The sequence below is a fragment of the Mytilus trossulus genome, chromosome 2 (assembly GCF_036588685.1).
Source record: "Mytilus trossulus isolate FHL-02 chromosome 2, PNRI_Mtr1.1.1.hap1, whole genome shotgun sequence".
Lineage (NCBI taxonomy): Eukaryota > Metazoa > Mollusca > Bivalvia > Mytilida > Mytilidae > Mytilus > Mytilus trossulus.
The window spans coordinates 16,952,645-17,084,991 of record NC_086374.1 but is presented as its reverse complement, the minus strand read 5'-3'; the positions used below and the strand labels follow the sequence as shown (position 1 = coordinate 17,084,991).

General features: G+C 31.2%; 3 protein-coding genes and 2 long non-coding RNA genes across 6 annotated transcripts; 3 read left to right on the top strand and 2 right to left on the bottom strand.

Moving 5' to 3' along the window:
- Nucleotides 1-5,861: 5,861 nt before the first annotated feature.
- On the bottom strand, nt 5,862-15,142 carry LOC134704942 (uncharacterized). The gene is made up of 2 exons (XR_010105441.1): nt 15,028-15,142; nt 5,862-7,933 (listed from the first exon to the last, which is right to left on the bottom strand). It is a non-coding gene; the product is annotated as an uncharacterized LOC134704942 (long non-coding RNA).
- A 1,794-nt stretch (nt 15,143-16,936) lies between these two features.
- On the top strand, nt 16,937-25,436 carry LOC134704941 (uncharacterized). The gene is made up of 8 exons (XM_063563726.1): nt 16,937-17,022; nt 18,783-18,856; nt 19,505-19,571; nt 20,314-20,398; nt 21,556-21,667; nt 22,125-22,156; nt 23,558-23,609; nt 24,395-25,436. The coding sequence occupies exons 1-8, from the start codon at nt 17,008-17,010 to the stop codon at nt 24,567-24,569; spliced, it is 612 nt and encodes a 203-aa protein (XP_063419796.1). The 5' UTR covers nt 16,937-17,007; the 3' UTR covers nt 24,570-25,436.
- Nucleotides 25,437-29,401: 3,965 nt separating this feature from the next.
- Nucleotides 29,402-37,546, bottom strand: LOC134706616 (biogenesis of lysosome-related organelles complex 1 subunit 1-like). The gene is made up of 5 exons (XM_063565712.1): nt 37,314-37,546; nt 33,394-33,466; nt 32,278-32,410; nt 31,505-31,592; nt 29,402-29,597 (listed from the first exon to the last, which is right to left on the bottom strand). The coding sequence occupies exons 1-5, from the start codon at nt 37,372-37,374 to the stop codon at nt 29,590-29,592; spliced, it is 363 nt and encodes a 120-aa protein (XP_063421782.1). The 5' UTR covers nt 37,375-37,546; the 3' UTR covers nt 29,402-29,589.
- Nucleotides 37,547-37,671: 125 nt separating this feature from the next.
- On the top strand, nt 37,672-97,967 carry LOC134706615 (integrin alpha-PS1-like). Of its 2 annotated transcripts, XM_063565710.1 has the most exons (26): nt 37,672-37,917; nt 48,832-48,959; nt 51,604-51,689; nt 53,385-53,549; nt 54,837-54,882; nt 59,590-59,712; nt 67,907-68,123; nt 68,852-68,942; nt 70,782-70,920; nt 72,104-72,198; nt 72,499-72,794; nt 73,116-73,278; nt 73,740-73,907; nt 74,431-74,513; nt 75,194-75,356; nt 76,104-76,276; nt 77,095-77,178; nt 81,683-81,788; nt 82,382-82,501; nt 83,633-83,695; nt 85,353-85,385; nt 86,210-86,362; nt 88,002-88,118; nt 88,543-88,644; nt 92,839-92,964; nt 93,496-97,967. In XM_063565710.1, the coding sequence occupies exons 1-26, from the start codon at nt 37,739-37,741 to the stop codon at nt 93,595-93,597; spliced, it is 3,321 nt and encodes a 1,106-aa protein (XP_063421780.1). In that variant the 5' UTR covers nt 37,672-37,738; the 3' UTR covers nt 93,598-97,967. The 2 variants fall into 2 exon arrangements, with proteins under 2 accessions (XP_063421780.1, XP_063421781.1); XM_063565711.1 differs by lacking the exon at nt 85,353-85,385.
- A 530-nt stretch (nt 97,968-98,497) lies between these two features.
- On the top strand, nt 98,498-120,123 carry LOC134706617 (uncharacterized). The gene is made up of 15 exons (XR_010105638.1): nt 98,498-98,703; nt 101,044-101,203; nt 101,882-102,027; nt 103,851-103,955; nt 108,790-108,861; nt 109,542-109,778; nt 110,202-110,291; nt 113,308-113,385; nt 114,203-114,328; nt 114,949-115,034; nt 115,710-115,800; nt 116,254-116,315; nt 117,559-117,632; nt 118,427-118,494; nt 118,860-120,123. It is a non-coding gene; the product is annotated as an uncharacterized LOC134706617 (long non-coding RNA).
- Nucleotides 120,124-132,347: the final 12,224 nt, after the last annotated feature.

Genomic DNA, 132,347 nt, shown 5'->3' with positions numbered 1-132,347 from the left:
CAAAGAATTTGATAAAGAATCCAAGATCCAACAATGTGGAGCTTAAAATAAAAACAAGGATGTAGCCTGTAACCCGTTGTCAACTGCTAATGTCAACCTTTAGTATTTAATAGTAGATCAGTGACTCTTATATATGACGTCAAACTCCCTCCACGCCAGAAAAAGTAGAAAATAGAATTTAAAAGAAAGTAACAAAGAGGTGCCATCAACACCAAATCCTTTGAATGGACAGAAAGACTAATGGCACTAGCATAAGTATTTTCATGTTTTATTTCACAAATAAATTTTACTGCTTACCTTTTTATGGTCACTACAAAACACCACTATCAACCAACACTTTCTCTTTTTGAAAGGTACGACTAAAGTTGATTACAATAGAATATGGAGACTCAGATTGAAGCATCCTCTTGTATTTGGCAAAACTTTTAGAAATTTTGGTTCTCAATGCTCTTTAACTTCGTACTATATTTGGCCTATGTAACTGGTTTTGATTCGAGCGTCACTGATGAGTCATTTGTAGACGAAACGCGCGTCTGGCGTATATACAAAATTTAGTCCTGGTATTTATGATGTGTTTATTCAGTAAATACATTTGTGTACAAACAACTTTATTATACTGTATTCATGCTTTTGACAAGCACAAATTTCATGGTAAATCATATATGTTTTCGCAACACATCAAAGATACAAACCACAAAACCGGGACTGCATTTACAAAATCAATGATATCGAAGTGGAGACAAATACTAAATTGAATACCGTATTCAATGAACCCATTTATTTCAATTTTCTGTGTGAGAAACATTAAAAAAAAACATTTAATGAATTATTCAAAATATATAAACGACAGGGACAAGAGGACACAAAGACTTGTTTTAATCTTACTAAATGGTATAAAACTAACCCTTTGTACGACGACTTAGATTTATAAATTCAAAACATGTCAAAAAGCATGTAAATTAGTATATGAAAATAGATTGTAACAACTGCGACAAGTGTATACATAGTATATACATAGAGGAGTCAGCAACATAATTTACACAACGAAAGGCAAAAGGAATAGAACGGGTATGTCATCAAGTTCCGCGCCAAACAAATCTCCAAAAATACTTTACTATATCAAATAGAAATGACTACCAGCTTCAACTTTAAATTCTCCATTCAATTCAGTTATTGCAGATAAAATATATGAAACTTGCAATTCGTTAAACATGGGGTTCAAGCACTAACTCCTCGTCGTATATTTCAACATATTTCAGCACAAATATACCGATCATGACATCACAAAAATCAACTGAGACTACAAAACAACAAATTACAAAGTCTAAGGAAAGAATAAACTGCATTAAGCAATTATTGAGTCAACTGATACAGACATTATGTTTGGCTTAGAACCATGGTTATATTCCTATATCAAAACAAGAAAGATTATTTCAGAATTCTTTAACTTTGAAACGAAACGCAGAATCTGCCTAAAGGATAATCATGGAGGCGTAACGATAGCTTCACCTGTTAAACTAAACAAAGATTACAACTTGAACAAATTACTCTAAGCCCAGACATATAGCTGCTAAGAAGGAAACATGTAATGCATGTATGAGTATGTATAGTATTCCAGATAAAAATACGTCACTTACCTGAACAATATGAAGGACGAAATAAATACAGTTAGATTAAAATATTATAAGATGTGTTCTAAATTTCCCAGACAGTCGACAATGGGTGAATACAAATTTCAGACAAATGTGGTTTACATACTTATATATCATCCCCTTTAAAACTACGTCGCAAACCGTTACCATAAATATGAAATAGCAACCACAAAAAATTCCTTCTAGATATGGCATGTAAACCCCTAAAACCAGACCGAACAAGAAGAAAATATAAAAATGGAAAAAAGCAGAAATATACATTGAAACTTGCAACGCAGTATTAAAACTACCAGCGACAGACATGTTGGACCTATGTGGCAAGTATTCCTTTCAAACAAAACATGAAGGGGATAGTACAATAAAATGACTCAAGGAAGACGTGTGTATTAACACACCATTCAGACGTAAAATAAATCAAAAACCAAACGCACGATAGAAAAGAGAACATAGATAGGTATGAAAGACTTGAACCAGAATACAATTGAATTTCAGGTAAGACAACACGATTCACACGAAACAATCAGCACTAATTTTAATGACAACTAAAACAAGTTCTTGTCATACGTCAAAATCAAAAGGTAAGAATGGACCGGAGTACCACAGTTAAAGAATAAGATAAAACAAGATTTCTTTAAAGTGGCATGAAATAAAGCGAAGAGTCTATATTCCAATATGTAGGATATCAAAATTAACACAAATGCAATCCTAAGCTGTTAAAAGACTTAATCTGATATACACGCTGGTCCTAGTTTCATTCTTTTTTTCTAGCAGCAGATTCACTTGCTCCAATTTTTATAAAGCTGTGTCGAACATCATTCAACACTTTATACTTAAGGAAACTATCTCAACTCTAGGACCAATACTCTCCGTTACTGTGGATTCATTATTATTCGTTGGATACCAATTTTCGTGGATTGTGTGGGAAGAGGTGAACCACGCAATTAAATGTCCAACGAACACCAAATTTTCTTGAGGCTTGTATGCAGATCATGGCAAAACCACGAAATTAAATATCCACGAACATGTACATTTTTCTCAATCCACGAAAATTGGTACCCACGAAAATAAATGAATCCACAGTATACCAAATTCATAGTATGCTGAACCGTAAATGTTTCGAGTCTACACCCACGACATATCAGAAACAACAACTAAATCGGAGACCCAAATATCTGACAATGCTTTCGAACCATCATTAACCTAGCTGACATTGGTGTTTTACAGAGAGATTTTAAAAACTCATTTGAAGACCGAGAAAAAGGACATGAGTTCAAAGCAAAAATGATTCATTATATTCATGAGTTCAAAGCAAAAATGATCCATTATATTCATGAGTTCAAAGCAAAAATGATCCATTATATTTAGAAAATCACCACACAATTTACCAGTTTAATATTACAAACCAACATACAAATTCATAGGCAAACACTGATAAAGCCATCAAACAACCAGCAATATGAAAACAAACAATTAGAAGGTCTGATCGGGAAAAAACACTTTATCTAAAAAGGTGGTACTATCGACTCCAAACATACAACATAAAACCGAAGACACATGCAGGTTGACATAGTTTTTCAACCTTTACGAATGTGTGAATTTCAATCAAGAGCTAATTGCCGATTAAGTATCCTGGTTGTTTGCTTCTTCATGTGCATGTTTATTGTTAAAAACCTTGTCGTGTCAAATACCATTTAACACGAAGAATCCTTGTTACTTATATGGTATTTCTGTTTTTTTTTCTTATCTTGTCAGGGGTCTTACCAAAAGACCTAAAGATATCATGAATCAAAACCACACAAGATCAACTTTCTTTTAGCATATCGAAACCTTATTTTGTAACATTGATAAAAATATATACAGCTGAGAATAAATGAGAATGAACGCAATAAAACATGATCAATTCCAAAGAAAATTTAAGAACTAGACAGGGACGAAATCATTGAACTCTTTATTCTTGTATCCAATAATGTTCATCTTTTTCTTAACATAGATATCGCTTTACTTTAAATATACATACTAAGTATACATAATATGGTCGAATCTATCATTTTATCATTTTCTTGTGTGTAAAAGTCACCATTTGATATGTTCAAAATGTACAAAGAACGACAACTTTGATCATTTCATTGCTTAGTTGTTATTTAAATTTTGAAATTGGATACTAGTAGTAAATAAAGGCAACAATGTATACCGATGTTCAGAAGTCGTTAATCGATTAAGTGAAAACAAATCCGGGTTACAAACTAAAACTGAGAAAGACACACAAATTAATATATGAGGAAAACAACGGGACAACAAAAACAAACGCCAACATGAATAGAAACTAACTATTTTAAAATAACAGCTGACATATTCATGACTTGGTACAAGACACTTTTAGGTAAACAAAAATGTGGATTGAATCTGGTTGTATGGCTAGCCAACAATCCCGCTTATATGGTAATGTTAAACATTTTAACCTTCAAAGATACCGCTCAAATGACAACACTACGTGACAGACATACAGTACAAACAAACGCACAGAGATGTACATAAATAAATGATATATTAAATTAGTATATTATCACATGTAAATCGTATTATAACAACAGACATCTCCCATGACCATTTGATCTTTGTTCACCTGTTTGTGTATCTTGCTATGAAATTAAGGAGGTGTTGTATGATTGCCGATTAGACAACTTTCAATCAGAGTTGAAATGAAGTGGAAAAAAACTATTGAAGGTTAAATGATTCGGATAGGTATTGATTGGTATTTGGGTCTACGGGAACATGAGTTATGTCTTAGGTGTGTATAATTGTTTTGTTATAAATTAGAAAGTTAGTTAGTGATCCCTCCCCTTTTACATGTCTTAGTTACAAGTGGTGTAAGTCTGCATTGTGGTGGTTTTTTTCTAATTGACTTGTATATCCTGAAGAACGAAGTAACAAAAGATACATAGAAGAACGAATTCGACGATTTCTTCTCTTGGCAGTTTCTTTCTACAGGTCCGATCCAAGTTTCTACTATAACACTTGTAGTGGCAACATTCTTTAACAACTTAGAATTCTGGTAAATAATGATGTGATAAATGTTTCTTTTCTCCATGGTATGTTAATGTTGATCAGACCCTTCATCCTGAATCTGACTATGAATAAGATAACACAAGGATTAACATGAGCTCAATGTTCACAAAAATCAGCATCGGGAATATTAAGACGAATTACGAGCAGTAAAACACTTACAAGTAACCGTAACACGGTGGCAAGTAAACATCGACGTCCAAAAAATGGAAACTAATAATAAGTTGTATTTTTTTTGTGTAAAGAGTTTCTGGTGTAAAACTGAACTAATTAAATATAGGAAAGGACAGTTCTTCTTGATAATTTTTGATTTATTGAAAGTACTAAGTTCTTTTGGGTATAAAATTTCGGCAGTATTTTTAAAGATTCCATGTTTATTTAACGAAAAAATATCATCAAGATAACGGTAAGTTGTTGAATTTGTTCAGTGAAATGAAATTTAGGTAGGTCTTTTCTGAGTTTGGTCATAAACTGTGATTTATAGCAGTACATGTACAAGTCTGCTATTAATTGGGGAAAATGTAAAATCATTAAAATACTGAACTCCAAGGAAAATTCAAAACGGAAAGTCCCTACTCAAATGGCAAAATCAAAAGCTAACACGCATCAAACGAATGGATAACAACTATCATATTCCTGACTAAGTACGGGCATTTTCCTATGTGAGAATGTTGGATTGAACCTGGTTTTATAGCTAGCTAAACCTCTCAGTTGTATGACAGTCGCATCAACTTCCAATTGGTACCCATATGATTACCTACAACCTGTCAATAAATTTTATTGCCGAAACGTACATAAATGTTTCCAAGAATTAGTCAAGTAACTTATTTGTACATATTGTGGATCGTGTCGTGTCGGTCTTTTAATGCAAATGTTCCTCATTTGAAGGCAATAACTCCTATCAGAAGTTGTCTGGCCGATCTGGTGTAAGTAAACAGTATGTAGATCTTGTCATTTTAAACATAATTGCTCGGTCATATTTTATAGCATATATTTATAATTATTTCAGTTGCAGTTTACGATGATTTCTGTTCCTTCTGTGTTTTAAACATCTATTAGTGATTTATTGATGATGTTTCGCTGTAGATGCATCTATAAACAATGTTCCATTCGTGTTTTTTTTTAATTTTAAGATATAAAACAAACTCGATAAACAACTTTTATTTCAGAGATCGCATGTAACACAATTTTAACATACCCGAATATCACAGACATAGTTATAACAAAAATAGAGATTATTCTTATAAATCATTGACATACAAAAGTAGTTTAAATTTCAAATCTAATAGTATGTCTAATGGTCGAACAACTAACTGTTCACTGGAATAAACAATAGAAAATGTATAACAAACTGTGCATAATGTGGAATTTAAACATATATACTACTCAAAATAAGCGATAACCAGCGTGCTGACAAGAAAATTCTATAGCAAACATTTGATAATGAAATATTGTTACATACAAAATAATAAATTCAATTTTTTTTCATAAATAAGGCCGTTAGTTTTCTCCTTTGAATTGTTTTTCATTGTCTTATCGGGGTCTTTTATAGCCGACTATGCGGTATTGGCTTTTCTTATTGTTGAAGGCCATACGGTGACCTATAGTTGTTAATGCCTGTGTCATTTCTGTCTTTTGTGGATAGTTGTCTCATTGACAATCCTACCACATCTTCTTTTTTATATTATCCAATTAAAACATAAAAAATAATATGAGGCAAAATAGTTTATAGAAATGCGGTGACTGCAAATGAGACAACTCTCCACAAGAGTCCAATTGACACAGAAATTAACAACAAGTTGTTTATCCCTACCTACCCTAACTTTTCATGCCTTCCCAAATACATTTTTTTGGAAATTTTCGGTAAAGCATCGTTAAAATCCAGATAGGTTTTTCGTTGAGCATGCACCCTTATCATGCTTAAATTATAACCTTTTCCATAAAATATCTTTGTAAAATATTTAAAAAGATAAAACCATTTTTACCGAATAATGCGATCTGCATTTTATCGGCAAGTAATTAAATATTTATGTATTTTTTTTGCAAGTTACAAAATAATCCACTTCAGCACGTCGTACATGGAATGTTATCCGGTCTCTATGAATTTGTTGGTTTTAAAATATTTCAAAGATGTCCACAAGATATGTTTGTTTGAGAACAACATTTTGAAACATCTTTATAAATATTTCACATGTAAGTAGGTTGGTGTTTTGAAGAAGAAATGGAAAATGGGTCAAAATAAACAAAGTTCTTTATCATTAAAATTGGCAAATATTTTTTATCAAGAAAACATTTTGAAATTAGATGCCATGCGTTAGTGTAAATGAATGATGACTTTACCTTATTCCATACCACCTACTTCAAACATCAAATTTTAGTCAAATGCAATTAAAATGATCAATATTTTTTTTTTATTTTAAAATATATTTCAATAAAAGGTTTATATCATTTCAATAAAAGGTTTATATTATTTCAATAAAAGGTTAATATATATTTCAATAAAAGGTTAATATCATTTCAATAAAAGGTTAATATATATTTCAATAAAAGGTTAATATCATTTCAATAAAAGGTATCTCGATAAACAATCTGTGTTTCAAACAAATAGCATCAAAGTTAAACTATAATCCAAATATAAACTTAAACTAATGAAGTGAAATGTAATGCAAATTATCCACAAAATGTTTTTTTACAAATTATCTAGTTACCTCGGATATAAATTCTTGATATATTTCTCAAATTTAACAAACTGTAATCCACTTCATATGCATAAGTGGTGCAAGGCAAAGGGACCTGTTCGTTAAATCAAAGGTGTTTGGTATAATTACAGATTGTACAATTAAGGGTTAACAAAAATCCATTTATTTGAATTTGAACTCTTTACAGTACTGGATTTAAAACTATATATATTTTTGTAAGAATTCCGCCTCATTCATTTGAACTTTTCCTTCTTCTGTCACCACTCTGTTATGTATACCGTCATTATAGAAATCTTTATCTTTCTTTGCTGTGTGGTTCTTTTTCATTACTTTGCTATCGTCTCCCCAGGCATGAGTTCTTTCTTGGGATTGTTGTTGCCTTTGTTGAATCATAGTGTTTGTTTTGATACAAAGACATCTCCATACGATACATAGTACGATAAATATCACGATCATCACACTAAATCCAATGATTAATCCGATGTACATCTCCTCATTCCCTTTGTATAAAATCGACATCTGGAAGTACACAGAATAACAAACGTAAGGCAAACGCAATAGATATAAAAACATGTGGTATGAGTGTCAATGAGATAACTCTCAATCCAAGTCACAATTTGTAAAAGTAAACCATTATAGGTAAAAGTATGTTTTAAACACGGAGCCTTGCCTCACACCGAACAGCAATTTATAAAGGGCAAAACAAGTTAGAAGTGTCCATTCCAACGTGAAAACCAACGGTAAAATGTTATAAACTATATAAAAAAAAAAAAACGTAAACGAGAAACACTTCGATATAAACCACATTAAAATCATTATGAAAACAAAAATATACGTAATTTGGTTTACGTTTTGTTCGTCTCTCTTCGTGGACCAATTCTAAAGGTAAGTTCAACCATCATATTTGAAAGTTTCTGATATATAAACCAAATCAAAGCGATAAAAGTGTTTCAGACAGGCTTAATTATCAAATGTAGTTTTGGACAATAGTTATTTTGTTTTGAAATCATTGTGTGCATGAAAAAATCATATGAGTGTGTGCTACAATATACTGGACTGTTAATATTTCGGAAGATTTCAGATATGCTTTATAATAATATAACCTCAAGTGTTTTGACGTAAGTAAACTTTGTATTCAGAAAGACACCTTGTTTCCGATGCAAAACGATACCAAACTAACATGAAATATCAAATGTATATAAGTGGTTTCAATTTCCCAAAGATTGACATTCCTTACATAATTGATTAAAAAATATTAATTGTTTCATATTTTAATGACTAGAGGTAGTGTGGGATGATTGAAATCTCCCAAAATATGTTTAACCCCGCCTCATTTCTGCGCCTGTCCCAAGTCAGGAGGCTCTGGCCTTTGTTAGTTTTGTATGTTTTTATCTAAATGTTTTGGTGTTTAGATTTGACCAGGGGAACACATGTGACGACGGATATGATCCAATTGCCGAAACCCAAATCTCGTCAGGCCTCCCCCCCCCCCCAATGTGACCCACCGAACAAGATTTGTCACTTGGTTTGCAACACGACAAGCGGTGCAGGATCGGCGTACCCTTCCAGAGAATAAACCCAGGTTTTGGAGGGATTCGTGTTGCTCAGTATTTAGTTTTCTATGTTACGTTTCGTATACTGATTTTTGTCTTTTGACCTTTTTCGTTATTTGCAATGGCTTTCACGGTCAGCTTATTTTAAACTTATGAGGAATGTCCCTTTTGTATATATCTTTCGCCCTCTTTTCTCGTCGGAGTCAAAAGTTGAAAACAAGTTACTTAACATTTAACATTATCACTATTTGTCCTGTTCGGTAATACAATATTTGTCGAGTTGTCTGGTTTAAAATCGTATTATCTCCAAAACAATGAAATTTAACCCCTCCATTATTAATTTAACGAAATTCTATTGTACTATATCAATAATATAAAAATCAATATACATTACTTTTGTAGCCTTAGACTTATATACCATTTATTCCTTGTACATTTTTGTTTTAAAAAATCCTGATCAGAAAATCTCTATTTCAATATGAAATTGGAGTGCACAGAATCAATATGCTTATACCAGATACTGAATGTCATGAAAAATAAATAAAACGTATTTGACAAAGGACATTAATTGCAAATACCTCCAATCTGATGTTGACATGAAGAGACTACAGTAATTGTATCGTTATAAGTTAACTCAGGATATATACATCTTCGAAACTCGTACGGTAACTTCAGAGTACTAAAAGTCAAAAACATACACATCATGTGCATGTACATTGTTTACCCTTTGACAGTCAGTTTGTATATCTAGATATGTCGAAAAATAATTTGTAATGTTTCCCGTAACATTTGTAGGAATGGCTTTCAGTCGGATCCCGTCTGTTTTGATTATGTAGAAGATGATGAAACTTATAGCTTTTGGTTGATAATGTTCGGGTTGCCTATGTACCAGAATACCACACAATCTTGTAATATTAAATTTGATGTCTACGGTACCAATATATTTTAGTTACAGCATGATCAATGTATAAGATAATCGAGTTGATTGATGTTAATCAGTTTGCATTTCAAAACAATAAGCATAAACGAATTGGTTTACAGCCGATTGCATTGCTTGTGAAGGTAAAGGTAATATATTTGGTAGGCTTGCTTGCTGTCATTTTTAGGTTAGGTAAACAAACCACCTTTAAGAGTAGACTAGTCCGACGGATAACCAAATTATCTGTCTGTCGGATTAGACTACTTTTGAAGGAGGATAGTATACACCAATCGATATAATACACGAACTCAATGATCCAATCGAAGCAATGGACATGCAGTGGTATTACTAACGTGTCAATGTTTAAGATAAACATGCACCTGTTGTTACTAGACGTTAAAAAATAAATATCAACCAGAATGCATACTAATGAAATCAGGAAATCAAAATTCCAAAGAGAGTATTATTAACAACAATATCAACAAAAGAAATATTTATTTGACCAAATCGGTCACATTTTCCAAATTTTCAATTCAGGTAGAACATTTGACCGTTGAAGACGACTCAGATTTTTCCATTGCAGTTTCCACCCCTCAATTTAAGAAGCGACTAAGCTCTACAATTAATCATTGAATCTCCATCAGGGAATTTATATTAAAAAACATGCTTTTTTCACAACAAAGAAAGACACTTCAAATTATAAAAAAAAAATAGGAATAAAACAAGTAAATTAATTCGTTCTGCAAAAGCTTTAATATTTTATGGATGCAATACTGTAAAATTCTTTGGAGGCATTTAAATGATATGAATTCGACAACATAACAGGAAATTGAAACTATAACACACGAAGGAAAAGCACTTGTAAACAAAAATGATATTGCTAACTGCTTTAATGATCATTTTAGCACAGTGGGTGAGAAGCTGCAATCAAATCCTCACAAAAGTTTTAAATCTGAAAAAAATAATAACTATGTCAAATCAAAAATAAATGATGATGCTAATTTCTCATCATATACTGTCACAAATAATGAGGTTCTACAAGCTCTAAAAAATCTAGACATGACTAAATCAACCGGATTTGATGGTGTTGGACCAAGAATTTTAAATGATCAGAATCGATTGAAGCAAGCCCCTTGCTTACATAATAAACCTTAGTTTATGAACAGGAGTATTTCCTAATATATTAAATAGATATATAGGAAGATGTGGTGTGAGTGCCAATGAGACAACTCTCCATCCAAATAAAAAATTTAAAAAAGTAAACCATTATAGGTCAATGTACGGCCTTCAACATTTGCTAAAGTTGCTCCCATATCTAAAGGAGGGTATAAAACAGATCCAAACAATTATCGACCCATTTCAATATTACCTACTGTACAGTCCAAGTTTTGAAAAAATGGTCTTTAAACAACTATAGTTTATTCTTAACCACACATAAATTATTAATACTAAGTCTGGCTTTAGAAAAAAAACATTCTTGTCATACAGCACGTATAAAAATAATTGATAAATGGTGAGAGGAATTGGACAATGGAAAGTTTACCGCTATTCTTTTTTTTTTAATTTTAAGAAGGTATTTGATACAGTAAATCACAATATACTTCCATCAAAACTAAAAATATACAAATGTGATGATCACTCTGTAAAATGGTTTTCATCATACCTCTCTCAGAGAATGCAAAAAGTTAAGTTAGGGAAATCTGAATCAGAACATAATGCTGTAACTTTTGGAGTTCCTCAAGGTTCTATACTTTATTAATATGAATGACTTACCATTAACCTAAGAATAAACAGAGTTTGATCTATATGCTGATAATAAAATTTTGCATTTGTCATCTGAATCTATTGTAAAAGGGTAAGTCCGGTAAGGGCTGATTTTGGCCTCAAATTTCAAGTTCATCTACACCGAAAGATTTTAGAAACTTTTTAAACACTTAAGTGTCTATTTCAATTGATTCATTTAGTTTATGTGAAAGATTTTAACTGATTATGCCAAAAAACGTCACTTTTTAGATGATTTTTGTCAAAAAAAGAAAGTGGCCACATCCGTGTTCATCATTAACCTATATATATAATATGTATCAACATCGAATACAACTTACATTTCATTTCTATTAATGAACAAGAATGTGGCCACTTTTATATAAGACGAAAACCGTCTTAGATTTAACTAAAATGCTAAAATTGTTAAGATTTCAGTAATTTAGCATTGCTTAATGATGCTCGTTCCCGATATATGTGCATTGTTTTGTCAAAAACAGCCCACACTTATGTAGCAGAAGCATTCTACTTTCCAATAAATAGCTTAAAGATTACATTTTCAGTTTATGTGTTTTAGGCTTTTAGCACAAGATAATATCACTTTAGATAATGTTAAAGTTGAAAAACTTCTTGGAATTCATAGATAAAATTCTATCATGGTCAAATCAAATTGATAAAATATGCGAAACTATTTCAACAAGAATATACTTGTTAAAAAGGCCGAAACTTTATTTACCATTAAAGGATCAAACATGTTTTAAGCTCACCTGGCCCAAAGTCTCATCACTTGGCGTCCGTCGTCCGTCTTCGTTAACTTTTATAAAAATCTTCTCCTCTGAAACTACTTGGCCAAATTTAACTAAACTTGGCCACAATCATCACTAGGGTATTTAGTTTTGAAAATGCGTCCAGTGACATGGCCAACTAACCAAGATGACCACCATGGCTAAGAATAGAACATAGGGCTAAAATGTAGATTTTGACTTATATCTCTGAAATCAAAGCATTTAGAGTAAATCTGACAATGGGTAAAATTGATTTTAGGTTACGATCTATCTGACCTGAAATTTTCAAACAAATCAGACAACCCGTTGTTTGGTTTGCTGCCCCCTAAGTGGTATATTTAAGGAAATTTTGCAGTTTTTGGTTACTATCTTGAATATTATTATAGATGGATATAAATTGTAACCAATAATGTTCAGCAAAGTAAGATATACAAATAAGTCAACAAGACCAAAATTGTCAGTTGACCCCTTGAGGAGTTATTGCTCTTTATAGTCAATGTTTATCTATTTTTCTAAGATTTTATTAATCTTTTAAAAAATCTTCTCCTCTGAAACTACTAGGACAAATTTAACCAAACTTAGCCACAATCACCATTGGGGTATCTAGTTTAAAAAATGTGTTTGTTGATCCCACCCATGAACCAAAATGGCCAACATGGCCGACATGGCTAAAAATAGCACATAGGGTAAAATGCAGTTTTTTGCTGCCCCTGAATTGGTAATTTTAAGAAAATTTGGAAGCTTTTGGTTATTATCTTGAATATTATTAGAGATAGATATAAACTGTAAACAGCAATAATTTACATCATAGTAAGAACTACACATAAGTCAACATGACCAAAATGATCAATAGACCCCTTAAGGAGTTACATGTATTGCCCTAAATAGTCAATTTTTAACAATTTTCAAAATTTTTGTAAATTTTTTTCAACTGTCACTACTGGGCCAAATAAATTATAGATAGAGATAACTGTAAGCAGCAAGAATGTCCAGTTAAGTAAGATCTACAAACACATCACCAACACCAAAACACAATTTGTCATGTGTCCTTTGTTTAATATGCACAAAAACCAAGGTGAGCAACACAGGCTCTTTAAAGCCTCTAGTTTACGTTTACCGTTTCTTTTGTGGATAATTTCATAAGAAATATGTACCAGCATTCTTATAAAAGTAAAATCTAGGCTTATTCAATTTTAAATGATTTTGTGAAATAATCTTTAAGTATATTTCTCGCAAAAAAATTGTGATTTAGTCCATCAGCTGACCAAGATAATCTTTTTTTACAGGTGAACTAAGCACTCCAAAAATATAAATATTGCTATCAGAAATAAAGCTAGTTACAAAAATAATCCAACCTCGCCATCATACGTATTGTTTTCCGAAAAGTAGTCTTTCTTCAACGGAAAATAAGTGTTGATTATGTTCACGAAATTCGTAAAAGCTGACTGATTGTGCTAAACAAAGCATCTATTAATTGTAGGCGAGCGATTCTGGTTCATTAAAGCCTGAAGTCCGAGATTAATGGACTAAGAAAAACTACTACATGTAGTAAGACATCTATGTTTTGCGACATTTGACTACGATTATTATCATATCGTGTGTCCCTTCTTGTAGACATGGATACTAGTAGAAAACGTATGGAAATTACCACATTAAAAAAAAATAAAAAAAATAAGGAGGTATGATTAATGCTTTCATTTGCCTCCAAAACTTCTTTTCAAAATCATGTTAACAAAGAGTAGAAATTAGATGTGCTGTTACTTCAAATTTCACATTTTTGATCGAATACGACAATTTTACACATAATTTGGGTCCTTGGTATATATATTTATAAGAAAAAAAATCAAGATGTTTTGCTAACAGCAACATATTTATATTAAAGAACCTTTGTGAGCACCATCACATACCCCACGCCCCCACATTGTCGCTGGACAAACAAATCTCAATAGCTAGCTACATTCCTATGTTCAAAGACTCACAACTTTACAAATGACAATTGATAAAAAATTTCTGAAGGATATGCACATTAACATATTATGTCCTCATACATTACCTACAAAGTTTCATGAAATTCTGTTGTGTGATTTCGGAGGAGTTGCGATGACAAGAATACGGGACTGACGGACTAACATTTGACGGACAGATGGACGGGTCATAAACATAATACCCTCCAAGTTGCGTGGGTGTATAATAAGACACTATACCACAAATTATATTTTTAGTGTAATAATGTTGTTCATATCTATTTCAATTGAGCAGTCTATGTCATTTTGTCAGATTTGTTTTAGTTTTTTCTTACATTAGAGAAGTTTGGAGGGCTAACAAGAATAACGAAGACAAAATTCAAAACTTAAAAAAAAAAAAACATTTCTTGTACTTATATCATGAATTTATAGTACTTTAGATTTTTAAATTCGAGTGGCAAAAGCAGTTTCATAATCTTGATTTTTCTTTGGCTTCATTTTAATTTGTGTTTTCTAGTATCAGGACAGTAAAGAAAAATCAGTGAGATTTGCAATAAATATCGCGATTAGTATGGCAATCAATGTAAAAAAGAAACATACATCTACTGTATCATACTATACTTTAACATACCTTGAATTTTGTTTTATTTAATTATCTCTAATTCCATATACTATATGTTTTTATTTCTTTTCATTTTCATCAAGTTCCCATGTCAAATCATGCGCTCTCGTCATTTCAGTGAATTAGACTGATTATTGATGATATGCAGGATTGTATATACCAATAATAACAATGGATTTTATGGAAAATTTATTGATTTAAAGCATTCTTTCGCTTTATATTGACACACTCAAAAGAATAAAGCATGATACTTTTCAATATTATCAAACACAATTCTGGGTCTTCAATATGATTTCTTGCTATATAGATCATCAGTGATAAAATATGGTCCTGTCTGTAAGTTTTTGTCATAGGAAAATAAACGGCCCGCCCCATATATATGTTCTAACTTCATGTTTTAAGATAGAAGCCTCTAGATCTGCAGTGAATGTATTATGTCATATGTTTGGGCTTTTAGGATAATTTGGTATCTCTAAGGATAATTTCGAATTGTTCCCGTTTAACTTATAGACTAGACCCGCCACCCTTTTTTTGGGAAAAATTTGGTTGCTTAAATAGGGAATCAGTGAAGCGTGACTGCATCGGGCCCCTCTTATGCAGTATGTGGGCCCCCACTTATGAAAATGTCTGGATCCGCTAGTGTTTATCATATACAGTCATGTGACAAAAGTGAGTTCTCACTAAAAAAATGTCCTATCATTGAATTTCCAACTCAAATCGTTATTTAAAAAAAAATCCAAATAACTACATGACTGATTTATAGATATAGTTTAGTCTTGTTAGTCTTGTATTATTTTAATTTTAGTTTCTTGTGTACAATTTGGAAATTAGTATGGCGTTCATTATCCCTGAACTAGTATATATTTGTTTAGGGGCCAGCTGAAGGACGCCTCCGGGTGCGGGAATTTCTCGCTACATTGAAGACCTGTTGGTGACCTTCTGTTGTTGTTTTTTTATTTGGTAGGGTTGTTGTCTCTTTGACACATTCCCCATTTCCATTCTCAATTTTATAACATGTAGAAATGTTAAATTTTTAATTGTTTTTTTGGTCTTGATATTATTAACGCTAATTTTCATTTTTTGACAAGGTACACGCGCAGAGAGAAAATATTTCAGGAAAAATTTCCTATGTATTAGAACCAAAATCAAGCAAATTAAAATCGTAAAAATTTGCATTTGTGTTAAACCCATTAGATATTGAAAATATGATTACCAAAGTTTGGACCAAATAGACACTCATAAAACTTCAGACATTTCTTATGGTATCTTATATCATCAAAAACACTCAAAAAGTTTTTTGTTTTTTTTTGTACTAATATTTTGAAAGGACATTTTACAAGTTGAGTGGGAACTCACTTTTGTCCAAACAGTCAGTTTACGGGAGGATTCATGTTTTACTGTTTGTTTGCAGTTTCTCTGGACTTCCACTTACGAGTTTCTGTGTTATTGACAAGAATTATCATTGATATGGTCATATGATCTCATATGTACAGTGGCGGATGCAGGAATTTTCGAAAGGGGGGGTGCTAGCCCAGGGCAAAGGGGGGGGTGCAGGGGGGGTGCAAACATATGTCCCGATTCAAATGCATTGATCGGCCAAAATAAAGGGGGGGTGCGGACCCCCGGAACCCCCCCTCTGGATCCGCCACTGTATGTATACCTATAAATTAACTGCTTATAAAATTTTTCGAAATACTACAGTAAGGGTTGTCTGTAAAACCTTTCCGAATTTTATATCTTTAATGCTCTTCAGCTTCACACTTTGTATTTCGGACAATGACGGTCGATTAAGACTGAAGAACAAAACTAAACGAAAAAGTATGATGTCACTTGAACAAACACGAGTGGATTAGTGGACTGGTTAACGTGTGTGACTGTTTGAAGGGAGATAATTTTAACTCTTCAATTTAAAGTTCCGTTTGGTGTAAAAGTTTCTTCTGTTATCTTTCTGAAGAACTGTTGACGACGTACGCAGTATAAAGCATATATATGTCTCTTGAACAGGTTTGAATAGAATAAAGGGGACGGAAATTTTGTTTTTAGTGCAGCCCTAACGATTAACTTTTGAGTCCACAAGCACGAAACGCATTTTTTTGACAATTTTAGTCAGTTTGTTGGATTCTGTTTCCAGTTGGATTGTAGAAAATAATTTTACAAGGCCTGAGCCGTAGTACTTGCGGTTATGCACAGGGACTTTCTATTATACTTAGTATAGAAATCCCCCTGTTCAGGTTCATGTGGACCCTATGGCTAAAATGGCCGTATTTTCACCTCAAAATTTACTCTGAGTACAGACAAACCTGCCAACTGTAAAAAATTTCAGGCATAGCACGCCCTAGATAATTTTTTAGATTTTAGCCATAGGGTCCTTATAAATAAAAGTGGAATTTTGATATAATATATATTTCAAGCAGTTTTGTCAAAATAAGCTAAAAAAAACATTTACTATTGACTTGCAAGTGAAAAAGTAAACCTCATGTGAATACATATGCATGCGAACTTCAATTGAATCACTTAGCTGGAGAAAGATTACATTTGTAAAGTCTTGTTCAGCTATTAAAAGGAAAAGAACGTCAACATTGAAAAGGAAACAAAGATGAACCATTTAGTTCACTGATTAGATTGACAAAAAAAGCCATTTTTATACAGGTTAAACAATGACTGAGACTCACATATTGTTGACCCTATAATATGAAATCAAACAGAACTAGAAAAATCCAATTTCACGCTGCTGGCTATCTATTTTAATTTATGTTATATCCAGTTATATGACCTTCTGCACTATATGGATGTCAACACAATTAAATGGTTACTAATATATGGGTGTATAGACTTAAATACACACAAAATGCTGATAAATATTATGGAGTCCATGCATTGGTAATAGTTTATTTTAGACTTCTTAAATTTGGATATACGTTTTACAGCAAACATGAGTATTTGAGTCAAATAAGTGAACATGAATTTGACAGCTTATGCTCTTTTACAGTGATTTTATATAATATGCTTGTTTCAGAAGTCTTGACAATAGAGGATATTGGGCCCGATAATTTTTTTAAGAAAATGATGAACCAATAAATTTGAAATTTTGAGAAAAAAAACAACTCCTGAAATCTTTTTTGTATTAGCTTTTCTGTGTTTTATACTATTAGCCAATATGTTTATATAAGTTGTCATCTACATTTATTTCCATAAAGTATACTTTTTTAAGAAAATGATGAACCAATAAATTTGAAATTTTGAGAAAAAAAACAACTCCTGAAATCTTTTTTGTATTAGCTTTTTTGTGTTTTATACTATTAGCCAATATGTTTATATAAGTTGTCATCGACATTTATTTCCATAAAGTATACAAGGTAAAATGGAAATATCAATCCTGGCCTTGTGTTTCCCTTTAATTTCTTTTGTTTTGCCAATTAAAGCAGATTTTTTGCATCAATTATTAATATTGTTGTAAAGTTTCATTTTAACAACAAATATTGATTTGATAAACTTAGTTATAATGAAATTTCAAACATTAAAATGCATTAAAAATAATTGTATTAAAAGAGGTGTGTCATGTGTTGAAATTAAAATGGTTTCAGCCAATATTTATGTACTTTAATAAAATATATATACAAGTAAAACAGGGTGAAGGTTAAAAAGATAGCAGCCATATACATTTTAGATTTTTCAAAGTACAAGATGACCAATTAACTTATCTCTTTGAGTTATACACAAGAATAAATAACATTTCATTTATTTTATATCTTTTTTCATTTTAGAATTCTTGCCAACAATTTGAGCAGTCTCAGGAGGACACAGTCTGTAGCTACAACACCACATATGAACCTGAATGGTGTGTTAAGATAATCAATTTTAGAAACAATGGGGATGAAAACTTGTATTGGTTTTGGAAACTTACAAAAAATGAGTTACTGTTAAGCAAAACATTATTTTGGATAATTAAAGAGCTTTCACATATTTTTAACAATGTTTGATAAAGGAAACAGAATTATATTCTAACTCAAGTGAGCCAAATGTTTATTGTTTGAAATATGTAAATTGTTTGATCAAATTGATTGAAAGAGTACCTATTTTTTGCATTTCTACCACTTATCTTGAATACTATAGACAGATATCTTAATAGCAAAAATGACCAGCAAGACAAAATTTACTTATAAGTCATATCTTGCCAAAATCTATAGCATTGTATAGGAGTGAATGCCCTTAAATGACATTTGTTTTTAGATTTTTGGGTGGGCAAACAGAAAAAAAATGGAGAGAAAGTGATTAATAATAGAAAAATTATCAGTAAAAAACTAGATTTATATGAAAGAGATTTTTTTGTTATGAAATCTTTTCAAGTTCATAATGATACCAGTTGGAGTGTCTCTACATGTACATACCATAGGTTGGCAACACCAATTTCTAGGGTCTTGAGTGAGCTCTAAATCATGTGCCATAGTTATTCAAACATAAATTCTAATTTTTTTTCATTTTTCAGTGAACTATCATTTGGAGAGGACTTTATTACTGAAGATTCAATTTCTCCAAAGAAAAGAAAGATTGATGTAATAATAACTTAACACTTTTTTTTATATTGTATTATGATATACTATGTCTATCAGAGGATGTCATTTATTCACGAACATTTGCTTTAACATGTTTTGATTTTTATAAATTTTAGATTTTGCATTTCCGAGGTATGGAATCTTTAGTCATTTAAAAAGTTTTTATTTTACAGTTTTCAGTCAATAACTCAAAGGTGCTATGCAAAGTTTTCGTGAAATGTTGGTGACTGGTTTATCTCTATTAAAACTACCTCCTTTTTTTTTTTTTTTTTTAAGAATTTCTAATTTCACATGATTCATTGAGGATATGGAACTATATTATTTGAAAAGTGACATGTGTATCATGTGCTCATTGTTCAGTTCTTTATTGTATATGTAATCACCAGTCTGCACTGTTAGCCACTAGTCTGATGCCCAAGACTAGTTAATATTGATTTGGACTAGTAGAAATATTTATTATAGACATACTGGGACAAAATTTGATATTTAGTTTTCGAACACATAGATGAATATGTTTTTTGCACAGACTGGATCACCGTACATTTCTGCATTAAAGTTTTAAATTAGAATGATATGTTTATTACAAATCCTACTCTGATTGAAAATCTAATAATTAATAATATGAAAGAATATTACAAACTGCAGTTTTTAAAGCTTCCATCTCAATTTAAAGTAAGCTTGAGTCAATGAGTGATACTATTTTATTAAAACAATATAATATTGGTTTTTATGTCTTTAATAGAAAGATGGGTTTTTATGTCCAGCTACTCCAGACATACCACTGACCTCAAGTCAACATGGACAACAGAAACATGATGCACAAGAAGGTAAATATATTATATATATGTTTGAAATGTACACCTCATCAAAAGTCAGGTAAAATCTGAACTAAGAGGACATTAGGAGATTTATGTTTAATGTGTATCAATGAAATATTGCAAATTGATTGGACAAAGGTTCAAACTTGGAAAAAAATCATTTCAGTCAGATGGATGCATTATAATACATTAGTTTTAGATAAAAAAATGCAATTTATAAAAATCCTCAAAGCATTTTCTTGGTTTAATTGTCACATAAACCTTCAAAGTTTATTGTAAAAAGTTGGAAGCAAAAAAATTATGTTTTGTGAAAAAAATTGGTACTTAAGTCATTGGACATTACAAAAAAACACACTCAACTTATTCTATTAGATTATCTCCCCTCATATTAATACAAATCCTATAGAATTTCAGAAAGTTTTTTTCAATTTTTAATGATGCACAAAATATATGCATTATTGATGTGGCTAAAGTATGTAAACCAAATACTTATACAATCATCATTAGCTAAATCATGAAATAAGATAAGTCTTTTTGAGACGCATTCTTTATTGAAAATGCCTGCCAGCAGTACACATTTAACAGTTGTCTTCTTATTTTTCTGAACAAATCATACTCTTACAGAAATATTATCATTTCTTAATTTATTGAATTGGGAAACAAAATTTTGATGAGCCATACAATACAACACTGAAAAGAGAAATGATACTTTGTGTAAATTGACTCAACCTACAGCTTTCAATTTTTGATGAGCCTGTTATGAGTAAAGCAAGTTACTTTTAAAATTATATGACTTGACAATCCAACATGAAATAATTACTGATTATATATTCTTCAAACCAAACCCTTTATAAATGGGCTATATTTGTTATTCATTGCTGTACCATTCTGATCAATTTCAATTAATTTAGGTTTTCTTAGCATATTTTGTTATAATAATAATAGAAAGTTGGGATGTATTCAAAACGTTTATTAATAAAAGGTATTTCCAACCTCACAAAGTCGTTCCATAACATTGTCAGGCCCATGATATCTTTTCTTATCCTATGATTGTGTTGAAAACAGTATAAAGTTGGTATTTTTGGGGGGTAGCGAGAATTTTACAAAATTGTTACAGAAATGTAACCAAGACATGGAAAAAGTCATTATGCAATTTGTCATTATAGGTTCAGAACCTGAGACAGAATCTGAGTACCAAGAACAATATGAGGCAGAGGATATTCACTGTGAATCATCTCTACAAGGTCTGTCTCAGTTCAATGAAGATCCAAAAGACAGGTCAATGATGTGTATAGCAGAACTTGTACAAGGTAATTCTCTAGGTCAATGATGTGTATGGCAGAACTTGTACAAGGAAATTCTCTAGATCAATGATGTGTATGGCAGAACTTGTACAAGGAAATTCTCTAGGTCAATGATGTGTATGGCAGAACTTGTGCAAGTTATTCTCTTGGTCAATAATGTGTATGGCAGAACGTGTATAAGGTATATCTCTAGGTATATGATGTGTATGGAAGAACTTGTACAAAGTAATTCTATAGGTCAATGAATTGTATGGCAGAACTTGTACAAGGTATAACTTATACAAGGAAATTCTCTAGGTCAATGATGTGTATGGCAGAACTTGTACAAGGAAATTCTCTAGATCAATGATGTGTATGGCAGAACTTGTACAAGGAAATTCTCTAGGTCAATGAAGTGTATGGCAGAACGTGTACAAGGTATATATCTCTAGGTCAATGATGTGTATGGCAGAACTTGTACAAGGTAATTCTCTTTGTCAATGATGTGTAAGGCAGAACTTGTACAAGGTAATTCTCTAGGTCAATGATGTGTATGGCAGAAACTTGTACAAGGTAATTCTCTAGGTCAATGATGTATATGGCAGAACTTGTACTAGGAAATTCTCTAGGTCAATGATGTGTATGGCAGAACTTGTGCAAGTTATTCTCTTGGTCAATAATGTGTATGGCAGAACGTGTATAAGGTATATCTCTAGGTATATGATGTGTATGGCAGAACTTGTACAAAGTAATTCTATAGGTCAATGAATTGTATGGCAGAACTTGTACAAAGTAATTTTCTAGGTCAATGATGTATAAGGCAGAACTTGTACAAGGTAAATTTCTAGGTCAATGACGTGTAAGGCAGAACTTGTACAAGGTAATTTTCTAGGTCAATGAAGTGTATGGCAGAACTTGTACAAAGTAATTCTTAAAAAAATTCTTATTGGTATTTTTATAGATATTTGATTTTGTGGATTTACCAAAATCTGCATTCAAGCAAGAAAATTATTCTTCATTGAATATTTAGATATTGGTTTACCTGATCCAAAATACAGCAAAATTGGACCATACATATTTGTTTTTTATGAGAAAGTTTATTAATATCAAGTATTATGGTAACACAATTATATGATTTATGTTTGAGACGGTCCCTGCACATGTTGTATTGTAAAGCAATGTGTTATGTGCATTGTGACAATAAATCTGTGAATAATATAATGGCAATGTGCCTTGTCCAAGAATTAATGATTATTTCTGAACGTTTTATCAGGAGATATTTTGTATTTTGTGAAGAAACAGTGTTACTGTTGAAAATATTAGTTTAATGTTGCAAACATGGTAGTGAGAAAGCAGGAAGATAATTAGATAAAACTTTCTCTGTAAGATATGTTTTTTTTTAATTTAAAATATATAAAGGGAATATTCATTAAAACTATTGAGTTTTAACTAAAATTAAATTTGTCATTAATAAAATATAATTAATGATGTTTAATTATGTTCCACAGGTTTAAACAATGAATATATTTATGAAAATTATATGCAACATAAATTTCTCATAAAATCACCAATTATCAGGGATGCACAAGATAGATTAGTATTTAAAATTAAGTCTCTGTTTATATTTTGTATAACAATATATTCTGAAAGTTAGACTTAAAGATTGATTTTACAAGAAATGTCAATGAAAAAAGGGTGGGAAAGGGAGAGGGAGAGGGAGGAAATATGTCTTTAACAAAAATATGAAAAGATGAGAACAAACTTTCAAAATCACTTTGTGAACTCTTTGTGTATAATTAAGACAATAATATATATATATATATCAATATATAAAAATATAAATGGATAATTTGTTTTAAAATATGGTTATCATGTTTACTTTCAGATCTTGGACAAGACAGTAAAATGCTACATAACCAATGGGCTGAAACTTTTAGGTAATTTCTACATCTTTTGAATTTCAATCATTATAAATGATCTATAAAACAGTTTAAGATTGGAAATTTTGTTCAAGAAGACAGACAACAAAATTTTGTTTAATAGGCAAACTGACAAAGTTAGAAGACATGTAAATTTACTCATAAAAATTATTCTGATCCACAATCCACTTTGTTAGGTGAGGTCACCATAGATCATCATGGTGTTTCTGAGTCCTATAAAAATTAGAGGATGCGGTATGCTCACCAATACAACAACTATCAATATAGACCAAGGACAAAGATATAAACAATAATGGTTGTTTCAACCTCTTCTAATGGAATCAATATTTACTTTTTGAGTAAAAAAAACACTTGAAACATACATAGATCCTTATTTTTGTTGAAAGCTTTACAACTTGCTAAATACATATAACATTACATTACTGTAGATTTCAACTTATAAATTTGATTTTAGACAATTTTTAGAATTCTCTTAAAGGTTCTGTTTATCTGCAGTTTGATCTTATGGAACTAGATCTGTATATATAACAAGAAAACAGACATGGAAGATTATAAGTTCATATATATTGTATGTCCAATTGAAGCTTGATTTGATTGGTCTGACAGTTGAAACCATAGCATTTGACATTAAAGTAATGAAACAACTGAGAATAAAAATCCTTTAATTTTAATGGTTAAGGAAAGTTCAAAAGGAAATGTTTTATCATAACATAGGTTCTTACATTTGTATTTGGAAAACAAATTAAAACTTTTATTTACAACCATGTTGATTTTTTTTTTAGTGAAAGTGAAAACTTTGAGAATTTGTGTCCAACACGACTAGATAAGATGATTGAGCAGGCCAAGCAACTAGAAGAAAGTCTCCTGAAGCAGAAAGAGTTACTGTGCAACAGACTGAATGTTATATCACATATTATAAAAGCTAGCATAACTGAAGGACCAGGAGGGGACCATTAATCACCTACGATAGTAGAGGGGCATAATGTTTTCTGGTCTGTGCATCCGTTCGTTCGTTCGTCCGTCCGTCCGTCTGTTTATTCGTCCGTCTGTTACACTTCAGGTTAAAGTTTTTGGTCAAGGTAGTTTTTGATGAAGTTGAAGTCCAATCAACTTGAAACTTTGAAAGTATACATGTTCCCTTTGATAAGATCATTCTAATTTTAATGCCAAATTAGAGAATTTATTCCAATTTCACGGTCCAGTAAACATAGAAAATGATAGTGCGAGTGGGGCATCCGTGTACTGTGAACACATTCTTGTTAATTAATAAACTTTGATGAAAATTAGGTTTTAAAAATTTTCATAATAATGATAAATAAGTTATTTACAATTCATACAGACTCATGTGTTGCAAAATGTATACAGTATAGAATTTAATTTAACAATTTTCAAAGAAAAATCTATTTTGATTTTTTTTTTCTTCAGAATTGTTGAATAAAAGCTGATTGGAAGCTAATTGAAAGTAAATCACTATATTGAATACATGACTTTAGATATGTTGACTAATTTATTTTACAGAAATAACATTGACTTTAGATTATTTTAGAAAATTGTCATATGCTTAAAAATTAATTATTCATATAGTAATAGCAAAGTAGAATAAGTTGGTTTACATTACTGTGCAGTCAATAATTTGTAAAATATTATATTACAAAGAATATATGATGGGATAAATGACATTTAAAATGTAAAATAAATATGATCAATACTGAAAAGTTCAGAAATCTTTGTTTGTGGTTTATTGTTCTCTTATTTTTGAATGTTTGTTATTGTTATATTGTTATGAAATTTAACTAATGTATAATTAAAAATATATTAATCTTCTGAATTCATTAGACTTTAATGTTGTATTGACAGTTCTTGGGATCCCTTTATTTTGAAATACATTGTACTAATTTGTACCATTTTTATGTTGCTGACCTAAATTTTACAATTTATAATCATTAATTGAATAGTAACAGCATGAGCTGGAGTTTCTATACAGGGAATAACTTAACTTTTATGTCTTACTTGTCTCCTTAGTTAATAAATAAGCCCTTTGAACATTGGTACTAGTAAACTTTAAAAAAAAAGAGTTATGTCCCTTGGTAAATATATTTGAATTTTATATCATAGGTATGGTATGTCACCAATATCTTTGGTGAGTTCAAAACTCGTGTTGATCTATTATTTTTACTGGGGTTATATCACTTTGCTATGTAATTTGAGTTGAGCATTGCAAAATAATTGTAAACTAAACAATGATAGTTTCACAAATTCAAATGGTTGGTAAATTGTTTGTAAATTCTCAAGGATCTTGGTTGAAAATATAAGGGAGGATTTGATTAGATATAAGAAGATATAGAATGAGTACTAATGAGAAAACTCTCCATCTAAGTAACAATATGTAAGAGTAAACAATCATAGGTAAAAGTTGGGTCTTCAACACAGAGCCTTGGCTCACACCAAACAGCAAGCTATAAAGGGTCCAAGAAATGACTAGTGTAAACCCATTAAACTGGGAAAACCAAGTGTATAAATCAATATAAAAATTGAGAAAATGAAAACACTTATAAACCACATCAACAAATAACAACTACTGAACATCAGACTCCTGACTTAGGACTGGTGCAAACAAAGGCTTACCAGTATATGTGATTTCAATATATAAATCCTATAAAAAAAAATGTCAAAAAATTTAAATGATAACACACACAACATGTAGGTATGCAAAAACTTCCTTGTAAACTGAGGGAGCAAGGCCAAATAATCTCCAGGGAAATGAGCTGTACTGAATCTATTTTAAACTACTCTTACCAAAATTCATTCACTTTAATACAATCAGACTTGCTACCTCAAAAGTTTAAGTGACCTAATCAAATATTGATACCACCACCAGAAGAAGCATATATAAGTCTTGGTTGGGGTTTAACATATTTAACCCTGATGATACTTATTATTTTGCCAGTCCAAGTATTTTTTTGTTATTTAGAGAATTTGTTGTTGACAGCAGACCTTTGATATTCTAATTTCTTTATAACTTTTTAGAGATATTTAACAGAGGTTAACATAGCATTGACACCCTTGTTATATCATTTTAATTACTTATAGTATATTTAGTTCAGTTGAGCAAACTCAGTGTGCACATGCTTACTTACATAAATATCATAATTGCATAATAATAATGAAGTCAAGGTCAAATGAACCCTGCAAGACACACACATTCACCTTACAATCAATCACTCCATACGCCAAATATAGTAACTGTTGACCTATTACTTATAATATCAATGAATCCACAAAACCATAAAAATGTAACCTTGACCAATATATCACGAAACTGAGGTCAATGATGAAATCTCTCTGACAGAAATAAACATCTTACAATCATTTTATAACCAAATATAGTTGCCCTATTGCTCATAGTATCTGAGAAATAGACTAAACCACAAAAACTAAACATTGTCTAATGAACCATGAAATAAACAGGGGCGGGTCCAGGTAAGGGCGTAATGGGCGTACGCCCCCCCTTTAAAAAAAAAAAAAAAAAAAAAAAAAGCCTATCGTTATAATCTGCTTGTATTGTATAGAATAAAAACAATTTATCATATTCAGTAATTAAACACATATTCTGATTTCTTTTTATACTGATTCCCCAATCTGATGGGTCATCATCAACCGTAAAATTTCGTTTCTCGGAGTCCGGCTGATGTAAGGGCATGCTCGACTTTATTTCCAAACATAATGAAAGTTCTCTTCTTACTTGCTTTGACGAGCGTCACGTCAAGCTCCACCGAAAGAGCTAACTCATCCCTTAAGTTGATCAAGAATGATTTGAGAAGCACCATGAAGGAGGATCGCTAGACTTGCTTCAATTCCCTTTCTATTATTTTTCTCTCACTAATTTATATGTTTACTGATAAGTGCTAGCCTACTGATTGCCCTTGGAGAAAGGCTTCCTCCTGCAGATGTCAGTATAATTGTAATCTCCTAGTTATAGCAGTAAAACTATTAAAGGGGCAAAATTGAAAAAAAGAAATAAAAACATAATTAGGAAGGGACATGTAGCAAGTCTAGAGGATCGCCTAAATGCTCTGCTTCTTTTATATGTTCACAGAGACATTAAACTTGATTTTGATAAAATTATTGACGATTACGCCATGAGAAATCCACGTAAAATGGTTCTAATGAATCCACTCTAGTAATTGAAAATGAGAGTCCGTCAGTATTTTTTTGTGTTCATTTTAGGTTTTGCGTCAAGGTACATGTATACTAGAAATATGTATATTTCCACATTAAAGCAATACTCAGAACGAAAGAACTTTATTCTTCAGTGTTTATTTGTCTTGTATCATGTGTGTCGTTCAACGAAACCCGAACTTAATAAAAAATAGAGGGATTACTTCATAATTTGATGCTAAATTGTTGAAATTCAGGAGCTTCTGAGCTTCCCCATGGACCCTCAACCGTAATCACGCCTCTCGTTAATAAAATCCTGGCCTAGGAATTGAAATGTTAAGTAACTCCTATATACCCTTGAGTTTGGAATTTCTCGTTATTGGTCTACTCCTATTAAGATCCATCCAATCATGTTAATATACCATAGACAATTAATGGAGAGAACTCGGCATAAAAAATGTCACATCCTGACACTTTAACTTTAAAATATACATGCTCCAAGTCAGGAACCGTTGCATTAGTGCAATTCTCTATTATTTTATGTTTTTAAGCCAAAAAAAGGTCCCACAAATTTTTCGCCTCGCTTCGCTCGGCGAAATATTTTATTCTACGCCCCCCCTTTCAAATATCCTGGACACCCCCCTGATAAAGGTCAAGGTTGAATGAAACCTGCCAGCCAGACATGTACCTTTCAATGAGCCCATATATTTACTAAATTTGATAATCCTATTTCTCATAATTGTTGAGTATTTCCAATGACCAAAAATTAAAATTTTTTCCCTAGCAGTCACTAATTCTTGAAAGTGATATTAATAAAAAAAAAAAAGGGCAATGGACATATGACAGTCAGAAACTTTTTAACATAAGGTATTTACATCTTTTTGCGACCATAAATAAGTTTATATTTCACTTAAAAACATGTCTTTTTTGTCTACTATTGTGTTTTTAGGAGATATCATGTATAGCATGCCACTTATTATTTTTTTATTAGGGAACTGTTTCATTGAAATCAATCATCATGAGAAATTTAATGGGACAGATAAAATTAGTTTGATTGAACTTATTTGATTTTTGGTTGTGGTATGATTTATAAACATAGGTTTATCATAAGATACTATAATTTTCATTGTACTTTGTATGGATCTGAAGATTTATAAGCGCTATTCAACTGATTTTCATAGTTTGTTTTTATTATGCACTGTTTCACCAGTCCCAGGCTATGGGATAGTTTTGGTCTCAGCATACATGTTTAACTCTACCACATTCACTTAATGTGCCTGTCCCAAATCAGGAGCCTTTAATTTCTTTGTTCCCATATATCATATTTGTTTAACCTTAATAGTTGTGTACTAAAACAGGCTATTTTGTTTCCTCATTTGAATTGTTTTATTTTTGTCCTTTTGAAACCTTTCATTGCTCACTATATGGCATGTGTGTTTGCTCATATTAAAGACTAAACTGTAACTATTGACGTTAACTTGGTCTCTGGTGGAGAGTTGTCTCATTGGCAAACATACCGCATCTTTGTATCTTTATCTTTAAAACAAAAAGTATATACAATACATTTACTTTGAAATGTAGGTCTATAATATGTTTGTTTAAAGAACTTTAATCAATAATAAATAAACATATTTTTAATAATATATATTTAATTTAAAAACATAGATTGGTTATAAAACAACAGAACATCATTTAATTAAATGTCATATCTTTTGGTTGAAAGTTCATTTAAAAAGTTTGACATCAATATAACCAATATACATTTACATTGCCCACTCTTTCAATGTAATAAAGCTTACTTCAGCCCACCTGGTTTATATCAGTCACCTGAAAAGTAAAATAATGATGATCTTTAGTTTAAGGTCTAGTCTGTTGTTGTGCTATGTATATTCTATCCGTGTTTATTTCTTTGTTTTTCTAAAGATTTGCAAATATTGATTTTTTTTCCTTGCCTTGGTCATACCTTCATTTGTAGTTATCAGTGTTTTGTTAAAACAAGGTAAAGACATATTTTAAGTTTGCCAATATTTCAAACCACAAAAACTAAACATTGTCTAATGAACCATGAAATAAAGACATATTTTAAGTTTGCCAATATTTCTAACAACCTTCAAACTGTTATTTCAAATATTAAAATATTTGAAACATTGTTGCTAATTATTTCGAACTCCACCTATAAATGCAATCTGGTGTATTTTTTCTTTCAAAGACTTCCCCAAATGGTCAATAGTATAAATAAAACAACTGAAATTGTTTTGAAAAATGTGAGCTACTGTTGGACCAGATGTCTAAGTAGTTCATTTACTGTTTCAGGTTATGAGCCCAAAGTCACAGATATGTTAGACTCAAATCTTAATTGACTAGGATTGTCTCTTTTGCTACCGAAGGTCTGTTGTTCATTCTGGGGACTCTGGCTTCCTCCACCAATAAAAACTGACCTCCATACAACAGACAACAGTGCTGAAAGCAGCACTTAACACATATCAATCAATCAATTGATCAATCAAGCATGAAGCTTAGTACCTTGCTTTTAGGAAGTTCCGATTTATTTTGCAATTGTTTTATTGCGTTGAAGACCAATTGGTGGTCGTGGGCTGTTTTCTGCTCTTTGGTTAGGTTTGTGTCTCCTTGTAACATTCCATGTTTCAATCCTCTTATTTATTGGGGGGTTAAAAACATGATATTTACGTATGTCACAAGATATATCTCATTGGTTTATTTGCTTTATTTTAATCAACAACAACATTTAATAGTAAATTACATGCAGCTTCCAATTAGCAGTAGATAATATATACAGAATGTTAAAATTATGATAGGATAAAATTACAAAATAAAAACAATGAAACTGAATTAAAAGTATTAATCAAATTTACCAAAAAAGTGGATAGAGCATTGTTTTTTTCTTGAAACCTGTAAGGGTCAGGTATGCCATTTTTGTCTATTTTTTAATTTTAGGGATCATTGTTCTGTAAAGCCCATTAAGACACTTGAAAGGGCAGTTCTTTATACCAGATGAGAAAAGAATGAAGGGGTACAACTCACCAACAGTATAAATGTGAAATTTTATATATTTTTTTTAAATGATTGTTTCTTAAAATATAAAGTGCTTGAGTTTCAAAAAAGCCATTCTGAAATTTTCAACAGAGAGAGGTATTTAAAATCTACTTGACAGATTTTTTTTCTTTTTTAAGAATTCTAAAGTGAAAAATATTATCATTTTTTTAAAGCAAGACCAAATCCCATTCACAAGTAATGCTCAACATAAAAATCAGTCTTCATTTAGATATCTCAAATAAACGAATATGTCTAAATATTTAGCAATTATCATTAAGAAAAGAAACTTAAATTATTGTAATGCACAGAATGAAGAGGAGAAATTAAACATGCTACTTCAAGATCAAAATTCAAGATTTCTGAATTTTAAACTTGTAAGAACATTCGTTGTTATTTTAATATGTATTGTACCTGTGACTGAAAGGCATACAATAAATGTATCTATGCAAAATATAAAGCATCAGCATTTAAGCAGAATTTCATTGCTTTACATGCAACATCCATGAAAACAGCTCATGGGAAATAAATTCACAAACTACATCTAGCAGAGAAACAATCTATGTAATTTGTCAGATGATATAAACAAAGTCCAAGCACATCATTATATTAAACTGAGGTTACAGCCTCAGTAGATATTTGGATTGTAATGACATTACATATATGTTACTGAGGTTGCTTACTTTTACGATAAACATATTCCAATGCACTAGATAAGGTTCTCATATCTGCCTCAATACTCTTTGCCCAATTTTCAACATCACCTAATTCCTGTAAAAACAAATTGATCACTTTTAGTTTTGGATATTGTAAACATTGAAGATGTCAGATTGAACTATTTATCAACATGTTTTAAAAAATGATCAAACATTTTCCTGGCTGATATTTGGCTGAAATAGACACAAATTGTTGGTAAACCTGTGTGTCCTATGCATTTTACTGATTGTTTCTCATGGAAAAATGGAGATAATTCAATATTAAAAACTAGGTTGTTTGAGACAAGAATTAATTTAAAAAATCCAACCATCTGTACTCAACATATCTTTTCATTTCAACTGAAATATTTTTTCAAGTGTTTTTTTTTTTCAGTTGTATTTTGGTTGTGATGAGTTCTAAAAGGAAACTTGTTACTATTTTTTTACCCAACACTGTAGCAGGGGCAGATAATAAATCGATATTGTTTTCTCTAAATTTCATTAGAATGGAGATAACAATATTGTATTTATGTTCTTACAGCATCATTTGGTAATTTGATGGTTGCAAATATCCATTTATTGGCTCCACTGAGGTGTCACGAGAAAACTTAATTTCCGACCATTATATAACCAATTGATTCTGTCTGAGCTTAAAATACAATTACAGTTTGTGTAAACAGTACAAGAAAGTGTGCAAAGTAAGATCTTAAATGAATAACATTGCCCACATTGGAAACTCTTGATTTCTTGTATGTACTAACCTTCTGAGCTGTATTGAAATCTTCCACAAGTTTTAACCATTGTAATGTTTGTTTAGAGAACTGTGCAGCATTAGCTTGTAAGATCTTTGTTTCTGTGTCTAGCTTCTTCTGATTAATGTATGCCTGGGCAACACTACAAAATATGGACATGTAATCAAAGGCAAAATTAACAGTAAAACCTTATATATATATTTAAATTACACACTGATTATATATAATGAGAAATTACATACTTGAACAAAGGTATAAGCTGTTGCTTGATATACTCCCAACTATGTGTTGTTGGTTCCATTTGTAGTATAAAATATGTGAATCAGTCAACTTGTGTGATAGTTCAATGATGTAAGTTTTTCGGTAAAAAGAAAAGATTATCAAGAACTGAAAATCTGTAACATGGAATATCTTACTGAGATGTAACTTTGTGTCATATGTCAAGAAACTGCATTTTGTACTTAATTAGAAAAATGTGGGAAAAATACTGTTATGGAGAGAGGTAAACCAGGGAACTTATAATGGTTAAAATTAATATTTCAATATAAAACATCGGTGGAATATCAGTATATTGCACACACGCTTATATTTTCAGCTCTTGACTGAGCATTCTTTGATAATTGTTTTGCTTGTTTCTGGATTTTTATTATCTAATTTTTACTTTCAGATTTTTTTGTCTTTTTCATAAATTTTGTTCTTCAAATGTCATGGCTATCATAATGTGAAAAGGTTTAGTTATCTATTTTAACCCTAGCTACCACATGTGTGTGTGGCTGACCTATATCAGAAACCTTATCAGAAGTTGTCTTATGGCACTTTCTAATGCTTTGGGTCTTTGAAAATTTGATGTATATATCAACAGATCTTTTATAGATTCCATCAAATTTCTTCACATTTTTTCTACACTCAGACTAATGTATAGACACTTGTAAGTTATTGAAGACTATAGATGGAATTATAGAAATCATTTTTATGGGTTAACTTAGTTTTTAAGATGTAGAACTTTGGATTGATTTGTACCAACCACACTTTTATCACGTGATTATGGCTGTTTTTTAAAAATACTATTTTCCCCCTCATTTTTTGATACACTGATACATTTTTTTAAAATATAAAATTACTTACCCGCCATTTAAATGATCAACTAAAGCATGAGTTAAAGCTGTAGCTGCTACTATGGCTTCCTTTTTCTTCTTTTCTAGAAATGTAAAATAAAATAATGTGTTAAAATTTACATTTTGTAACAGTTAAGATAGCCTTCAATTTGAGAATAATTCAACATCAATACTGAAAAACAATTCCAGGAGATTCAAACTTCTGTCTATGACACATTTCTCCCTCCAACATGAAGAAAGGAATAGCACACCACAATGATGAGAGGACCATAGTCTACTCACTGGGAATAAAGTAATGAAGTCAGCTATTGGTCCACAATGGCAGTCTTTATCAGAACCTTCTTTGATATAAAAAATTAATGCTCATTTGAATGAATGTACATATTTGTTTTTTATTTCATTTTTTTTACATAAATAAGGGTGTAAGTTTTCTCGTTTGAATTGTTTTACATTGTCTTATCTGGGCCTTTTATAGCTGACTATGCGGTATGAGCTTTGCTCATTGTTGAAGGCCATACAGTGACCTATAGTTGTTAATGTCTGTGTCTCATTTTGGTCTTTTGTGGATAGTTGTCTCATTGGCAATCATACCACATCTTCTTTTTAATATGTATATCTATAATTTGCAAACACATTGTTTTCGTTGATGCTGCATTACATAATGTATATGATTGTTGGTGAAAACTTTTAGTAGTTTCCACTTTTTCTTCTAAGATTAGTTTCTTTTCATATGATTCAAACTATTTTGACAAAAGAATCAGTTCCCTAGTTTTAGAAATAGAATCTTGAAACATAGACATTCTCAGTATTTTTGAGTTAGTTGGTTCAAAGTGTCATATGGAATGTATGGAGTACATTCTGCATTATTTCATCCTTTTACCCTCCCCTCTCTGTATTTCCATCCGTTTCATATGCTCTTCCCTGTATTACACGTAACTTTTATTACTAAGTTATACTACGTTACTTGTCTTTTTTTTTTCCTACTTGAACTTAGGGATTATTTTTTTCCCCTTTACATTGTCCAGGACTTAAATATCTTATGAGTTTCCTTATAATGCTTATTATTGACATCCTTTTCCTCATGTTGTTTTCTCAAGATAAAGATTTGAACTGTGGAATTACTAAACTAGAGGCTCTAAAGAGCCGGTGTCACTCACCTTGGTATATGTGAATTAAACAAAGGAAGCAGACAGTTCATGACATAATTGTGTTTAGGTGATTGTGATGTGTTTGTACATCTTACTTTACTGAAAATTCTTGCTGCTTACAATTATCTCTATCTATAATGAACTTGTCCGTGTAGTTTCAGTGGAAAATGTTAGTAAAAATTTACAAATTTTATGAAAATTGTTAAAAATTGATTATAAAGGACAATAACTTCTTAGGGGGTCAATTGAACATTTTGGTCATTTTGATTTATTTTTGAGTCTTAAATTGCTGTACATTATTGCTGTTTACAGTTTATCTCTATCTATAATAATATTCAAGATAATAACCCAAAACAGCAAAATTTTCAATTTAGGGGCAGCACTCTAACAACGAGTTGTCCCATTCATCTTAAAATTTCAGGGCAGATAGATCTTGACCAGATAAACAATTTTACCCCTTGTCAGATTTGCTCTAAATGCTTTGGTTTTGAGTAATAACCAAAAACTGCATTTAACCTCCATGTTCTATTTTTAGCTGTGGCGGCCATCTTGGTTGGTTGGCCGGGTAAAAAAACACAATTTTTAAACTAGATACATCAATGATGATTGTGGTCAAGTTTGGATTAATTTGGCCTAGTAGTTTCAGGGGAGAAGATTTTTGTAAAAGATCATGAATATATACAAAAATGGTTAAAAATTGACTATGAAGGGCAATAACCCCTAAAGGGGTCAACTGACCATTTTGGTCATGTTGACTTATTTGTAAATCTTACTTTGCTGAACATTACTGCTGTTTACAGTTTATCTCCATCTATAATAATATTCAAGATAATAACCAAAAACAGTAAAATTTCCTTAAAATTACCAATTTAGGGGCAGCAACCCAACAATGGGTTGTCTGATTTATCTGAAAATTTCAGGGCAGATAGATCTTAACCTGATAATCAATTTTACCCCATGTCAAACTTTAAACTAGATACATCAATGATGATTGTGGCCAAGTTTGGATTAATTTGGCCCGGTAGTTTCAGAGGAGAAGATTTTTGTAAAAGTTAACGCCGGACGACGGACGCCAAGTGATGAGAAAAGCTCACTTGGCCCTTCCGGCCCGGTGAGCTGAAAAGTTATTGGTCATTACTCTTCAATCTATTTATAGTTGATAGCAATTTGTGTAAATAATATGTACTTCATAAAACATATATATAAGAAGCAGGGAAATTTGACCACTAAAATAAGATGACCTGCAAGGTGGTGTATTGCAAAAATGTATCATTCATAATTAAATCTTTATGGTATTGGCTAATTGATAAAGAGGATAATTTTACTGTTGTTCAATCATTTTGTTTGTATTTTTTTGGACATGTTGGAGATTATAAACATCAATTTACTTATCAACAATTAAAGGTAAAAGTAAATACTACTTTTATTTTTTTGCTTTTTAAATTCTGATTTTTTCTTATACTGGGCATTCGCTCAAAATCTTGTCTTTCTGAACTTATGAAGTTTCTCTCGATTTTGTGGATAGAAACAATTTAATTTTAAAAATGGTTCATCCTTGTATCACTTTCAATTTCGACATTCTTTTCATTTTGATACATGTACAATGTACTTCAATACATGCCTAGATCTTATCCATCACCAGCTAAAGGGTTGAAATGAGAGTCACATGAATACATTACAGATTCCATGAGTTATAAAATTAGAATTATCATCTTGCAAGTGAATAATTCATCACAGTGTCTTAGCTTATTTTGACACAATTGAACAAGCCTAAAAGAGAATAATTATTTCACTTTCCTTTTATTAATGATTGAACGAAAACTAATCATATTTATAATAAATGATGCCACTGTTCAGTAGACACAGATATATATAATGCCCTGACTTTTAAGCAAAATTATAAAGGGACATAACTAAAGAATGGTTAAAGTGACGCTACCAAAATTCAAACTTGATCTATGTTAGGCGGTAGGTGGTAATAAGCATTGTGTAAATCTTTGTTTTCTCGAGAAAAGTAGTGGATAGAGGGCACTGAATTATTCGAGTTACACTCTAGAATGGTACAAGTGACACCACAAAAAAAAACTTGATCTGTGTTTTGTCATTATAAGTATTGTGCATCACAGGGACTGGGTTAGCAGATTAAAATTTTGTTAATCAATGGTTTTTTTTTTTTTTTAGTATTTCATGTCTATTTGTACTATTTTATTCACATAGTTGACATTAACAACACTGTTTCTTTGTTTTCTAGCAAGCACTTTTCACTAGAAAACAAAGAAACTATAGTGTTGTTAATGTCAATTACCTGAATAAAGTATATAATACAAATATACATGTAATGTAGTTGTTACAGGAAATACTTAGAAAAAAATAAAAACATTGATAAACAAAATTTTAATCTGCTATAAACCAAGTCCCTGTGTTGTGCATGAGTTTCAACACATTTGGTCAAGACTAATTTAAGTTAGAGAAAGGAAATGTAAAATTCACCCATTTTTACTCTTTTAAAGGGGCACAACTCTAGAATGGTAAAAGTGGTGCCACCAAAATTCAAACTTGATCTGTGTTTTATGGTTAGAACTAAGAAGTATTGTGTATGAGTTTTATAATATCAACTGAAGACACGGAACGGAAACCAATTTGGGAACAACGGACAGGTACTGAGACATAACGGTCTCATAACGGTTAACCTGATAACTGCAAAAAATAATGAAATATATATATATAAAAATGCTCTGTTCAAATGCAGTAAAATAGTATAATGTAAAATCATAGAGTTCACCTTGTCTTTCCTTGCGAATTTGTTGTCTTATTTGATGCTGCTTCACAAGAGATGACAGCATTTTCTTCTAACAAAGTGAAGAAATTTCCTATACCATTTCTCAGTTTGTTTATGTATTTCAATGTTCCGCCTCCGGAAGTGACGATTTGACAATGTATTATGAATAATTTATATTATGATTATTTTCTCAACGCTTTTATTTACTTAGTTCATAGATGAAATAATGATTCACGAAAAGATTCATCAGTTTAATTGATTTTTGATGAACAGGAAAATTCATATTTTATTTTTAAAGCGGAGGTTTAAATTGAAATAAATACTGTTGAACCAAAAAAGTGTCATTAGTGAGGAGCCGATATCAAAAATTGGATCGTTGGTCTTCTCGCATTTTCACGTGGGACAGGTGCTACCTGGGACAGTTGACAATGGCCGCCAGTCACTCAAATAAGGGCCTGTTAATTATTTTGACAATTTCTTGTGTTTGTGGATTTAATATTGACACTAAGATACCTTTTATACGCACAGGACCTGCAAACAGTTATTTTGGATTTTCTATTGCAGAGCATATGATCACAAACTCGGCTGGTGACATTGTCGAGAAAGTGTAAGTGAAGGTCCCCTAAAGTAAATACTCACTTACTGTACATGTATAATAAAAGCATTATCTGATTATAGAGGCAACATGTTCAAATATAAAATATTCCATACATTACTAATAATTTCCTTAATTATGCAATAATTTATTTCTTATACAGTCATGACAGTGTGAAAGTACACTAATTTAGATTGAATATCTATTTTTTTTATTTCTTTAAAATAAATTTTGTATTTAAAGAGACAAATTTAAGAAATATATAAAAAAGATAGATTCAGTACAAATGTATATTGACATACATTTTAAACTTGAGCTTTTCACCAAGTATAAAATGAAAATTTTACAGTCACAAAAAAAACTAAACCATACAGTACAAATAAATCGTTATAAAAGGTGCATTGTATCTGATGGTTTTGCAAAGCATTTTGCATTTTTTTGTGTCATTAGAATCTGTTAGGGCTCACAGGGGACAGGACATTTTTACAGTCATCCCCCCCTTTTTTTCCAAAATCCATTATTTTGTGTTTCCATTAATTTTCATAATTTTCGTGTTTAACTGTATAATAAGAACTTTTAAAAATATACTATATGACCCACAAATTTCTAGATCTGACACTTGGATGGTACCAATAGTTAGTATACATTGTAGTACATGTATAGGATATTAGTAGATGTACAAATGTACCATGTTACTGTAGTAATACAATGTACATGTAATTGAATTGTATTGGAAAAACCAACAATCTTTCTTGTGCCTAAACATGATAAAAGCTAAATAAGAGATGTCAGGAATCGACATAATTATTTTGAACAATGCATGCACAACACACCACTATGTGTACCAACAGGTTCAACACCCACCTCATCCTGATTATATATTTCTTTATTAAAAGAAGATAAACAATGAATAACACATTGTCTTGATAGCAAGGTCATATTTATCAGTAATACAGTACATTTTGTATATATTCATGATTATAAAGAAAAGAAACTCAGCTGAATAATTTTATTTACAAAATGTACCACTATTCAACATTTTATCATTTTATTGTGTTTAATACATGTACAATGTATATGTACCCCCTCCCCTTTTCCATTAAACATAATCAACCTAATAATTGAATTACAAGATAAAGCACCTTGACCATCTAATGTAAAGTACAAATGTAACAAATTGATTATTTGATAATGGATATTATACATGTTATATGACCTAAATCTGACCAGATCAGAGGTTTTATTAATTTTGGCATTACACTGTCTTTACCTGTCATCAGACATTTATATCTGATAGTGATACAGCATAATCTATGTGATGATACATGTACATGTATATATATGTACTGTAAATTCACAAATTATTGCATTAATTTTATATTGCTATTTTTGAAGAATGGACAAAAAAGCGATCATATTGATTATTGTGATTTCCATAAGTACATGTATCCAGCATGTCCAGTACATGTTTAATTACATGTCTCAAATTCAAATGTATAAGATAAATTAAATCAAAAGTCTGTTTTTTGAAACCATACATGTAGGAGGGATAACACTATTTTCATATTTATATTATGCTGCATGATGAAATAATTAAAGCTAGTTATATGGATATTTTTATTTTACATCTATTCAACTTTGAGCAGACTTCTACATGAACATTTTACAATTTAAGAATTTTAATGTCCTGTCCTGAAACTCCTGACCATTAAATAATTTACCTTAGTTTTCTAGTTTTAAGAGATTTTTTTTCTTCTCGACATGACATTCATGTAATATGACTGTTAATTTAAAACATTTGTTAGATAAGTGACTTCATGTGAATAATTTGGCTTGTAAGCTACATGTAGATTGTTTCATTACATTATTTTCATACTTGCAATACAAGTGCTGAACACATGAAGAAATCTGTTGAGAATCAGAAATATATGCTTTTGTTATGTCATATTACATTAGAGTTTCAATGTGAGAAAAAAGAAAATGTCTAGCTGCATTGCATGATTAACATCATTTACCACAAATCACATGTGCAAATGCCAAATACTTTTTATGTCAATGGTGTGAGAAATGAATGAAACCATACTTTCTTGTGTTCTGTGAAATGTTAAACAATGTTTTTAGTAGAAAATTTGCCTTTTTTTTCATTGTCTGGATATTTAAGAATTCATGATCACCATCACACATTTTCAGCATTATGGTCCATCCCTTTACAGTTTATCAAACACATGTGCATACAACAATAGTAGGGGGAGGGTTGAATGCTAATATACTGTTACAAATATGTTTTATTGTGGTTAATGTTAAAAAGCTTTCATCAGGCATTTAGATTTCTCTTTTTGAATTGTTTTAGATTTTATTTTTCTGGGGTAATATATTATAGCTTGATTTAAAGGATTGTTTTGCTCATGAGTTGACGAAGGCAATACATTGTACAATGAACTTAGTTGCATTTTGGTTTTAATTAAATGAATAGAATTAAGTGTCTCAGTGACAATCCTACCATGTCTCCTTATTTCATTATGTATATAAATAACACCCCACTGCCATTGCATAATATTTAAATATTTAATATATATAACAAAATTTAATTATTAGAAGTATTTGTACATTGTATTAGGCCAAAGTTTAGATATGTCCTATCATTGAATATACTATAAAAGTTCAGGAGGTTAATTACATAAATAAAAGTGTTGCTTTTAAATGAGGATCTGTATAGTTTTAACAGGTAAATACTACATGTAGTATGTTTTATATAGTTCGTCCTTTTTTAATTAAATGAATAGAATTAAGTGTCTCAGTGACAATCCTATCATGTCTCCTTATTTCATTATGTATAACACCCACTACATGTAGTAGAGTTTATGAAGTTTGTCCTTTTTTGAAATATTTGGTAAAAGAGATTAACCTACTTGAAAGTAAAAAAGACCAGTTCTGAGTTTCTCTAAGTGTATGTATTTTCATAATTGTAAAAAACTCTTGAAAATAGCCATGAAAGATTGTAATAAATCTGTATGAAATGGAAACTATTAAAGATAGCTGGATATTTTTCAAATACAGTTTAATTTTTGTTGAATGATTTACTCTGTCTGATTGATGTACTTTCTTTATCTGTCTGTATTTATAAACTTTTAATGTAATATATTCAGGGGCAGATCTAGCCATTTAAAAAAAAGGGGGGTTCCCAACCAAGGACAAAAGGGGGGGGGGGGTCAACTATATGTCCCCATTCAAATGCATTGATCAGCCCCCGGAACTCCCCCACCCCTGGATCTGCCAATGATATATTATTCATTTAGTACATTGTACCTGCTCTGGAAAAAAAATTACATTGCAGAACTCCTTATTTCTTGTGACCATTAATCATCTCTTTGATATATGCAATTAATGCATGCTGTATTTCTAGACTCCCCACTGCATTTTTCATAGGATAAAAAAATGTTTGATTTTAATCTTAAGGTTAAAAGGATCACTGAAGTTTAAAATTACAGAATTAAGGATTTTAAGCACAAGGACATACATTGTATATAAGTAGTTACATGTAGCTGAAAAAACTTACATGTATTTAAAGTTCAAATAAAAATGTAAATATTTACTTGTGTAAAGTCCAGTAGATAAAAAAAAAAAAATCTTTGATAAATCAACAACAGAAATTTTCTTTTTCTCTGAGTACATGTACAAATGTATGTGGGTTTATCAGAACTTTTCTTTTTGAAAGTGCATACATGAGTTTTACACTACAGTTGAAAACGTTATGTAAAAAATCAAGGAAACCTGGTTGAAGAATTTAATTTAAAACATGTTTATTGTATGAATATGTGTGTATATCATACCTGTAACATCTTCACTTATTTTATAACCCACTGGCTTTATATGGTGTACTATAATTTTTAAATGGAATTTTGATAACATATTTCTCTCACTCACACAGGGGTGACCTACATTTAACATAATAACTACCATTTGATATCAACAACTTGAAAATAAAATGACTGTCTTCTGATGTGTTTTCTTAGTTGGGTTGGATGCTGAAACATTTCATTCATCCAAATAATAGTTCTGAAGTTTTGAAAGAATGACCAGATTTGATTATTAACATGTACAATGTACTATGTTAATTTAACATGTAACTCAAATAATTCAAGCCCTTTCGTGTCTGATTTTCTCCCACACACAATGTAGTCTTCGAAGATCCGTGGAATATGACAACTGAATTATTCGGGTTATTAAACATGTTGAACATGAGTCAGCAAAATTTTATGCTCAATGTGTTTTCTGATATTCAAAGCAATGTTGCATTGCATTGATGGTTCAGGCCAGGATGACATGTATTTTCTAAATTATTATTTTTTTTTTTATTGCAATAAATTAGACTAGTCATAAACGAATGTTTAAAAATGCAAATTATAGACCTGTAGGCTGTACCTTGTACTTTTGAACATGATGCCAGAACAAAGATCAATATAAAAATGTTCTTGATATTTGAATGTCAAAATGAAAGTCCAAATATCACATAATGAAACAAATACATTGTATATGCTCATGTCCAGGACACCCCTAAATATAACATGTCTAAAAGGAGTATTTAAAGGATTTTTTTTTTATTCATGTATTCAAAAATGATGCTTAAGGAAGCTGGCTTGTCAGGTTTTGGATTTTTTGTCAGATTTTCGGAATCCTCTGGTTTTATCCATTTGAATGCCTTGAACAAATTTGACCGGTGACCCCCATTTTTCTTTTTGTAAATCTTTTACATGTATAATGATAAGCCATCTGATAAAGTCTTATAAAATTTTAATTATTTTTTAATAGTTTTTGAGAACTTAATCTTGTCAATGATAAAGCTATGAAAAGTCAAGAGAGAATATTTTCCCGCCAAAATTTCAATGGCTTATATCTCTTAAACAAGCATGGTGACCTATATATTTTTTTTGGCTCTTTGGATTCCTTTATTAATCCCCTATCAATTTAAACTAGTGTTTTGAAAGTTAATTACTTTGCAACCGATAAGCGAACTCCCTTAATATTTTTTCGCTATTGAAATTTCCAAAAGTGAGTTCTTTTTAATATCTTCGAATAATTTGTGGTGAACACTATTGCTTTTTTCTTATGTTCATATGCTATTTAAAGAATTATCAACTTCCATTATGAATAACAATGGACTGTGTTTTTACAGATGCAGAAGCAGGGATTTCCTCTGTTAATTGTGACAATAGATCTATTCATCTTACACTTGTTTCAGAAAAAGAAAAGTCTATGAAGTATACAATGTAACTATAGAACTTGTGTGTAAGGTAAAATCCTATTAAAACACTCTTCAGAACAACTTTCAAAATGTAAACTAAAAAAATAAATATTTCAATCCCTTTTGGTCACATAGAGAAAAAAAGTGACCCAATGTAACTTGACTGAAGTCTAGCTGAATAACTGATCATGTCAACTCAGCCACTCTTTGACAGTTTTTGCAAGGTTTCAATTGTTAAAACTTTTGTGGCAAAAAGCACTATACAAGTATCATGTCCCGGTGAATCATATTGCATTTTAAGCTACAGGCCAGCTATCCTGTATGTACTACAACAAATTATCAAGTTTCTGGTCGATTAATCAAGTAAATGATAGAGTTCAATTGATAGTTAATTTTATACAATATTCTCTTTATATGCATGCATATCTAGACATGCTCTAAGGTTAGTTTGAGGTGTTTAAATATTGAACATTTGTAAGTGCAGTTGTTTTTACAAGTTCTCAAATACCCCTGCTAATAAATTGTTTAGAGTTGTGTACAAATTACAACAAGGAAAATGAGATGAAACGATAAAATGTATAAGTCACTGTCAATACAAAACATTTATTTTCTTCATTTTTGTATGCTAAAAATAAAATCCCTCTTTTTCTATTTTCTATGTAGCCTTATTTTCCTTATAGGATCTCGTTATAAATCATTTACACAGGCAGTGCCAATATAAATTTTTACAAAAAGGAATGGTTCATTTGTATTTGGTGAATTATTAATTTGTTTGTATATGGAGATTTGACAGAAAGAAGTATAACTATAGGGACTCTAGTTTGACGAGGTAAACATTGAAGTGTATTCAAGTGTTACACTTGAGGATTCAAATGATTCACTTGATATGAATATTTATTACTGGTTAATCTTCCTTTTATAAAAAAAATGTAAATTAATGTATTTATTTGGTATACATCCAAATTTATAAATTTTCTAAAGGAATTCAGGAAATGAAAACACTAAAAATAGTGAGAAAAATCCAAATATATATGAAATTATGATGCATGGATGTGTCAGATGTAAAATGTAATGTTGTACATGCACAACGAAATGATTTGATGAAGAGTTCCATATCCATATTATATAAATGTATTATACTGTATTTCAAAATCAATATGAATGCTAAGTGTTGATCTTGATAATAAAGTTCATGTACATGTGCTAACAGGATGACAAACTATCATTTTCTGTTGATGAAAGATACATGAAGTGATTTGTTCCAATTTTTCATCCGGATTCTCAAGTATTATGAATATTCATAACTCTTCAAAAACATGTAATTTTATAAAAAGGATTTATTGCATTGCTTTATATATACATACACATCAGGGGCTGATCTAGCCATTTAAAAAGGGGGGGGGGGGGGTCTTTACCCAGAGTAAAGGGGGGGGGGTTCCAACTATATGGCTTTCTTTAATACTGCCATACAAAGGCATTGATCGTCCAAAAAAAAAAGGGTGTTTCCAACCCTGGGAACCCCTCCCTTGGATCCACCACTGCACATATAACAGACGTCCAAAAATGCAAATGCATAATTGTCTATTAGCTAGCCAAGCAATATTTTATTTTGTATCTTCTCATTCTCCTGACATAAATGGAAAAGGGTTTAATATGTATACAAGCAAAACAAGTTAAGGCATCACAAATATTTGTATAAAGCCGTCTTAACATGTTCAATTTAGGGAGTGGTTGTTGCATCTCTTTATCTTAAAATGTGAGTATGATGACTAGGTGTTTTTGAAGAAGCACTGATGTTGCTATTGCCATTTTAAACTTTCTGTGTTGAGTTTATATGAAGGTTCTTTCTGTATGTTTGCCCTGTTGTAGTTGTGGATTAGAATGACTTTACCCCTACCTCAATTATTCACAGCTTACATTCTCAAAGCTTTAGATATGAATTCCAGATACATGTATGACAGAAACAAAAGAATGCTTAAAAGTCACACTTCAGCACATTAAATCGGTATGAAAGGACTTTTTAATGACATGAATCAAATGATAAAATGAATGTACTTAACAGTTAAACATTTGATTGAGGTTAAGTAGAGAAACCAATTGATTTACTTCTTCTGCCTGAAGTTGTATTGCATTAAATGATGTTGATTTTATCATCAGCAATTATGATTTTGAAATCAATCTAGTAATTTTGTTTGCTAACTCTAAAAGCACCCTTCTACAAAAGTGCCTTGACTTATTTTCTTTGCTTTGATTAAAACATTTATATCTTTGTATATAGTGACAGAATTCTGATTTGTTTTGAATGAAATGCACATGGTTTGATGTCACTAATAATATTGTGAAGTTGTATTGTAAGTCAAGTAGTTTTAAAGTACTTATCAATTGTGAATGAGGAAAAAAATGTGTTTCTAATGAACATACAGTCATATTACGATAACTTAATCATATATCAGCTCACACCTCTCATACCACAAATATTTGTGTGTTGTTGTAGATTATTAAAGTGCTTGATCATATAATGAAGATGTAGGAAGATAAAATAACAAACATGATAAAATGTACAATCCATGCATTTATTTTAATCTATGCATTTATTTTACATGTAAATCAAACTATATTTTCTATATAATTTCATTAGTGTTAAGTATTGGTCTCAAATTTTGTTAACTGAAATCTCAGAGTCAGATCGTATTACAGTGTTCTCCCCAGGGCCTATTAGCATCATGGTAATGTGATGCTATCTGAATTGATTTTTAAATAGATTTTGTTATGGATGTGATACTATAATTTTTAGATACAAAATGGTATTTCAAATTTCCCTTTTAAGGAGGATATATATCTATATGAAATATCTGAGGAAACACTGGCTATAAGTTTCATCCCCTGCGTATTGTATATATATTTTCCACTAAACAAAAAGGAACTTTGCATAGCTAACTTGGGACTATTTACTGTGTACATTGTTGCCCTGTTTTATTTTATTCTTTCCTTTTATGTCTCCCTAAAATAATAACTGTCTTAACATGTATTAATTACTGTTCAACAATTGTAGACAAGATTAACTACCAAATATAAATTTGATATTTAAATTAACATGTACATACAGTATATACCTTTTAACAGTTGACCTCATCCTAAAAAAATGCTAGTTGTACATGTATATGTATATATCTGTTATTGAGGCCATAATGGTGTTATAATTAGCCCTTGACAATTATTCAGGTTTGAATATATTTATATGGTAGTTTGATTTTGATCAGAAGGCCAGATTTAAGAGAAAAGACATTGTTTGCACATGTATGACAATGGTTTATTACTTTTTCAGTCGACAAGTTGTTTAAAAATAGTTTCCAAGTAAAAAAAATAGGTCACATTGACCTATTTATTGCAAGGCTACAATATGTGCAAAAATAGCATATTTAGTTTTGAAATATGGACAGTTTTTAGGTTACTCATATATAAAGCAGAGTTGCTACTTTCTTACACATCTGGTATAGCTATGAATGTAAATGAAACAGTTAAATGCTTGGCCATTATCTGAATGTCTTCTTAAGGTAGATAGGGTGTCTTCCGCCATCTTGGATTTGGAAACAAATGCAAGGTCTAGATCTTTGATAGAATGTGCAAATATTTATAGGAGTAGGTATTAATGCATGAAAGAAAATTCACTTCAAGATAGGAAATGACATGTTTTATCATATTTATGGTTGTATTTGACAAAAAACAGAACATTTTTTTTTTTTCCAACTTTGCCACATAAGGGAGGCAACTCATATGCAAGGGCAGATAATTCAGATTAAGGTTCTTTTACAATAGAATGTGTTAGGAATTTGCCTATTTTATATTGAAGCAAGAAAACGGGACCTGTGTTTGTAACATATCTAAATCTTTGAAAAGTAATTCCAGAAGAGTCCAACAAATCTTGCTATCACTTAAAAGAGAGGTGAAAGATACCAGAGGGAAATTCAAACTCATAAGTTGAAAAAAAAACTAAAAATAACCACCATGGCTAAAAATGAAAAAAAAGACCAACAGACAAACACAACATAATAAGCCATTCCTCTGCCTTTAATTTTATTCTTACAATTTGACCTACAAACACATCAAAATTAAATACATTCTAGGTTATTAATACCCATATAATTTTCATCCAATTGTTAAAATTATTTTTCTCATTTTCACTTTCACAGAGACCTGGTAAATGATAGTGTAAGGGTGAAGCTATTTACATGAGAAAGCTTGTTATTACATATAAATAATTGCATGGTATGAGCTGGAGATAAAATATGTTTTGATTAGAAATGTACAAGATAAAGATGATGAAGATGATATTGAATGCATGTTTTTATACCCTTGAAACATACAGATGTTAGTTTTCTATGTAGACACAAATTATAGAAAATATATTTTGACAAGAATCTTTGAGATGATAAATTAGGGACAGCATTCATGACAAAGAACATTTCTTGTGTTATAAAAACAGACAACTATAATTATTTTCATTCTTCTTCAATGTTCTTGTGTTCATCAGTCCTCCATATTTCACAGAGTATATAACAGCAAAAGCCATGATGAATAGGAAATAATGTTAATAAATACACAAGTACAGGAACTTTTAAATATTACAAATTAAAACTCTTTCTTTCATTCAATCAGGAAATATTTAAGAAATAATTCATGGGGTCTTGAATATATCGTGATTTTACCATGGGTTAGCCATTAATGATTAATATTTTACCCTGAGCAATAGCGAGGGGTAAAACATAGGCTTAAAGCTTAAGGGACAACCTGTGGTTAAATCACGATAATTTCAAGCCCCCTTGAATTATTTTGATTCTAATAGGACATAAAAGGCAATTGTTTTGGATTGAAGCACTCTAGGTGACGGCATTATTTGCTGTTTCCATAAAAAACACTATTAAATTGATGTAAAAGAATAGAGCAAATTGATTAAGTGACATGCTTAAACTATTTACAATAAATTATTTAGATAGGTTTGGAAGAATATAAATGACAATTGTACTTATATGTCTTACAAGTATACAAAAAATGGTTATACATATAACACATTTTAGCATCGTTTGTTTACGTTTCCTTGTTTGCGATGATTTTCGGTTACACAAGCGTGTATTTCCCGTATAAATGCTTAAATTCTGACGTGATAGTTGTATGACATCTGGAAGCTCATTCATAAAAAAGCACATGACGTTGGTGTGTACTCAAAGCATTTCAAGGACATCATTTTAGAAATAGGAAATATATAATTAGTATACAATGTAAATATTTATAAATACAAGCACAGGAACTTTATAAATTTCACAAAATAAAACACCTTCTTTCATTCAATCAGGAACTATAATTGGGTACTAAATGGTTGTGTGTTTCTTGTTAAATGATTAGGATGTTTTGTGATTTTTAGCCTTTCCAGAAGAAAAGTAGGGTCACAACAGTTCAAAATCACTTGCCTTCAAGATTCACTATACAAGTTTCTTAATATCGAAAAAGTTTTACGTAATTAAAAAAAAAAGGACAAGTTGTCTCCCATATATTTGATATGGTGCATTATATGAAAGGTTTATGTATTTCACTTATCTCTTTCTTGTTGTTTTTATATATGTTAAGTTTAGAAATTGACAAGAATTCTGACTGACCATCTATGATATTTGAATGTTTTATAATTGCAGGTTATTAGTTGGTTCCCCAAAGTTATCACGACCTGGTGATAGACACAATAAGACTGGAGGTTTATATAAATGTTCATTTAATTCTTGGTGTCCAGAAAGTTGTGCCATACAGTTACAGGCAGAATCTGGTGAGATACAAATAGTATTGATATTTTCACTTCACTTGACTCTAATGGTTGTCTTTATCTGGTAAAGTGTGGGGTTATTTCATTATGACCTTAAAAAAAAATGTCAAGATTAAAAGTGAGATAAAGCAATTTTTTTCCTGAAATGAATACGATAAAATGGAGGGATTGGGATAAGTTTCAAACATGACATATTGCACATATTCCATATATTCTGGTCAATCAGGAACATTTACTGGTAAATACTGTTATTTAGGGAAGTCCATGGGCACTTGCTACAAACTTCAAGAAAAGAAAAAAAAAATGTCTACCTCATGTACTGAAAAGAACATGTAAAACTATATAATGTATTGCTGGTTGTTCAAATTCACATGCAAATATATACTGCCTTAACCACAAGTCTGAAGAGAGAGGATTTGAAAAATTGTAAAATAATGTGATTGACAACCAAAATACCAGTTTATCTATTTACAAATTAGAATTTGATAGCTTAATCATTGTATATTGTGTTGTATTGATTACTCAAGCTAGTATGCTCCATTTTTACATATTATATGGACCCAGTTGGACAACAAATATTCAGTGTGGTAGATTGATAAATAACTGGGATATTGATTAGGGTAAAGATTGATGAGAAATTCAATGATGAAGGATATGATCTTATATATAAAAGCATTTATAGAAAAATCACATTGTTTCTTATTAAATGTTAAAAAGTTTGATGTAAACTTGTGAGATGTTCTTGCACATGAAACTTTTAAAGTACATTTATAATATGTAATATATATAGGATAAGAACAAACTGATATACTCGAACCACAGAAAGCACTTCAATTTTTGTCTGACATTCTTAAGATATGAACATATTTACAGTTAATGTTATTTTAAATCTTAGAAAATCTCTTCACTAACAAAAATAATACTAAAGCCCTGTTGTCACTTTCAAAAGTTCCCCAAAACAATGTTGGCAAATTTGTCTGTTGTTGCTATCAAAGTTTTTTGGATATGTCAAGGAAAAATGGGGGAACTTAACAAAAAGTATACAGTGGTTCCAAATAACTTCTCATTGTATGACTTGTAACATTGCTCTTTTATATATCACTTTATGCTAAATTTGAGGAGGCAAATTAAATGTCATTCATGTTTTTGTCGAGCCTGCGACTTTAGTCGTAGAAAGCTCGACAGAGGGATAGTGATCCGGCAGCGGCGGTGTTAGCTGACTTTTTAAAAGCTTTATATTTTAGTAGGTGGAAGACCTGGATGCTTCATACTTTGTATTTAGATGCCTCATGTTACGTAGTTTCCGTCAGTCACATGACCAATGTCCTTGACCTCATTTTCATGGTTCAGTGACTACTTGAAAAAAAAATTAAAATTTTTTGAAATGTTTAATTCTCCCTTATTAGTAGTAATAGGATAACTATATTTGGTATGTGCGTACCTTGCAAGGTCCTCATGCCCGTCAGACAGTTTTCACTTGACCTTGACCTCATTTCATGGATCAGTGAACAAGGTTAAGTTTTGGTGGTCAAGTCCATAACTCAGATACTATAAGCAATAGGTCTTGTATATTTGGTGTATGGAAGGACTTTAAGGTGTACATGTCCAACTGGTAGGTGTCATCTGACCTTGACCTCATTTTCATGGTTCAATAGTTAGTTAAGTTTTTGAGTTTTGGTCTTTTTTTTATAATTCTAATACATGAATAGGTCAACTATATTTGGTGTATGGAAATATTTTATGATCTTATTGTCAGTTGGACATGTTTTATATGACCATAAACCTCCTTTTCACGGTTCATTGCTCATGTTGCTCAGTGTTAAGTTTTTGTGTTTTGGTCTGTTTTCTTAACTATAAGCAATAGGTCAACTATATTTGTTGTATGGAAGAATTGTTAGCTGTACATGTCTGCCTGGCATTGTCCTACTGACCTTGACCTTATTTTTATATGGTTCATTTGTCAATGTTTAGTTTTCTTAGATAATGTTAAATTTATGTGACAGTTGTAATAAAGCTTTATATTTAGGACTATCTACAAAATATCAATGATTAGTAAAGAAGGCGAGACATTTCAGCGTGTGCACTCTTGTTATCTAAAAGATGAATTTAACACTTATTAGACATTGAACCAATGTGATCAATTGTCTGCTTTTTTGTTCATAATAGTTATTAGTTTGACTGAAAGTCATCTTTCTTATCAGGTCTTCTTTCTTGCCATTTTATGCAATACCAAATGGAATAAATTTGATTATTGAAACAAGATTTCATCATTCATAAATCAAACTCTGATTGTCAAATTCCTTTCAACAGATGCTTTTTGATACACACTCACTGACAGGGATACAACAACAACACATTTTACCTAGCAATGAACTAAAAATGTTCTGTAGTGGATCATTGCAAAAAGGTGCAAATACAAACTGATACTAGAAATCTAATTTTGGTCAACTGCAAAGTATTGTTGGGTGCACAAATCGTCTTGGTAAAGCACAGTAAGTAAACAACCTAGATCATCTTCAAGCATGTGCCCATTAGTACAATATGTAAATCTGATAAAGGACAAAAAAAAACAACACATCTCAGGTGCATAAAACCATATATCTGCAAGTTGACATATATATGTAATAGTAGTATTTTTATATTGCAGATGACATAACTAGTATTGATGGAACTAGAAGTGACCAATGGTTTGGGTCGGTGGTGAGAAGTAGTGGTAAAGGTGGATATGTTGTGGTAAGTGTTATATATAGTTAATATCAGAGCTGTAGCTATAGGCTGGTGGTGAGGTTTACAAAGAGCTTACATGTGACATGCTTACCCTGTATATTGTAGATCATTAGTGCGAGGTAAGTAGTTGGAGTACAAGGTAAAGTTACATTTCATAGATATATATTAGGTTATGTAGATATATATTAGGTTACATGTTTATTTGTTAAAGATATCGATACAAGTCAGGGTTAGGAATAATATTCTGTGGTATATGTTGGTGCAGGGTTTCCCCTGGGTCAATTATTTTTTTCGCCACCTCTTTTGCCAAAACAATATATTTTTCGCCACTTTATTATTTTTTTCGCCAAGTAAAACTATATGCTTGAAACGCATGTGTAACTGAAACGACTTTGAAGTACCCACTCAAATTAATGATCTATATGAAAATTAAATGATAAAGTTATAAATCAGAGACCTTTCTTGCTTTTGAACATTTTTCGTCATAACAACATTTTTCTTTTCTGGACTATCATTAAAAGAAGGAGAGGAAGCGTAAAAATTTTGATTCAAACACGTGCTTCGCAAAGTTGTTAATAAATCCCTTTTGTGACATGTGACAGAAGCCATTTAACCATATCATTTTGTCATATCATACAATCAACACCTTTATTAATTAGTCCTTTGATGTCGATAGCTATGAATGCAATCAGCTGATTATTGATTTTCTGTCCGAATCTTAACGAGTCCAAGGTGAATTCTGAGTATTGTCTGATCGGTAAAGCCAGAGAAACCCGAAAAAAGTAAATAAATAAGATGGCTGAAAATAAATCGTTATATATATTTCTTTCGCCAAATTCTTTCGCCAATGACTTATTTCAATCGCCACAATTATTATTTTTTTGCAAATTGCGAAAAATGGCGGCCGCCAGCGGAAACCCTGTGTTGCTGTTTTTTTATATGAGTGGAAATGTCAGTGGCATTGTAGGTAGTAAGGTTTGGATTATGGTAAAGGAGTTGTTGTAGTAGATGTTTTTTACTGTTTTAGATAAGTAATATAAGATGGTTGTAAGTGGTAGTATGTATTTTAATATGGTGGATCAGTAATATATTGCTGGATAGTATTTTTCTAGAAAGTATTTTTGAATACATTTGTTTTTTAATATATTTGATCAATGGTTTTGGGTAGTTGGTTAAACCTGTGGTAAAAAGTAGAAGTAGATTTAATATATGGTCAAATTGTTGTATTTAAAAAAAATTGTAGGTCAGTGTTTTGAGTTGGTGCATGATCAACAGCAATACCAGTATACACATTTGTATCATGTAATACCTTTATTTTCAATCCATGTACAGTCTTTTTTTTGACTCAATAAAATTTATCAACACATTTTTATAAGATGTCGTCTAAATAACCATTGAGATGACCTTCAAAGACTGCTGACAGTCATATAACCTAATATAACCAATTTTTAAACATAAACATAATATAAATAAATAGATAGCAACCACATGCAATTGGAATGTCTAGGTCTGTTTGATTTCATATTGTAGAAAAAAAATATGTTTATCATTGTGTTTACTTTTACAAGAATGATTGACTGCTTGAAGCAATTTATTGCCTTTTCCTTCAATACATATATGCTGTATTAGATCAGTTTGAAATTCAATGTTAATGTGTATAAACAATGTCTTTAACATGTATAACTCTTATATCTTGTATAGGTCTGTGCCCATAGGTATACTATTAACTATAGTGGTGTGGGAAAATGTATAGCCTTGCGGGAAAGTTTAACATTTCACAAACTGGTAACACCATGTGCGGATGACCGAGACCAACACAAGGGAACATCATATTGTCAGGCAGGGACATCAGCTGATATCAACATGGTATGTTCTTGTATTTAACAGGTTTTGAGAAAATACTGTTTGAATTAAAATGTGTATGGTCAAACCTGTTTCCAGGCTTATTAATTCCCAAATATATGCCCCTGTCGTAGTGGAGGGGGCATTAAGGTTTACTTTTGTCTGTATGAAGGTCCGACCTTACGTCCAAAAGTTGGTTTCCCTTCTTCAACTTTCTTTGGAAAGGCTAGTTTGCCTCAACCAAATGCTATTAAACTCATACACAATGCTCATTACCACAAAATACAGATCAAGCATGAATTTTGGAGGCGTCACATTAACTGTTCTAGAGTTATGCCCTTGTACAAATGGAAAAAAATGCTGAATTTTCAGTTTCTGTTTCTAAAATTAAGTTTACCTCAAACCAAATTTCATGAAACTTATATACACAATACTTATAACCATAAAACTCAGATCAAGTACAAATTTGGATAGGGTCTCTTTTACTGTTCTGTTATGTCCCTTTATTATAAGTTATATGGTTCGCTACTGACCCCGTATGGATCCATAGAGGGTTAGTAAAATCCATAGGGGGTCAGAAGTTAACTGTATAACAAATTTATCGCACACTGTGTTTTGTTGAAAAATACATAAGGTAACACAACAACATTAATAGATAACATCACCATTAACGCGTCTTGAACCCCCTATGAAATTTACTAACCCCATATGGTCTCATAGGGGGTCACCACATGACGGCGTTAAAACCAATCACTACGTGATATTTTACCAGCGGTGCGATCAAACATTTTATCGTACCGCGGCTAAATTATCACGTTGTGATTGGTTTAACACCGTCACATGGTGACTCCCTATGAGACCGTAGGGGGTAAGTAAATTTCATAGGGGGTTTCGTGACGAGGGAATGGTGACGTGATTTATTAATGTTGTTGTCTTTCTTTGATTATTTTTCAACAAAACGCAGCAGAAAAAGTCCAGCGTACAATAAATTTGTTAAACGGTTAACTACTGAACCCCTACAGATCCATAGAGGGTGATTTTACTAACCCTCTATGGATCTGTAGGGGGTTAGTAGCGAACCATATAACTTATAATATGATACGCAAGCTTGGGCATCCTCTGTGTCCCGTGGACAAATTCCCCATTTTTGTTTCTTCTGTATTTTATTTCCCTTAAAGTTAAAAATTACTGATAGAGTATATGAGTATTTTTAAAACTTTATTTTAATTGTGAAAGTCATGAACAGTTTCATAATGACATGTACTTGTAACTTTGTTCTTGCTGTGAGATTTTCCAACCTTTTTTTTCAAGGATGGTACAGTAGTCCTTGGAGGTCCAGGTGTAGGAGATTGGACAGGTTAGAATCTTTGTTTTTCACATTATTATTCATAGTTTTTAACATGAGTATAAAACGAATAAGAATTCCATATCATAAAAAATCTAAGCTTCACATATTTTATCTACTGACAATTATTAAAGACCATGAAAATCATGAAAATTCAATCGCACTCTTTTTATAGTATGAATAAGAAATCATTTGAAGAAGTCAATTCTAAGTTGCTTTGTAGTAGGGAAAATTTTAGTTTAAAAGATAGTAGTGCATTGGTATATCCATGCAATATGTTTGTTGTAAAATGCAATTGTAGCATTGACATGTCCATGCCATGATAAATAAAAATGCCTTAGGTAGCAATACACAGTTAGGAGATTAGTTTCGCATTATGGCCCCTGTGGATTTTTCAAATAGGAAAGTTATTGTGTAATAAAATTCATTTTTAGACAGATGAGTGCTAATTTAGCCTTCAAAGGTGGTTTATAAGAGCATCAAGATTATTTTTTACATGTTTTATGGGCTGTTTTCTGTTTGACAGTCCGTATTTTCAAAGCTAGACCGGCCATTGGTCCAGAAATTAATGTACTGTTTACAAACACTCTTTTTCTACACGAAGTTTTTGACGCAATTTTACAAAAAAATGAGATGAAAGACACATGATTTTCATTGGATTTGCTGAATGATATATGTACACAGTTTCAGAAAAGGTATTACTTCAAGCAATTGAAATTCTACTTTTAGTCAAATTTTGGGGAAATATGTGACATCTTTCCCCCCCTTTTTGCAATATTTTATAACAAATAAATGCAGATTGTTGCCATGGTTACACCAAAAAGAAATTATATTTTACCATTTTATATACTGAAAATAAAATCTATGGAAGATTCTGATTACATACATATGCCCATATATGACACAAACAGTAAGCTTGATATTGCAAGAAAGCAATGAAAAGGGAATGGTAAAATTCATAAGGGCAAATTTTTGTATTTTTTCCTAACTGTTTATTGCTACCTTATGGCATACTTACCAAGCTCAGAATTGTATAATTTAAGACTTTTCATGCAATAAATCTATTGATATTTAGATTCAAAATCAACTTCTGAGTAAATTAAGTGTTTAACAATGACATTATGAGTCAATTTTATTGTTTACAGTCCTTAGCAACCAAAATTAGACATTTTGACACTAGGCTTCTATTTGTACTCTATCGGCTTAACGCTTGCTTCTGATGGATTGGGCTGCATGTAGTAGCCCAAGTATTGAACGCGTTGGTTTTTTTCTTGCGAATATATCATATTATTGTTTTTATCAAGATTTCATGTTACATTTTGGCATATATTAGATGTATAGTTAAATCAGATGTAAGAAATTGATTCCCTATCACCAAGTTTTTTAATCAAGTCTTTGGTATGCAATAAGCATAAAGATTAACATTTTTATGCTTAAAATTGCTCAATTTTGTACAATGGTGCATCATCAGAGATCTTATTATGATATTCAACATTAAAAAACTGACAATAGAGGTACAGTTTTTAAGATTTGGCTAAAACTTGAGGTAGAGACAAGATTTTACACTTTGACTTGGCACCTTTCTTAAAATCAGTTTTTGTCGCGTTTCAGTGTCAACTGCTAACCTTCATAAAATATTCATTACTCAACCAATTTAAAAAAATAAAAGGCCATTTTACTCGTTTTAGCTAGCAAAACTCAGAAAATAAGTTAAAAGGGAGAATTTGAAAAAAATATTTACTATTAAGGTAGCAATACACAGTTAGGAGATTAGTTTCGCATTATGGCCCCTGTGGATTTTTCAAATAGGAAAGTTATTGTGTAATAAAATTCATTTTTAGACAGATGAGTGCTAATTTAGCCTTCAAAGGTGGTTTATAAGAGCATCAAGATTATTTTTTACATGTTTTATGGGCTGTTTTCTGTTTGACAGTCCGTATTTTCAAAGCTAGACCGGCCATTGGTCCAGAAATTAATGTACTGTTTACAAACACTCTTTTTCTACACGAAGTTTTTGACGCAATTTTACAAAAAAATGAGATGAAAGACACATGATTTTCATTGGATTTGCTGAATGATATATGTACACAGTTTCAGAAAAGGTATTACTTCAAGCAATTGAAATTCTACTTTTAGTCAAATTTTGGGGAAATATGTGACATCTTTCCCCCCCTTTTTGCAATATTTTATAACAAATAAATGCAGATTGTTGCCATGGTTACACCAAAAAGAAATTATATTTTACCATTTTATATACTGAAAATAAAATCTATGGAAGATTCTGATTACATACATATGCCCATATATGACACAAACAGTAAGCTTGATATTGCAAGAAAGCAATGAAAAGGGAATGGTAAAATTCATAAGGGCAAATTTTTGTATTTTTTCCTAACTGTTTATTGCTACCTTAACAGTAATTCATGTTTTTGATTTTTGTATACGCCCGTCAAAATTTTGACGGGATGTATTATGGTATACAAATGGCCTGTGTCTGTCTGTCCCTCTATTCTTCTGACTGTCTGGCGTAAACATGTCAAACCGTAACTTGAGAATGACTTATCCAAATTTCATAAAACTGAACATAGTTGTTTCTTATGATAGTCAAATGATCTGTATACTTTTTGGTGAAAATAAGATTAAAACTGGTAGTGCCTTATCTCAAAAACTGTTTATAATTATTGCTTAAAACTTTACACACTTCTAGGTTATATTAATCTTTAGATCTGTATACTTTTTGATGATGATTCAAAATTTTGTTTTTAGTTATTGAGTATTTTGTAAAACAAGAAAGGGGGTTTGCACATGTCGCACCGTATGTCAGAAACTATTTATGATTATTGCATAATAATTAGGGCCAAGCCTTTAGGCAGGTCGCCCTAGAGTGATCAGTCTGTCGGTCCGTCAGTCCGTAAGTCTGTTCGTATGTCCGTCCGTAACACTTTAACTTTGTGTCCGCTCCATATCTAGAGAACCATTATGATTTCATATGTCCGCTCTACCTCTCGAGAACCGTTAATATTTCATACTTTATACTTGACCGTCTGTATGTCGGTTTGTACATGACCATATTCACTTTAAACAGGTGATCAATACAGCAACCCATCAATAAGAAGGCCTGCTTGACCATTTTTGTAAAACAAGAAAGGGGGTTTGCACATGTCGGGCCGTATGTCAGAAACTATTTATGATTATTGCATAATAATTAGGGGCCCGCCTTTAGGCGGGTCGCACTATAGTGATCAATCTGTCCGTCTGTCTGTCCTTCCATCTATCTGTCAGTAACACTTTAATTTTGTGTCCACTCCATATCTAGAGAACCATTATGATTTCATACTTTATACTTTACATGCTTATTAACCACCACCAGAGGGCGTGTCATGATGTATGTACAACTTCCTAGGTCAAAGGTCAAGGTAAAAAAACTTTGGTTTCAGTTGACAACCGTGTGTCCTGTGGTAAAGATCGTGTCCGCTCTATATCTTGAGAACCGTTATGATTTCAAAGTTTATACTTGTCATCCATTTTAACCAACATCAGAGGGTGTGTCATGATGTATGTTCAATTTCCTAGGTCAAAGGTCAAGGTAAAAAAAACTTTGGTTTCAGTTGACAACCCGTGTCCTGTGGTGAAGATCGTGTCCGCTCCATATCTAGATAACCTTTATGATTTTATACTTTATACTTAACATGTTTATTAACCAACACCAGAGGGTGTGTCATGATGTATGTACAACTTCCTAGGTCAAAGGTCAAGGTAAAAAACTTTGGTTTCAGTTGACAACCCCGTGTCCTGTGGTGAAGATTGTGTCCGCTCCATATCTAGATAACCGTTATGATTTCAAAGTTTATACTTGACATCCATTTTAACCACCACCAGAGGGCGTGTCATGATGTATGTACAACCTCCTAGGTCAAAGGTCAAGGTAAAAAAAACTTTGGTTTCAGTTGGCAACCTTGTGTCTGCTCTATATCTTGACAACCGTTATGATTTCAAATATTATACTTGACATCCATTTTAACCAACCCCAGAGGGTGTGTCATGATGTATGTACAACTTCCTAGGTCAAAGGTCTGTCTGTCTGTTGGTCTGTCCATCGCTAACAAATTTGATCCACACTATATTTTGAGAGGACAGCTGTTATTGAAACATACTTTATACCTGACAAACATTTTCAACTTAACATATATATTAACCAACACCAGAGAATGTGTCATAATGTATGCATCCTAGGTCAAAGGTCAGTCCGTCGGTCTGTCAATCCATATATCCAGAAGTCACCTTAGAGTAGTCAACAATGAGTTCATATCATGCAGTCATATCACTATTATACTATGAAAGTAAGTTGAGAATAATTATCAGTTTTAACTTAAAATCTTAGAATAAAATCACACATGAGACTAAGTAATAACTTCAAATAATGCTTCATATCAGATTATCCATACAACTTATTTACCCCACTTTATTGACAGCGGGGCCCACAGAGATGGCTCCCATCTGAATGGTATCTAGTTCACACACAAGACGACGGCAGCTGTTTATTTTGAATTGCAGCAAGACAGGAATAAGTGATAAAACTCATCTAATAAAATGTGATTAAGAAAATATGACTGCAACTAACAACTTTGTATGTATAGAAGAATTGTAGTTAAGTCAGTGGTCAAATTGCTTAATCACTTCTTGTTTATAAAGTGGTCCTAAATTCCATTTATTTTTTAGGTGGTGTGTTTACATTACTTGTGAAGCGACAACTTGGAGTCTCCCTTATTTATTACAACTCACCATGGAGAGCAAAGGAGCCAGGCAGAAAGCCAGCACCAGTAGATTTACATTCATATATGGGTAATGATGTGTTAAGGGCTTAAATCACTAAATTTATATATCAATCATGTCAATAGAAATCAAGAACAATCAATACTGTGATAATCCTTAAACAAGCTGACATCTATTTTGGTTCTAACACAAATGACAAGATGTAACACGAAAACATGTCCCAGCTGAAGGACACCTCCGGATGTGGGAATTTCTCATTACATTGAAGACCTGTTGGTGACCTTCCGCTGTTGTTTTTTCTATGGTCAGGTTGTTGTCTCTTTGATACGTTCCCCATTTCCATTCTCAATTTTATCAGGTTAACCTAAAATACACAAAATACATGATGCCCCCTTTTCTCAAATAGCACAAATCGTGATTTCACCTTTCTCAAAAGACAGTAATTGTATAAAACCTGATGCCACCTTTACTCAAATAGCACAAAATACATGATTTCACATTTACTCAAATACACAAATACATGATGTAACCTTTTCTCAAATAGCACAAATTGTGATGTCACCTTTCTCAAAAGACAGTAATTGTATAAAACCTGATGCCACCTTTACTCAAATAACACAAAATAAATTATGCCACCTTTCTCAAAAGACAGTAATTGTATAAAACCTGATGCCACCTTTACTCAAATAACACAAAATAAATGATGCCACCTTTCTCAAAAGACAGTCATTGTATAAAAGATGATGCCACCTTTACTCAAATAACACAAAATACTTGAAATTGCTTTGACTCAAATCACACAAAATAAATAATGTCACCTTTTCTCAAATAACACAAATTTATCGCTATTTTGTGCATTTTTACTTTGACCATTTTTTTGTGGTAATTTTTCATATTATGCCACTTGCTTAAGATGTAAAATTATCGCTAGAAACTAAGGATTAACCTTTTCCTCCATGATTTTTTTTTTTTACATACCTGTTTCGCATAGGATTTTTCAATAAAATGTTCAAAATAAGCTTACTTTAATGAAATATTGACTGTGCCTTTATAACACCAGCTATATATATATAATTTTGGTCAGCTGTATATCAAAATAAGCACTTTACTTTCTTAATGTTTTTTTTCTCATATATTTGGTTGCCATGGAAACAATTTTATAGATATAAGTATGAAAATATGCTAAAATTAGGATAGCCACTTGTAACAGCAGTTAAATCTTCTAGAAACCATTAATTGTTTGACTGACTATGGATAACCTGAATGTTAACTTTTTAATGTGCTTTAAGTCTCCATATTTCTCCATAGCAACAGATTTCTTTCCCTAGCAACAACAACAAATTGTGATGAAAACAAAAATTATATTTGATGACTGTTATATTATATATATAAGAAATATTAAGAGATGTTTTATCATGATATGTTTCCCTAGCAACAAGTATCATCCATAGCAACTAAGAGAAATATGTTTAAAAAGATGAAAATTGAACAGCAGTCCATAGAAAACAGCTTAAAAAAATTAATTTCATTCATTATGATGGCCATGACATAGCACAAAAAAAATCAATATACCAGTAAATTTGTTTTGTTATCTAGTATTTTAATTAAATGGTAATCCATGTTCTTCGTGATACTGTCCAAAGCATGAATCTTTACATGAGTGAATGTTGCAATTAATGCAGCCATAGACAGTTTCTTTTTTTAGCTCACCTGGCCCAAAGGGCCAAGTGAGCTTTTCTCATCACTTGACCTCCGTCGTCGTTGTCCGTCGTCGTCAACTTTTACAAAAATCTTCTCCTCTGAAACTACTGGGCCAAATTAAACCAAACTTGGTCACAATCATCATTGGGATATCTAGTTTAATAAATGTGTGGCTTGACCCACCAAACCAACCAAGATGGCAGCCATGGCTAAAAATAGAACATAGGGGTAAAATGCAGTTTTTGGCTTATAACTCAAAAACCAAAGCATTTAGAGCAATCTGACATGGGGTAAAATTGTTTATCAGGTCAAGATCTATCAGTCCTGAAATTTTCAGATGAATAGGACAACCCGTTGTTGGGTGGCTGCCCATGAATTGATAATTTCAGGGAAATTTTGCGGTTTTTTGTTATTATCTTGAATATTATTATAGATAGAGATAAACTTTAAAGTGAGCAATAATGTTCAGCAAAAGTAAGTTCTACAAATAAGTCTATCTGACCAAAATTGTCAATTGACCCCTTAAGGAGTTATTGCCCTTTAAAGATTTTTTTCACAATTTGTTCATCATGTTGACTTACTTTAAAAAATCTTCTCCTTTGAAACTGCTGTATCAATTTCAAATTTATAAACAACATTAATGTTCAGCAAAGTAAGATTTACAAATAAGCCAACATGACCAAAATGGTCAGTTGACCCCTTTAGGAGTTATTGCCCTTTAAAGTCAATTTTTAACCATTTTTAGCTCACCTGGCCCGAAGGGCAAAGTGAGCTTTTCCCATCACTTTGCGTCCGGCGTCTGTCGTCGTCCGTCGTCTGTCGTCGTCCGGCGTTGTTAACAAAAATCTTCTCCTCTGAAACTACTGGGCCAAATTGAACCAAATTTGGCCACAATAATCATTGGGGTATCTAGTTTAAAAAATGTGTGGCGTGACCTGGCCAACCAACCAAGATGGCCGCCATCGCTAAAAATAGAACATAGGGGTAAAATGCAGTTTTCCCCTTGTTACTCAAAAACCAAAGCATTTAGAGCAAATCTGACATGGGGTAAAATTGTTTATCAGGTCAAGATCTATGTGCCCTGAAATTCTCAGTTGAATCGGACAACCCGTTGTTGGGTTGCTGCCCCTGAATTGGTAATTTTAAGTAAATTTTGCCGTTTTCGGTTTTTAGGCCATACCAATTTGATTCCTTGTTCGACAGACTCGCCCGCACCTATTTTTTTCAAAACAGATTTTTTTTTTTTTTTTTATATATTCCCGCTTCCCGCATCCGGAAATGTAATCATGTCCATTTCCCGCACCGTTTTTTTTGGTAAATATTCAAAAGGATATCAACATCTGTTTTTAAAATCACAGTCTAACCAGTGTATAAGGATTTTAAACATTAAAGCACCCCACCACACCGTGTAAATATCTGTAAGAATATTTGTTTTAGCATGAAACCTATTTATCCAAAGCGGGAGTGCTCTGATATAAATTTAGAACATCGGAAATACCTTTTAAGAACAAAAAATAGTTTCTTTCCCCCTTACTTATATTCCCTATTAACAAATGTTCGTTGTTAGAATAAAGTACAAAGAACTTCTGAAGGATTTGCCTTCAACTGCAATTATATTGTATGCTGGCGAAACAAAACTATCCATAGCCGCTGCATGTGTATGCACCTGTCCTGATTGATTCAGGGGCCTGTCGTTTAGCATCGTTTGTTGATGTTGTTCATTGGTATTTTCCCGTTCGTATATCATATTAGATACTTGGTTTTCCTGTTCAAATTGTGTACGCTAATAATTTTGGGGTCCTTTTTAGCTTGCTGTTTGGTCTGTATTAAAGCCCCGTGTAAAAGGTCGTACTTTGACCTGTGTTTGCTATTATCAGGTTGAGAAAAAGTTTTTTAAACAACTTTTTCTAAAAGAGGGGTCCACTTTAATATTTTGAATAATTATTAAACTGTTAAAGTAAATTAATTTGTTAACATGGTTAAAGTCCAGAAATATTACAAAAATTCTTGGACATTTTTTGACCATTTATTTTAATACCAGATAAATATATAGTTCTTTGAGAAAATATGAACCCTTTTGAACAAACAAATATATTATAACTTATATTGATCCCTCATAAAACATGTAAAAGGGATAAATTTATAACATTAAGGGTTTCCCCCAAACTGAATATGACTTGGATGGAGAATTGTCTCATTGTCATACATAGACCAGATTTAATTATTTCTTGGTGAATAGGGAAACAATACTTCAGAAATTAAAGAAATGTCAAAGTACAAGTGATAAATCAAGTTTTAATATAGTCAAAACCTACTATTTTATGTTTACAAAAAAAAAATTATAATCGCTCGCCTCTACTTTTCAAGCTTCGCCTCAAAAATTTGCAAATTAAATATTTTTTTATTAAGATTTTCAAATCGCTCGCTCGCCCCAAATTTTGGAGTCCAAAAATCCGTAGAACAAGAAATTAATTTGGTGTGGCCTTATCTTGAATATTATTATAGATAGAGATAAACTGTAAATAGCAATAATGTTCATCAAAGTAAGATCTACAAATAAGTCTGCATGACCGAAATGGTCAGTTGACCACTTTAGGAGTTATTGCCCTTTATAGTCAATTTTTAACCATTTTTCGTAAATCTTAGTAATCTTTTACAAAAATCATCTCCTCTGAAACTACGGGGCCAAGTTCATTATAGATAAAGATAATTGTAAGCAGCAAGAATGTTCAGTAAAGTTAGATGTACAAACAGATCACCATCACCAAAACACAATTTTGTCATGAATCCATCTGCATCCTTTGTTTAATATTCACATAGACCAAGGTGAGCGACACAGGCTCTTTAGAGCCTCTAGTTCGTAAATCTTATATATCTTTTACAAAAATCTTCTTCTCTGAAACTACGTGGCCAAATTATTCCAAACTTGGCCACAATCATCTTTGACGTATCTAGTTTAAAAAATGTGTGGTGTGACCCGACCAACCAACCAAGATGGCCGCCATGGCTAAAAATAGAACATACAATGTAGGGGTAAAATGCAGTTTTTGGCTTAATAACTCAAAAACCAAAGCATTTAGAGCAAATCTGACAGGGGTAAAATTGTTTATCATGTCAAGATCTGTCAGCCCTGAAATTTTCAGATGAATCGGTCAACCCGTTGTTGGGTTGCTGCCCCTGAATTGGTAATTTTAGGGAAATTTTGCTGTTTTGGGTTATTATCTTGTATATTATTATAGATAGAGACTGTAAACAGCAATAATGTTTAGCAAATTTAGAACTACTAAAAGTCAGCATGACCAAAATGGTCAGTTGACCCCTTTAGGAGTTATTGCCCTTTTATAGTAAATTTTTAACCATTTTTCGTAAATCTAAGTAATCTTTTACAAAAATCTTCTCCTCTGAATCTACTGGGCCAAATTAATTCAAACTTGGCAACAATCATTTTTGGGGTATCTAGTCTAAAAAATGTGTGGCTTGACCCGGCCAACCAACCAAGATGGCAGCCATGGCTAAAAATAGAACATAGGGGTAAAATGCAGTTTTTGGCTTATTACTCAAAAACCAAAGCATTTAGAGCAAATCTGACAAGGGGTTAAAATTTTCATCTGGTCAAGATCTATCGGCCATGAAATTTTTAGATGACTCAGACAACTCGTTGTTAGGTTGCTGCCCCTAAATTGGTAATTTTAAGGAAATTTGCTGTTTTTGGTTATTATCTTGAATACTATTATAGATAGAGATAACCTGTAAACAGCAATAATGTTCAGCAAAGTATGATCTACAAATAAGTCAACATGACCTAAATGGCCAATTGACCCTTCAAGGAGTTATTGCCCTTTATAGTCAATTTTTAACAATTTTCATTAATTTGGTAAATTTATGTAAATTTTTACCAAATAATTTTCTCTGTTACTAATGGGCAAAGTTCATTATAGATATAATTGTAAGAAGCAAGAATGTTGAGTAAAGTAAGAACTTCAAACACCTCACCAAAATACAATTTTGTCATGAATCCATTTGTGTCCTTTGTTTAATATGCACATAGACCAAGGTGAGCGACACAGGCTCTTTAGAGCCTCTAGTTTCCTGTTAAATTAGAATAAATACTCAGATTTATGGTAATAAAGAGTTGTGGTATTTAGATATTGAGTGGATTTAATATGTATGTTTTATTTGAAATAACCTTTGTTTGTCCTTGTATTCAGTATTTTAATTCCAAAACTGAAAGTCATGAACAAATATTTATGAGAAGTATTATACATGGACTGGATTTAATTGATACAGAGAAGATAAGAAAAAGAACATGTAGTTAATGTGTAATATGGTGCGCATTTAGAATATATTTGCCATATAAAGTTATTCAATACTGAACTCATTCCTGGAAAAGCAGAACCCTTTAATTTTTTGGTGTGATGATTATTACATCTAATCAGGACATGTAGTTTGAACCCAACCTCCCCATTTTATAAATGGCTGGATCCGCCCCAGGTCTTAGATACAAGTACATTATTTTACCCCTTATAATACCAGCACTTAACTATTTTTTTTTTAACATAACCCTCTTCTGTTGAACTCTACTTATAGAAAAGACATCTTTTTGACTCCCCACCATCCCTTTTTCCCAGGTTCATAGAAGATTTTAAAGAAAAAGATGAGGTTGATGGGGGACAGTTTCATTTATAAGACATGAATCATACACCAATCTCAATATTTGATTAAATGATAAAATTTTGTTTACCTCTTCTCAATGCTGGTCATTTTCGTAAGTTTGTTGTGCATACAGGTTTGTTTGCTCTGCTAGATGTTGAAAGAATCGCTCTTCCAAAAACAACTGAAAAAAGTCAACAGCTTGTGCGTTCAATGGCAACATGTGTACAGGACCTGTCATTTCACTAAAATCTGGGATATCTATATCCTCCAGCTGTTCTGACCAAAAGTCCTCATCAGATGTACTAGTGAGTTGGCTGCTAGGTATTTCATTTAGCTGTGATTCGAACTCCCCATCACTGTCCGGCAATTCATCATTGTCTTCCTCAATATTGGAATCAGGGTTTCTGTTGGAAAGATCTGAAGCTCCATCAGATTCTTCATCAAATGATAAGTATGATGTTCTCACTGAACTAGGTGGGCTAACAGAACCTGGACTTTCACTTTCGTCCTCCAAATCTGATAATCCGAAACCCGAAAATTGCGAGGATTGGGAAGAAATGCCAGTCGGCCATGTTTTTATTACCCAAAATGAATCTTCAAGTACACAAAAGTAAAAGCTGTGTATTTTTTTGGCAAAATGATATATCATGAACATAGAAATAGAAGTTCACGGAATACTGTATGGATGTTTTTATGAAAATAAGTACGAGAATAAAAGGATTTCGTCTTTTTTATGCAAAAACAGCGGTGCAAGTGGGGTACTATTTTTGTTGATTCCGAGTTGTGGGTGGGGTTTTGAAGTCCGAGAAGACAAGGTTGAAAAACTGGTTGTTTAAGTTAAATTTTTCAAGAATTTTTTTTTTAGGCTTACAGATTCAATTTTCATAAGATATATCATAAAAATGCAATGAAAGGTTTATTTTTTCTGGTTGATAATAGTTATATGTTCCCGCCCACTGTATGACTTGTTGATGCGTAATCGCCGGAAGTCTGAAAAAGGATTCCCCAAAGAATTCACATGTTTACATTTTACACAGTATCAACTTCTTGTCCAAAATGTGTCGGAAAACAGAACGGTATGACATCGACTGCATAGCTTTCATTTCCTAAATGAATTCCTGATATTCCAAATGTTATTTTAAGCACAATAACGTTTTATAGAGCATTTGATTGCAATTTTCTTGTTGCTTTAAACTTGGACTCACATCGACTTGATCTTAATCATTTTAGAAATTCAAAAAATCTTACCAGCACTCAATTCACTTCAAACTATATGGTACAAAATGAAGATAGTGCATTTAATTTACAGTTTTATTAATAACTCATGACAGAAATCATATTTAATTCGATTTTGGCTACTTTGAAAAGTTGTCAACAAAAAATGAGACAAAATGGCGAGGGCGTTAAAAAAAAAGAAAAACAAGTTTAAATTTATAATTCATGTTGATAAACAATTATTTCATCAACAGAAATAACACTATTTATTTACGAATTTATACTTCTTATTTTGGATACAACTTTGATAAAATCTGACACGGATTACTCAAGAAAAATGTGTTTCATCTGAGATAGTAAATGAGGCGTCAAAAGGCGCCATTAAGGAGGAGAGGGTTAATGTGGCGTTGCTTTGGAAATTGACATGAAATTGACATCATCGTCATAGGTAAAAAAGCGATTTACAGATCATCATTTGCCATCTCAACTCAATTGCTTTTCTCGCTTTTGCCATCCAGGCTCAAGCGAGAAAATCAATCTCATTGAGATGATTAACGATAATCTATAAATACATGACGTCACCTTTACTGATATAACACAAAATACATGGTGTCACCTTTACTCAATGCAAATAACACAAAATACATGATGCCACCTTTACTCAAATAACACAAAAGATGTTTTGTATTTTCAGGTTACTCAGTGACATCAGGCCACTATCACTCGACTAACCCAAATGACATGATGTATGTGGGTGGAGCTCCACATGCAAATGGAGTGGGTCGGGTAGTATTGTTTTACCAAGAGACAGGAGGTTATTTGAAGTATAGAGACAATCAGATTATTGAGGGTGAAGAGCAGTTTTCTCTGTTTGGTTTTGAATTAGCTACTGTGGATTTTAATAATGATGGGTAAGAAAGCTGTGATATTATACAATTGTTTTGGTTTGCTTCTTATATGTATAACTATAAGACAAAGGTGTATATATGTTGCCTTTGCTTGGAAATTACACTTCGGAGTATACTGTTGATTCATAATTATTCCTTTGACATCAATGTTCATGGATTCGTTGGTAGAGTTATACTACTAAATAAAATGATCAACAAATGATAAATTTTCTATAGGCTTTTATGAAAACTTCAGTAAAATACATAATTAAATATCAACCAAGATGAAAGGTTTTATTTAATCTACAAAATTTGGTACCCACGGAAATAAATGAATCTTCAGTAGTTATACTCTTTCAAAGCGCTTTTGACTAAAGGTGAGTATATATAGTGCTGGAAAGCAGAGTTCACTAAGGTGTGCCTTTTCAGAATCTAAAGGACTATAAGTAATCTCATTGTTTGTAAACCAAAATGAAAATAACATTGTGTCATTGGTTGAATATTAATTGTTTACAATGTATCAACCAATCACAACGTTTTGTTGTATGTTATTGAAAACATTACACAGAATGCAGTTGATTCTGAAATAGGATTGTAAAATAGGTATAAACTCATCTCAACTCAATCGCTTTTCTCACTTTTGCAGTAGCAGAGAAAATCAATATTGTTGAGATGACAACAATAATCTATAATTATACATGCCATGGCTTTAAACTTTAAAAATAATTGAGTATTTTTATTTTTTTATACAGATATGATGACCTGATTGTAGGAAGTCCATTACATTACGAGAAATCAAGAGCAGGTGGTGCCATATATGTTTACATGGGTAAAGCTGGAGGGGTAAGATATTTGTTGACATAGACATAAGCTTTAAAGGGGTGTTAATTTCATGTTCACTAGTTTGATCCAAATTCTCATATTTCATTTTGAACATGCTGGAAAGTATATTCAAATTACGAAAAGTCCAAAAGAAACAAATATCAATGCACTTTATAATACATCAGTATTTTTGGGATTAAAAGAGCAAATGCTGCTTTTTCATCAAGAGGACTTGTGAAGACTGCCAATGATCATATAACCTGATGTAAACATGAATAAATAAACAAGCATGTGCTATCATATAAAGATAATTTTGTCGAGCCTGCAAGTTTTGTTGCAGAAAGCTCGACAAAGGGATAGTGATCCGGTGGCGGCGGCTACGGCGGCGGCGGTGTTAGCTCACTTCTTAAAAGGTTTATATTTTAGAAGGTGAAAGACCTGGATGCTTAATACTTTGTATACAGATGCCTCATGTTACGAAGTTTCCGTCAGTCACATGTCCAATGTCCTTGACCTCATTTTCATGGTTCAGTGACCACTTGATAAAAAAGTTCAGAATTTTTGTAATGTTGAATTCTCTCTTATTATAAGTAATAGGATAACTATAGTTGGTATGTGCGTACCTTGCAAGGTCCTCATGCCCATCAGACAGTTTTCACTTGACCTCGACCTCATTTCATGGATCAGTGAACAAGGTTAAGTTTTGGTGGTCAAGTCCATATCTCAGATACTATAAGCAATAAGGCTAGTATATTTGGTGTATGGAATGACTGTAAGGTGTATAATGTCCAACTGGCAGGTGTCACCTGACCTTGACCTCATTTTCATGGTTCAGTGGTTATAGTTAAATTTTTGTGTTTTGGTCTGTTTTTCTCATAATTTATGCAATAGGTCTGCTATATTTGTTGTATGGAATGATTGTAAGGTGTACATGTCTAGCGGGTAGATGTAATCTGACCTTGACCTCATTTTCATGGTTCAGTGGTCAAAGTTAATTTTTTAAGTTTTGGTCTTTTTATCTAATATTATATGCCAAAGGTCAACTATATTTGGTGTACTGAAATATATTATGATCTAAATGTCAATCCCGCAGGTTTTGTTTGACCATGACCTCAATTTCACGGTTCATTGCACATTGTTAAGTTTTTGTGTTTTGGTCTATTTTTCTTAAACTTTAAGTAATAGGTCAACTATATTTGTTGTATGGAAGCATTGTTAGCTGTACATGTCTGCCTGGCATGGTTCATCTGACCTTGACTTCATTTTCATGGTTCATTGGTCTTTGTTTAGCTATCTTGGTTTAATGTTAAGTTAATGTGACAGTTGTAATAAAGCTTTATGTTTAGGACTATCAACATAAAATCAATGATTAGTAAAGAAGCCGAGACATTTCAGTGTGTGCACTCTTGTTGTATGTCTGTTTGATTTCATGTTTTAAATCAGAAATATATGTCTGTCATTGTTTTATCTGTATAAGACTTTACAGTACACAAAAAACTGAGGATTGAGCAACAAGCTTAGCTTACATGTGTCTGTACACATAAAACTAAAGAGTGAGCACCACACTTAACTTACATGTGTCTGTACACATAAAACTAAAGAGTGAGCACCACACTTAACTTTACATGTGTCTGTACACACAAAACTTAAGAGTGAGCACCATACTTAACTTTACATGTGTCTGTACACATAAAACTAAAGATTGAGCAACACACTTAACTTGCACATGTGTCTGTACACATAAAACTGAAGATTGAGCACCACACTTACCTTGCATGTGTCTGTACACATAAAAGTAAGGATTGAGCAACACACTTAACTTTATATGTGTCTGTATTATAAGATATATATTTAATTTAGATAACAAGTGGTAGTAAACCTGTGAGGATAACCAATGAGAAGGAATCTGAAGAAGAATGTGCTATGACAACATGTACAGAATCTCGTTTTGGTTTCTCTCTATCACCTGCTGGAGATATCAATTTAGATGGATATCAAGGTAATGAATAAGAATAAAAAAAGAACTTGAACTTGAAGAACAGACAAAAAGTTAAACACGATTGCCTACATTTATTCTATTTTATTATGTTCACCTCCTTAATTTATTCACCTCATAAATGTTTGTTAGACCTTTTAGTTAGACAATCACATATAGCAGTATGAAACACTAAATCTGTACATACAATGTTATACTGGTTCCCAGCTAACTATTTAATATTCTCAATGCAAGAAATACAAGCAGATTCCAGTTTACATTATGTTATGCTATGAAAAGAATAGAAAAATTTGAAGCAAGTACTATTATTTGTTTTTTAAAATTAAAATTGCAATTGTGAACTATACACGATTCGAAAATGGATCACAGCAAGCTGTAATTTCAATAACAAACATGGCAGAACTGAAACAAACAAAATCAACTTTTTTCTCTTGTTTTTGGCATGCACTACTCTATAATGTGTATCCTGCTGGGCTCTTTTAATTTTGAAGTTAAAAGATTTAGAACCATACAAGTATTTCGGAGTAACATATTTATTTCATCTGATAAGAGATCATGAGCACTGGATAGAATTTTTTTTAAATATGTGGTAACATTGGGAAATTGCTGAATGACAACATAAAATTCTCCTTGATGCTTCGTAAATGTAAGTTTGTTATCCTGGGGCTCAGTTTGCCTGTTGGGTTGATACCTGACTATAACCTTCAATAATCCATAGTTTCTCATATAAGAATTCAGTACTCCAACACCAACTGACCATTATAACTTTTGCATATACACTTTGGGGGTATAAAGAACTGAGAGAAAAGGAATAAATATATGTGTATTACTGGTTAATAGATTTCGTTATTGGCAGTCTGAAATTGTATTAATTTTTATCCTCCATTTATGGTTTTTCAGCCTGAGCAGCCCTTCATTCTTTCTTTGTCCATTGGTCTGTTTGTCCATCTGTCGGCCTGTTTCGCTTTAAGTTAAAATTTTTGATTAAGGTAGTTTATGATGAAGTCAATCAACTTGAAACTTAGTACACATGATATGACATGATCTTTCTAATTTTAATGCCAAATTAGAGTTTTGACCCAAATTGCATGGTCCAATAAACATAGAAAATGATAGTGCGAGAGTAACATCTGTGTACTATGGACACATTCTTGTTCATATATATTTGTCTATTATTGGTTAACAGATTTGGTTGTTGGTGCACCATATGAAGAGAATGGAAAAGGAGCAATCTATTTATTCCATGGATCAGCAGATGGTATTGTAAAGAAGTATGCACAAGTAAGTTTGAACATGTTCTATACCAAAGAGAGCAATAAGGAACAAACAAAATTCATGTTTTAGAAAATCCCATGTGTAACTGCAATGTGCATATCCAAAAAGGGACTTAAAGTAAGTTCACTTTCATAACTTTCCATTAAGTAATATAAACATTTTCTATAATGAAATAAAGACAATTCCTTACATAGTTAGGCCATCAACTGTGATTCTGTACAATTTAAAAAGTTTCTATTAAAAGTGAAAACTACAAACACCTCTTTAGATGGTGTAGATATATAATACATCATGATATCATTGTAGAGAATATCTGGAAAAGAGATAGACCCAACCATCAAGACATTTGGACATGCACTTAGTGGTCAGATGGATTTAGATGGGAATGGTTATGATGATGTAGCAGTTGGATCATACCATAATGATACAACCTATCTGTTACGAACAAGACCAATTGTACATCTGTCAGCAAGTCTTAAAGTCTTACCTGCCAAATTTAATCTGAGTCAGCCTCCAGATTGTGTTATTCCTGGTGAAGAAATAAAGAAGTATTGTATTGACCTGAAACTCTGTATGTCATTTACTGCCAAACCACTTAACAGGTATGTATTATTCAAAGATACATTTATTTAGAGAGTTATCCCCCTTAACAGGTATGTATTATTCTAAGATACATTTATTTAGAGAGTTATCCCCCTTAAAAGGTATGTATTATTCTAAGATACATTTATTTAGAGAGGTACTAACCACAATGTGTCCAGCAAACTTATAGCAGACAAACTAAATTTCAAGAAAGATAGGTTATTTGTATACTAGTAACAAACAAATGTTAGAATGTATAATTGCTACAGTTAAGTCTTCCCTGAAGGCTAGTTTGAGTAGCTTAACTATTAAATATGAATATGTCTGTTTTATCTTTTCAGTTTTAATACTCCTCAGTCCATACTTTACACAATTGAGATTGAGAAGGGTGTGAGTAAAAAGCGAGCATTATTTGTGAATCCAGGTGGAACAATAAAAAAGAGTTTAACCAATTTAAATCAACAAGGGGTGGAAGTGTGTACTACAGAGAAAATTAAATTAATTGTAAGTTTTATTATACTGTTTAACATTAGAGAGAGTTATAACAGAGCATTATAAGTATTCCTATTATATGTATATGATGGAATTTTGTAAAAGTAAGAAGAGAATGAATTACTATGAAACAATCCTTACACAGTTCTTCAGAAGTTGATATAAATTTGGGACAATACAAAATAAAAAAGAAAAGTATAATGAAGGAGAATGAAAACATTAGCAAAGTAATTTTCATAAAAAGTGTTTTAAGTTTGAATACACTTAAGAATCAATTTGATCTTAAACAATCCAGTATTATATCTGTTGATATTGAATTCCTTTTTTGGGGAAAGCTATAAGGTCAGTATTGTCTTTTGGTTTTGGAATGTTTATCATTGTAGAGTTACTGTTGGCTGTTACTAGAATTATGAATTTTGTGACAAATTTCATACTCGTGTATTTATAAATGAACCCATTCTTTTTCTTTTTAGTCTAGCTTCAATGATAAATTGACACCAATATCATTTACAGTGGACTATAACTTGTTAGATATTCCATACCCTGAACCTAGTCAATGCCTCAGCAGTGGAGTACCTGATATCAATAAGTATCCTGTACTTGTCACAGGGATGGATCAGTCCACAACTCTGCTGACAAAGGTAGATAAGTATAAACAAGAGGCAGAATATGATTTGAGCCTATAGCTGTGATTATATTATATACATCATGATGTGTGTAGATAAGAGTCAGTATGACCTTTTTGGGGATGTAAGGATTTGTAGGGGGGGGGGGGGGGTGTTGTTGGATGGAATTAGTGTTAAGGACTGTATTATAACAAGATTTGATGATGTACATGATCTGGACTTGCAAATTAGTGATAATTTTTATACAGAATCCTTTAAAAATGTTGAAAATTTTGGATGACACCCCTGGGATTTCTAGACTAAACCTTGAAATTTACTAATAGTTGAAGGAATTTTCTACAAGTTTTGTAACTCTTATCATCTATTATTTTAGACAAGTCTTGGTCAATCAATAATAAAATCATACTTAATGTTAGTTATAGTAGTGTTGTGACACATTTAAAAAAAATGTTTTTTTTTTTTTTTACTGTGTATTCTTAGAGCTGGCGATAAAATGTAATACATATTTTCTCTATTGTGATTAATTGTTTTTTCACAGGTGAATTTCTCCAGAGAATGTGGGGCAAATGACATATGTGAAAGTAACATACAAATGACAACTGATTTATTGAATTTAACTTTGTAAGTATATATTTGTTTTTTCAATGCTTTATAAAAGTGAAGTGTCATGCTCTAGTATATTGTTTTTATGAAGTTCAGAAAGGAGTAGGTTCGGTAACGCCCTAAAATGGCCCCCCCTTTTTTAGCCTTAATTCAAATTGGGATTTATTGACCAATATCACAATGAATAATAGCTTATACAGTGACTAGATAGGAAATGAGTCTTTTTGTTGCAAATTTACGTTCCTGTGTATTATTCATGACGTCACAAATAGTACTCATTTTGATTTTCCACGAAAAAAAAATGAAAATGAGTAAATTTCCATTGAATATTTGGACAGGAAACATAGAGCGCATACGTCGACAAAAAAGATCTTTGGCAATAATGTTTGTAATGACATTTTACATGTCTAATTTGGATATTGATGTTGTCACCAAAATCCCAGAATAAAACTACGACAGAAATTGTTCTTTACAACTTTCTCACATGTCTTTAAGTGAACTTAAAACACTTTATATCTTGTAGCATTAAACTTTATAATTTGGGCCAAATATGACCCTTACCGAACATACTCCTTTGTAACTTATAATGCATGAAATATTTAAATAGAATAAGGGGGAAAAAATTAACCCATGTTATATAAAAAAATGAAAGGATTATTAAGGTTGTGTTTTTGTATGTAATTTTGTTTGTTTTTCAGGCCAAGAGATGATGATGGAACTATAGTACTGAGTAATGGCGAAGACCAAGTAGTGATTGTTGATGTAAAATTAGACAACAAGGGAGAACCAGCTTATGAAACCAAATTATATGTTACAGTACCTTCTGCATTTGAATGGAACCAACTTGACGTCATTTATCCTGTTAGTTTAACAGTATTATCATAACTATAATTTTGACAAATGTTTTATGGTTTCTCTCAGCCAATTATTTCTATTGCCATTTATATTACCTTTGTAATTTCCTAGTATTGCAAGATTAAATATGGTTAGGAAATGGGTATGATTGCCAATGAAACAACTATCCACCTAAAATCAAATGACAAGGACAGAAAAGATCAATGTACCAAGAGGCCATTTGAAGTTTGAACCATTTCAAACCAGATTTCCAAAGGAAAGACCAGTAATTGATTTAGGGGTGTACAGCAGGGGGGCAGCCGCCAAACAGTGTCTTTACATTTTCTCATGAATTGTTCAACCAAATCTTTTAAAATTTTAATATGTTGTTTCTGATGACAAAATAGAGGTCAAGATTAATATTAATGATTTTCACTTTCACTATTCAGGAGTTATGGTTCTTAAAAGATTGAAAATGGTATTTCAATTGTGTCTATGCTTTAACTTATGGACAGTTGAACCAAAGCTTTTCAAATTTGTATATGTTTTACTGATGACAAAAAGGAGGTCCAGCATATTATTGATGATTGTCACTTTTAACGTTGTGATATTTAGAAATGCCAGGATGTAAATTGTTAATAAAATCTGGTTTAATGTCTCTCTGACAGCCATTTGTTAATGAATTCCCTAACATGATAAATATGCAAACAATTAGACACTTCAGGATATTATTTGATGAATTTAAAGCACTATTCTTTTCTCCTATACTTTTAGCCTAACCATATACCAGTAAGAGAAAACCCCACTACAACATTAGTAACGATATCTGAGATTGGTAATCCATTTGGTAACCAGGCTAAAACAACAAACTTGAGACATTACAGACTGAGATTTTTACCAATGAAAGGAATAGACAAGTCATTTAAAATTACTGTTCAGGTTAACACGTAAGTATTGGAAAGACTTTTCTACAATAAACTTCTGTAAATTCAGAAATTATTGCATGCATTTATAATTCCAATTTTGTCATTTGAGACTTAAATGCGATTTAAATTTTTACGATTTTGAAAAAAAAATCTGGAATTCATATAAAATATTTCAAAATAAGATTTTAAATTATTGTGTTTACAACTCTGTCGCATGTTTCGCAATAATAAAAACCTCCCAATCATTTTCTGAATTGACACTACTTTTAAGACTATGTTTGAAATAAAAAGATTGTACTAGAATACAGTTTCACAGACTTCTGAAACAAGTTCAATTGATAAACACCTGTTAACCATATGACCCAAACGTAAGCTATTGCCAGTCATAGATTATTATCAACAATTCTCTTGAAAAAAAAATTGTGGTATATCTGGATGATCAACAATCATGTATGAATTTTTTAGCTATCATTATTTTTTTTACCTGACATTAGACTCATTTTTAAAAGTTCATGAATCATAAGTTTTCTTGGAAGATATTATAACTGATGCGAGTGTTGATTGGTTAGGGAAGCCAGAGTACGCAGAGTGAACCACAACCTGCGACTTATTAACTGTTTACTGATGCCAATTATGATCAGACTCAAACTCACCTCACCATGTACAAGGTATGAACTCACAACCTCAGAGTTTAGAGGCTAATGATCACTGTTTGTGAACTACATAGACCACTGGTCTACAAAGGCCCTCTTATACAAAGTTTGATGAACAATATATAATGATGTAGATAATTTCATACACTGTACAGTCTGTGCTTTTATTAAACTGTTTATTTTTAGAACAAGTCAGGAACAGACTATTGCTGGAGATCTTCAAGAATTTAAAGTTAGAGTTATAAATAGAGCAGATGTAGAATTACAGAGGTAGGTTCATGATTTATTTTTGGGTAAAGATTGCATGAAATACAATCAAAACCCTATGGCACTTACTTGATATCTATTTCTTTCAAGGTTTATAACAACTTTTGATATACACAAATTAAAGTGCATTGATCATAACATTCTATTCATCCAATCTATGAAGAAATTTATCACTGAAATATATGATCAGATAGTCATGTTTTTGAAATTATGTTATACTTGCCAGGAAAATTACACAACAGATGTAGGACACTACTTGAAAATGTGCATATAGGAATATTATCTGGTCCTACATGCTAAATGAGATATAATCCTCATCACTTATTTCTGTATATTAATAATACCACTGGGCAGGAGGTATCCTTCTTTAAATCTAGTTTTAATTCCGAACTTGAATCATTTTTTTTTTTATTTTTTTTATATTTTTGTTCTAGTTCTGCAGCACCTGATGGTGATGTGTTTTACAGAGGAGACTTTAATCAGTGTTATTGTGAATTTTTATATTTTTGGAAAGTTTGCTATAGCTTGCTATAGCAATAAACTTTCTTAAGGCATCGGCCTAACCGGAAAAGAGACAGCCTAACTGACTTTAGGAAGTGTGTCCTACTTCTAGATAATGTAGTACTGGTGTTTGAAAACTAATAATAGAAAGATGCTTTTGAAATTTTGAGCTCTTCTATTTTAATAGCATACAGCTTGAATAAAAAATGTACTGAATTTTCATTGATAAATCAAATAATTCAACTTCATTTGAAAGACGAAGAAACACTACTTCGCGGATCTGCGCTACGCGGAAAGTAAAATCAATACACACACGAGACAGCAGTTTCTACGTTATGATTTTATCGGTATTCTTCAGACATGCGTCAGATCCATATATGTGTGCCTCCAAACGGGAGTACTACAATCCCGGTTTCAAAGGTTTCCTACCTTCCTCCGGTTGAAGAGAAAATTAATAGCGTGTTTTAAATATTTCATGAATGAACATTTTTCGTCGCTTTATACTACGATTTTTACAAATTTCTATTCAATATGTAAAAGCCCATATCGGTATCAGAAGTATCATGGTATCTCATCTGATCTCGGCCCACAACAAACTGGGACTATAATAAAATCGGCCTTTTACATATTCGGCATTAGAAATCGGACTATAACAAAAATTGTAATTATACTAATTGCTATTAAGACTCCTAAACAAAGTTTTGCTCAGTTCTTATTATTTTTCTCCTTGGGGTCTATTTAGTTGTATTATGAGGGGCCAACAGAAGGGAGGAATTTACTTAACCCTAAGGGATTTTTTTTTTAATTTCAATAACAACAATAAATTATAAACTTGAAAGAAACAGTAAGTGACAGACACACATGGTTTTCAGTAATTATCACAGGACCATAAAACAAATCAAATTAATTAAATTAAGGTTAAGTCCATGGTGTCACCCCACCTAACCCCTCATGTTTGAATACTTAAAAACAGTCAGATCCCCACTCCTAAACATTATATGTTCTTTATACGTTACAATAAAACAAATCAGATGAAATAAAAGGCGAGTCCCCTGGGGTCACTCTCACCCAAGGGTCCGGAAACGGTCATATTTGCCAGTCATGTCCTAAACTGAAACTATAATGTCCTAAACTTTTAATTGGGATTTAGGTCAAATTTTATTTTTCAACTAATTATTTCGGTCATTTCGTTGAGATTGACTTTCAAAATCGCCATTTTGAACATATTTTTGTTTTGTTATCTATCGACTTCCTGTAATTAAACTGCCACTCCAATAAAGTGTTATAATCCTAATAACTATATTAATGCCTCTGGGAGCTATTGGCTAATGATTGCTAATTAATCTCTTTACCTGTGTTTTTAATTCACACCTGGCATTTAATCACAAGCTCCAAACTATTATTATAAAGAAATAAAAATTCCATACCAACTGGCTTCATTATTTAATTACCCAACAGGTCAGACAATTGTCAATTATGATTTAAAATTAAATTAAAACTTGGTTTAATTTACGTAGAATTTTTTTTTTTTAACTTCTAACACACGTGCTTTGTTTACTATGTAATACGCATGCTTGAAATTCTCTTCCACAGATTTAGACAATTAATCGTAAATTTAAAATAATTTCATCCTAAATAAAGCTAGTGCAACTATTTTAATTAATATTCTTGCACTATTAAAGGTAAAATATTAAAAAGCCGATGATTTCCTGTGATTTGGGTAAACAAAACTAATCCCGGAAATGAGTCCGGAATTGTTCGTTTTAGTATTGTCGCTTTACATCCGGTTTGAATTTTGACTTCAGGATCGAAAGAAACATAAGTGATAACTGAGAATATTATCGTTTTGAGTCATTAAAATCATTTTATTTTTAAACTGTTGCCTTCCCTTAATTGCTCTTGATCGATTTTTGGAAAATGGTAGGACAAATCATGAAGCAAATGCGATGCAACAGTGAAACAAGTTTGTTGATGCTACGAACATGACGATCGAGGATGAGCATACTCATAATGAGTCTCATGCAGTAATGTGATTTTGACAATCATTTTTTGAAAAGGGGCATTAACTTTTAAGTTGTATGAAAATGACCGAAATTAGATGAAAAGATTTCCGGATCCTTGCTCTCACCCCCTGGTTTTTTGAGAACTTATTAATAGTTGAGATCTCCACCTGACCCATATACCATATATATTATTGTATGGGACATTGAAATAAATCAAATGAAATATAGAGGAACTCCAGAGGGGTCAGTCACCCCACCCATAAACCATATATATTTTTGTATGTGGCAACAAAACAAATCAAATGAAATAAAGTGGGTGTCCCTTTGGGTCAGCCGCAACCCCTCATGTCTGGGAACTTAGAAACTGTCGAGATCCCCACCCCTAAACCATATATATTTTTGAATAGGGCAACAAAACAAATTCAATGAAATGAAGTGGGAGTCCCTTTGGGTCAGCCCCATCCCCTCATGTCTGAGAACTTGTAAACGGTCGAGATCCCCACCACTAAACCATATATATTTTTGTATAGGGCAACAAAACAAATCAAATGAAATAAAGTGGGTTTCCCTTTGGGTCAGCCCCACCCCCTCATGTCTGAAAACTTGTAAACGGTTGAGATCCCCACCCCTAAACCATATATATTTTTGTATAGGGCAACAAAAAAATATTCAATGAAATAAAGTGGGAGTCCCTTTGGGTCAGCCCCACCCCCTCATGTCTGAGAACTTGTTAACGGTTGAGATCCCCACCCCTAAACCATATATATTTTTGTATAGGGCAACAAAACAAATCAAATGAAATAAAGGGGGAGTCCCTTTGGGTCAGCCCCACCCCCTCATGTCTGAGAACTTGTAAACGGTCGAGATCCCACCCCTAAACCATATCTATTTTTCTATAGGGCAACAAAACAAATTCAATGAAATAAAGTGGGAGTCCCTTTGGGTCAGCCCCACCCCCTGTTGTTTGACAACTTGGAAATGGTCAAGATCCCCTCCCTTTAACCATATATATTCTTGTACTGGACAATAAAACAAATCAAATTCAAAAGAAGGCGAGTCCCTAGGGGTCACTCCCATCCCCTTGTTGTTTGAGAACTTGTAAACGGCTGAGATCCCCACCCACAAACCATATATATTTTTGTATGAGAAAATAAAATAGATCAAAATAAAATATAGAAGAAGTCCACAGGGGTGACCCAACCAACTTCTTTTTGAAAACTTATACGGTCGAGATGATCACCCCTAAACCATATATATTCTATTTATGGGGCAACAAAACAAAACCAATGAAATATAGTGGGAGTACCTCTGAGTCATCCCCAACCCCTCATGTTTGAGAACTTGTAAACGGTTGAGATCCCCAACCCTTAATCATAAATACTCTTGTATTGGACAATAAAACGAATAAAGTGAAATATAATTAAGTCCCTCTGTGTAACCCCACCCCATCCTGTTTTGAGAACTTGTAATCAGTCAAGATCCACCCCCTTTTCGAAAACTTGAAAACCGTTGAAATCCCCACACTGAAACAACATATATTCTTGTATGGAATAATAAAACAAATCAGATGAAATAAAAGGCTAGTCCCCTATGGCCACTCTTACCCTACCTCCTGCCTGTTTGAGAACTTGTAAACTGTCTAGATCCCCACCCCCAAATCATGAATATCACTTTACTAGACCGGACCAATTTGTATTGGACTTTGCTTAATGTCAGGCGACCCGTGGGAATTACTAATTTTGAGAGCTTTGTTTTGGAGACTTCGTAGCAGCATCCTGTTAAAATTATTTCTTGATAAAGTTTTTTCTTTTTTAAGTAGGAAAAAAAGGTAACCATGCAATCTACACACTATCTATTTGAAATATTACAATCTACCGTTGCAAACTTTCCACAGGTGCTATCCAGCACTTTGATTGTTCTAGTTCTGCAGCACCTGATGGTGATGTGTTTTAAGGAGGAGACTTGAATCAGTGTTATTGTGAATTTTTCTATTTTTGTTCTAGTTCTGCAGCACCCGATGGTGATGTGTTTTACAGAGGACCGGTACGTGGTGTCAGCTCTATGAAAACAGAAGCTGATATTGGACCTGCTATAAACCATACATATACAGTGAGTGAAAAACAGCGCTAATGAAAATTTGATTATCAAATATAAGATGCTTCTTTGTCTCATAGATACCTTCCCATCAACAGGAAGTATTTTACTTTAGAGGCCAGCATGTGTTATTGTAATCCATTCATCAGCTTTTCTTATTTACTATGTCTCATCTAGAAATATCTGCTAAATAAATTGAACTTGGCCAGAATAATGGTCCTTAATGAAATTTACTCATGTTTTGGTTGATAATTTTACCAACAGTAATAATTCAATGATGCAATAAAGGTTTTATTGAAACCTATGGTATTTAGGAAATTACATCTTAATATCAATTTGTACACTGAAACAGATTGAACAGTTACAAATTAAATAAAACATGAGTTTTCCCTACTCTGTATGTAGATATAGGAAGATGTGGTATGAGTGCCAATGAGTCAACTCTCCAACTAAGTCTTTATGTTTGTATTTGAAGACAAAAATTGGTGGTTCTGATTGGTCACATGTTCATCTTTTGTAACTCTATTTATGGTAAAATGTTTATCATTTTCAATCCACTCTCTTATTTGTTTTGTTTTTTTTATATATATTTTTTTATTTGTTTTTAGGTTGTAAATCATGGTCCAGGTACAATTGGTGGAGCTACACTCAAGATATCCTGGCCATTTGAACTGAAGACTGAATATCCAGAGGGAAAACAATTGTTGTATCTAATGCAGGATCCTGTGGTTAGTCAATTTACAGGTTTAAATAGACTGATGAAATAGTATATGGTCAATAAGTAGTTCAACCAGAAGTGGATATTAAGATCAAAATTAATGAAATGACACAGACTACTATATGAATGCAGATATTTTGCCTAAAATAAGATTGTTATATGTTGAATAGTAAAGAAAATGTATAATGTGCAAAGGCTTGATGTGTTTTAATGAAGTATTTCTCTAGTGTCTTGCCTGCAACAAAGGCTATGAACATGAGATATTGCAAAAAAACATTTCATTTATAGGTTTATTATGTCATTTTGTCAGAACCTCACAAAACTTAGACAATAGCTCATTTATAGGCAAAGAGATAAAAAAAAATAAGCAAAATGCAGATTTAGTCAGTTAATTCTTGATTTAGTGATAAAAATTATATTCTTTTTAAAATAAGGAGAAAGCATTTATTAAATTCTGAAATTCACTGACTTTCGTGAAAGCGAAAGAGATTGTTTATTTAACATATTCCCTATATATTTTTATCACATTTCAAAAATGAGGAATTTAAGAAAAATGTTGGAGGGATAGTACTTATTATTATTATGTGAAATTCTAATTGAAGCAATTGTGAATATTACGTTTTCTCTAATTCTTCTTCAATTTATCCCTATCTGCATCCATTGTATAAAAGAATTGATGTGTGGTTCTTTTGATCTCAGTTCTTCATTGGTTAAAATCCCATTATGACGTCAAATTTTCTTGATTTCCTCTGAATTTCCTATGGTGACGACATGAATAAAGGCTACCATGCCTGATGACGGCGCATAGAAAGAACACATCTTTTTGTAGATCAGACGCAAAGAAGGAATAAGTTTGACTGCGTATTGTTTGAAAATCATTAGAGAAACAGATTCCACCACCAAATCTTGTGTATTACGATATTTATCCACTCTCAACTGTTAAATTTTAAATATTTAAAATGCTCGGCAAGCCTCACATTTCAAATTTGAAAATTTAACTGTGTGGAGTGGATAAATATTGTATCCCACTCGATGCAGTGGGAGAATCTATATGTATCTTAACAGCAAAAAGAGGGTTTTTTTTATGGTAAGACAGATAGCAATCATGCATAAAGTGTTTAAAGTATTTGGATAATTTCAGGTGATTGGAGGCAAGGCTGAGTGCCGAAGTTTTCCAACATTTGTTAACTCATTAGGTATAAAGGTAAGTGAAAAGTTTGAATCGATATGTTTATAAATAAAGGATATGCACACAAATTGAAAGCAAAAAGTTCAATTTTTATGAAATTTACATTACATTACTTTATTATGATGGGTGAGCACACTATTTACTGTGTATCTTCTAATCTGGTAAAAAGGGGTCTATAGTTGTCGAGAGGCAAACATTATATTTTAACAGGCTTTAACATGCAACACGATATCTCATTGGCTTTCACAGACAGCACTGGTTTTATTTTACAGCTCAACTTTTCAGAGGAACCTTCTGCAGAAGAATTGAAATGTGGATAGATAGAAATTCTTATAATTTTTATTTTTATTTTTTTAAATAAGGTTTGAAATAAAAGTATTTCAAAGTCACAAATGATTCAAATGAAGTTTGAGATCTTCAAAATATTAGTTGAAATGTGAATTGCATGAATCAGATTTTGTCATGAGAATAATGCATGTACAGAATGCTGGCATGCATGGCATAATTGTGTTGATCTGTAATATATGAAATGTTTATATCTTTGAGTAAGAGTCTACTGAATACTTTGACAAAGCTTGTATAGTCGGCCACACATCAGTATTAACATATGTAACATCCAAATATAATCATATACAAGCCAAATATGATCATTTCCATTAGTTAATGCTTCTGCAAATCACAATTTAACATTTCACCACTTAACAAATGATCTTCACGATGTTGATTATGTCACTGTCTGAAATAGTTTAATAACTCAATTTGCTATTTAAAATATTGAGATTTGAAAAAAATATTACAAGTCTTAAATGCATACATTTTATATGATAGTTTTCTGCATTTTCCTTATTTGAATATTTTGAACTATATTCATTTCCAAACATGATTTTGTTTAAATCTTGAATGATCTTTACAGATTTTGTAAATCTGGTATAATACAATTGTTTCACATATTTAGTTGAGATCAAATTATTAGAAAATCAAAAGTATGGACAAAAAACTGGGGTGATTTTTTTTTTAACAAACAGGGTGGAGGATCAGTTTACAATGGCTCCTGTATATTTAAAAATTTTGAAATTGATATGTGCCATATCACATAATGATAAAACTTGCTTTAGTAATCATAACAAGGAAGTTATGTCATCAACACTTCTTTAGAAACAAAATATTAAATTGTTTGGTTGATCTTTACTGAATATGTACTTACATTCCATTAAGACAACAATAACTTTGTCCTGATTGAAAATAATAATGCCTACATATAATACATAAAGCATATAAATATCAGAGGTTTCAGAAATAAAATCATTTGATTCATTTGAAGGTAGATTAATACCAAATAAGTATATGTTGTAGCAAAAAAAATAATTATCAACGTATCATTTGGAAACTTTATTGTTTTGATCCAATTTAGACCTAAAGAAGTGACAAATGAAATAGATGTGTTGTCTTTTTATTTCTGAAATGTGTGACATTGAGGCCTTATCAGATAATTTTTCTTCTTGAAAATGGTTGTTATATTTATGTTGAACAAAATGTAAAGTTGAAACCCCCAAAAATTGTGCATGTTTCGGACAATTTGTTACTTGATTGCTGGAAAGGCCTCAAACTCTGATGGATTGTTGTATATATGATAATATGACTAATGCTGGCTTTGTTTTCTTGCTTTACATAGGAAGATCCAAATCTGTTTATAAGACCGAAGAATGTAAGTTTAATTTCATTGGTTTCCATATATTGCAAAATTTTATAGCAAAAATCAGTAGAGAAAAAATAAGCTGCAAAGTATAATTAATTGTATTTAAATTTTAAAAGTTATTTTGCATATATCAAATATAAAGATATTTTGCATGTGGCTTCTGAAATATCTAAGCAAAGGTTATAAGAATGTATGGTCCTTTAAAAGTTCACAATTTTGGCAAACAATATAAAGATAACAAATTTATTGATTTTTTGTCATGATTTCTGTTAATATATTTAACTTTAAGGTTTAATATTTGTAAACAACTTAACCCCATTTAATGTACAAGCTTTTGAATGTTTTATGTTATGGCTTATACTAGACTTATGATCTCCAACACACCTGATGGAAGTTTATATTTTAGAAACAAGTTTCTTTGTGCATTTAGTTTTAATTAGAAATTTAGTCCATTAAATATTCTCTATCACTTAAAATTTTGCAAACTGTATTAATTCAGATTATCTGTTTGATTCTTTTGGAGAAGTAGTTAATAAACAGTGTATGTTATATTAAAGTTAGTTTTGAATCATGTATTTTATATAAAAGGATTGTATCTGGAAATTAAATGTATAAAAAATTTGGTAATGTTTTTAGACGTCCAAAAAGTCTGTTCATTTCCTTAACATGATGAACAATGAAAGGAAAATAATTTGACTGCAAATAAATATAACTTTATTGCAGAATGGCTAATGGCTAAAAAAAAAAAAAAAATAACTAAATGCCAATTTTATGCTTTATGGATTGAGCTGCCCAGAGGGAGATAATCTGATTTAAATCCATTTTATTTTTAGCCAATAACCAGTGTGGGCACAAAAACTGAGGAATCAGGACCAAAGTACAACGTCATAGATACAAGTAGAAGGAAGAGAGAAACAGTAACCTCTACAGATAAACCACGAGAGATTAGAAAGCAAGAAATTGTTTCTAAAAACATCGTTAGATTGGTAATGGCTATATTAGTAAATGTATTGTATTTATGGATGATTGTAAAATTGCCAGTAACCATTTACATGAACAATCATGGAAAGCAAACTTGCATTTTCATAGGTATTTGATTTAGTGATTTTGTTAATCTCTGCTTTCAATCAATTGTACACACACACAAACCAATAATACGTCAGTTTATTAAACAAAAATAAAGTGTAATGTGCAACAAAACATACCTCAAATATTACAACTCCTTGAATAGTAAATGAATTCAAAATTATTACACCACCACTCTAAGTAGTGGCTATATTAGAATCATTTTGTCAATTTATTAGTCCATTCAACTATGGACTTTTAAACAGGACCACTTCATATTTGTTCAGCAGATTATTAGAATGATTTGTATCACATGAGTGTTTTAGAATGATTTGTTACACACAAGTGCTTTTAGAATGATTTGTTACACATGAGTGCTTTTAGAATGATTTGTTACACATGAGTGCTTTTAGAATGATTTGTAACACATGAGTGTTTTAGAATGATTTGTTACACACAAGTGCTTTTAGAATGATTTGTTACACATGAGTGCTTTTAGAATGATTTGTAACACATGAGTGCTTTTAGAATGATTTGTTACACACAAGTGCTTTTAGAATGATTTGTTACACATGAGTGCTTTTAGAATGATTTGTTACACATGAGTGCTTTTAGAATGATTTGTTACACACAAGTGCTTTTAGAATGATTTGTTACACATGAGTGCTTTTAGAATGATTTGTTACACACAAGTGCTTTTAGAATGATTTGTTACACACAAGTGCTTTCAGAATGATTTGTTACACATGAGTGCTTTTAGAATGATTTGTTACACATGAGTGCTTTTAGAATGATTTGTTACACATGAGTGCTTTTAGAATGATTTGTTACACACAAGTGCTTTCAGAATGATTTGTTACACACAAGTGCTTTCAGAATGATTTGTTACACACAAGTGCTTTCAGAATGATTTGTTACACATGAGTGCTTTTAGAATGATTTGTTACACATGAGTGCTTTTAGAATGATTTGTTACACATGAGTGCTTTTAGAATGATTTGTTACACACAAGTGCTTTTAGATTGATTTGTTACACATGAGTGCTTTTAGAATGATTTGTTACACATGAGTGCTTTTAGAATGATTTGTTACACACAAGTGCTTTTAGAATGATTTGTTACACACAAGTGCTTTTAGAATGATTTGTTACACATGAGTGCTTTTAGAATGATTTGTTACACACAAGTGCTTTTAGAATGATTTGTAACACATGAGTGCTTTTCTTTATCTGTCAGATACTTAGTTCCCTTTCTCTACTTCTCATTGACAAAACGAAAATGTACAAGTCTGGAACATTTGAACAACTAATGAATGGTATGCATACTACAAACAACATGTTTAACGACAAATTTAAGTGCACATCACTTTGGAACAACCCAGTAATTTTTATTGGTAAATGCATTTATGAATGATTACTGAAAACTTTTCAAAAATACGGAAAATTAGATAGTTTGTTACTGATTGTGTCAAAAGGGGGTTGGCATCTATGTAAGTGAAAGTAGATGTATTATGAACATGAAACCATCATGAAATAATTCTTTCTCTTATAATCTGTTTCAGAACTGTGGTGACACTGTTAATTGTAGAGTGATGACATGTAGAATATCAAATTTAGCTAAAGGAGAACGAACAACAGTTCTGTTAAGAGCAAGACTTTGGGAATCAACTTTAGTACAGGTGAATAATCATTTATATAAGAACTTTAAAAAGCAAATGAGAACTGTGTAACTATCAGTTCAATGGTAAAGATTTAAAAAAAATTATAATAAAATAAAAACAAAATATCAATTTTTAGTTTTCACTGATAGAGAGTTTGATTTTAATATCTTTATTTGTTTTAAAAAGGCAAGGAAAAAATCACTGTTATTAGTTATTGATTTTAAGTTTCATAGTTTTTTGTCTTGTTTCAACAAAGTCTGAAATGCAAGATTTAGGAATGCTTTTTCCAGCGCCATCAGCATCAATGATGTAGTATTGTTTGATAAGGGCAGTTTATGGGGGGGATTACAAAATGCAAAAATGCAAGACATATCTTTGTATGATCAGTTTTAAATTATTTTTTCACCCAATAAATGTATATTTAATTTTCTTATTTTATAAGGATTATCCATCAGTAGACGAAGTATGGGTAGCATCAACAGGCGAGGTTATATTAGATACAAATCTAAATATAGAACAAAATACAGCTGATGATGTAGCCCAGGTGAGTTGAGCAAAAGATTTACATTTAAAGAGTCATATGGACTAATTTACAATCACTATAAAAGGATTAGAGTAATCCAGTAATGGGTCAATAGATATCAATCAATATCAATAGGCCTTTAAAGTTCAAGTCATTACTGGTTCTAATACTAAAAATAAAATATTGAACAACAAAATTAAGTAAAAAAATCCTTAAAATCATGCACATTTTTGATTATAACAAATGTAGATTTTGATCATTTTATGTGACCCTTTTTAAAAATTATGCTTTTTATATGACCTTTTTGTCGAGCCTTCGACTTTAGTCGAAAAAGCGAGACTAAGCGATCCTACATTCCGTCGGCGTCGTCGGCGGCGTCAACAAATATTCACTCTGTGGTTAAAGTTTTTGAAATTTTAATAACTTTCTTAAACTATACTGGATTTCTACCAAACTTTGACAGAAGCTTGTTTATGATCATAAGATAATATCCAGAAGTAAATTTTGTAAAAATAAAATTTCATTTTTTCCGAATTTTACTTATAAATGGACTTAGATTTTTCTGCAGGGAAACATAACATTCACTCTGTGGTTAAAGTTTTTAGAATTTTAATAACTTTCTTAAACTATCCTGGGTTTGTACCAAACTTGGACAGAAGCTTGTTTATGATCATAAGATAGTATCCAGAAGTAAATTTTGTAAATAAATAAATCCATTTTTTCCACATTTTACTTTTAAATGGACTTAGTTTTTCTGCAGGGAACCATTGCATTCACTCTGTGGTTAAAGTTTTTAAAATTTTAATAACTTTCTTAAACTATCCTTGGTTTGTACCAAACTTGGACAAAAGCTTATGTATGATCATAAGATTGTATCCAGAAGTAAAGTTTGTAAAAAGATTACTCTGTTTTTTATGTAATTTACTTTTAAATGGACTTAGATTTTCTTACAATCATAAAATAGTAACAAGAGGAATATTTTTATTGATTTTTTTCCTCATTGTTGTTGAGCCTGCGATTAACAGCAAAAATAGGCGAGACACTGGGTTCCGCGGAACCCTTACAAATTTTTTCATAATTATGCTAGAGTGAACAGATCGATATTAAAACAAGGTAGACAGCTGTTAATGAAAATAGACAATTGGAGAATGAATTCCCCAAAATAATAAAACAAACCAATTGCTTTCAAAGTTTCAAACTATGGTTGAATGATAAGAATATTGATAGATGATGTCATCCACTGTCAAACAAGGATGAATTTTATGAGTTTTAAGCCCTAGTATGTATATATGAATAATGATTCTACCTGGCCTTTCGAAAAACAGTATGTGAATGTTCATGACAAACAGACCTGCCAACTTTTGAAAATCTCCATGGGGGATTTAGCGCGCGACAACATTTTAAAGGGTTACAATTTTAGCGACTTTTCTGTGAGCATTGTTTCTTACTCCTAAAATAGTCTAAGTTTTCTACTTTTTTCTTTTGATAAACAAATGATGACCTTATAGGCCTTGATTTCTTTTATTTGCATGATTCTTGTACTTTTAAATTATAAAATTGACAAAATAACTAAAGAATAGAAAAAATGATTCAAAGGATTCAAAGTAGAGACCCCCCCCCCTTTTCCCCCTCCAATGACCTTCTCATCTATGAACCTTGACTCAAAACACCTTAAACTAACTGTCCTAAAGTAAGAAGGATGAAGACAGATTTTGATTTAGTCTTACTCATGGCCTTATCAGTATCAATGAGAAAATGGATAAAAATTTGAGTTATCTTTCTTTGTATTCAGAGGTGCTCTTACCGTCGGAGGCTTATACAATAACACAGTAGAGGTGTATACAAAATGGCGTCGATTTTAAATCAACAGACACACGATGTCTGGTTTCACAAAATATTTTCACAAATTAAACAGATTTCAAGATAAACGATGTTTTCTTGAGAGTTCATTACAGTTCTCATCTTTTAATTAATTATGATTTTGCTGTTGAACTATGGAAAATGATGCAAATTGTGCTTGTTTTATGAATTGATTAAAATTGAAAGGTTGTTTGACCAAAATTATTTGTGTATACAAATTAATTTTGAGGACTGTTACGACCCATTAGGTAATCTGATTACATACAACCAGAGCTCCAGATAAGAATTCACAAATTGGGGTTTTTACCCACCATTTTCTTATATAATTGGGTGATAAAGTTTTTTAATTGCATTATCAATTCCAATTCACCCCTCAAGTTGATACAAAATTGGGTTTTTCACCACCAAGCTCCTTAATGTATTGGGTTTTTTCATCAACACAATATTAATTTTTAGGCAATATCAACCCCAGATTTTTTCAATCTTAAATATGTTTCTTTCTTTGTTTAGCTGTTTTATTTGGTTTAGGGTAAGGGTCAGGGTTATTTGCTAGCTGTTTTTTTTGGTTTATTCCCTGAGGAGCAATTGTAGGATTAATTTGTGTCCTGTTTCAAACCTTCGGCCATTTTTGTATTTTCTCACAAAAACGGATATGTGTATTCACAGGCACTCGTCTTATACCTTTCTATAATAAATTGTGAGACCAGTGCCTGTGTGTGTATTCATTAATTAACCGTAAAATGAAAAAAAAATAGTATAAAAACTCTAATTATACTTGAATGTTTTTGTTTTATTCAATTTACACAAATCTGGGTTTAGATGTCTTTTATTAGAAATTTTGGTTTCTGATGCTATATATCATGTCATAATTGTCTTGGCCATTTCACTTAAAGTCTTTTTCCAACTGATTTCGTTTTTGACGAAACCCTGTGTTTATTAGCAATGTTCTCGTTAAGGTTCACACACACGCCCGTGCGTTCGATGGCCGCTTCCTAAAAACACAGGCTGAGTCTTGTTATCATCATAACTTTCCCTCAGCTTTTCAAAAGAAGCAGAAAACATGACCATTCAATATTTTTACGGGACATTCACTTACGTTTTAATTCAATGTATGTTATGATAAATCCTGAACAATGCGAAAAAAATATGACTACATGACACACGCTAATTGGATAAACGCCGAGAAGATCGAAATGTTTTCAAAAACACATGTACCTATTGAGCAAGGGAAAACTCCAACAGGGACCCATTTTAGCTGCTTGATGCAGGGATCTATTTTTAGAACGAAAGGAAATTTCCAATTATAAATATTATAAAAATAGATTAACGCGACGACTGTAAACAGATAAGGGTAAATAACGCAAAAGGTAGCCAATAAAAGGGTTGAAAACTCATGGTTTTGGTATATAATTGGGTTTTCCTTTGAATTCATTGGGTTATTGAACCCTTCAATTGGCAATTGCATTGGGTTTTTTATTATTTGTATTGCGTGATCACGCAAATATGCAGCTTATCTGGAGCTCTGATACAACCACTAATTATGACACCGGTTGTGACTATTGATTAGCGTAGGGTCATTAACTTGTCATAATATGTCCCCAGGTAAAATGATTGATTTTTTAAAATTGATCAGAAAAACTTCAAAATCGGTAAACAATATTTTTTTCGGGTATATTTGTTGAAAATCAGGATTTTGACTTATTTTACGATCCCGATATCGGGATTCGGGTTGAGTGTTAAAAATCGGGATGATACCGCGAAAATCTGGATAGTTGGCAGGTCTGGACAAATGTCCAATTAAACTGAGTTTTATTGTTATGTAATTATGTAAAAATATTTTTTATTTCACATGAAACAAAACCACCTGTGAAAAAAAAACCTATTCAATTGTAGGAATAATATGTTATTAACCCGATGTAAAGTGTCTTATCTTGTTTCTAAAATAAAAGAAATAAAAGGCATGTAAATACTAGTTGTTATTAAGGTCAAGGTCAAGTAAATAGGTTATGTCACAGATTTAGTGAAAACTAAATGCATACAAATTTGATAAGTTGAACTTTAACCTTTTATTTCTGATTGATTTATTTTAATTTATTATTTTTTAAACTCTTTCCAAATAGGTAAGCATTTGGATAGAAAGCACAATAATCAGTGAAAAAAATATTCTTAAATTTGTCTGAATATCAGGCACTTAGTAGTCATGTAGTCCATGTACCTTACCAGTTAGCAATTAAAATTTTAAAATAAGCCAAACAATTCAATTCACACATGTTCTTTCATATATATATTAAGTATGAAGACTGTTTTAATATAATAGAACCAAGTTTTAATGTACTTGATTTTTTAACATTGCAGGCAATAACCTATTCAATACCTGATTTGAAAGAGAGAATTTCTGATGAACTACAATGGTGGATTATACTGGTAGCTGTGTTAGCAGGGCTGCTTGTTCTTATTATCTTTATACTTATATTATGGAAGGTAAGAATTTTAGTATATGTCTCATTATCTAATAAACCAAGTAGAATATAATGCCATTGAAATATTGAATAAAAGCAACTGGAGAGATAAACTCCAAGGAAAATTTAAAACAGAAAATCCTTTATCAAATTGCAAAATCAAAAGCTCAAACACATCAAAAGTATGAAAAACAACTGTCACTGTCCGAACATGGTACAAGCATTTCTTCCAGTAGAAAATGGTGAATCAAACCTGGTTTTATAGCTAGCTAAACTTCTCACTTGCATGACAGTCACATCAAATTCCTTTATATTGACAACGATGTGTGAACAAAACAAACAGACATAATAGGTAAAAATGTCAAAAATAGGGGTACAACAGTCAACATTGTGTTAAAATCTTTATCACTATTGAAACACAGAAGTATGCCAACAAGAAAAAAACCCCAAATAATTAGAAATGTAAGCAAAAAAAACATAAAAATCAATTGTAGTGCTGAGATTAATTGGTCAATTTTTTTTTTTCTACAGTAGATTTTCATGTTTTTTTCAGTGTGGTTTCTTCAAGAGATTACGTCCAGAAGGATATGAACCAACATATAAAGGAGATCTGAAGAAAAAACACTATGAAACAAACGATGCTGCTTACTCATAGCCAAAATATAAATTAGAACTGTTACATCAAATACCAGAATTGTAGTGTCTTTGTATAAAACCAGTGCTTCCATTTCTTCATTATCAATGGTATCTCAATTACAGTGATTTAGATGAAAGGTTGAATTTTATGAGTTTTAAACCCTAGTATATATATATATATATATATATGAGTGACGATTTTACCTGGCCTTTTTAAAAACAGTTATGTGAATGTTCATGACAACTGAACAATTAAACTGAGTTTTAGTGTATTGTTATGTAATTCATGTGAAAATATTTTTATTTCACATGAAACAAAACCACCTATGAAAAAAAAACCTATTTAATTGTAAGAATAATATGTTATTTACTCGATGTAAAGTGTTCATATTCATATAACATTTATTGAATTATACTGTAAAGTGTTCATCTTCGTGTCATTTTGTATACTGTTGACCAAAGAGTGATTATTGGACCATTGTGTTGCATGACAAGTTTTTATACATTTTACCTTGTATGAATGTAACACCATTTTTGTATATTAAACATTTCAGTATGTTTTGATTTAAAATCCTTGGTTAAATTTACTAGCATGAAAGATACAGGACTATTGGGATTAGCAAAAGAAAATGTTGAATGTCAAAATGTAACATATTTTCTTCCCTTTATCCATTTGAAATCAATAGGTTTGTTAAGATTCCATTTAGTATGCAGAGTTACATTAGAAAACAATTGTATCCTTTACTTCAATACATGTTTGTATGAATTATATAACTTTATACCTCTGTATATAGTGACATTCCAAATATCATATAAAATGAAACATTGATGATTAGTGCTTTATTTTTATTATGGATTTTATATTTTCCTCTCTTATTTTCCATTGGTAATGATAATGATCTCTGTTCACATATTTTATATCTCTTTTCATGCATATCTTAATTTTATTGGTCATCTAAAATATATTCCAAAGAATTATTCCAATAAACTGTAAAAAATAAAAGAAAAAGGTACATTAATCTAAATGTTTTCAGTCAAAGGTCAAGTCATGGTATTGAAAGTGACCTTTAAAAGCCTGGAGTTTGTTTTTAAAAAATAACAACTTACGACTAAGATTGATCTTAAGAATACTGAATTGTTCATGACTTAGGAGCAATCATAGTCGTTTGCTTTTTTGTGAAACCCATTCCTGATGTTCTGAATGTTGATATATATTAAGCAGAAATATATTCAAATATGCCAACACAATCTGGAACAAACTGAGTGATGAATATAGACAATTGTATTTATACATGTTATTAAAAAACCTATTAGGTAACTTGTCAATGTACAGATGCAAAATGAAAATAAGCTTGTTATCTAATGCTAGCTTGTTATCTAATGCTATCTTGCTTGCAGGGGTGTCCTGATTTTGTGATAATACTATTACATTTTATATCTACAATACTAAGTTGTGATAAAACAGTGCTCAAGATTTCACCTGCATTTGATTATATAGAAATGTAGTAAAATATAGGTATTTTCAATTCCTTTTGAATATTTTGTATGAACTTTTTTCATTCCTTTTAGAAAAAACTTTATGTATGTATTTGTGATGTGCCTCATCAAAACTTACTTTATTTGCTATGTGTATCATCATAAAACATCCTTTTGTTATAGAATTTATATATACATAGTATACAATCCATCCTACACAATTCCTCTCACATACAAAACCAATGTATTCTTATTTGTGTGTTTGTGTATATTTTTTAGTTGTATGACAATTTTATGGAAGTACATGTTTTGAATAAGTTAAGAAAACCATTTTGCATTTCTGAAACAGCTGATCTCAATTATTGTAACTATTTCCTAATAATCAGATTTAGCTGATTAAAAATGATTTTCTTATTTGCTTGATTCTTTCCTATTCAATTGATGTAGTATTAATATACAAGATATTTGATTTAAAAATTGAAAACAAATTTTAGTTAACAAATTGAATGAACTTATCAAGGAGTCTTCCTTTCTTTTTTAAAAAGTAAATTGTGTATGGATTGTATGTTATATATTTGTGTGTCTAAGGCCATCAAGGCCATGCTTGGTTGTATGTTAGTGTGTTAAGGCTTTAAGTTGCCATGCTTAAGCCAACTTGAGATAAGCTTCTCCACATGTTTAGGCTTTATGTCGCAAGCTTTCACCAGCCCACCTGTATTTATTACACTTATTTATTGTAGGTAGTGCCTTTATTGACACTGTATATATTAGTTGCACCAACTATACTCTTCAACAAGTAGTTTCTATTTAGATGAAAGTAAAAATTTGATAAACTTAACCAACATTAGATTTTTTTCTGGTAGAAAATGACCCCCCTGATATAAGTTTGTAGAAAATACATTGCATCTTATCTACATAAAATATAATACATTTATCTTATTTTGATGCCAGTGAAATAAAATTCTGTCAATATGTCAAAGGTTTTATCAAATTAATGTTGCTAAAAATTACAATCAGACTAACTACTTGTTGACAAGTATATATATAATGTATTATTTTTTATACTGCTTGAGATATGCATCTCCACATTGCTTTATTTTCCTTACTGGTCTCCCAGGTGTGACTTTATTCTTATTTTGTACATTTATATATTTAATTTATAAAGTGTTTCTTCTTTATAATTTTAAGCTAAGAAAAACATAATAGATAATGAATTATTTGGTTTGACTTATGAAACAGTATGTTAGATTGAATTTGTAAGATCTCTAAAAGAAAGTTTGCCTAATAAATGTGCATGTTTATGTACTGGTTGCAATGGGAGACCAGCATCACTATGCTTTTCTGTGTTATGTCTTTGTATCTCTGCATTTTTGTATATATATTTAAGTGTATATATTTAGTTAGCAACATAAAGGAAATAGAAAATTAAAGTTATGATTTCTAGAGAAAAGAATAGATTTGAAATATTAGATTATGCAGATGGTGTTTCTTATTCTAAATGATCTGAAATGAAACATGTTCTTAATTTTTTTTTAAAGAATGGTGATGATGCTGATGTTGTTTTGGATCAGTCTTATAATTCAAAAGGATGGTAGAGATTTAGCTCTTGAATGTGTTATCCTGTCTTTTTATGAAATTTGAATATCAGTCATTAATATGTTGTGAGTTGCCAAGTATATAATAAAACTATTAGTCTCTTTATTCTGCCATAAGTGATATTTTTAACAAAACAGTAACTGTTACAGCCTTTCTTATCAAATTTTAGATACTTTTTATTTTAGAGCCAAATTAGGCTTTTACTGCCCCTTGTCTTTTGATATATGTAATATATTACCATTGGTTAAAATGACTTTTTAAAATTCAAAATTAATTACTTTGAGATTTGTAATCTTGTTTTGATCTTTGAGTTCAAAGTGTTGAGTGAATAAATTGTACCATTATCACGTATTTATCAATGAACAGTTACACCAAGTATAAGAATCCATCATTTGTATATTTCATTTTGTATACCTGTATATACATGTTTATATATTTCATCATAATCCAGTGATATTATTATGCCAAATATTGTATATAACTAAGAATTATGAAGTGTAATTTATGATTTTCCTGTATGAATTTAAGTTTTTCTTTTGCTTTTTAATTTTGTTTGTTGATACTTTTTTAAGAGTTTATCGTATATTGGTTGTGAAAAACTATCCTTGTATGTGCTTATAAAGCAATGTCTGTGTACTCATAAGCAATCCATAATGCCAGTATTTATTACATTTTGTTTCTGCTTTTCCAGGTTATAAAGTTATTTAGTGTGATTTTTTTTAAACTAAGAATAGATATTAACCTGCATTATAAGAAACATTGTGATTTTTTTTAATTTTTAAATTGTATCATATTTGTGTCTCAATTTTGAACATTTAGTAACCAATGATATTATTTTGATTTTTTTTTTTTACTTAATATAAATTGACCCTCAAAATTAGATGTATTGTAGATTTTTTTTTATAACTAAATTCTATATCTGTGAATCAAAGATTATTTAGAGCATTTTATTAAAATCAACAGGAATTTCATGCTTAGTGCCTTATAATGTTACAATGAACTTGTAAATATCTACATATTTCTACTCCAACCTTGAATCTTTTAATACCTATTTAAAGTTATGAGGACATCTGACATGTTTTTTTCAATAATTGGATTTTAATTACCAGGCTATTGTCTGGATCTTGGATATTTTATTAGTGTTTCTTTTAGTTATAATAAATAAAATGCTTATCAAAGAAAAGAAAAAAAATGATCAAGGTATATATTTTAATTGTGCTATGCTGGCTTCATATTATATTAATCATTCCATTTATATGTCATTTTATTGTTCTTAATATCAACCATTATATAGGAACAATAAAATATAACCAATTAGGTTTTTGTTCTTTTTTACTCCTACATTGTAATAAAAATCTGTCAATAAAACAAGACAAGTTCACAAAAAAAATATCTTTTATTGTGAGCATTTGTTGATGATTTTTGTTAGAAGTACAAGACATCAATCTTTATAAAAAGTGCTCTCACATGAGAAGTTTAGACAGGGATGACTGATAGAAACACCAAGGATTCAAATTAGAAAAATGCCTTTTAAAGAGTTAGCAAAACAATAAACAATTTGCTTGCATAAAACAGACGCACATAAGCTATGTGAGTACCCAACCCAATTAGGTCACGAGGACAAAGACCATGTTTGTTATCACTTGGTGTCCATGGTAAATCTGCTATCATTTCATAAACCTATGACAAATTTCTTTTTCTAAAGTGAGATGTTTCTTTAAAAATTTTGTTTTTGCAAAATCCTCAACAAACATGTTTTTTTGTAATGGTTCATTGGTAAAATTTACAAAAACTTTTCTATAATGGATGAAACATTTGTAGCCAAACAAGTCAGATGTGATTCTTTATAAAGGGCCTCCGTTAAATACTTGGTTTCTCATGTCATACGTCAGAGATAAAATTCAGTACATTACCGAAAAGACAGTAACTGACAAAAACGGGCGATATTTACTAAACTCTTCAATAAGGAGGTATATAATTGTTAATAGACCAACGAAGTTCAGACAAGTTAGGAGACAGAGACATATTATATGAAAGATACAAGTTAATACAGGTAATTAACACTTACCCCAAACCTACACAAAAGAGATGATAATAATACACCTTACATTTGATATTCATAACAGAAAACACAAACCGTTATGTAGTACAAATTAATTTTAGATCTATCATCTGAGACTACACTCTACAGTACTAGTTTACACTTCAAACTTTGCTTTTGTTTGAAGTTCTTTAAAATCCTCAAATTGAGAAATGTTGTTTGATTTGCAGAGTCCTTTCTAAAAATGTGCATTCAGTGTAATTGTTTTGTTATTATCTTGCAATAAAGAATAATGGATACTTGTATAACTTTTTTAGCTCACCTGGCATAGCCATGTGAGCCTATGCCATCACTTGACGTTCATCGTCATCCGTTGTCTGTCGTCGTCCGTTGTCTGTTGTCGTCGTCGTCATCGTTGTCTGTCGTCGTAAACTATTTCAAGAATCTTCTCCTCTGAAACTACTAGGCCAAATACTTCCAAACTTTAACTGAATGTTCCTTAGGGTATCTAGTTTTTTATCTACTCACATCTATTCAAAATATATATTGACTATATTCGATATTACAAAAAAAACCACAGACAAGTGTTATAGAAGCCTCTGATGTTAATACCTGGAAAAAAATACAATCACAACCATTTTCGTATCAACTTAAAATATTTCATCTTTCTGGTACTCCAAATATATTCACACTTACCTGTTGTCATCCATCATTGATACTTTTTACAAATTCAATTTATACTAATTAAAAGTCTCTATAGATTATTCCTTATAATTTATTATGGGGCCTGATCGAGTTTGGACGGATCGACCTGGGCCGGATTGACTTGGGGCTGAATGGGTTTGGGGCCAGAACAACCGAATACCACTACAATAACATGTATACAACGAAGAAGTGACAGTGGATAATTATGGGAAAATTATATAAAAATAAAAGAGAGGCATATAAATCATTACAGAAATCAAGTACCTTTTAATAATGAGTTTGTCACCAACTAACATTCATTAAAACAAGTTATATGATGAAGAAGGTTATATGTTGTTCAATGGACTTTTTTTTTAATGAGGTTATCTCTCACGTTGTTAGTTATAGGATGAACATTTCAAAAGGAAGTGTAGTTCATCTCCAATGTCTCCACTATTGCAGCAAAGACATACTCTACTCTGCTTTGGTATTTTTAGACATCACCCTCTTTCAATTAATAAAGTTTGAGCACTATATATTAAACCTTAATTTAGATAATGTTGATCTATCACATTTGGATTTACATTGATCAACATACAAGGGTCTTTTATTTGGTTTATATAGTATATTAAAAAAGTATATTTTTTTATTTTGATTGATGTCAGCTAGCTATAGTCTCTTGCTCCTGGAAGGCTATATCATTGATTCTCTCAATTATATGCTAGCTCAAAACAATTATACATTTGGTATTGACATGATTTTTTAAGATTTTTTTTATTCAGTTTTACAAGCTCCTATTGCAATATTCTCTCAGAAAATACTTTTAACATAAAACATCATGTATTAACATATATATATTTGTACTAACCCATTGTATGGCAGATAAAATAAAGAGTTGCTTTGGTTTCTATATTGACAATTATCATGATTATCAATGATTGATTTTTAAAATTGTCTGATTATCTCTTAAATGTGTTTAAACATTGCTCAATTCTTGTTTCATATAGATTAATCATAATATGGAATGTCAAACAACAACAATGTCTGTAAAATGAAAATGATTTCTTACAAAAATATAAAATAAAATAAAAAGTTGTACCTGTGTGCCAGGCCTTGATAACTTTCACAAGTTTAGGGAAACCAACATCCATTTTTTTTATTATGGCTCAACTATACAGGTAGGATTGCTAATGAGATATTGCATATTTGGGGTGCCGGGGTGCACAATATGTAGATGTGCTTATTACATTTTTGTCAAATTTTAAGTTTCTTCTTATTAAAAATCTTAAATCTTATAAATCATAAATTTTGTGAAACTTATTTTGTGGTAGAATTACAATGGAAATTTACATACACATGTATGATACAGTCTATTCCTAAATGACGCATAATTTGTAAAATTTGCTTGTAAACAAAATTTTGGTGCAAAAAAATGGATTTATTATCTGTCGGGCATCTTTTTAAAATGAAACCAAAGTAAGCAAATTGAAGATTCTTGGTTTTTGAAATAAATTGTTAGCTAACTATTCTCTTCCCATCTTTTATACTGACTACCTAACTATAGCAAGCTGTGCCTTTAAAAATCCTGTGCTAGTACAACAATATTTAAGATTTTAAGATAAATGTACAACTCTTATATACGTTATTATGTTGGCTCTTATTGATTAGGTGTAATGAATGACAATACAGCCTGGGTTCCAAGATTCCTCCAAAATCCTGAGGTAGATGACCAGAAGAAATGGATGAAAGGATGGGTTGAGAGTGAGGAAGACCTCCAGACCGTACTAGAGGCTCATAGAAGAGCATCTCTAAGTACCTTTGTGACATGGTAATATTGAATAAAATAAAGTATATTAATATAGAGAAAAAAATTAAACCTGGAATATGTCAAAAAGGCAATTATTGCAAACGGATTAAAGAGTATGAAACAGTTCAAGGACAACAATGGGCCTAATCAATGCAGCAACAAATTCCTCCACCAAAACAATCATGTATACTAGCTAAGTTCAGCAGACTGGAACCCACATTAAACACCAAAACTACAAATGAACCAAAATTTTGAAACAAAAATCTAACAAGAGGATCCTGTCAGATCTCAACTCTCACCTTATACCCTAGATAATGTTGAATGAAAAAACAAACATTCAGCAAATTTAACCATTTAAGGTATTAACAAAAGCTTTGAGTCAAATGATCAAAAGGTAAGAAATAGTAAAAGCAGGCCAAATTTCAGCGAAGGATTATACTAAATCTTTGCCATTTCTTTTGGCCTATAATGAAGATTCTTTATATTCTGTAGACTCTGACACTGACCAATATTTCAATTGCAGATTGTCCAAAATAGAAAAAGTTTTATTTATGAATGCATATAGCCTTTCAATACCATACTTGCTTTAGTTCATATAAGCTAGTTTCAACAGCAGTTTTCTTGCATATTATTACCTCCTTACTTTTATATTGAAAGGATTTCTACATACAATATGTGCATTTTATCATTGTATACTAGGTCAGATGACCCAAAGAAAAAGAAAAAAACAGAGAGAAGGATTCTATGGAAATATGGAGATGTCGACATACATAAAGGCAGTATGCCATTCTCTGTAAAAAGAACTATAATGTATACCTGCCAATATGGAAAGCCAAGAAGAAAAAGTAGCAATGAAAACATGGCCTATTTTATGCTCACTTGGCCTTAAAGGCCAGGTGAGATTTTCTCATCACTTGGTGTCCGACATGGCTGTCAGTTATCGTCGTTGTACATCATTTTTAACTTTAACAAATATCTACTACCCTGAAATCACTTATACAAATTTAACCAAATTTGGCCAGAGTCATCATTATGCTATTTAGTTAAAAAAATGTGTCTGATGACCCCATCCGCCAACAACCATGGCTGACATGGATGAAGATAAAACATAGGGGTATTATCCATTGTGTGGCTCATATCTCTGAAACTACAGATAAAGTACAACCATCCTGTCTCGAGAAGACAGTTATTTTGTAGTGCATTTCTTTAAGAAAATAAATTCAAATTAAAAAAAATGCACCTACTCTTTCTCAGATTTTTAAAGCGTAGTGTACTACAAGTGGGACAAATAATATCAAAATTATAGAAGCTTCTACTTGCTCTAACTCAAAATATTGACAACTTTGTGATAAGGGGGTCAAAAATTTAGTTTGTCAGCTTCAGACGTACTAAAACTGGACCTTTTTTTAACTGGACCAAATCACTAATTTACATAAAGATTCGGTGCCCAATTTTTTTAAAATGTAATTTCACCCCCCTACTTAGTATTTCATGCATTACATATTTAGAAATTAATTGGGAAAGTGTATAAAAAAAAATTGCAAGTAATACACTGTAACACTAAGGACACCAAAGGAGGATAACTGTGTCCTTGGATCTCCTGCTTGCATTTTTTCATGTATCAATTGTAAACAAAAATATAAGGTGAGCGAAACAGGCTGAGCTTGAAGCCTCTAGTTTATATGGTATGAAAAGAAAACAATAAACTGATTTATATTGCAACTAGTCCAGTTTATTTCCTAAATATAGTAACATAGCTTTATTTTGTATAATTTCAATTTCATGTGGAACACTTTCTCAACAATCGGGTGTCCATTCAGGGATGAAAATAAGTTGGACATTTGTGTTACAATTTAAAAAGCTATCAGTGTATTAGTTAAGTTGCAGTATAAAAACAATATAAGGTCGATGTCATAAAAGTATAAACTTATTTGTATTTAGTGCAAAAATGTTGAAGGGCTTTTTAGAATGTTGCTCTTCACCATTTTCTCAGCCTCATACAAAAAACTTTATATTTTTCTGTCATTGTCCTTATATTGTATATTTATTTGAATATTGAATGGTTATCTTAATCAATATAATACTACAGCATTAAAAAAAATTAATTGATTGAATAGTAGAGTGGAGGGGAGGACACTTTTGTTTTCAATATTTTTGCTGTCTGTGCGTATTTATTGTTGCTTTCCATTCTATTTTCACATCAACTATTACTGTATGATAAAAATCAGTTATTTATCATATCAATAAGTTTTTGCTATTTACAAATTAATAGTTCTTACAAGGATTTGTATAGTAAGAAGGTCTTACTATAAAAATCCTTGGTTCTTATTATTAAAAAAGAAATGTCTGAATTCTTGTATTTATGTGTTTACTCAAGTTTAAATAAACAGGCAATCTATAAAAATTTTAAATATTGTTTATGGTTAATTATCTAAGATTTAAAATGGACGCATTCATGCTAAAAAAAGAAAGAAAAAAGATGATTAAATTAAAAGAGAAAAGGCCATGATTTTGCCTTTCATAAACTGATTACTAGGTTATGTGATCTTTTATAAATTAAAGTGGTTTCTTGATAAACATATTATTTGAACATTTTCTTTACTGTTCATTTCTTTTACAGGCTTTTCAATAAGTTATTCTGTTGCTTAAAAGACTTTGTGTGTTTTAGAATGAAGAGAATGATCACCAGTACATAAAAAAAAAAAAGATTCCTGATACAAACAACCAAAAAGGTTGGTTGTGAGGCCAAACTTGTAGTAAGATATATTACCAGGTGAGTAAATTGTATGTTTTTTTTTATATTTGTCAGATATCATGTGACAGTACAGCTAATTAAATGTCAGATTTCTAGGATAACAGAATAAAAACCAGAAACCAAATACCTGTGCTTTGATAAAGCAATAAATATAAAACTAATACCATGCAGCAATAACACTATCAATTGATTTAATTCCTACCTGAACATTGGACAAGCACCCCAAGCATGTCACAGAGTCAAACATATTTGCGAATACTCAAACTTCCATCAGAGTGTTGCATAAGGTACAACTCCATGATTTCAGATTCCTGGCTTTGAAGGCATAAAACTTTGCACAGTGCTCAGAGCACAAAAATCATGCTTGAAACATGAAATCCAGCAATTTGATTGGTTGATTTTCGAGTCTTGAGTACAAAAATCATGCTCGAAAGTTTTATGACCGTGAGGCCTGGACTTATCACAGGATGTATAGATTAGTTTTAAGAGCGGCATTATATTTTGGTATCATGTGTGTAATATCTGCAAATGATATTGCTAAACCAGCAGCTTAGATATATGATACGGTTCTGGTGTCAATTTTGCAAATGTATATATATATTATATAAAAAATTTGCGAAAGCAAATTCACAGATCTATCATTGTTGGGTTGATTTTTAGACAAGTTGTATATATATACAACTAAACTAAAACTAAAATCAACCCAACAATGATAGATCTGTGAATTTGCTTTCGCAAATTTTTTGTTCTTCCCTCGCCAGGATTCTATATATACAAAAATATTGATAACAGATTCTGTGACATATACTAGGAATCTGGTGTCTGCATGTTATGTAAGTATGGCTGTCTACAACACAGTGACATCAGATTCCTTGACATATAACAGGAATCTGGTGTCAGTTGGCTATATATGGCTGTCTATAACACAGTGACATTATATTCCTGGAAATATTACAGGAAGCTGGTGTCAGTTGTCTATGTATTGCTGTTTATAACACAGTGACATCAGATTCCTGGACATATTACAGGAATCTGGTGTTAGTTATGTATGTATGGCTGTCTATGTCACAGTGAGATAAGATTCCTTGAAATATTACAGGAATCTGATGTCAGCTGTCTATATATGGCTGTTTATAACACAGTTCCATCAGATTCCTGGACATATAACAGGAATCTGATGTCAGTTGGCTATATATGGCTGTCTCTAACACAGTTACATCATATTCTTGGAAATATTACATGAATCTGGTGTCAGTTGTCTATGTATTGCTGTTTATAACACAGTGACATCAGATTCCTGGACATATTACAGGAATCTGGTGTTAGTTATGTATGTATGGCTGTCTATGTCAGAGTGACATCAGATTCCTTGACATATAACAGGAAGCTGGTGTCAGTTGTCTATATATTGCTGTTTATAACAAAGTGACATCAGATTCTTTTAAATATTACAGGAATCTGATGTCAGCTGTCTATATATTGCTGTTTATAACACAGTGACATCAGATTCTTTTAAATATTACAGGAATCTGGTGTCAGTTGTCTATATATGGCTGTTTATAACACAGTGACATCAGATTCTTGTAAATATTACAGGAATCTGATGTCAGCTGTCTATATATTGCTGTCTATAACATGATGACATCAAATAGCTTGAAATTTACAGGAATCTGGTGTCAGTTGTCTATATATGGCTGTTTATAACACAGTGACATCAGATTCTTGACATATTACAGGAATCTGGTGTCAGCTGTGTATATATTGCTGTCTATAACACACTGACCTCAGATTCCTTGACATATTACAGGAATCTGGTGTCAGTTGGCTATATATGGCTGTCTATAACACAGTGACATTATATTCCTGGAAATATTACAGGAAGCTGGTGTCAGTTGTCTATGTATTGCTGTTTATAACACAGTGACATCAGATTCCTGGACATATTACAGGAATCTGGTGTTAGTTATGTATGTATGGCTGTCTATGTCACAGTGAGATAAGATTCCTTGAAATATTACAGGAATCTGATGTCAGCTGTCTATATATGGCTGTTTATAACACAGTTCCATCAGATTCCTGGACATATAACAGGAATCTGATGTCAGTTGGCTATATATGGCTGTCTCTAACACAGTTACATCATATTCTTGGAAATATTACAGGAATCTGGTGTCAGTTGTCTATGTATTGCTGTTTATAACACAGTGACATCAGATTCCTGGACATATTACAGGAATCTGGTGTTAGTTATGTATGTATGGCTGTCTATGTCAGAGTGACATCAGATTCCTTGACATATAACAGGAAGCTAGTGTCAGTTGTCTATATATTGCTGTTTATAACAAAGTGACATCAGATTCTTTTAAATATTACAGGAATCTGATGTCAGCTGTCTATATATTGCTGTTTATAACACAGTGACATCAGATTCTTTTAAATATTACAGGAATCTGGTGTCAGTTGTCTATATATGGCTGTTTATAACACAGTTACATTATATTCTTGGAAATATTACAGGAATCTGGTGTCAGTTGTCTATGTATTGCTGTTTATAACACAGTGACATCAGATTCCTGGACATATTACAGGAATCTGGTGTTAGTTATGTATGTATGGCTGTCTATGTCAGAGTGACATCAGATTCCTTGACATATAACAGGAAGCTGGTGTCAGCTGTCTATATATTGCTGTTTATAACACAGTGACATCAGATTCTTTTAAATATTACAGGAATCTGGTGTCAGTTGTCTATATATGGCTGTTTATAACACAGTGACATCAGATTCTTGTAAATATTACAGGAATATGATGTCAGCTGTCTATATATTGCTGTCTATAACATAATGACATCAAATAGCTTGAAATTTACAGGAATCTGGTGTCAGTTGTCTATATATGGCTGTTTATAACACAGTGACATCAGATTCTTGACATATTACAGGAATCTGGTGTCAGCTGTGTATATATTGCTGTCTATAACACACTGACCTCAGATTCCTTGACATATTACAGGAATCTGGTGTTAGTTGGCTATATATGGCTGTCTATAACACAGTGACATTATATTCCTGGAAATATTACAGGAAGCTGGTGTCAGTTGTCTATGTATTGCTGTTTATAACACAGTGACATCAGATTCCTGGACATATTACAGGAATCTGGTGTTAGTTATGTATGTATGGCTGTCTATGTCAGAGTGACATCAGATTCCTTGACATATAACAGGAAGCTGGTGTCAGCTGTCTATATATTGCTGTTTATAACACAGTGACATCAGATTCTTTTAAATATTACAGGAATCTGGTGTCAGTTGTCTATATATGGCTGTTTATAACACAGTGACATCAGATTCTTGTAAATATTACAGGAATATGATGTCAGCTGTCTATATATTGCTGTCTATAACATAATGACATCAAATAGCTTGAAATTTACAGGAATCTGGTGTCAGTTGTCTATATATGGCTGTTTATAACACAGTGACATCAGATTCTTGACATATTAGAGGAATCTGGTGTCAGCTGTGTATATATTGCTGTCTATAACACACTGACCTCTGATTCCTTGACATATTACAGGAATCTGGTGTCAGTTGGCTATATATGGCTGTCTATAACACAGTGACATTATATTCCTGGAAATATTACAGGAAGCTGGTGTCAGTTGTCTATGTATTGCTGTTTATAACACAGTGACATCAGATTCCTGGACATATTACAGGAATCTGGTGTTAGTTATGTATGTATGGCTGTCTATGTCACAGTGAGATAAGATTCCTTGAAATATTACAGGAATCTGATGTCAGCTGTCTATATATGGCTGTTTATAACACAGTTCCATCAGATTCCTGGACATATAACAGGAATCTGATGTCAGTTGGCTATATATGGCTGTCTCTAACACAGTTACATCATATTCTTGGAAATATTACATGAATCTGGTGTCAGTTGTCTATGTATTGCTGTTTATAACACAGTGACATCAGATTCCTGGACATATTACAGGAATCTGGTGTTAGTTATGTATGTATGGCTGTCTATGTCAGAGTGACATCAGATTCCTTGACATATAACAGGAAGCTGGTGTCAGTTGTCTATATATTGCTGTTTATAACACAGTGACATCAGATTCTTTTAAATATTACAGGAATCTGATGTCAGCTGTCTATATATTGCTGTTTATAACACAGTGACATCAGATTCTTTTAAATATTACAGGAATCTGGTGTCAGTTGTCTATATATGGCTGTTTATAACACAATGGCATCAGATTCTTGTAAATATTACAGGAATCTGATGTCAGCTGTCTATATATTGCTGTCTATAACACAATGACATCAGATTCTTGTAAATATTACAGGAATCTGATGTCAGCTGTCTATATATTGCTGTCTATAACATAATGACATCAAATAGCTTGAAATTTACAGGAATCTGGTGTCAGTTGTCTATATATTCCTGTTTATAACACAGTGACATCAGATTCTTTTAAATATTACAGGAATCTGATGTCAGCTGTCTATATATTGCTGTCTATAACACAGTGACATCAGATTCCTTGAAATATTACAGGAATCTGGTGTCTGTAATGTATGTATGTATGGCTGTTTAAATCACAGTGACATCAGATTCCTTGACATATTACAGGAATCTGGTGTCAGCTGTCTATATATGTCTGTCTCTAACACAGTTACATCAGATTCTTGTAAATATTACAAGAATCTGGTGTCTGTTGTCTATATATTGCTATTTATGTTACAGTGACTTCAGATTCCTTGAAATATCACAAATCATTTCATGCCCAAAGGAACCTTTATTAGTTTATAACACCATTGCAATATTTCTTTCTGTAGACCTACAAACAGATGTGACATGTGTGCTCCAGTTTGCAGTTAAGAAATCCTTCGTCTTAGAAAAAGTTAAAGGTATGGATAATTTTTTATTTTTAATTCCTGCTGAATAGTTAATTTCATTCAAAGAATACATAAGGTAATTACAATATGTTGTTGGTGATCATTACAAACTGGGCTAACTAAGGTAACCAAACCAGTTTCATTGTTTTGATTTTTACATATGTAAAATCATGAACTTATGTTCTTTGGTCTAGGAGCATCATAATCCCAAACGATGAAAAAAAAACTGACAGCATTTTAATAAGAAAATGTTATGTTTCAAGCCAACAAACTTTTAGATTAATACAACCTTAAATTCAGGAGATGAATAGTGTTCTGTACCCGGATAAGGTAGTGAAAAACCTACAGCTGAAATTGACTTATTTAAAATTTTAATTGTCATATTTTTTCTTTGCACAAGAGTTATTTTTCAGAAAAATATTCCGTCAATTTAGGTTCATAAAATATATCGATCATTCAATTGGTATAAGTCAACAGTAGTCACATACTATACATGATACACAATAATGCATATGATGGACAAGCGGAAGACTTCAAGACTTTTGAATTCACAAAAAATCTAACATGAATCTCTTTCAGTCATAATGCAAAGTTTGAGAAGTCGCTATGGTATAATAAATATTTGTACTGCACTACTAATTATATAATTGAGATTGTAAATATCAGTTACATAATATTATTACTTTTTTTAGAATTTCTGTTTTCAATTGACGACCTACACTATCAGTCTCTGTTGACCGAAGCACAGAGGTCAGAACAGTGTCAATCTGCAGATATGACTGAAAGAATTGGTGCAGCTGTATTACGTGATGTTTGTGCACATGAAGAAGAAACTGAAGCATTGTTAATTTCATTGAAAGCCATAGCCCCAAGTAACCAACTAGAAACTGTGCAATACAGACTTGTCTATATGATTTTGGAGAACTTGGGTTTGTGTATGATGCATCATCATTTTTTTTAAATCTATAAGCAGATTTTTTGTTGGTAATACAATATCATACATTCACTTGCATATTTCAAACTTAAACAATCAGTTAAAATAGTTAACCTTTTGAATGATTGAAATTAGTGTTTCTCAAACTGCTATGTACATGTATATATATTCCAATAAAATCATTTGAGTAAATTGTGACATGGTAAGAGTATAAGGAAAAAAATGATATATTTTATTAACAAGTCAAAGAAAATATTTTGTCCAAATGTTATGGAAATAAAATAAGCCAAATCATTTTGTTCCCAGTGTTGAATTAAGCATGCATACTGCCTTTTTAATGAACATGTACAAATAAAAATTATATTGATATGATCTCTCTGGCACCTGAAACTGTAATTGATTGTAATTTAAATTTCAGCTGTCCAGGAGGTGATTTGAATTACACCAGCAAAAGATCCAAGATTAAAACAGGCCAAAATTGACAAATGTATACAGGAACATCTCAAAGGTAATAATATTTACATCAGTAAAAAAATATTCAATTTCTTTTTTCTTAAATTATGCAATAAAATTGAAAATGTAAATGGGGAATATTTCAAAGAGACAACAACCCAACCATACATCATATGTATATATGTAGACGTATATAACTGTATAACATCAGATTCCAAGCTTATATACAGGAATCTGATGTCATATGTATATATGTAGGTGTATATAACTCTATGACATGAGATTCCTTGCTTATAATACAGGAATCTGATGTCAAATGTGAATATTCAGATGTATATAACTCTATGACATGAGATTCCATGCTTATGTACAGGAATCTGATGTCATATGTATATATGTAGGTGTATATAACTCTATGACATCAGATCCCTTGCTTATATACAGGAATCTGATGTCAAATGTATATATGTAGATGTATATAACTCTATAACATCAGATCCCTGTCTTATATACAGGAATCTGATGTTGTATGTTTATATGTAGATGTATATAACTCTATGACATCAGATTCCTTGCTTATGTACAGGAATCTGATGTCATATGTATATATGAAGGTGTATATAACTCTATGAGATCAGATTCCATGCTTAAATACAGGGATCTGATGTCATATGTATATATGAAGGTGTATATAACTCTATGACATCAGATTCCATGCTTAAATACAGGGATCTGATGTCATATGTATGTATGTAAATGTACATAACTGTTTAACATCAGATCCCTTGCTTATATACAGGAATCTGATGTCATATGTATATAGGTAAATGAATATAACTGTATGACATGATATCCCCTTTCTTATATACAGGAATCTGATGTCATATTTATATAGGTAGATGAATATAACTCTATGACATGATATCCTTTTCTTATATACGGGACTCTGATGTCATATGTATAAATATAATTTTATATGACTCTATGACATGAGTTTCTTTGCTTATGACCAGGAATCTGATGTCATATGTATATATGCTAGTAGGTGTATAAAACTCTATAACATCAGATCCCTGTCTTATATACAGGAATCTGATGTCATATGTATATATATGTAGATGTATATAACTGTATAACATCAGATCCCTGTCTTATATACAGGAATCTGATGTCATATATGTATATGTAGATGTATATAACTCTATAACATCAGATCCCTGTCTTATATACAGGAATCTGATGTCATATATATATAGGTAGGTGTATATAACTCTATAACATCAGATCCCTGTCTTATATACAGGAATCTGATGTCATATGTATATATGTAGATGTATATAACTGTATAACATCAGATCCCTTGCTTATATACAGGAATCTGATGTCATATGTATATATGTAGGTGTATATAACTCTATGACATCAGATTCCATGCTTATATACAGGAATCTGATGTTGTATGTATATATCTAAATGAATATAACTGTATAACATCAGATCCCTTTAGTTGCTTATATACAGGACTCTGGTGTCATATGTATATATGTAGGTGTATACAACTGTATTAAATCAGATCCCTTGCTTATATACAGGACTCTGGTGTCATATGTATATATGTAGATGAATATAACTCTATAACATCAGATTCCATGCTTATATACAGGAATCTGATGTTGTATGTTTATATGTAGATGTATATAACTCTATGACATCAGATTCCTTGCTTATGTACAGGAATCTGATGTCATATGTATATATGAAGGTGTATATAACTCTATGAGATCAGATTCCATGCTTAAATACAGGGATCTGATGTCATATGTATATATGAAGGTGTATATAACTCTATGACATCAGATTCCATGCTTACATACAGGGATCTGATGTCATATGTATGTATGTAAATGTACATAACTGTTTAACATCAGACCCCTTGCTTATATACAGGAAACTGATGTCATATTTATATAGGTAGATGAATATAACTCTATGACATGATATCCTTTTCTTATATACAGGACTCTGATGTCATATGTATAAATATAATTTTATATGACTCTATGACATGAGTTTCCTTGCTTATGTACAGGAATCTGATGTCATATGTATATATGTAGATGTATAAAACTGTATAACATTAGATCCCTTGCTTATATACAGGAATCTGATGTCATATATGTATTTATGTAGGTATATATAACTGTATAACATCATATACCTGTCTTATATACAGGAATCTGATGTCATATGTATATATGTAGATGTATATAACTCTATGACATCAGATCCCTGTCTTATATACAGGAATCTGATGTCATATGTATATATGTAGATGAATATAACTCTATGATATCATATCCCTTGCTTATATACAGGAATCTGATGTCATATGTATAAATATAATTTTATATGACTCTATGACATGAGTTTCCTTGCTTATGTACAGGAATCTGATGTCATATGTATATATGTAGATGTATATAACTGTATAACATCAGATCCCTGTCTTATATACAGGAATCTGATGTCATATATGTATATGTAGATGAATATAACTGTATAACATCAGATCCCTAGTTGCTTATATACAGGAATCTGATGTCATATGTTTATATTAAGATGTATATAAAAAAAAATTTATAGATATATTGAATATAAGCCTTGATAATATACAGGAATCTGGTGTCATTTGTATATAGTTATCAAAAGTACCAGGATTATGATTCAGTAGGTCAGATGCGCTTTTCGTCTGCATAAGACTCATCAGTGACACTCATATTATAAAAGTTATGAAGCTAAACAAGTTCAGAGTTGAAGAGCATTGAGGATCTAAAATTCTAAAAAGTTCTGCCACAGTTGTGTATATTTGTTATAGCATATAACTTCATGATAACAGATTCCTTGATAATACACACATGTATATATATGTAAAGTGTTTTGAAATGATGTGATCAGATGTATAACACATAACTTAATTTATTCATTACATGTCTTCATTCTGTCTTTCATTGGATGGACTTTATTTCCTCTCTGTATAATGCAGAAGAAATGAAAATACTTATTTATTGTAGGTTCAAAATCCACAGTCAGCTTCATCAAAGAAGCGATAAAATTAAAGAAAAAGGCACAGCTTAATGCAGACTGTTCAGGTATTTGATGAAAAATCCATACACACTGGATAACTTCACAAGAATCTCAATTAATTTTGGGTATTCAATGCAAATATGAAGTTAGTATGACATGAAGATGTTATGGTATAAAGATGCAATTTGAGGTTAATTTTGATTTTTGAATTGATCATTTTGTACAATTATTCCGTGGTTTAAATTTATGTTTCTTCATTTTTAGAGCATTGGTGATAAGTTTTGTTATATTTATTACCTTAATATATAAAAAATGTAAGCTCCAGTACTCAATTGAGTTTAGTGATTACTATATTGGAGTTTAGAGTACCTAACATTGCTTCTCACCATGACTCTTAGATACAAGGAACATAAAGAAATGAAGAGAAATAATATATACTAAGATATTGTAATTTCTTAATTTACTGTAATGCTGCTTCGGAAATTGTTTTTTTGAAAAGCCATGTTATAAATTATGTTCATCATGTTTGTATGACCTTTATGTTAGGGATCTCAGGTAAAAAGCATAAGCATTTTTTATGTTAAGTTCTGAAGAACCGTATATTTAGTTCTTGCATCTAAACAAGAAATTGTGGAAGTGATTGTTATTCTTCTTATACTGCACTTGAAAACGGAGAATTAATAATATCTGACATAATAATTTATTGACATCAGCTTTAATTTCAACAGCTTGAAAGTTTTACATGAATAGTTATAGTATTTTAGCAGATACAGGATACAGGTATGAATAATCTGTCTAGCTAGGATCTAAAACAGAAATAATTCTGATTGTATTATTCATATCATTTGCACCTATATATCTGTTCTTTTAATTTTTGTACAGAATGCTATCCTGGAGGAGGTTTGATAAATCCTAAGGGAAAAAACTTGTGTTTTGCAAATGCACTTCTGCAGTGCATGAGAATTGCTGATCTTCATAGAATTCTACAGTATCACACAGCTTGTACAGGTATTTGTCTTATCTCCTATACATTTCTAGAAACATGATTCATGGTTTAAAGCGTCCGTGTGGTGACTGTGTATATTTCATATTAGGTAAGTAGGGTCATTGAGGGCATCATCTAAATGGTTAACTAGATCATCACATATAGACAAAAATGTAATGAAATGTTGTTACATATTATTGAGTGTATGTCTTAATAATTGTATATTTTGTAGCTTTTTTGTAATTTGGTTATTCATTTTTAGTATGTTATATATATATATAACTTGAATAATATGTCTCAAATGGTGAAAATGAGCATGAAGTGGTAATGCCCCTTGTATGAGGAATGATAAGGTGGTCTCCTTTATAGCCTCAAAGTTGTCAATTTCCAATGTGAAAAACAATTAAAAATTCCCATTACTTGTTACTGAGCCGCATAATGTAAAGATCAATTATGAAGTTCAACATTTCCTCATCTCAGATTTCTTAAGGTTCTTGCAAGGACATAAATGGATTCAGTTTTATGGGATTTTATTTTATCCATATTTTTAACAATGAAACCAGAAGAAATTCCTTTTAATAGTTGTAAGATGTGGTATGATGTCTTAAGGTTTTTTTTAAATTTTGTTTCTACTTTTTTGTAGATGAAGACAGCTGTTTCACATGCAGCTTAAAAAAATCATGACAGAAGGTTCCATAACTGCAGAGCCTGTATGCAGGAAAATGACAAGTATGTGATAAGAATACCCTTAACTGCATAAAATAGGAATATTTATAAAATATTTCACAAAAAATGGGCATTGACATTTTTAAATTTCGCTGAAATGGGTAAAAAATCAGGCGCTAAAAGGGGTTCTACTTTGGCGCCAAATGTCCGATATTTTTCCTCTGCCGTCTCTGGGACAGTCTTGTCAAATGAAAAAGGCGACATTTAAGTTTACCCACCAATAAACAATTTTGCAATGTTATTATCTATGTAAATTGGGTGTGGAAGAAGATGATCATCACTTTGTACTTAATGTAGTGTGAAAAGTATTCTTACTACAGAATAAGCTTTAAACTGTTATTTCTAAAAATACAACGTATAGCAAGATTGAAACATGTTGTATTTTCAGCAATATTATAAATGTTTAGATTACAGAAACTTCTATCCAGTACCTCTAGCCAAAGCAGAATAAACAAACACACAGCAAATTACACACAGTAACACTCAGCTTACATAAAAAATCAGAATTCAGATGTCATATATTATTTCATTATTCTTTATACATGGCAAAAAAGTACTGACATATGGGCTTTATCTATTATTGTAGTTGTGTTCATGCTAATAAAAGATTTGTATTTGTATATCTTAGAATGAACCTTTTCATTAGGTATGCAATGAATTTTACAAATTTTGAAACAGGCATTTGGAGTTCTTATAAAGAAGGTCAGCAACAAGATTCACACGAGCTGCTGCATATAATGATGCAAGAGATTAAGGAGAAATGCTTTGGGTAAACTTAAATATTTATTACCTTTTTGTTGTTATATATTTCGCACAGAAAGCGATATCTCTCTTTTCACCCTCCAAAGAGTGGGATTTATAAATGTGATATGAAAAATTAGCTGATAAGATTAGTAAGTTCCATGAATAGTGACAATATATAAATGTGACAAGTTAAACAAAAATATACTGAAAACAGAAGTGTGTGAACCAATAAGGAGTAGAAATGAAAAAATGCTGTTCTTCTGAAACTGTAGTTCAGAAAGGAGACTACAGAATATCTTCTAGGAGAGTTCAAATTAAAGAGAATTTTAATGATGATATGTACAAATAGAATAAAAGAACATTTTTTACAAATATTTCTTATCTCTTCATCAACAGGACTGCTGGTTAAACAATTATGGCTGATTTGAGCAGAAATATTTAAATTTCTAATAAATAAACAACGATTTATTCTTTACAGGTCAGACAATACTTTATATAGTGAAGAAAAAAGATTGTTTTATGGGCAGGAGAAGAGCTTGTGTAAGACATTAACTATTGACATTGCTTTTGATTGCACAAACATTTCATGAAAAAACTTTAATTGATATACCAGTTTCTTATTTCAATTTCATGCTTAAGTCAATACATTTCCAGATAGGGCTGTAATCAAATTGAATGTGTAATAATGCATTTTTCTAAAAAATGAAATCAGGATGTGTTCTTAGGACCATTTTAGGCCCGGAGAAGATGAGTATTTTAAAATACGAATCATGTCAATTTATTATAACAGTAATTGGTGGGTTTGTGAAAAGTTTTTATTGAATTATTTCATTGAAATACTAGTATATTCATTATTTTCTGAGGATTAAAATTTACAGTGAAAGGAGGTCAGAGTTGAAATTTTTCCTGGAACAAAATGACACAATTTGCATATTAATTTTCACACACAAATTGTTACATGTGGGTCTCATTGGGGTCTAAGCGTGACGCAGGATTGCCGATTTTTTGTAAGCATGACAAGTGAAAGTCAAATTATTGTGTCGTGAAAAAGGAAAATGAGGATTGCTCACGTACATAGTGTAAGCGGGATACGGGAATCTGACTAAACAGTAAGCGGGATCCGGGATCAGAACCCCTCAATGAGACCCCCTCACACGCCAGATAGAATAAAACACTTTCAATAACAACCACACTAACTTTTTTTAAGTAAGGAATTTGTTTTCCTCTCTTTTAAAATATAGGGTTCTGAATAGGTTTGTAAAGCATCAATCACAAAGTATTCAAGCTGTATGATAATTGACAAAATACACACTGAAATACTTATCTATGTTAAGGATTATGTACCCTTGTGTTGATTCAATGCTTAACATATTGAAATTTTATAGGAAATCCACAGCCTTTCCCCTTGTACTCTCATATTTGGCATTTCAATGCTTGGTAGATAGAGGATTATTGCATGCAGTGCTAGCAATGATGTCCTTAGAACAAAAAATCAAAAAAAAATCTCTGTTTTTTAAAAGTCTGTGGATTTTCTAAAAAAATCTTTGTTTTTTTCCACCAAATTTCCTTTTTCTAATAAATGCAATTAAACTATAAATTATAATGCTTTGCACAAAGTTTCCTCATGATATATGTACAAAATGGTCCATCTCTGTTATTCATTGTATTTGCTGTTTTAAAACTATTGCAGTTAGACATTTTTATAAACCTCAAAACAGTGAAACAAATTTTTACAATATTGCTTGAACAAAATAAATTGTTAATAATATTTGCTTCATTCCAGTGAATTGTAACAGTTGTCAAGCTGCATCCTCAACAAAAGCTGCATTTTCCTCATTTAGCTTGCCCATTGAAAAGGTAAGATAATAGAAACAAAGCAAACAATGGATCAGTGAATTTTATGCACAACTATATATTTAATGCCAATAATAATCATTTTTGCTATTCATCATTATAAATGAACTGATTTATGTTTAATATCTTGAATAGAAATATCCAATTTATGTTGCGTATTGTAATGTACTGTAACAAAAATCTTCTTTTTCAATAGCTTTAAATAAATTGAAGAACCTAAGACTTATAACATAATTTTTTTTCAGTTTTTGTGTTGTCTTGACTGTAATTGTTGCTGACTCTTTCATGCTTTCAGATTATTCAAACATTCGGACCATATTCAAACTTGATTTATGAAACCAAGCTGTTCACCTGGTTATATAAACTCCATTAGAAAACCACAGCCGAGTTGATAACATAAAGCAGATTTATAATCAATTGATACTTTAATAATCCCATCTTCTTTGATATTACTAAAATATATTTAAGAATTTCTTATAAGTATACTTTATTTTATCACCTTTCACTTTCAATTTAACTATTAAGACTTGGCTGTAGTTTTCCTACAGCAGTTGTTTAAAATTTCATACAAAAATAAAATTGCAATTGGTCAGAACTTTAAATAAAATGCAACAGGTGGGGAGCATTACTGACTGTCAAATCACAGTACTTTTTACAAACCTTTAAAGCAAGTTACTGTAAGTTGTGTCTGACAGTTAAACCCAATTTACTAATACAGTGAGAAAGAAGTAACAATGTTTATGAAACAAAAATTATATAAATGTATTTAGGAGTGTTTTTTTTTTATTTAAATGTAGCATCAGAATATTGCTGAAGCCATTGGAGGCTATTTTAAAAGTGAACAAGTTGAAAGGAAATGTGATTTGTAAGTATAATGTTACCAAATAACATCAAAATAATATTGAAGGAACTTATAGATATAGGAAGATGTGGTGTGAGTGCCAATTATGTTTGGCAAATAGACTCAAATTGAATGTGTGCAAGACTTTTACTGCAAACCAAATGGATGGTTTCCAAAGAGTTATCTCCTCTTGGACTGTGGGTCTTTATCATTTAATAATTGATGAAAGTACATGTATTTTCTCACACAACTGTATGTGATGTTATATTTATTAAATGTCAATAACATAATTATCAATCTCCACAATGCAAACATTTAAAAGTTCATTTCTGACAATTTCTAACTGAAGTTCATATTGAATTCTATTCTTTTTTATATATTATATTTAGGCCTTCTTTATAAACCACAAAAAATAAAAGAAAAAGTTAGTGAACTGTATGGCGTAATCGTACACAAAGGAAATACTCTGTCTAATGGCCATTACTATGCCTTTATATTATTTGGTACACAGTGGTATCTTGTGGATGACATGCAGGCTAGTTTAATGAAGAAATGTATACCAGATGAATAGAAAAAAGAGATTTGATTTGTCCTGTTATCATAATGATCTTGTCATAAATTTTGAATATTAGTGATGTGTTTCTGAGAACAATAAGATATATTAAACATCCTTTGTATAAATAATACTCAGTGATAGAAAATTCTGCCAATGTAGAGATTTCTTGATGAGTCCAAAACGTTTAAGAATATACAATCACTAGGTTAATGGACAGAAAGTCAGAGGACAAAAATTCAAAGGACATAAAGTAATGAATTTGATAGGACAAAATGTCACATGTATTTTTTTGAGAATCGTTTAAATGTATCTTGAAATATTCCATTTTAAAACATATACATGTATTCATTTTTTTAAGTAAAGGAAATTGCTCATGATAATACACCTTGATAAATGTAAATATATTAAATTTTAATCATGAAAGGATATTTTTAAAAATTGGCAAAATTAACCCATTTAAATTTTAGTACCAAGCCCTTTTGATATTTTGTTTTCCTAACAATTATTTGATCATTTTCATATTTATTAGAAATTTGTATAATCAAAATTGATTCACATATAAAACTTCAAGAAAATTGAAAAAAAACTAAATTCTAAATAAGTTTTATTGGTTCAAAGAAAGATAATCTCAAAACTGAGACTCTTTGTCCTATGACTACCTGTCTGTGACTTTTTCGGTGACTTCTTGTCCAGTGACTTTCTGTCCTACATTCAATCACAATCCTGAACTTATTATGACAACTCATGTGTGGGATTATTGATAAGATTTGTTAATATGAAATATAACATCTATAGAATCCCAAATGAAGATTTGTAAGGAGGATAATAATTATTATTACTATTACTTTGTTTATAATTTAAAACTGCTTTGTTTTTTTGATGGGGTCACATTGATTTGAATATGCAGCTGAATTTTAGACACAACTGCTATATTCATTTTGAAAGTATATATAAATATTCAAACAAATATAATTGTAAGAAAATATGAGGGGTGGTATCAAATTCAATGAAAAAAAAACAGTCCAGCAGAGACCACATGACATTGAGGTTAAATTTCACATTTGCATTTTTATTTTATTTTGTAATAAAATTATAATGTTTTTTTTTTTAGGTAAAACAAGTTACTATTCAAAGTCTGCAGAACATAGACGGACAGCCATATTTACTTTTCTACAGAACAATGCCAAGGCCATATTTGGGATTTGATTAGAAGGGTACTTACTTTTTTTTACAGAAGATGTTTATATATCCCTTATTTTTTGTAACCAAACAAGTTTGCTGTGATATTTATAATACAAAACGGATTGATGTTCAAAATATTAAATTTTTACTTTGCATTTATGGTTTTCAAATTCCAATAGGGAACCTACTTTATATAACATTGTATCAATAAACCAATTTTTCAAAACTTTTTGGCCATTGGCCTTCTTCAGTTCTTTATTTCTCCTCACAACTACATGACTGACATTACATTTTCCAACTTGCTGTTTAAAAAATCGGGTCTTAGTCAGTTATTTTTTTAAATTATTTTTTTAGATTTCAAGATAAAGATCATATTCATATTTTTTATTTATTGTAAGAAGCTTTGACTTGCATTTGAAATTGATTTATTTTCTATTAAAAGTATTAGAGAGTACATGTATTACATGTATATCATATTTTGCATTATACTCATGTTGAAATACTTTTTTGTTATCAAATCATGTTTTTAATGATGTCATCTTCAAACTGAAGTGTTTCAACTGTATTTAAATTATATGATCATTTTCAAAATGTTTACAAAATTTTGAATTTTTTAAATACTTAGGCTTTTCTACCTCAGACATAGATTGCCATAGCTGTATTTGGCAAAACTTTTTCGGAATTTTGGTCCTCAATGCTCTTCAACTTCGTACTTTATTTGGCAATTTTAACTTTTTTGGATTCGAGCGTCACTGATGAGTCTTTTTTAGACCAAACGTGCATCTGGCGTATATACTAAATTTAGTCCTGGTATCTATGATGAGTTTATTTCATAACACCATGAACAAGAATATTTCTTGGCACCCTCAGTTTTCCAATTGACTGGATTAGGTGAAGTTCATTAAAGTTACATAGTGCTCACTTGTCATATTGTACTTGTTACAGACAATTAAACTGATGAGTTGCCAATCAATACATTTTACAAATGTACGAAAAATTATCTGTATATGTTAGAAAAAGTTATTTCAAGCAATGCATCTAAAAAATGATATAATAAGTGTAAATAATCCAGTAATTGCTTTGAATTCTGAAATAGGGAAGATGCACAATGTAATTTTGAATATCATCTTCAATGTTCAAACCTTATTATTAACTATAAATTATTTTAGGAACATGTTATGATATGTTGCATAAACGAGGTAAAGAAATTCGCAAGGATAAAGTGAATACAATGTGGTTCTTTAGCATAGATTGTAATTTGTTACCAAAGCTGGACATTCAATATGTAAATTAAAACCAGTAATTTTACTCTGTACCTAAATTTATCAAAGATAAGTTATAACAAAACTGATGTAATTTGCGGGAGGGATATATAAATAAGTTATTACAATTAGACTAAGTAAACTTAATACTTATTATTTTTCCTTTGAAACTCTACCTTGTTTTCACACAAAATTTTTGGATCCAATTGATTATATCAAGATTTAGTTTTGGTCTTGTGGCTTTCTGTCAGTTAACATCTAGATAGCATAACATCATAAAAGTTAATTTGTGTTTTTTTTACTTTTTCATGTTGCTAAATGAATAAACTTACATCAATTATAATAATTGATTCATTCAGAAACAAAGCTTGTAGAAAAGCAGGTTTCTACCTAAGTTAACTAAGCTTATGGAAGTTAATTTCATATAACATGTTATTTAGGTACATATGTGATCTATATATCTGATGATCCAAGTGTAAATATATCTAACACTTATTATATAATGTATAAGTCAATAAGAAAGTATATGCATTGTTATATATACATTATAAGTTTCAAACCTCTATTACTGGTAATATCCATATGATGTATTATCTTTTATATCATGTGTTACATGTGAAGACTGAGTATGCTGGTGATTATAGTTGTAAGGATGACTGTTCAGCTGTGTTTAAGTTTAAGTTATATGTTATGTTAAAACTGGTTGGCATAATCTATGTGACTGGTCAGAATATATCCTGGTTTGATATTTTAAGTGCCTATTGTTTAAAATAGAGGAATACTTGGGATAACTCATTGCAAATTTCAGGTATTTTGATAAGTTGAAAGATGTCTTTAAGAAATTACTATGTCATTAGATATTTTTTTTTTTTGTCGTTATGTTGTCAGATAGATGTCATTTATTGTCAAGTTAAGACTTTTATACAACACTTCATGTAATGTCTGAGTAAAATGATGATTTATATATTATAAAAATGATATCATAGTGTCCAATTGTATTGATTCATTATACATCATGTGGTATCTTATTGAATGGTTGTTCATAGTTAGACAGATGCTGTATTTAACCAGGGACGTATATAGATAACTTCTTAACAATCCTTGTCCCGATAAAAAATATGTAGAGAATCATTGGAGAAACCACACTGTACACCTTAAAACTGTAAAAGTTGTTGATGGATTTTAATGAAATAAAGATTTTCTTAAACTTAAATGATTCCTACATTGATAGAGTTAATTTGGTTAATAATGTTCATGTCTTTCATGTAATTTGAATTATTTAAGAAAGGAGGGTAATTATTTTTGGGGCATTATTCTACATTTTGGGAAAAAAAACACAATAAAACATAGTTCAACTGTTCAGCTAAAAACTTAAAAAGTTCTTGATTGATTTTGATGAAAATTATTTTGTCTGAAGTCTTAATGTTTTTTACATGTACAGAAGAATTTTCATGGTTATCAATAAGGTATAAGATTAAATATAAGCAATTTAAAAATGTATAGAAGATATGTTCAAGTCCAACGATTCTCTACATATTTTCCAAAAATTATGAGATTCGAATCCTTCTAATATAAGTCCTTGATTTAACAGATAGAAAGTTTCAAGAAATATTATAAATATGCATAATACATTGTAAAACAATTATTATCGATATCGATAAGTGTAAAATTTTGATGAAGCATACATGAAATATTCCATCATTGTTATGAAATAAAAAAATATACAGATATATATTTTGTTTTAATATTGGTTAAAGCTTCAATATGCTGTGAAAAAGTTCAAATGTACTTTTATTAAGGTTTCATTTCTGATTGTGTCTCTTTTCTTCATTCTATACCCTGAGTTGTTTCTGTCCTTATGCATCAAGTGTTCATTGACCAAACATTATTGAAAATTAAAACTATTTTGAAATAAGAAATTGTTGTATGATTGGCAAAGACAACACTATATACCTGATACCAACAAATGTAGATGTTGACAAATTAAGATCACAATCAAGCCTTCAATAAGAGCAAACACATACTGTATATAAAACACCTCAAAATGTAAAACTATTTAAAACTATTAAAATGAAAATTTTATTTTACAAACAAACAAATTTTTGGTACAACCAACAACAACAATCATGCAAACTACAGTATCAAAGCACATATGGTGAATTTAGTTATATTTGTGAGGTTGTTATCCTCCCTATTTTGGGGGCAGTGGGGTAACAGGACAACAGAAGAGAAACTATAGATCTGTTGAAAAAGGCTGGACTCTACAGATTGACACAAAGTACACAAAGCAAACAAAACACTAAATATTAAAGGTATATATCGATTTTCTTCTCCAACTACGAAACAGATTTAGAAAATTCCTTAACTTTTAAGCTGTAATTAAAGTGGTCAAGAGACCACAAAAAGCATTTGAACAATGCTTCCAGGAATTCAATATCAATTTTGATTTTTTTGTTTCTTGATTTGTCTTTTCACCCCAAGTTTCTTTGTTTTGAACAGCAAGGTTATGTTATACATCTACCTGTATACATATGACATCAGATTCCTGTATATAAGCAAGGGATATGATGTCATAGAGTTATATACACCTACTTATATTAAACCAAGAGTTCCAAATGGTGAAGTTGAAATCATCCCTTCGTAAATTTTACGGACGCCATCACGAATTGGTTGACCGTTATGGAATAACCGTTTCACAAATGATATCGGATATGTTCCTTACGTCGTAACTACAATCCCCTTCCCTTTCATGAATTTGACCTACCGAATTAGACTATTTACCGGATTTGTAATCACATAAGCAACACGACGGGTGCCGCATGTGGAGCAGGATCTGCTTACCCTTCCGGAGCACCTGAGATCACCCCTAGTTTTTGGTGGGGTTCGTGTTGTTTATTCTTTAGTTTTCTATGTTGTGTCATGTGTACTATTGTTTTTCTGTTTGTCTTTTTCATTTTTAGCCATGGCGTTGTCAGTTTGTTTTAGATTTACGAGTTTGACTGTCCCTTTGGTGTCTTTCGTCCCTCTTTTATATATATATATATATATATGACATCAGATCCTTGTAAATAAGCAATGGATCTGATGTCATAGAGTAATATACATCTACCTATATACATATTACATCAGATTCCTGTATATGAGCATTGGATCTGATGTATAATGGTTATATAATTCTACACATATACATATGACATCAGATTCCTGTAGATAAGCAAGAAATCTCATGTCATAGAGTTGTATACAAAAACATTTATACATATGACATCAGATCACTGTATATAAACAAGGGATCTGATGTATTAAAGTTATATACACCTACATTTATACATATGACATTAGATTCCTGTATATAAGCTTGGAATCTGATGTTATACAGTTCTATACACCTACATTTATACATATGACATTAGAATCCTGTATATAAGCTTGGAATATGATGTTATACAGTTATATTCATCTACCTATATACATATGACATCAGATCCCTGTATATAAGCAAGGGATCTGATGTATTAAAGTTATATACATCTACATTTATACATATGACATCAGATCCCTGAATATAAGCAAGGGATCTGATGTCATAGAGTTATATATACCTACATTTATCATATGACATTAGATTCCTGTATATAAGCTTGGAATCTGATGTTATACAGTTCTTTACACCTACATTTATACATATGACATTAGAATCCTGTATATAAGCTTGGAATATGATGTTATACAGTTCTTTACACCTACATTTATACATATGACATTAGATTCCTGTATATAAGCTTGGAATCTGATGTTATACAGTTCTTTACACCTACATTTATACATATGACATTAGATTCCTGTATATAAGCTTGGAATCTGATGTTATACAGTTCTTTACACCTACATTTATACATATGACATTAGAATCCTGTATTTAAGCTTGGAATATGATGTTATACAGTTATATACATCTACCTATATACATATGACATCAGATCCCTGTATATAAGCAAGGGATCTGATGTCATAGAGTTATATACACCTACATAAATACATATTACATCAGATTCCTGTATATAAGCATGGAATCTGATGATATACAGTTATATACACCTACATATATACATATTACATCAGATTCCTGTATATAAGCATTGGATCTGATGTATAATGGTTATATACTTCTACACATATACATATGACATCAGATTCCTGTATTTAAGCAAGGAATCTCATGTCATAGAGTCGTATACAATTACATTTATACATATGACATCAGATCCCTGTATATAAGCAAGGGATCTGATGTATTAAAGTTATATACATCTACCTATATACATATGACATCAGATCCCTGTATATAAGCAAGGGATCTGATATCATACAGTTATATACACCTACATAAATACATATGACATCAGATTCCTGTATATAAGCAAGTAATCTCATGTCATAGTGTCATATACAATTACATTTATACATATGACATCAGATTCCTGTATATAAGAAAGGGATCTGATGTCATAGAGTTATATACATCTACATATAAACATATGACTTCAGATTCCTGTATATAAGCAAGGGATCTGATGTTATACAGTTATATACATCTACATATATACATATGACATTAGATTCATGTATATAAGCAAGGGATCTGATGTTATACAGTTATATACACCTACATTTATACATATGACATTAGATTCCTTTATGTAAGCTTGGAATCTGATGTTATACATTTATATTCATCTACATATATACATATGACATCAGATTCCTGTATATAAGCAAGGGATCTGATGTCATGGAGTTATATATACCTACATAAATACATATTGCATCAGATTCCTGTATATAAGCAAGGAATCTGATGTTATACATTTATATTCATCTACATATATACATATGACATCAGATTCCTGTATATAAGCAAGGGATCTGATGTCATGGAGTTATATATACCTACATAAATACATATTGCATCAGATTCCTGTATATAAGCAAGGAATCTGATGTTATACAGTTATATACACCTACATTTATACATATGGCATCAGATTCCTGTATATAAGCATGGAATCTGATGTTATACAGTTATATACACCTACATTTATACATATGACATTAGAATCCTGTATATAAGCTTGGAATCTGATGTTATACAGTTATATACACCTACATATAAACATATGACATCAGATCATTCCTGTATATAAGCAAGGGATCTGATGTCATAGAGTTATATACACCTACATATATACATATGACATCAGATTCCTGTATATAAGAAAGGGATCTGATGTGTAATGGTTATATAATTCTACACATATACATATGACATCAGATTCCTGTATATAAGCAAGGGATCTGATGTCATAGAGTTATATACACCTACATAAATACATATTACATCAGATTCATGTATATAAGCAAGGAATCTGAAGTTATACAGATATATACACCTACATTTATCATATGACATTAGATTCCTGTATATAAGCTTGGAATCTGATGTTATACAGTTCTTTACACCTACATTTATACATATGACATTAGAATCCTGTATATAAGCTTGGAATATGATGTTATACAGTTATATTCATCTACCTTTATACATATGACATCAGATCCCTGTATATAAGCAAGGGATCTGATGTCATAGAGTTATATTCATTTACATATATACATGTGACATCAGATTCCTGTATACAAGCAAGGGATCTGATGTTATACAGTTATATTCATCTACATGTATACATATTACATCAGAGTCCTGTATACACGGGGGGTCTCTTCCTATATAAAGGTATATACATATGTGCCGCTGGAATGGGTCCCTTTTTTGATCCGTCAAATATATCAATAGGTAGTAATTGACCGATTGTGATATATCAATGGGTCATAAATATATGAATGGGTTATGATTTCGCTGTGAAATATATGTATAGGTAGGGATTTCACAATTATTCAATATATGAATGGGGGTGGGGGTTTTTAAAATCCCAGCTGCACACCTGTACCCAAAATCCCATGTTGAGACCCCCCCCCCCCCGTGCCTTTATATAAGCAAGGAAGGGGGTGTACTTGACAACAACAAAAATTCTGAATACAGATTGAACCTTACCTCAGACAGGATTTGATTTGATTTAAAAAAGATGTTGGGGAAAAAGGGGGGAGGGGGCAAATATGGAAAATAAAAAAATAAAAAAAAAAATAAAGGCAGGACAGGAGTTTTTGACATGACAAAAAAAAAGATTTGATTTGATTTAAAAAAAAAAGTTTTGGGGAAAATAAAAAAGGGGGGGGGGGCAATTATGTAAAAAATAAAATAAACAAAATAAATAAATAAAGGCAGGACAGGAGTTTTTGACACCAAAGCAGTATGAGACATTTTATGCAAAATATAAATCAGAAAATACTTTAAAAAAAGGCAAGACCGAAAAGAGAGAAAAAATAAAAGCCCCCCTCTTTACTCATAAGGTCATATGTCAAAATTAAAACTTGAAAAGATTTTCAGACCAGAAATACTTTTCTGTGAGAGTGGCTCTTTCACAATAGGTTGTATATCGAAGAGCTTAATTGTGATAAAAAATGTGTATTATAAAAAGATAACACACCCTCCCCTTCCCTACACACACACAAGAAAAGCCTATTATAAACGGTAATGAATTGGTTCATGGTTTCAATATACAATATTTACTACTGTGGTTATTTATGCACAACAATATTTTCTCTAAATTAACAAGAAATAATTTATTTAAAAATAAAATAATACTCCCCAAAATATCGCAGACTGATACACGTCCAGCTAGCCGTTTTAATATAGTTTAATATCGTATTCCGGAAATTATACGTTCTACCTCCGATCTGTTTTTCGGATTATTAAAAAGTACGTTGTTGGTTTATTCTGTATTTGTGGTAATAAGTCATATGACATGAGATACCAAGTATTTAACGGAGGCCTTTATAAAGGGTCCTGAATGTTTAATAGTTGCTAATTTGGTTCTAGTTCACATTTATTTTGAAGTGCATTTCTTTTAGACAATACATGGAAATTAAAAAAATCCAACTTGTACTTTCTCAATAATATTTTTATGGCCCCAACAAAGTTGTCGGTGCCATATAGTTTTACCCTTGTCCGAAATTCGGAAATTCTGTTATTCCGTTATTCTGTTATTCCGCATCAAATCATTATACAGACTTTTTTTTTAAATGCCTTCAGATATTGGGCTGATATTTGGTATGTGATTTACCAATGATGAGTTACAGATCAAGTTTTAAGTTTTGTTCCGCTCTACTAATTTTTGCCGAAATTACGGGCTTTGGACTTTGAGAAACTGTTGAAAATCACAGTTATACAGACTTTTGTTCTAAACACCTTCAGATATTGGGCTGATTTTTGGTATGTGAGTTAACCATGATGAGTTACAGATCAAGTTAAAGTTAAGTTCTGCTGCTTATATTTTTGCCAAAATAACAGACTTTGGACTTTGAGAAACTGTTGAAAATCACAGTTATACAGACTTTTGTTCTAAACACCTTCAGATATTGGGCTGATTTTTGGTAAGTGAGTTAACCATGATGAGTTACAGATCAAGTTAAAGTTTAGTTCCACTGCTTATATTTTTGCCAAAATAACAGACTTTGGACTTTGAGAAATTGTTGAAAATCACAGTTATACAGACTTTTTTCTAAACGCCTTCAGATATTGGGCTGATTTTTGGTATGCAAGTTAACCATGATAAGTTACAGGTCAAGTTTAAGTTTTGTTGTGCTCCACTAATTTTTGCCAAAATTACAGGCTTTGGAATCTGATAAATTATTGAAAATCAGTTATATGGATTTTTTTTCTATAAACCTCCAGATTTTGAGCTGATTTTTGATAAGTGAGACTACCATCATGTTTGTGTCCACATGTGTTTAAATTGAAATTGCAGATTTTCAATTTTTAGGACGGGGCCATTCGTGTCGCTTTAACACATCTAGTTTACAGTGTGTTGTACTACTATTGAGAAGAATCATTAAAACTATGCAGCCAGTCAATAACAGTACCATTAAAATAACATTTTTTACAAGCTGACACAAAAATAAATTTATAGAATGCCAGTAAAAAGTGTTGAAAAAAAGCAGGATTTCACTTGCCAAATGATGTTTATAATGTAAATGATGTAAATAGGTTTTGAATACAACCTTTAAAAGTAGGTATTTCAATAATCCCTAATCATGTTCTTCCAGAAACAAAAGAGATAATAACACTAACTTTTCCTGTTTTTTTTTGTGTAGAGAAAGGGAAGTATGACCCGAACGATAACGCTGTATGGAGTTTGGGAATAACTGTTTACCAAATGATATCGGATATTTTTTCCTTACGTCGTAACTACAATCCCCTTCCCTTTCATGAATGTGACCTACCGAATAAGACTATTTAAAGGATTTGTTATCACATAAGCAACACGACGGGTGCCACATGTGAAGCAGGATCTGCTAACCTTTCCGGAGCACCTGAGATCACTCCTAGTTTTTGGCCGGGTTCGTGTTGCTTATTCTTTAGTTTTTTATGTTGTGTCATGTGTACTATTGTTTGTCTGTTTGTCGTCTTTCATTTTTAGCCAGGCGTTGTCAGTTTATTTTCGATTGATGAGTTTCACTGTCCCTTTGATATTTTTGAAAAAATACATATAGCTTAGTAATTCATGGGCATATGAGCCTCTAGCTTTATATTGATTGTTAGAATAACCAATGTCGATAAAAACCAATTTGAAAATCAAACAAAAAAGAAAACTAGTTGATTCAAATTAATTTTAAGACTAGGTAGGTGTTCCACCCATTTGTTACCACTAACATTAGCTAAAGTGTAAAGAGCTGTGTTAAATTATAAATTTTTATAAAAGTTCAATCAAAAAATATTTTGTTCAAAAGGTGGAGAAGACACAATGTAGGCAACTAAAAACATGACCAAATGGACAATAACAAAAAGGCAAACAAAAATTCCTTGGAGGGAATATGACAGTTGTTATTCATTTGTTTGATGTGTTTTATCTTTTGACATTGCCATTTGATTAGGGACTTTCCGTTTTGAATTTTCCTCGGAGTTCAGTATGTTTGTGATTTTACTTTTTTTGTAGTAAAATTTAACTTTAATCTTTAAAACGACCCTCATTATCTTTATATAAAGACGATGTAAGACAAGAAACTAAAGAAAATCTGTATAGTTATTTCAATGATTAATTGATTGATTTTTGCTTAATGTATGCAATTTTTAAAATTCAAAACGATTATAAACCATTAATTCATACGATGAGTTCTGAAGCGTAATTCAACCGGGAAGTGTGTGGTAAATTTAAACTGCCACTTGGTACAAGGGTATATTGAATAGCTTAATTTGACGGAAACACCCAAAATGATTTGGCAAGGTTTCTTGTATTATCATGGGAGAGTGGCAGTCTCAATAAATTAGGCATCGGATTAAAATTTGACCGTTTATGAGCGAACACATAGTTGTATGTTAGTACAACTAGTACCCATAAACAAATGTATTCGTCTTATGTAAATTCGGGATAAAGAGATATAATAATCCCTTAGTCTATGGGGGAGAGTGAAACTAATTCCCATTTGTTTATGATAAAAAAAAGTTCCCGTATACTATATTATGTTATACTGTCCGACTTATCTTGCTACTGGTTTTCTTGAAAACTTCGCTATTTAATAGGTTCTATCTAAGAGATTACACATGTTCGTAAATCTGAGTGAATTTTTGATGACTTTAGACTACCATTAATTCATGATTGTAGTTGTAATTAGTTTTCTCATTGTTACAGGCGGCAGTCAATTCCTTTTGTTCGTAGTCCTGATTTGTTGTCTGGTGACCTCAGACTCCAATTATATATCTTTGTTAGGATTGTTAGTGGTCTAAAAGTTCCAGTATATTATATGAGGAAATTCCTCCTTATTTTGTCTGTACAAAAATTGCTATTAATGTGGTCATAAAAGAATTATACACATTGAAATGAGTAAAACATGTGGAAAAGTTGACAAGTAAGTTTTGCCAAAGTTAAAATAGGTTATAAAAATTAGCACGAAGCATCTCTTCAAACCTTTGGATTTTCACAAGGATGACAAGGAAGAGTGCAGCATTGTATTATGCTAGCAAATGTAAATTTTATTAGAATAAGGATGATCCATGAGACGAAGAAGTTATGTCTTATTTGAATTGTGTAAATTGTTAAATTCAATTTGAATTTTACAAAGATGAGCATTGTACATTGAAATCAATGGTATAACTAATAGAGGTATCGCGTTGGAAAAACATTATTGGAGAACTGCTGATAGTAAACTGACGTTTATTTTTAAGCATTTCTATGCAATGTCAAATCACTTGTGCTATATGGAGCGGAGACTTGGAGGGTAGTTCAAGCTGACTTCAGCAAACTATCAACGTTCCACAAAACATGTTATCGGTTTAATGGCAAGTAAGCCACAAGCAATAAAGTCATATCTATGTTAACATAGCAAAGATGCATTCGAGCTGAAATTAAAGACATTTATTGGAAATGGATTGATAACGTTGAACACCAGGTGGGAAATGAAAGAAACATGGCGATGCATAATAGATAGGCAACAGAGAAGTATAGGAATGCCATGCCAACAAGCAGACAGAAAGGCACAATATAGACAACAGTGGACAATTTTGGTGATGTCCTTATGTGCAAGTATACACAGAGAAGTCTAATTATGAATTAAACCGACTTAATTTAAAAGGATCTTTGAACGACAATGCGGCATAAACGGGTGTCGCAATTGAAGTATATGAGAACTCTTTACCTTTCCGGTTCAATGAATTTGTTTATTGATTGGGTTTGTTCGACTTATAATTTTGTTATTTATTAACT

Excerpts from the sequence above, each read along its gene's own strand:
- LOC134704941 (XM_063563726.1), top strand. Across the intron at positions 20,399-21,555 it reads GAAACATGATGCACAAGAAG|GTTCAGAACCTGAGACAGAA; the intron begins GTAAATATATTA and ends TTGTCATTATAG. Across the intron at positions 22,157-23,557 it reads TATGGCAGAACTTGTACAAG|ATCTTGGACAAGACAGTAAA; the intron begins GTAATTCTCTTT and ends GTTTACTTTCAG.
- LOC134706616 (XM_063565712.1), bottom strand. The coding sequence starts at position 37,374 with ATGCTGTCATCTCTTGTGAAGCAGCATCAAATAAGACAACAAATTCGC. Across the intron at positions 32,411-33,393 it reads GTTGATCATTTAAATGGCGG|TGTTGCCCAGGCATACATTA; the intron begins GTAAGTAATTTT and ends CATATTTTGTAG. Across the intron at positions 31,593-32,277 it reads ATTTCAATACAGCTCAGAAG|GAATTAGGTGATGTTGAAAA; the intron begins GTTAGTACATAC and ends TTGTTTTTACAG.
- LOC134706615 (XM_063565710.1), top strand. The coding sequence starts at position 37,739 with ATGGCCGCCAGTCACTCAAATAAGGGCCTGTTAATTATTTTGACAATT. Across the intron at positions 48,960-51,603 it reads ACAGTTACAGGCAGAATCTG|ATGACATAACTAGTATTGAT; the intron begins GTGAGATACAAA and ends TTTATATTGCAG. Across the intron at positions 92,965-93,495 it reads TTATACTTATATTATGGAAG|TGTGGTTTCTTCAAGAGATT; the intron begins GTAAGAATTTTA and ends TGTTTTTTTCAG.